Source organism: Squalius cephalus, assembly GCF_949319135.1.
Source record: "Squalius cephalus genome assembly, chromosome: 21".
In the NCBI taxonomy this organism is placed as follows: Eukaryota; Metazoa; Chordata; class Actinopteri; order Cypriniformes; family Leuciscidae; genus Squalius; species Squalius cephalus.
The window spans coordinates 7,448,893-7,564,571 of NC_137142.1; the positions used below are offsets into that span (position 1 = coordinate 7,448,893).

General features: G+C 37.7%; 1 protein-coding gene across 2 annotated transcripts; it reads right to left on the reverse strand.

Annotated features, from left to right (window-relative positions):
• Positions 1-4,430: 4,430 nt before the first annotated feature.
• micu1 (mitochondrial calcium uptake 1) lies at positions 4,431-103,589 on the reverse strand. 2 transcript variants are annotated; one of them, XM_079855122.1, is made up of 13 exons: positions 103,378-103,540; positions 86,684-86,848; positions 79,747-79,933; positions 66,940-67,102; positions 47,644-47,687; positions 47,469-47,489; positions 25,370-25,484; positions 20,310-20,392; positions 15,344-15,544; positions 12,720-12,857; positions 10,794-10,902; positions 6,112-6,201; positions 4,431-5,140 (listed from the first exon to the last, which is right to left on the reverse strand). In XM_079855122.1, exons 2-13 carry the CDS (start codon positions 86,845-86,847, stop codon positions 4,977-4,979), a joined length of 1,479 nt encoding a protein of 492 aa, XP_079711248.1. In that variant the 5' UTR covers position 86,848; positions 103,378-103,540; the 3' UTR covers positions 4,431-4,976. The 2 variants fall into 2 exon arrangements, with proteins under 2 accessions (XP_079711248.1, XP_079711249.1); XM_079855123.1 differs by lacking the exon at positions 47,469-47,489 and having other exon boundaries at positions 103,378-103,589.
• Positions 103,590-115,679: the final 12,090 nt, after the last annotated feature.

A 115,679-nucleotide genomic window follows, 5' to 3' on the forward strand; every position in this document is an offset into this window, starting at 1 on the left:
TTAGTGATGAAATTGATGGGCCTGTATTGATCTGAAGAATTGTTTACTGAATCCATCAGAGATTTACTGAATCAACATCTGACTCTCCAAACTGTGTTAATGCTTTAATTGATGTCTGTCTGGAAATAAAGCTTAGGTTTATTTGACTTTGTCAAACAAAGATCAGCATCATTAAATACATGTTGCATTATCTACCAGCTAGTAAAGAGGCATTTATGCAAGGCTGGGTGATATGGTCTCCAAAAAAAAAAAAAGGAATTCCCCCAAATGATACTGATATTTATTACAATTTTAATTTACCATTAATGGAGAAGGAAATGCTTTCCGCATATTTGTTAGACCTTGAGAATAAATGTAAAGTTGTTTGTTCAGAATTAAACTCCACAGAGTTACCTTTTAATTTAGGCCCCATGATGTCCATTTTATTTCCCCCTAAATACTGTTTTTTCCATTTTATTCTTTTGGGATTCTGTTTTTTTTTTTTTATGATGTAATACAAATGTATATAAACTTTAAAATATGTAGTCATAATTAAGTTTTGTTGTAAATTGTTATTTTCATTTGATTTCATTTGTTTTATTTTGTCAAATAAGATGCGCAACAGAACTATATCATTTTGAAACGTGGGTAAAAAAGATATATTGTATGATATTCCTTAGAAATAATAATATTATTACTTTGAGAATTACATTTTAGTAAACCGTAGTTGATATATTTGTCATAATTTCTAATTCAATCTAAACCAGACTTTTATTTTGACGGGTTGTCGTGAAAATCTCTCAGTTTCAGTGCGAATTTGACAGTAGTTTTTCTAAAATGAAACGGTGAAAAGCTCTTGAAGTGACTCAAAGCCGCTCTGGAAATGAGTTCATGTCCACATATTGAGACGCAGATGCTGAAATCACTGAGCGCCACGTGTGTGTGAGTTTGGAGGAAACCGTGCTGTTTGCAGAAATATTTTAATAATTATTAGCGACATGCAAGTTACTGATAGCTGTTGTCATATTTATTTCTGCTGTGTGATAGTTAGATTAATCCATATCGAGTAAAAATATCCAGAGCCTAACATCGTTATCGACGTACATTTTTATCGCGAACTCGATATATCGATCGTTTAGCGTCCAACACTACATTTACGACAACTAACGTTACTTACTAAATCTTAATATTTATCTAACAGAATTGACTTAATGAAATATCAATGAACAAAACTTTAAAACATCAAATAGAAATGTAACATTAATTTTGTGTGAATTATTAAACATTTGTATCTATTAGGCGAGTCACAATATATCGCAATGCAAAAATGCAACAAGTATCGTGGCTAGTGACAATGTATTGTGAATAGTTCACCCAAAATTAATTTGTGAGAAAAAATTCAGGTTTACAGAGTTTTAGTGCCAGTACTACATTAAACTACTATACATATAATGTTGAATATAATCTATAATAATGCAATGGGGGAATATTTGTGGATCCTGATAATGCCAAATGTCTTATATTACCAATAAAAAGTGGCATACATTATTTTAAATATATCTAGTCAGTGTCAGAGTGGGACAAACAGTTTAAAGGGATAGTTCACCCAAAAATGAAAATGCTCTCCTCATTTACTCTCCCTCATGTTGTTCCAAACCTGTATGATTTCCTTTCTTCTGCTGAACACAAAAGAAGATATTTTAAAGAAGGTTGGTAATTGCTGGTCCCCATTGACTTCCATAGTATATATTTTTTCCTACTATGGAAGTCAATGGGGTCCATCAGTCGTTTGGTTACCGACTTTCTTCAAAATATCTTCTTTTGTGTTCAGCAGAAGAAAGAAACTCATACAGGTTTGGAACAACATGAGGGTGAGTAAATGAGGACAGCATTTTCATTTTTGGGTGAACTATCCCTTTAAGTTAAGGACCCAGAAGTCTGCTAATTGTTTTTTATTTTATAAATGTTTTCTACTATTTCTTCTAGTTTTCTACGATTAAAACAAAGGTCAGCCTAACTTGATTCCAAAGTTTACCCCTTCTTTAAGTTATTTTTTTTATCTTAACAGTTTATGCAACTGGTTCTGCGTAAGAACAATGGCTTAAACTTAAGCTGATTGTTAGTTTTGTAGACATTTTGCTAATATTTTTTGAAACACTCCCCTAACCTCTTCCTCTTCATGAATGAAGTGTGAGAATCGGCGGACACATCTGCAGAATACTGCATTAACACAACAGGAAAAACAAGAGACAACCCCACATCTCTCTCTAGCTCACCAGTAAGTTTAATAAGTTTATCAGAGATCTATGACAGATGGTGACTTTAATGTGTGCTGATGAAAGAGGCTCATGGGTATGTCCTTACATTAGCTCAGAGAGGAGCTGTAAATGCTGATTCACCTCAGATAAATTTAATGCTGCCCTGGGGAGGGTGTCTGCTCATACTTCAGCAATGAGAAATTAAATAATATAATGCTTAAAACCACACACACCCCACTTTCACCTCTAAGTGTCTTCTTGGATCATGGTTTCTATTCATTAATAAAAAAATATGTAGTTTTTTTTTTATCATTTCATGGTCTGCATCAGGATCTAACGATGGAATATTTTCCCATTAGTCTTTGAACGCAAAATATATCCGGTAGCAAATATATAGTTTTTTTTTTTAACTCCTTCCCTGCCAGCGCTTTTGAAAGAATTTGCTAGCCAGCGCCCCAAAGTTTCATGGCCCCCAGAATATTTTGTTGTATGAGTATCTGAACATGCAATATATCAAAAGAAAGAACAGACCCTCTGCTTAAAAAAATAAATAACACCCCGTCCATAACACCACCAAAGCTTCACAGTCCTATACCTCGTCCTGGGTCGACATTTTATACGGTAACATTAGGCAGTTTTGATTTATATGCAGTTTAATGTTGATGATCGTGTTATTTTACATATGCATCTGCTTACATCACTTGTTTCTGCTTCGTCTTTTGATCTGGAGATTCAGAACTCTTTCAGAAGATGCCCATAGCATCTTAAAGGAGAACTCCGGTCAATTTTAACATTGAGCTCATTTTTTTGTACATTTGGAGTGCTGTCAATACAGAGAACAACGACAAAAATCGGTGTTGCCTACACAGAGTTATTCTATTTTTAAAATTTGCACCCTGTTGACTTCAATGGGGCAAGTACTAAACCTGCTTTTAGCCTCTTAACATCCTTGATGTGTCATTACAAGTGCACAGAAAATGTGAGTGATTCCTTCTGAGTGAACACGAGTAGATGTGAAAGAAATGTATAAAAATGATGTTATTTAAGCCAGCGCAAATACCTTTGTTTACATCCTGTTTTTCGGTTGAAGTCCAAAGTAGTTGATTGCAGAGTTCACACGCATAGGTTTAATACCTATGATCACGCGCGTGAACTCGGCAATCGACTACTTTGGACTTCAACCGAAAAACAGGATGTAAACAAAGGTATTTGCGCTGGCTGAAATAACATCATTTTTATACATATCTTTCACATCTACTGCAGTCAGACTCACTCGTGTTCACTCAGAAGGAATCACTCACATTTTCTGTGCACTTGTAATGACACATCAAGGATGTTAAGAGGCTAAAAGCAGGTTTAGTACTTGCCCCATTGAAGTCAACAGGGTGCAAATTTTAAAAATATAATAACTCGGTGTAGGCAACACCGATTTTTGTCGTTGTTCTCTGTATTGACAGCACTCCAAATGTACAAAAAAATGAGCTCAATGTTAAAATTGACCGGAGTTCTCCTTTAATGCCTATGCCTATTGTATGACAGTGAAAACACGGAAAGCCGGAAATTTCCGTCAATGGCGAGGAAAGAGTTAAGTTTTATTTATTATTTTGTCCTCTAATTACATGGTTTATTTGAACACAAGTTCTGATTGGATGAGTCGCATTCAAAGTCATTGTAAAATGCTGATTAACACATATATGTTAGCATGCATGCTATATTAAGAAGTTAGCCTACATAAGCCTACAGGTAAAGGAATAGTTCACTTCAAAATGAAAATTGAAAAGAAGATAGTTTGATGCATAACGGTAGCCAGAAATGTTAGCCAGAAAAAAAATATGATGGAAGTCAATGGGATCCATCAACTGTCTGGTTACCGTCATTCTTCAAAATGTCTTCTTTAGTGTTCAGCAGGCGAAAAAAATGCATACAGGTTTGAAATAATAAAATTATTACAGAATTTTCATTTTGAAGTGAACTAATCCTTTTATGAAGTATAATTCATATATCTATTGACTACATAATTATCTTGAATAAAGTGTTTAGTGAACATTGGGGTGATCTTGTAAACATGAATTTTGTGTGTCCAAGTATTTATCAGTGTACGCAAGACACTATTTTTGGTTGGAAGAATTTAAGCCATTAAGCATCCTCAAACCCACTTATATTATTAAATAACACACATAAATGCACCATAAATTCAGTACTGCAAAATGTTTTAATAGTATCATTCTTTCAGCATCTCTCTTATAAAGTCATTTAACAATGAGATTTTCAAAAAAATGCGGTTTATAGTACAATGGAAATTGCTTGGATGCCAATAATTCAGTTGTGAAGTGGAGACTGGGACACAGAGACCTTTGAGAACAGGAGTGCAAAATAGGGAGCTTATTGCTTAAGAAGTGACGATGAATGTTTTAAAAATCAAAGTTGAAATATATCATATGAATTATCTGAATAAGTCCCAAAAGAAACTCATGGCACTCGAGGCTGACCTCTCACTGTTGTTTTTACATGCCATAGTTACATTCTAGTGTATGTAGAATTGTGCATCCAACTCCAAAACTTGCAAACAGCAAGATATAAATAGAAGATAGCAAGCTCTGTCTGGATGTTGAGTTGAAGGTGGGCACAGAAGGGCTGAATGCACGAGCACTAGCATGCTTGTTATCAGATGTGCCTTCCAAAGTAGTTGATCCTTTAATGATTAATTAAACCTCATGTGGATTGTAACATGAGGGGACGTTACTGCTGTTTCGGCATGGCAAAGTCCCAGGCAGTATCCTGGGCACACTTCCACATGGCGCGCACCAGCCGGGTGAAACCCATATCCTTGGGCTTCTCCAGCCCACGCATCAGCCGCTGTTTCATGATGGCAATAAACTCCTTATTACTCAGCTCCCCATTTCCTAAAAAAAGTGCAAATGAAATAGAGTGTGAGAGAGAAATATGATGGGTAATTATCACCGTCAGTGCCACCCAACTCCATATGCTTCTCAACCCTCAGCACAATTCAAAAGTACTGATTCAGCGGGTCCGATGCTGTGCACATACATTTGTACTTGTTCAAATACTCCCATACTAAAATATGATACTGTAAAACTCATTTACTACATTTGTTGCATAAATACCACTACACAAAGAAACACAGAGTGGTCCACATTGGAGATATTTCATGGTTAAAGACAAATAAAAACAAAAAAATATAAAAATAAAAACGAGTTAGCAAAATCTAAAACTATAAATATGCATTAAAGTATCAATGAAAACTCATTTATTTTTGTAATCTGTCCGTATCAGTATATTCTGTTTAACAAAACATCAAAAATAAAGTGAAAACCAATCAAAGCAAAACAAAAACTAAGCAAAAACACAAAAGCAAGAAAACAAATCAAACAAAAACAAATCACAAAACAAAAACGAACACAAAACAAAACGCAAAAAAACAAAGTACAAAACAAAAATTTAAATACAAAACCAAACACAAAACAATACCAAACAGAAACCATAACAACAAAACAAAAAACTAAGCAAAAGCAAAACACAATCCCCAAAGAACAAAACAAAACGAAAGCATGAAAAAAAATAAAAAAAAATTTTTTTTAAATCAAACAGGCAACCCCCCCCCCCCACCCGACAACTGAAACTGAAAATCAAAACACACTGATATGATATGATGACTAATATGATTGTAATATTTTAAATATTGAAGATTAAATAATGTATTTTGTTTTAATAATACTGAGGTGATTAAACAGTGTGTGATGTTATTTCTAGCATTTTATAGTATATCAGTAAAGAAGGTACTAGTACTCGTCCTCAGTCTCAAGAAATGATAGAGGAACCTGATAAACACACACACACACACGCATGCACTCACCGTCACAGTCGAACAGTGCAAACACCACGTCACACACATGGTCGGACAGCTCCACCTTGGCCACAGTGCGGGCTACCTGCTTCATGGTGGCTGAAGAGAGAGTGAGAGAACAGGGATGAATGAAGACAGAACTGTGTGTCTGAGCTTGATTACTGGTGTCTCGATCAATACTGGACACTCATTCCCTGCTGAGGACATCTCACCAAATAGGAAAAGAAAAAGATGGATAGAAACAGAAGAGGAGGGAGAACTGGAGGTGTGTCCACCCCTAATTAACGTCATTTAGAGATTGAGGAGGAGGGGAAGATTATCAGATGAATCATGTCATTATTTACTCACATCATAATGATAATTACTAAGATTGTCAAGAATTACTGTTAGCGCACATAATTAATGAAATAAAAAAAAACTCCACCCATCCTCCAAAGACGTCAGCCAATATGAGTTTGCAAAATGACTGACAGACAGTGTTTCTTATTCAAGCCTTTTTGACCTTTTCTTTTTGCTGTTGACAGAGTCTAGCGCTGTCACTGAGACAGGAGTGATTTCTCACGACACATATTTCACTGATATCTGTCAGGATGCAGGGACATTTGAGCTCTCTTCCAAAACCTGAGCTGCCTTCATAAGCAGCATTTTAAGGCATCATAATCTGTTTCCATCCAGCTATTTTTATGCGCATTTTGGGATTTCGTATAAAAAGTTCGAAAAATGCACTCTGAGATGCAAGTCATTTATGATGTAGGATAAAAGAGCCACAGTGGCTTCCCTGATTGCAGCAACTTCCATTTTTATTACAGATATGTTGTGCCAATTTCTAAGGAAGTGACCATTTTGTTCTCTTGTACACATGAGATGGAAACGCTGCTTTATTCGCAAATGTTTTATGCGACATTCCAATTTTGATATTTGACAAAGTTAAATGAGCAATTTTAGATATAAACATTCTAAGACATCATCTATATATAGATATCTATCATATATAATTCATTCAATACCAAGAACGATGGGAAAATATATCATTTTCATTAAATAAACAATGTATAAAATAGAAAAATATAACATTAAAAACTTAAACGAAAATTGTAAATTCTGAAATAAATAAAACAAGTTGAAGTACTAAAATGATAATAATAATAAAAACTAAAACTTAACAGAAATATTTAAAAAATAATAAAAAACAAATTTATTTAGAAAATATAAAAATAAAAGCTAATTTAAAATATGAATACATACCATAACACTATGTGAACAATATAACAAACTAAAATAACACTGATTAAATTGGACTGAGTGCCAAGTACATTTTTGAGTGTTATGTCATTCCTTTAGTGTTTCTTGTATTGAATTTCCTGTATTGTTTTTCATGCACTTACATGTTACCTGTTCAGAATATACCAAATCAGTTATTTATGAGTTTCCAATTGAATTAGAATAAAAAGGTAGAAGAGCAAGTCTGCTTACTAAGTTTAGGAACAAAGTTGTGTAATTTCTCAACCAAAAAATATTAAATTATCATCAAAGCCCAGTATACATCTAGAGACGACCATCACTGGTATAGACATGAATGACAAGCGTCCAGAGCATGTCATTTACACAATCTACCAGCAGGGGCTAAATAATTAAAAATGATTTTCATTCAATAAATAATGAATATAATATAAATATTAGATAAAAAATTTGGCAAATGCTACCTTCACAGGTAACTAACTGCTTTAACACACCTAAACGTGATTTTTTTTGCCTGTTGAAGACATGTGGACTAGTCAACTAATCAAACAGACAACCTACTATTAAAGGCACACTATGCAGTTTCGGTTTTCTCAAACAGCGCCCCCTAGAGTCGCTGTGGAGTACTTGTATTTAACGTTACTGTCGTAAACACCATCACGCAGAGCCGTTTCTGCTAACTCTTCCAACAGTGCTTTCTTCGTTTTCTTCGTCGACTCTGCCATGATTCACGTCTGAAATGCGTGCTAGTGTCTTCCATAGAGGCTGCTTCATATGTTGTTGATGTATGTGGCGTCGTGTGTCGTAAAGCAAGTCGTGATTCTCGCGAGATTTGGCGGGGCGCCACCTCTCAAACTTGCATTGCTGGTTTTTGTTATCGGGATGATTCGCCCTACTACGAGTTCGTTTACCATCGAAATGACTTCGAAGCTGTTATATCAAGGTACAAATCTTGCATAGTGTGCCTTTAATAAACAAATCTGTTCATAATTATGAATGTGTTTTTTGCACATCCTAGTGGAAGAGTGAGAAAATTGCCTGCTGGGAACATAAGAGAAGGACATTAGTGGACCAGGACCAGGAAGTTTGAAGTTTGAACTAGACAAGGCAAAAGACATCCATCAGAGTCAGGCTAACAGTAACCAGCCTTCCAGACAACAGCCTTGACATCAAAATACAGAAGAGAAAAGAGCCATTCTGAAGATGACAAGCTCATAAAAGCCTCTTTTGTCTTCATAAGGATCAGTGATTCAGAGTATCTGAGTGTCAGGGGCAAGAGTTCAGAGAAATGTAAGAGAGGTTATCGAGAGACATCATTCTGCATGAGAGGAATCAATCCTGAGATAAAAACTGTGAGGAAGTGTGCGAGTGTACGAAGTGATGTGCTGAAGAGCAGAGACACTGCAGTACTGGATGTTTATTACACTCAGCATTACGGGTCTTATTGAGACGGATTCATTTGTGCATATATATATATTTTTTTTTTTTATACATTTTTTAATCAAAATGTCTTAACTTTCTCTTCCTGTGATTTAACTGACTCCTCTCTGGTGAAGTATGCAAGGTCATGCAGCAGTTAAGCCACATCACATTCAGATCTGCCTCCATTCCAGTATGCACCGCTCACTTTTCACGCTTGACTAACATGTAACGTAACCAATCACAGTTCGTTTTGTTCCGCGACATGTTTAGAGGCGTGAAAATGTAAAGCCAATGAACCAATAACTTTGTGCAAGTTTACTGCAACAATGGAGCCACGAATTTCACATACTTTTGAAAATCCAGTGTTTAGTTGATCCTTGTAAGCGCTCATTGTCACAGTTGTAATTACGATGGCGTTCTTCTTCAACGAGGGGGTTTGAGCGTCACAGCAGTTGTTTCCAGGCGGACCGATAAAGAACACAACACACACGTCTCCTGGACATCCGGTAGAATTCAAGATATCAGATGACAACTTTGAAACTCCTGAAGTGTTTCCAGAAAAGCCGTATGGATCAGACGTTCAGCCAACGGTCCGAGATGTCTGAGGCTGAGACTACTCTAAGGCCAGCATCACTATTGCTCATGCTTAAAGAAATGGTTTAAAAAGATTTTAAATGAAAATTTTGTCAGATAAGAATTTAATATTGTGATGAAACGGAATTTACAACAGATCTTTTCGTCCATATTGTAAACCATAGAATCAGTTCTTTTTTGATAATCTGTTACACTTGGCTGTACATCTGATGTACAGTCAAGTGTAACAGATTATCAAAAAAGAATTGGTTCTATGGTTGCTGGTTGGAGCTTGATATGTAGATGTAACACTCAAATTATAAATGGAAAAGTCGGTGCCGATAGCCTTGTGGGTAGCGCCCCGACATATAGCGCTGTTTGTGCTTCTGGCGACCCGAGTTCCAATCCCGGCTCGTGGACCTTTCCTGATCCCGTCCCCCGTCTCCTACCCACTCTATACTTTCCTATCTCAATAAAGGCAAAAAACACCAAAAATACATCTTAAAAAAAAATGAAAAAGACAAATTCGCCAATTCCTGATAAATTGGTGATAAATATCTCGAAGAAAAATGGAAGTTGATGCAGTAGAAGCCACTGTTTATAATAATTTCCGTATAAATATATTACTACTCAGAGCGCGCAAACGAAACACAATAAACATGGTCATGTTATCTTGCTTTCTGAGGCGGATGCCTGGTGTTTGGAAAGTTTTGTAAGACAGTTCTGGGGGGTAATTATACTGAACCACTTTGGCATTTCAGAACAACCAAAACAGCTTTTCAGATGCGGGTTAGTCCAGTTATGCCATCCCATCGCAGTCACATGTCTTTTTTGATGCGCATCAAGTAAATGTGTTTCCATGGTAGTTTATGCATATGTTTCCTTATTGGATATACAATTTACCCGACTCAGTTGAGCGCATATGTTTTTATGCTCATTTTCAGAATTTACGCACATCTTGGCGTTTACATCCAGCATTTTTTTATGCAATATCTGTGCATAAAAATAGGTGGATGAAACAGCTAGTGAGTACAGTTAAATGGAAAGACTAATGATACTTTAGAGACTTTTTGGGATTGCCTGAAAATCCAGGTAATGTGTGCATGTGAAGAGTCGGTGAGAGAGAAGATTATTAAAGGAAGAGCACCAGCTGCAGTGAAATGGGACACATCTGGCTGAGTGGCTCTGCTAATGGTAGGAATGAGTGAGAGGGAGGAGACCAGGATGAGCTGATGCAATATGGAAATTACAAATGGGAATTTTTGCATTGCAAAGTAGTCTTGTAGTAGACTCAGAGTCAGCAACATGACCACAAACTGACCCTCTGGAAATCTGGAAATCTCAAGCTGCATTTGATTGCTTCAGTCAACTTCTGTCCGCTTCCAAACTAAAGGATTACAAGGAATTGCCTGAGGGATCATGTATTTGTGTGTGTGTGTGTGTGTATGTGTTTGTACCTTTATCTATAGAGGCGCCCGCCATGTGGTAGAAACTCAATGCGGTGTCGACATCATTGACGTTCTTCAGGAAGGTAAAGAAGTTCTCCACTTCCTCAAACGTGATGCCCTGTGTGCGAGAGAGAAATAGAGAATGCCAAAATGACTCCCACGACTAAAGTAATTCATTACATTGAATTCTTTTATGACAAATCTGGTCATACAGCTCAGTTAGTAAAGACCGTTGAGAGAGTGCAATGAAAGTGAAATGACATTAGCTCTCTCAAATAGAGCTGAGGAAAACATGCTGTGTTTGCAATGAGCACAGAGCCTGTACATATTGTTTTAATATCCTTTTAATAAGAGCATAAAATGACAAAATGAGAGCATTTTTAGCGACACATAAACATAAAACAGCTCTACGGAGAGAAAGCTCTTCATATTCCAGCGTGCCGAAGTGCTCTCATGATAATGTACGTGCCTGACGAAACAACAATCATACTGAAGACAGGCCAACATTTCAGAGAGTATGATGATGCATTTAAACTCTATCCCAATGCATTCTTACTCGCTTTACCAAGTATTCAACTCTGAGCTAAAAATCAGTCTATGGGGTTAATTATATGAAATTATCCATGTGACTGATCCATTTACCTCTGTGAACATCTTAAAGACATTGATTAACAAGAAAAAATTTAAATTAACCCTGGGGCATAAGAAAATTAAAACGGCACTTCAGGTCAAAAAGGCTACGACCTCTGATGCATATTCATATCATATAATGAGGAATCAAACTTTACTTGAGCCTTGAAATGGTGGGGAGGTTGTTGTCTACTATTAAAAAAAGTGTTATAAAACATACTGTAATTTTTCGAACACCAAACTATGGAAGTTTCCCCATGGAATAAAAAATTAAAAAGGTAATTGCGACTTTTTATCTTACAATTCTGAGAAAATTATAAACTCGCAATTGCAAGCAATTAAGCCTGAATTATGAGATAAAAAGTCACAGTTACCTTGTCTAATGGCGAGATTATATCTCACAATTCAGACTTTATTTCTCGCAGTTTTAAGGGGGCAGTGATGTGACCAGCTGGACAGAAAAGGAACGCAACAGCATACAGGGGTCTGGAAGCCTGTTTTTAAATGTTACTAGAATTAGACAAGTTATTTTTCACTTTAAAAGCTGTGTTAAAAACACAACACCATGGCAGGACGTTCAAAAAACATCACACAGGATGACGCAACGCCCAGACATGTCTGTCTGAATGTGTTTGTAGTGGCTGTCCTTTGAACTGGACAAATATAAAAAAACTAATTTTCAGAGAATTGTTTTTTGAGAGAGATTCATACTTTTCCTCAGCAAGGATGCATTAAATTGATTTAAAAAAAATGAGTTAAGACTTTATATTGAAAATGTACTTTCATCAAAGAATCCTGAAACTTCCAAGTTTCCACAAAAATACTAAGCAGCACAATAATACAACATTTTATTAGTATATTGGAATGATTTCTGAAGATCATGTGACACTGAAGACTGGAGTAAAAATGCTGAAAATTCAGCTTTGTAATCACAGAAATAAATTACATTTAAAACTATATAAATAATATAATTCAAATAATAAACAGTTATTTTAAATTGTAATAATATTTCACAATATTACTGTATTTTTGGCTGTAATTCAAATTGGCTGTAATTTTTTCAATTCTTTCTTCTCTCAGCAGGGACAGAGAAAATGACTTGACTCTTAGAAGTTGTCACCTCATACAAGGTTAGGATGCCTGCATATTTTCAAAAGAGAGAATGGGAAAAAGAAGAGAAAATATCGCAGACACAGGCACTCAGACACATTGACAGTTGAAGGAGAGAATGAGGACTCACTCTGCTCTTCTTACAGTGTCTTCACAAACACACACACAACTTTTTCAGACTGGCGTCTCACCCACCTGAGCATCCTTGAACATTCTTTTGAGGTTCTTCTGCATCAGTTTGAGTTTGCGAGACTGAACTCCACTGTAGGCCAGCAGCATCCCTCCAAACTGCTTCTCTGTGATCCTTCCGTCCACCGGATCATTCCTCTCAAACTACACACACACAGGGGGAACGCTGAGTAATGGCTTCAGAAGGGAATCTTGTGTTCAGCTAGTCAATATCATTTACAATTCATGTTCGGCTGAATACTTAAGCGTGGGCACAGCTGTGCCAGGTCACGAGTCGGAGGATTTAGAGTAGCTGACAGCAAAAGTTGAACAGCTCTCTCTGGTTGGAATGCAATAGGGTTTGACCATTACATTCATTTAAATAAAAGTTTGGCTATTATCTACACAACCATCATGAATGTGAACATGCTGCTATCAATTTCTACAACTGATAACAGTGAACACTCGTTAGAAAACATAAGAAATATAACTTTCCAACACTGGATCGGCTCCCATTTCAACACGCATGAAGAAAAGAACAGCTGCTAAATATTTCTTTAAAAGGCACACATAACAAAAAGACTTTTCACTTCATTATTAGTGATTGTCAGGACTGTGAGATAGAAAAGTCTCATCTCTGCTTTCTGTAATCTTGGATTTAAATGCTCAGTCCACTGAGGTGAGGCTGCCCAGTGGGTGGGAGCTGTTAACATAGAGAGCAGAACAGAGAGCTGCAGCCTCAGCACATCTCAAAGACCAGATAACGAGAGAGAGAGAGAGAGAGAGAGAGAGAGAGAGAGAGAGAGAGAGAGAGAGAGAGAGAGAGAGAGATCTAAAGGTGTCTGTGACAGAGGCTGCCTGACACACTGACACTCTGTCAGACCCTAAGGAGGTTACATCACATTCAGTGTCACTCACGCCACACTGCTGCCAACTGCTCTCAAGCCCTCACTGACTCCTACATTACAAGTCGTCTTTCTTTTTTTTTATCAAGCAAGTTTTTTTTGGACATCTACCATGGTAGTATTATAGTTTACTCCAGGGGTCGGCAACCCAAAATGTTGAAAGAGCCATATTGGACCAAAAAAACAAAAAACAAATCTGTCTGGAGCCGCAAAAAATTAAAAGCCTTATATAAGCCTTATAATGAAGGCAACACATGCTGTAAGTGTCTATATTAGCTTTATTAGCCCCCTAGTATCAAAATGATAAGTAGGCTACAATGAGCATTCATAATTAAATGTTTGTTGACAGAAATGTTGAAATTAAATATTTATTATACACATTTTTACAACGTTGAAAAACTTTTTAAAGAAAAATTAAGTTTAAAATATTCTGGCTGACCCCCCCAGCGTGAGTTTTTCAAGGCGACCGTTATTTAGAATGTGTCACTTTATGGTTTCCATGGTGACGCGTCATTGCGTATCACGTGACACACCGCAGCAACAACAGAGCTGAATGAATGATGATCTGCTTTTATGTCATTTTTCCTTTTTTATTCAAAATATTCACAAATTTGTTAGATATGGCATGAAATATCTGATATTCCGATTGTCAAATATATACAAGTGGAAGTGTTTTGTTGTTTAAACACCTTTATAACAATCGAGTTATTTGAGCTGTATGCGCGATGGGCGCCGCCATCTTAGTTTGTGCCGCAGACGCAGTTCAGAGAATCGGATATGTTGGATTTACAACACGTGAATTTATCCACTTCTCCCGAAATACATAAAAGTAAGTGGCTGGTGAACTGGGAGAAAAATAGAGTAAACTTTAAAGTTACTTACACAATGTGTATCTGATATGAATAAAACGTGTCTAATTATAATGGAAAGGATTATTATTGCCTCTTCCTTTAACATCAGTGTGTATTTTACAAACTCTAAATGTATTGTTTTTTTAGTACTTATATGTCTGAAACCTAAAATAAACATTATGTGGTTGAAAACACTGAAAAGTTGTGATATATATGACAGCTCTGAGCGCGCCCAGACATTCTCTGGCGCGCCTTTCTCTGGCTCAGCTCCAGCCAACGCGCGAGAGCATATTTGAATTTAGCAGTTGATCATGTCATGCACTGACCGTTCTAATCACACCGGTGCGATCGTACGTGCGAAAGGGTTTTAAGAATGTTTGTCATGTTTTTCCTCCTACAGAAATTATATTAAAACAAAAAATATTTTTTCCATTTTCAAATTTTTGAAAAGCTCCAGGGAGCCACTAGGGCGGCGCTTAAGAGCCGCATGCGGCTCTAGAGCCGCGGGTTGCCGACCCCCGGTTTACTCTAAAGTACCTCTAAGAGTGGTTGACCTGGTTTTTCCATTGACCAATATGTAAAGAGCAGGGAGACAGATGACTCATATAATGAAAATATGTTATAAATAAGTCAGATTTAAGTGAAATATATATTTTTTATCTAGATCCTTTTATCACTACCTTTGGGTATCTTGTGAGTATTGTTTTCTTTCTTTCTATCGTTTGTTCTTTCTTTCTTTCTTTCTTTCTTTCTTTCTTTCTTTCTTTCTTTCTGTAACTTATGCAGGAGTCTAAGCTTCCATCTGTGACATTGGCTGACAACTTTCAAATTCAATTTATTTCCCTGTCATCTCTCATATGTAATCTGCACTTCTTCCTCGAATTCTGTGCCATACCTCGAGTTTAAGCACATCGTGCTGTAATTTCCTCTGGAACTCCAGGAAACTGCCGATAGTGAGTTTGCCCTTCAGGTCAGCCCCGAAAAAGTATGTGGTGAGAGCTGAACTGCAGCCTCCTGTTTTCAGAGTGTTTCCTGTGGTGGAGCGATCTCGGTGTCTCATGCCCATACTGGTCTGAGAACGAATGATACTCTGAACCTGAAAAAACAGAAATAATAATTCATGTGAGTAATTCATTACATTTACAGAACATTTTTGCCACTCCTCGCATAACACTTGAGGAAAATCTCCTTATCCACCAATGCACAGCATCCACCTCTATAATACACTGATGGCCAGAGCACACCAGAACACACACCACACTGACTATCAGTAGAGAGAAGAGAGAGAGTGATGCAGCCAACTCAGAAGGAGATGGAGAAGCAGAGGAAGGAGAAGGATGTGAAGGACAAGAAGGACAAAGAAGAGGAGGAAAGTGAGAAAAAGAATGAGGAGGAGGAAGGGTAGGAGAAAAAGAAAAAGGAGGGGAAGGAGGAGGCAAAGGACAAGGAGCAGGAGGAGGAGAAAGAGGTGGAAAAGGAGGAGAGGAAAAAGAAAGAAGAGGAGAAAATAGAGAAGAAGGACAAGGAGGAGGAGAAGATAAAGGAGGAGGAGGTGAAAAGGAGGGGAGATGGAGACAAAAGATGAGGAGGTTGAGTAGAAAAAGGAGAAGGGGATGGTAAAGAAGGAGGAGGAGAAAAGAAGGAGGTGGAGAATAAGGACAAAGAGGAGCAGAAGAAAAAGGAGGAGAAGATAGAGAAGGAGGAAGAGGAGAAAAAGGAGAAGGGGATGGTAAAGAAGGAGGAGGAGAAAAGAAGGAGGTGGAGAATAAGGACAAAGAGGAGCAGAAGAAAAAGGAGGAGAAGATGGAGAAGGAGGAAGAGGAGAAAAAGGAGAAGGGGATGGTAAAGAATGAGGAGGAGAAAAGAAGGAGGTGGAGAATAAGGACAAAGAGGAGCAGAAGAAAAAGGAGGAGAAGATGGAGAAGGAGGAAGAGGAGAAAAAGGAGAAGGGAGTGGTAAAGAAGGAGGAGGTAAAAAGAAGGAGGTGGAGAATAAGGACAAAGAGGAGCAGAAGAAAAAGGAGGAGGAGGAAGAGGAGAAAAAGGAGAAGGGGATGGTAATGAAGGAGGAGGAGAAAAGAAAGAGGTGGAGAATAATGACAGAGGAGCAGAAGTAAAGGAGGAGAAGAAGGAGGAGGAGGAGAAAAAGGAGAAGGGGGTGGTAAAGAAGGAGGAGGAGAATAAGGACAAAGAGGAGCAGAAGAAAAAGGAGGAGAAGATGGAGAAGGAGGAGAAAAAGGAGGTGGGGAAGAAGGACAAGGATGAGGAGGAGGAGAAAGAAAGAGGAGTAGAAGGAGGATGGGGATGATTAGAAGGAGAAGCAGGTGGAAGGAGAAAAAGGTAAAAAGAAGCAGGGGAGGAATGAGGATGGAAGAGGAGAAAAAGGGGAGGTGGAGAAGGACAAGGAGGAGGAGAAAGTGAATATGGAGAAGGAGGAGGAGACAGCAAAGGAGGTGGGGAAGAAGGAGAAGGAGGAGGAAAATAAAAAGGAGTTGAAGAAAAAAGGGGGACATGGAGATCAAAGGCAAGGAGGAGGAGAAAAAAAAGAGAAGGAGGTGGAGAAGAAAAGGGAGGAAAAGGACAAGGCAGAGGAGAAGAAAGGAAGAGGAGGAGGAGGAGGATGGGGACGATTAGAAGGAGAAGCAGGTGGAAGGAGAAAAAGGTAAAAAGAAGGAAGAGGAGAAAAAGGGGAGAATGAGCACAAGGATATACAGAAGATTACCCTTGTTCTTCTACTGCCTGTCTCTTCTTTTTCTCCTTCTCCACAAAGATATTGAGAAGAAGGAGAATGATGAGGAGGAGGAGGACACAGAAAGAATGTCTTCTCTTTCTTTTTCTAAATATCATTCACTGATGGACACTGAACTCCAAAGAAAATTGAAAATCGTGAAGACGACGACGAGCACTGGGAGGAAATCAAGGACTCTTCTCAGGATGACGGTGTAAATGCTCAGTTGTTGAGGGACTGTTGGAGGTTCAGAAGAAACTAGGACACTGTCTATTACATCAAGGGTTTTAGTACCAGATGTTTTCTGGGAATAAGGGCAGTGTAGCGTTTAGCAGTGATGTATGTGAGGTTCTGGGACAGCAGATAAACATAAGCATCAATACATCAATAAATGACAGCATAAATACTTCTGCTTAAATCCGCCATTCCAAGAGAGCTGAAATGCTCCTAAAGATCAAGCAGTTTTAGACTGATATATTCCCTTAGCATATTAAAAGACTGTAACTGATGTTATGAAAGTTAGAAGAATTTGTTCCCTAAAAATGAATAGCTCTAACCTGGATGATCTGTGATGAACACACACATGTGACTGCACATTCTATTAATTGCCAACATTTAAAGGTGCAGTGTGTATTTTTAGCGGCATCTAGTGGTGAGGTTTGCGAATTGCAAACAGCCAGTCACTCACGGCCTATCCCTCAAATTGCAAACTCGAAGGAGAAGCTACGGTGGCCGACGTAGGATCGGAAGATGTCGTCTCTGAGTCTGAGTCAGCAGAGAGTAGCACGTCAAGCAATGAGGTTTCTTTATATTATATTTTATATTAAATTATATTTACTTAATTATTCAGTAAAACCACATGTTATTGCGATTGTTATTTTTACTTGTTCATCATTGTGTTAGTCTTTTATTCACTGACTTTACCATAGCTTGTTTCCATGCTAGATAATAGAAGATAAGAGCTATGGATAAGAGCATCAAAGCAGCTAGGTAAGGGGAAATAGCTAACGTTACGATGTCCGAGGCATTGTTCAGACAGCATGTTTTTCTCCACGTTTGCAGAGTCAGGGACAACCTGAGTATTCTGCGGCGTCTTTTTCTGCTGCTTCTCATTCAAGTTAGTGACGAAACGCGCTCTGTAGCGCTGTTTGTTCGCTGTCGGCTACGGTAGAAACATGACGTCACAATATGTCGACCTTCATAGAAGGGGGGTGCCCGTGGTTATGTAGATATAAATGACTCATTCTAAGGTAATAAAAACATAACGGTTCATTAAGTAAGGTCTTTATACACCATTGAAAACATAGTTATGGATCTTATATTGCATTTCTGTCAATAGATCCTCAGAAATATTACACATTGCACCTTTAAATAGCCAACATTTAGGATAACGAGCTCCATTTGATGACATAATCAAATTTTGACAATACCATTTTGTGAAGCAACTTTGTGAAAATCACTTCGGTTCCTTTTTTATCCATTCCTAAGAGTTACCTCTTGAAACCCGGGCTGACAAACAGGCAATATACAATTCTCTGACCTATTGCATCTGTTGTGGTTTGAATGTCACCCTCTTGTCTGATTTCAGATGTAGATCAATGGACTGATTACTGGAGGTCCCCATCCATGGACAGCATTAAGTCTATTCCCTGTGATGCGGCTAGTATATTTGCTCGGTATATTTACAGTGTGTTTACCAACGGGTACTGCATGCACTCCGAATGCTTTGGGAAACTGAAAGACCTGATACTACAAGGTGAATGACTCATGACTTTGCAAATGAAAGGCAAATGTAGCCTGAGGGTCAAGCGAAAACAAAATAAACAGCTGAAAACTGCAACCAAAATACACAAAAGCCCTTTACACTGTCAGAAAAATATGTGCAAAAAACCTTTAGGGGTACAACAGCTTGTCACTGAGGCAGTACACTTAAAGGACCAATTTTGCCAACCTTATCAACCTCTAAAAGGTACATATTAGTACCTTAGAGTAGTAATATGTACATCTACAGTACTGCAATTAACATTTAGGGGTAAATGAGGTACACAGTTGTACCCCTGTGACAAGTGTTACAAAACACTCCTGTGTTTTGCAAAATTCGATAAAAATTAAAGGTGAAATTTCGAATATTCATCAAATTTAAAATAAAATCCACATTCAAATACAAAAACGGTGCATTCGAATTTTAGGATGTGTCAGGCAGCCGTATCAGTGGCGCACAAGATGCGATGATCAAGTAAGAGTTTTTCTTAGCCTGTCCAGTTGAACCCACTTGATACGCCGCTGCTGCGTGCGTTATTCATTCAAAACATTGCAGAAACAGAAAAGATCTTGGTTACGTTAAAACCGTAACCAGGCCGTTCACACAACGCATTTTCTGTGCTGCTTTTTCACACGATAGACGGACATATTTGACCTTTGCACTCGCGTCTCGCTGGCTTTCTGTATGTCTAGAAAGCCATGTAAAGTTAAAAGAAGTTCAACTTTTTTTTTTCCATTCCATTGCATTTCATGTTTTTAAACACCAAACAGTACGGCTCTTTGTATTAAACTATGCATAAATAAATGATGTCGTTTTGTTCATAATTGTTTATGCAATTTACAAAATTATATTTGATTTATAAACATTAATTTAAATGTTATGCACTTTTTTTGTACAGGCAGTCAAGTTATTTAATCCATTCATTAATATTTTGCCCGTTGCACCCTCTTGTGGCCTCAGGAGACCAGCTAAAAGCTTTTTCAATCTAAATGAAATTATGCCTGTTAAATTCTAACATAATTCTAATATTAGTCATATTTAAGTATAAAATTCAAATGTATTTTTTCAGCCATTTTGACTACTTCACAATACGACCTTGTTTCTGCAACGACTTTCTGCAAGTTTCCTACAACGTCTAACAAATTTATGTGGCGTTAAAAGTGACTAAGGCGGTAAAGCTATGTGAAATCCGATCAGAGTGGTCAGACTAAAACAAATTTCCAGAAATGTGATTTGAATAGGATTTCAAACCACATATGGATGTAGGTTGACACAGATTTGTAAAAAATCAGTCAACACTCGCTAAATATGATTGGATTCCAAAAGGATATGCACAAAAATCAGATTTGGTCTGTCTTTTGTGTTCACTTACTTGCTCAAACTCCTCAAGGTCGACTTCTCCGTCTCCATTCAAGTCAAACATCTTGAAAGCAATTTCAAAGTTCCTCTGAGGAGCTGCAAAGAGAAGAAACAGAGGATTTGCAACCCAAAGGTATGACACCATGTACTTTCACAGACACATCCTCATGGTGGCTGCCATGTTGAAATCACAATGACCAATCAAATTCTGCTCACTTTATCTTTGTAACCCCCCTATTATTGGACACTTGTAGTTGCGGAATGAACTACTAGTTGACAAATACGCCTGTGAATACTTCTATAATAAAATCAGTAAGTGGACACTTTTGATTAAATGTGTAAAGATGTATCCACACCAATAGGTGTCAGAATTAATTCCAAAAACATTGTATTGGTTAGGCCTGGGACACACCAAATCGGGCCCAAAACTGGGCTTAAAATTTTTCCGGTGTTTGGCCAGTATTAGTCAATCCATTCCAATCCAAGGATTGATTCCAACATCAATCCAAGATGGCAGAAACTGTGTTTGACCTGTATTGTTGTTTCTTGTTTGGAAATGACATCTCTTTTAAATATTATTTTTAACCTTGATTACAACATATGGACTTTTAAAGCATACTGAGTGGATTACTGTGTTCCGCTGTGGAGTTTACCCGCTTGATTCCTGGTACTTTTAGGCCTCTGGATCTCTGCACTACTGACTCACAGTTTGCATCATTCTTTGGAACAGCAAGAGGTACATCACCACTACATCTGTGTGTTTGCCTCGGATGCGTGAGAGAAACCTTAAAAAGTCACTGATTGACATTGAGGCACAGTACTGTGTTTTATTGGTGAATTGTCTACAAACTGGATTTGCTGGTGTCTTTTTGTGTAGCTTAGCTAGCTGTGGGCTAGTAGCCTTTTTGTGCCTTAGCCTACTCTACATGGACTTTTATTTTGGCTCATCCACCTCTAGCCTAATCCACACAGCTAGTTTCCACCTGTTTTAATCTTAGACTCTGTTACTAGCCATTGACAATCAACTAGCAACTAGCCACAGGCAACAACTGCAACAATTCTAAGCACTACTTTAAGTACTACTTGCAGCAAAGTAGGTGGCTTACTCATAGCTGGAGTTACAGCCCTCACTGCTTGCCGTCACCAGCTACTGCCTGGTGGCAGTATCAAATATTACTACCGACAAAACTTTCCAAGCTGCTGCCTGCCTAAACCCCCTTTATCGGGCTTCTGCCTAAAACCCATTTATCGGGCTTCTGCCTACCTCAGCTGTGGCCCTCACCTCCTCACTACCACCACCTCAGTGGGCCTGTCTACTACAGCCTCAGCTCCCTCCATCCCACCAGTTTATCATCTGCTGCAGCCTCAGTGGCTACAGCCTCAGCTGTTTTAACCATCAGGCTGTCACCGGCTACAGCCTCAGCTGCCTCCATCTCTGGGCTGTCATCTGCTACAGTCTCAGTCGCATCTTACACTACTGAACTTGTCATCTGTTACGGCGTCAGCTGCCTCCATCACCGGACTTATCATCAGCTACGGCCTTAGCTGCCTTCTTCTCCACCACCACATTTGTCGTCTGCTAAGATCTTGGTTGCCTCCACCACCACCAGGCTTTCACCGGCCACAGCCTCAGCTGTCTCCAAGACTTGACGGTTGTCTGTTTCAGCCTCAGCTGCCTCCACCACCATCGGGCCATCGCACAAAGCTGTCTGTCTAGTGTCTTAAAAATGAAGTTTTATCTAGCCTTGTTTATCTTTCTGATCCCCCTTAACAGTGGGGTTGTCCATTTGCAGTCAGAAAATGAGTCCATCCATATGCAGTTCCCTTATGTAGTCTCAAGGCCTGAAAACTTTTCCACTGTCCAACTTAAATCCCAGGGGCCAAGTCACTAATTTCTGTTTGTTTACAAAGCTACAAATCTACTCCACCTTCACTGCCTCTCCATTTTGAAGGATTGGTTTATTGTCTCTGCAGACTCACTTCCTGCTTTTTTATATCATTAAATTCTAGATCTGGCACTTTCTGCTGCAAATCAGCTAAGTCCAGACTCCTTGTTATTATTTTATTACTAATCTCTGGAAATGTTCTGCCTAATCCAGGCCCTGGTAGCCTTAAGATATGTGATTCACCTGAAGATTTTAAATCAAGATCTGGCCTGGGTATTATTCACCTCAATGTTCGGAGTTTAATGTCCAAACTGGATATGGTTAATTTATGGGTCAGTTCAACTGATGCTGACATTGTTGTTTTATCTGAAACCTGGCTGACTAAATCTGTCCTTGATAAAGATATTGGCATCGATGGTTATAATGTGTATCGTTCAGATCCCACAAAAAGAGGGGGAGGTGTTGCTATTTATATCAAATGCAAATTCAACTCTAGTTTAGTGCTCTCAATATCGGCGTGTAAACAATTTGAGTTTTTGGCCTTAAACCTTGAAGTCTCTAAAGACCAGTCTCTAACTTCATCTGCATCAAATGACTCTTCATCTGCACTATCAAATTTGTGAAGTCAAGTTATTTGTAATGACACTATTGTTGTTGGTGATCTGAACTGGGACTGGCTAAGGCCGATATCAGATGCTTTTAAAGAGCAGTGTGACAATTTAAATTTGACTCAATTAATTAACACTCCTACTCTGCCAAATCCTAAATGTCCAGAGAAATCATCACTCATTGATTTAATCCTGACCAATGCTCCTTTTAAGTACTCTGCAATAGGTGTTTTTGCTAATGATGTGAGTGCTCACTGTGTGATCGCTGCTGTTAGAGATACTAAGGTGCTCAAGTCTGCACCTCGTATTGTTGAAAGGCAAAATATGAAAATGTTTGTTGAGCAGGGTTTTTTATATGATTTATTTTATTTTGACTGGAGTAGAATTGCCTTGATTGATGATGTGGAATTAGCCCTGACTTTCTTTCAAAACTGTTTTCTTGATATTCTTAACAGACATGCACCTATTCGCAAATTTAGAATTAAGAGGCGGGACAATCCCTGGTTTACTTCTGAGATTTCTAATTTGCTCCACGAGAGAAATGTAGCCTGGGCAAAAGCAAGGAGATCAGATACTGATGCTGACTGGTTTGTTTTCAGACGGTTGCGAAACAGATTCACTTCACTTTTCAGAAAAGCTCAAGCTGAATTTTACTTATCTGAAACCGCAGACAATCTAAATGACCCCAAAACAATTCTGGAAAAATATTAAGTCATTATCTGCATCGACTAAACCAACAGGTTTTCCGTTGTCTCTAGTTAAGAATGGTGTGTCTATATCTGACAAAGTAGAAATGTTACATTTTTTTAATGAGCATTTCATATCATCTGGTTTCTTGTTTGATTCTGTTGCCCCTATAGTGTCGGAGCCTGTAAATTACACCTTTATTACTACCAACAAAACTTTCAGTTTTAGCTCCTTCTCTGTTGCTTATGTTCATAAAGCCCTAAAACAATTGATTCCTCGAAAACCGGTGGGCCCCGATCACTTAGAACCTTTCTTTTTGAAATTCGCTCCAGATATCCTAGCTGAACCTCTGACTCATCTTTTTAATCTTTCACTGGTCACAAACAAAATTCCCAAGGTATGGAAGTCTTCTTATGTTTTACCACTTTTGAAAGGAGGTGACCCTACCTCCTTTCCTCCTTTCCTTCCCTAATAATTATAGACCCATTTCCAAACTTTCAGGATTGGCCAAAGTGTTGGGATCTTTGGTTAGTGAACAAGTGAAAGAGTATTTAAAAATGCTCAGTCAATTTTATCTAAGCATCAATTTGGTTTCAGGAAAAAACACAGCACTACCACTGCTGCTATAAAAGTAATTAATGATATAGTCAAAGCACTTGATGATAAGAAACACTGTGTGTCTCTGTTCATTGATCTGTCCAAAGCATTTGACACTGTTGACCATAGCATACTAGTTCAGAGACTGATCAGTATAGGTATGTCTTAGCACTCTGTAGGCTGGTTTATCAACTGTCTGGGGGAAAATGTTCAACATCCCTTTTTCCATTTTTATGCAGATGATACGGTTATTTATTGTTGTGCAGGTACCATTAGGAAGGCGTATGAATGCTTGCAAACTGCTTTCGATAGAGTGCAAGCACAGCTTTATCAATTAAAGTTTGTGCTTAATGCAGAGAAGACCAAAGTAATGGTCTTTTCAAACTCAAGGAAAAATGAGTTAGACCTGAATATTGTTACTGATCAGGGTAAAACAATTGAGGCAGTTTCATCTGATAAATATTTAGGATTTTTAATTGATGATCACCTTTATTTTAAGCTTCATATAGAGAATCAAGTAAAAAAGTTGAAATTGAAGCTAGGTTTTTTCTTTAGGAACAAATCTTGTTTTACTTTTTCTGCCAGAAAAAGGCTAGTCGAGACCACATTTCTCTCTATTATTGATTATGGTGATCTGTTGTATATGAATGCCCCATCAAAGTGTCTTCAGATGTTGGATGCTGTGTTTCATGGAGCTTTAAGGTTTATTTCAAATTGCAGGCCCCTCACTCATCACTGTGCACTTTACTCCACAGTGAATTTGCCCTCTCTGTCAAATCGCTGGCTTACTCACCTTTATATTTTTATATATAAGGGCATCATAGGCAGGCTCCCATGTTACATATCCGAATTTCTTTCTTTTACACAGAGTACTTATGGTTTACGGTCCCAGAAAACTATTTCATTGAATGTGCCTCAAGTTGTTCAAAAAGGCTTTCATGTTTGTTGCACCTTCGACTTGGAATGACCTACAGAAAACACTTAAACTACAGTGTCTAATTTCCATAAGTGATTTTAAAGGTTATGTTAAACTATAGAACATGAGTCCATCCACAAGTGCAAATGTTTTAATTAATGGCACTCTTTATTTAATTTGAAATGCACTTGAGTTGTCTTTGCCTCTTTTGTATTTGTTTTGTGATTGTGTGATCAAATTTGTTCTGCTATCTTGGCCAGGTCTCTCTTGAAAAAGAGATTCTATATCTCAATGAGACTAACCTGGTTAAATAAAGGTTAAACAAAACAAAACAAAAAAGTGATACAAAAGAGATACAGACAGAGACTCAGAGACTTACTGGAGAGGACGGTTGTGAGGAAGATGTAGTCAGAGAAAGAGATGAGTCCACACTCCCCCAGTGTGTAGAAAATGCTGTCCTCGTCTGCAAACTTCTCCCTGTCCTGAGAGATCTTCTGTAGGTGCCCAGAGAAAAACAGAGGATAGAGAGTCAGCAATGCTTCTGTGGAGCACCATATAGTGCATCTGAGTCCTGTTTAAGAGCTGAGCTCCACAGAGTCTGAGCAGAGAAGCGGATACAAGGGAACTAGCATGCTAACACTGACACTGCACAGTACAATCATGCAAGTGATGCAGAGTCATACAAGACACAAGCAAAAGAGATAACAACATGAAAAGATCATTAAAGCAGACATTTCATAAGTGTCACTTATAGAACAGCACATGAGATAGACTGTTTCAAAACCAAGTGAGCTGCCTACCTAGACTGCATTTTTTTGGCATGGTCAAACAATCAAATCAAGGGGGTCGCCATCGTAGATCTCTCTCAATGTTTAAAACAAGTGGATTGCCTAGCTTAAACAACATTTTTGAGCACCATATTTGTAGATTTCCTACCTAAATAGCATTTTTGGTCATCGGAGATGCATTTGACCATTTGAATCAAGGGGTTGTGCACATTTTCATAATCACAAATGTTCAAAATTAAGAGAGTTGACCATCTAAACTGCAGTTCTTAACATCGTAGGTTCATATCTAACAACATGTGATAATGGTGCCTATGATGCTCAACAATGTTGTCTAGGTAACCAGCTCTGATATATATTGAACAACAACACAGTAAACCACTGATTTGGCTTCGCAAATCGCAAGATCACACTGTATTTGTCATTTCTGCAGTAAACTGGTTCACATTTTATGAGCATGTGCGAAGGTGACTCCACAGTGGTGTGAACACAGTTTTCTACCTGTTTTTGACATAGAAAGACACAGAAAATGTACTCATTAGGAACCTCAAGTGTGAAAGTACAAACACAAATACTGTACGAACACACACAAATAGCATGCCAGAGTTCAGCTTTCTGCCGATTTATTGTTACCTCTGTCTGGGGTGGTTCCCATCAGTGTGTTGTGGGGAAGAGAGAACGGATTAAAACAACCTGACCATTGCGCAGACAATCAGGCCCACCACCACACACCATATGTGTACCAACACACCATAACATACATCCAATTCCAGCCATTTTCACTTCATGCTAACACACATTTATGCAGCGTCCCACACATACTTCCCACTCTTCCTCTGTGGCAACATGATACATGCCTCCATATTCACCGCAGCATCAGTAATCAAAAACAGAAAATTAGATTTCCCTCTGAAACTCTTATTAGCGGTATTCGCTAATGCTAGCATTGCTACTGCTTTTACTTAAACCCCTTCACTGAATTTTTGCATGTCTTTGAAATACCATTTCTGAATCGCCAATTTCAACATTATACAAAAATGTTTGACAGATATTTGCAGAATGACACTGTGCTAGTTGTCATTCGTATCACTCTTTCTCACCAAATAATATAATAATTTGAACTCAACTGTTGAAATCACATGACCAACCAAATACCACTCACTTTATCCTAATAAATAAATAGTTATTTTGACCAAAATATTTTAAATGATTTCCACTCACATCAATATTCCAGTAATATCATTGGCCTAATAAAAGCTGTATAATCCTACATAAGGGTGGTCCATCCTCATGGTGGCCGCCATGTTGAAATCACATGACACACCAACCACTGCTCACTTTATCTTTGTAACCCCCCTATTACCGGATTCTTCTAAGTTGCAGAATAAACTACTGGGTGACAAACACACCTATGAAGAATAAGGTAACTTTTAACTTTTGCATGATGCTGCATCCACACCAATATGTGTTAGTATTAAGTCTATTTGAATCAGTATTTCATGTCCATTTGACCTCTTGGAGGGTCAAGCGAGTGCATTGGGGACAAGGAAAACACAGGTTATTTTTGTACCGGCTCTGAAACTAGTCAGAGTGGGAATACGCTCAAGCAGCTAGCAGGTGTGGTGGTTGACGCTGACAAAAGCAAATGTGTGTGTGTGTGTGTGTGTGTGTGTGTGTGTTTGTGTGGGCTAATAAGCTCCAGGCACACTGTGTCCCTGCTGTCACCTTCAGAGACACTCAAGAGACGCAGTCTTACCCAACATTAGTAGCGCGGGTGTCAAACACAATGGCACTTCAGTACAAAACTATAACAGCCTTTCTACAGTCTCAGTAATCCACGATCTCAATGTAGACATATTGTCAACATATGTTGATAACGTTTTTTTTTTAATTGATTTATCTTTTATCCATGCCATTGACGGAATTTTCTGGCTTTCTGTGTTTCCACTGTTATATGGTAGAGAGCGCTATTATACATCTTCTGAAAGAGTACAGAATCTCTAGATCAAAACAGGCAAACAAAAAAAAGCAGAAACAAGTGATAGCAAATGTAAGCAGATGCATGTGTAAAAAAAAAAAAACTGCCTAATGTTACTGAATGAAATGTCGACCCAGGATGAGCTATAGGACTGTGAAGCTTTGGTGCTGTTATGGACTCGATCAACTCCATCTATGTTTTGATCATCGTTCTGAATCCGATCTTGATGTAGTCTTTGACAAACACGTGATTTTCTCAGCTTTTTGCTCAAAATGTTGCTTTTTTTCAAAATGTTATGACTAAAAAATAATGCATGAAGCTAGAATAAAACAATTTTTTTTTATCATTATTATTATTATTTAAGAGAGTTAGTAAGTTCTAACTTACTAGTTTTAACTTTCTTTTGATATTTTGCATGTTCAGATACTCATACAACAAATTATTCTGGGAGCAATTAAACTTTTGTGAAAAAAATCTAAAATGCTGGCTGACAACTTTTTTTGGGAAGAAGTGTTCAAGTCCATATTCATTTTTACTGTGATATCAAAAATCAGTATTATGCATGGTGAAATTTCATTGGAATTTCTCCATATTTTTTCAGAATATCATCTGAAATTCTATGGTATCATAACACTATGAAAGGGCGCTCAGCAGGACGTGTGTTTACATCACGCCGAACTCTATGTGCAGAGATGCCATGAGCATGGAGAGGAGAACTGTGAGGTGAACCTTCTCAGACAGTCGTCTGAATAAAAGAAAGGATGTGGGTGGTGAAGCAAACGAGAAAGAAACAGAGCTGTGAAAAGCTTTTAAGCAGTCATCTCCAGCTAGAGAAACAGGAGACATATTCAGAGCTCACATACCTCTCATTGGTGCTCATATCATACTGGGCATGAAAGGTTTTGTCTAGGCTGCTTCACACCTGATTTTAATTCTTAAATGAACTTATTTTTTATTAAGGGGCAATAGCTGACACCTAAAGCTAATTTTTATGAGATTTATTTTTAGCAACTCTCACCCCTGAGACAGCTGAAGGTCACCGCAGAAGCACTAAACTCAAATTAAACGCAGAACTAGATTAGAATAGAACATCATGCTATTTTATATGTCAAATATAGCTAACACAAAAACATCAACAACACAGGAAATCATTGCTGGCCTAGAGGATTTTTTGCTCCATATTTTTACCCTAGTTCTTTTAAACAAAGGAGATATTGCCATAATGGAACGAATCAACTTATATACTACACTGATTTATTCAAGTTTGTTCTCCAGGTTTAACTACCTAAATAACACTTGATTCTGGTTTCGAGATGCAAAGTATGTGAGCTTTCCAAAGGCCACTTCTGCTAAGACAAGTAACATTTGCTGTTAATCTTATCAATGAAATTACAGAAAAGAGTGTTGATGAAGGTTTTTTTTTTTTTTTTTCATCAATGATAATAAAGAGGGGTTGCTTTAAGATAATGAGTAAATAATAATAATAAAGTAAAAGATAATGAAAGTAACCGTAACCCTAACCCTAACCCAAGTGCCTATTATACTCATTTACAGGTTCATAATTCTACTAGAACAGTGGATCCCAACCCTGGTCACGGAGTACCCCCCAACAGTACACATTTTTTGCACAACATTTCAGGTCTTGAAGTCTCTACTAATGAGCTGATGAGTTGAATCAAGTGCGTTTGATCAGAGTTCGGGGTGCTCCTGGACAAGGGTTGGGAAACACTGTCCCAGAATAGGTTTAAATGATTTAATGTTAAAAAAAAACGTTAATTTTATTATGATTGCAGCACCTGTTTTCACCCTCTGTATGAACGCTCTGTTTTAATTTTGGTCTCTTTAAAACCCGCCTTCCGCCACTCCCAGTCAGCCAGCCCAAGTCTGTTGTAGTTGGTCTCCCATTTAGAGCGTGCGTCGGGTTTGTAACGTCCATTACGATAACTGCCAAGCATCAGGCCCGGAGGCTTCATGAGGAGCTGTAAAATACTACTGTAACTACACTAACTGTGGCATCAGTTTTGCTGTTTCAGTTCGAGCCCGAGTTCGATAATGACAGTCAAGAAGAACAAGCTGATCGACCCAAACCACCTTTGCAACAAAAGGTTGTGGTTATAATGCTGAGGAATCGCGTTTAAAATGTCAATGTAAATGTGGTTTTGACACAGTGATAAACTCACAGTCAATCGCTGAAAATAATGGCAGGACTACAGACAAAGCATTTAAAGCAGGTGTTTTCTGTTAGAGAGATTCACTCCGTTTGGCATGGACTTTGTGCTTTGTAACTTTGCAGATCGTTTAAATGCATAAACAGTTATATTACACAATAAAGGAAAGGAGAAAAAAGCACAATACCCCTTTAAACAATTTTAATTAAACCATACTGTTGATGTAAATAAAAGAAGAAAGATTAATTTACATATTATATATTAATGTATAAGGGGAGTTATATAATAAATTACTAATGAACTAATAATGTTTTTAGAGGAAAGAAAATCCAGAAAGAGTTGATTCAGCTGATCCAACAACAGTACGTTGGGCATTGACACACTAGAGCTGAAAGAGCTGAACAGCAGTTTGAACCACTTTGCTAATTAGGTTACTCAAACACATCTTTTATGATATTAATCAGCCATATCCACAACATAAATGTACTATTACGAATTACATTTGCACCAATAATTCAGTGAAAAATGTGCTACACATATTGCAATATGCCAAACAGTCTTTAAAGTTGTACTAGAAACTTAACTCTATAGTAACTTAAAAATGCATGCTTGCAGGACATCACTTGTCCTCATAAATTGTGGTTCCCTTACAAGTGACACTTGTAAGTTAAGCTGGATTTCTTTCAATTGGGAATTGTTCAATAATCCATATGAGAGTGTCAGGGTAACCAGACATGCCATAATAAGAGTCATCATGGCAAATAAATGTTACAGTTTCTACTCAATATGTCTGAGATTCTTGACCCGCCCCCAGCTGCTTCTGATTTGGCTGTCGTATTCAAAGACGAATGGCTTCATGTAGCTTTGTTGCTCTAAACTGCTCTCGCTGCAAATGTTGCTTTATAGTGGACAAAGCTTTAGTGCGTATGTCTGTGTGCTACTTTTATATTGTTTTTTAACATAATTATGTGTCTGCAGTGTGTGTTTTTCTTTTGTTGTTTGGTTCATATCAACAGCATTTACAGCTGTAGGTACTGTATATTACTCTGCTGTCACTTTAATACACAGATCTAATATACACATGTGATTTCTTTCCCTGCTGTTTACATTCGCAGACATAACCGACTGTGTTTATGTGAACTTTGTGTGTTTTTGACATAACCATGTGTGTATTTGATAGTTTAAGTGCAATAAGACATGAAAGAGAACTTAGTTTAATACTCACAGGAAGATCCAGCTAACATCCAGCTTTCTGTGCGGATGCTTCGGATGTGTGCGTTCAGAAAACCATATATCAGAAGTTTAAACTAATATGGCTTTAAAATGTTAGTTTTTGGCAGAGTATCCAAGGCACAAGATGTAAAAGCTCCGCCCTCTTCTGGGAGCAGCAGCTCATTTGCATTTAAAGATACATGCACGAAAACGGCATGTTTTTGCTTTAACTCAACATGATCTTTGGGGTATTTTTAGCTTAAACCTCACAGACACATTCTGGGGAAGCCTGAGACTTATATTACATCTTGTAAAAAGGGGCATAATAGGTCCCCTTTAAAAGGTTACAATCATTTCACTTGAGGCTTCTTTCTTGAAAAGACAGCCTGATTAATTTTCAGTGCCGCCGTTTATGTGGAAAGGACAGAGAGCATGAGCATCCGAGCACTAGCAAGCAGGCCTGTGGAAAGACTGGGCAGGTCCTCGAGCACAGTCCTGTTAAGGCCCTGATTCACGTCAAGCGGAATCGAAGAACAGACTTGTATGACGTCATTTTTAACAAAACCAGGTCAAAACGATGTTCGTTTGGAGTTCAAAACAGCTTGCTAAAGTGAACTTTCCAGAAAAGTTTGATGTGGCTGGTAAACACCTTTGAACTACCATTGGTCCATGGCGATTACGTAAAAGGTAGGTGTGGCTCTGAGGCTCCTCCTTCTCTGATGTGGAAATCTTCTCTGGTTCATTTCTTCAGTTCAGTCCATCAAGATCAGATGTCCACGAGTAAAAACATGAACACACTAGACAGCTGCTTCAAAGTATTGGCCCTTAGTTCTTTCCAAAAGAAAGTTTCACTGCAGAGCTTTAGAACGATTGAAATGTTGGTTGAAAGTAGAGCTCATGATAGGGAACATTTCTACATCTTGTTTTTTCTCGCTAGACGAAGCACAACGGAATTGACTGGAGTACACTACGCAGGAGTCATGAGGATCATCAGTTATCCATGAAGTAGGCTAGAAGGAAATACAGTTAGCTCCTTTTTTCCAACAAACAGGCAGTTGCAGTTTTTAAAAACACTGTCAATGAAGCATAAGAATGGCCCATTACTATTGATTTTCTGGCTCTTGTATTCAACTTTTTTCCTTTCCTATTCCCCCTCTGACATTTTAATAGAGATGTGCATAGCTATTTGCTGTATGAATGTAGTGCTGGAAATAAGATCTTTCAGTGTCTCTGTGGGATTTTGGAATCACTTGACAGGTACCAGTTTCCTACAACACAGGGAAGCTTTATACTGCCAACCACAGGGACTGAACCGAGTTATGGCACCAACATCCCACGGTACTTTGTGTTAGGTCCAGATATGCTGTGCTATGCACTTTCCTCTCAATGACAAAAACACACAAAAATGAGAGCAGTGTGAAAACTGCAGTTTAGAAAGCATCTGATCATAGCAACGTATGTTTGCACGAGCGTTCATTTATATAGTACGTTTTGCCTTAAAGCAAGCAAAATTACAACTTCAATTTCTACAGAGTTCCAGTGCTTTCATGTTTTTACTCACATTTGACCTCGACAATCACTTCAGGTGAATCACTTGACCTGAACTAAAGAAAGATATTTTGAAGAATGTCGGTAACCAGACAGTTGATGGACCCCATTTACTTAAAAATACTATGGAAATCAATGGGGTACATCAACTGTCTGGTTATCGACATTCTTCAAAATATCTTCCTTTGTGCTCAGCAGAAGAAAGAAATTCATACAGGTTTAAAACAACTTGAGGCTGAGTAAATGATGAAAGAATTTTCTTTTTAAGTGAACTAATCCTTTAAGACAGCTGTTTTGAACTCCTGAAACGAACTCCAAAATAAACTTCGTTTTGACCTGGTTTGGTCTGAAATGTCATCAGATTCTCGTTCTTCGATTTTTCTTGAAGTATTATCAAGGCCTTTGGAATGCAATGTAGATAAATACAAGTGTGCATAAAGTTTCTGTGGTACATGTAAAAGGAATAACACAGTAAACTGTGTCTTCTCTTGAGACACCATTCGAAATAGACACATACTGAGAAATAATAGAAAAAAAAGGGAAAGAAATGGCCTGAATTCTGAGTGAGTTTGATTCAAGCATTGCTAGTCGGTCATCATGTTCATGAGATGACTCATTATGAACTGCTGCAGTTTAGACACAAACCACACTATGTTCATTTCTATCAACAATAAATTCGATTCCTTGCAAAATAAGAATGACATCATCTTTTTACTGATATACATCCGACTTCCCAAAAGTTATGGCCTGTCCTGCAGCCCATCAATCACATGACAGCAGCAAAGCAGGAACAGCCACTAAAACAAAGCCATTTAACAACCTCCTGAAGGGTTTAAAAAAAAAAATGCACTCAGTTTACTCTTAAAAATAAAGCTTCTAAATAGGGGATTTTCGCAGAAGAACCATTTTGGTTTCCTAAAAGAACCTTTCAAAAGTTCTTAAAACAAACATTGGTCTTTGTGTGAAGAACATTTCAATAATCTGAAGAACCATTTTCCACTATTGTGAAATGGAATGTTTCCATGGATTTTAAAGGTTCTTCATGGAACCATAGATGCCAACAAAGAACCTTTATTTTTAATAGTGTGTTGAATTAAAAATAATTTTAGTTAAGACCCAAAGTACCACACAAAACACTAGAGAGACTTCAGAAAAAGGTCACTGTCTAGACACACTACACGCTGTCACATTCTTCACCGTCTGTCTCTGCACTACAGTTCCCAGAATCCTCCTTCATCATCACCTGCACCTGCTGTTCATCATTATCATCATCTCCCTCACCTGTGTTCCAGTTATCATCATCATCTGCATCACCTGTCTTGTGTTCATCTGTCTGTGTATTTAAGTTCCCCTTTGCCGGTTATTGTTTGTGTTAGCACTCTGTGCACGCACACTGTTCCGTATATTCTTCAGTTTAAATAAATATTGAGTATTTTGTATCTTTGCCTACCTTCGTTACACACTCATTCATTCATAAATTGCACATGCCCAAAAAAGTTATATACTATGTCCAATGAATTAAAAATACACAGTTAAATAAGGTGGCTGATCATTTCAATCCATCATGCCAGACTAGAGATGTAGAAACCACTGTGGTAAAAACAGAAATAAGAAAAGAAATGTAATAAATTATTGTCTGACTAAAGTATCTTTTTTCCATGGAACAGAAAAGTGAAGGGATGCTGTCGAGCTCCAAAAAGAATAAAGCGTACATGTATTACACTTCTTCAATATTGTTCATGGAAGGCCCCTACTGAACCTAAAGGTCAAAAAAGGGTCAACCATAGGACATCAGACTGGTTTCCATGGTGACAGCCCCATCAGCTTCCCTCACATAGCAGACTCCACCCCCTCCCACCCATCCATCATGTTCACCATACCCACAAGTGTTTCAGGGATTGTCCAAAATAACATGACCTCTGACCCAAAGTTAGTCAACTCATGCTGTGTGCTTGGTGTTCATGCAGTTATAGGCCCAGTGAGCAGAGATGTGCTGTGATGTGCTGAGAGAGCATGTGTTCCTGGATCCAGGGTAAAGTGTGGTGTCACCGAGTGCAGGCAGGGGGTGCTACATAATGCCAGCTGTACCCCGTCCCACTAGCAGCCTGTCCTGCAGCCAGTCAATCGCAGGCATTCAGCGCAGGGCATGCACAGAGATCTAAAGCACAGGCACAGGTCTCCGCTTCCATCAGAGAGACAGACACACAGAGAGAGAGAGAGAGAGAGAGAGAGAGAGAGAGAGAGAGAGAGAGAGAGGAGGAACATTCGTCTTTTTGAGTTGCCAGAGATCAGATACTGGTAACACTTCGTTCCAGAATTAAAAGTAAAAGAAATAACAAATAAAACTTTTCAAACAATTTTTTTTTTTTTTAAGGACTATTTTAAGGACTATTTGAGATTTATGAGAATAAAACATAATTCACACCTAAATGCAACCGGACATCACAGTAATGCTTTACTATTTTACAGAAAAAAAGTCAGCAAAAAGGCAGTGCAACAACCACGACAACATAATGAATAAATATGATACAAATAATAAGAAATTCTTCTTGTGAAAATTTCACAATCCAAACAAATCTTAATGGCCCTAAAAAAACTTTTATGCAGAATATTTATATATTTTTCTGTTGATTTTAAAATGAAAAACAACCCATACTTGTTCTTGTCAAGTCTTGTGAGATCTACTTGATAACTCTTTCCTGTGAGACAAAAAATATGTCTTCCTCTAGGGGGCGCATACTGACCGAGTCCAATCCTCAAATCTAAAAGACATTTCTCATCTTATTGTCTATTAATTACAAGAATTATCATTCTCCCCTGAAATCTTTATCAAATGATTTTTTTTTTTTAAATCCTTGTTCAGTAATCACAAATGATTGTGATTGTTTTTCTTGACTGTGCAAAGAAAAGTAACAGGTACTACGTAACTAGGCTGTCTATGTGATTCAACAGCAGCAATCATTTACTTCCAAATAATGATACTGAGGCAATTCAATTAGCCACTGAACTGAAACTATACAAATAAATTAGAATATTGATCATTTAAAGGGATACTTCACCGATTATCATTAAGCTTTGTATCAGTAGAAACCCGGTAGTATTTTCAAATGGCCGTGCTTCCCTCCCTCATGTCCCCTTGAGACCAGAGATTTCTGTATTGTGTGTCTGGAAAAAAAACTCAGATGACGCAAAAATTTAGCGTCATCTGAGGCTTTTTTTGTCCAGAGGCTAGAGACTACAGCCAGTAGGAGGAACTCGTTCTGCATGTTTTCAACCCACCCATAGGGGGATCTCACGATAAAACGCCGTCTTTTCAGTTTCGAGTCAACTAGTAGCCTAGTTGTGTCATTTCTTCCGATACTGCCCTCTGTAACCGGTAGGCGTGGCTTGGGAGTGGCCTCGTAGGGCAGTGAAGCAAGTGCATTCTGGGAGTTGTTGTCTTTCATCCACATTAACCAAAAATACATTTTCTGGCTTTTCTCAGTCTAGAAGGCACCAACTTCTAAAATAATTTCACATTTCTACTACATAAATGACCCAATTTAAATACACATTCATCTTTCCAGCGGTGAAATATCCCTTTAAACCCATTATTCCAGACTCATGACGTAAACTGTATACAGTACTTTAGTGTCAAGTTAATATGTACAACAAATAAATACTAGTCAGTCTACAGTATCAAGTCAATTCAAAACCAGAGTGCTGACTATATAAAGTTAAGTCAGCTGCCAAAAAACTGGTGTGTGCCTATAACAACAACAACAACAAGTAATCTCCAGAAAGATTGGCTAGCAAGACTTGTAGGCTAGTTAATAAACTGTAAAAAACAGATCATTATAGCCTACTACATGCATCTGTGAATGCTCTATGTTTTAGATCCCTGTTTCTGTCATTTTTGTAAAATACAATATTTGTAATAACAATAAGTTTTGCTATAATTATTATAGTTTTGAATTAGGGCTGTCACGATGTTAGATTTTTCACACCACGGTTATTGTGGCCAAAAGAATTCACGATATCGATATATCGCGATATAGAATCTGGGGAAAGGGGGGGGGGGGTCTATAGAATCTATAGTTTTTCTTTTTTACCCATCAAACATAAGGATACTGATAAACACAAGGCACATGCATTTTTACTTCTTGCGTACTCAATCTATGGCAAATTTTTGTGAAGGAAGACAAGCATGTGAAGTTTATCTGGTTTCAAACTGAAGCCAAACACTGTCTGAAGGTTTCCTGAAGAACTGAAAAGCTCTTAAACCTGTTGTTGCACTGGCGCCAATAAAGTCATGCAGATAGCAGATTTGAATAAAAAAATCAAGTGCAAATACAAATACAAAAATAAGATGAGTAAAGAAAACGGGGTTCTTAATTTTAATAATCACCCTTTATTAAATATATGAACACAGAAACCCCCTGTTAACAGTTAATGTCACGTTTCCCATTCCATGATGACTAGTAAAATAATAGCCGCGTCGCGTCTATGACAACTCGAGGTGTTGCACACCGGACACGCACTTTCTCAGTTTATGGCCAGCAATATCATTATGTTTAAGGACATTATGGAATTGAGATAATGTCTGTACTATGTTATGATTATACTGTACAATTAAATACAATAGTTGCTGAGTCTGTGATCTGAACACTTTTTTCTGCGCTCTGTGTCGCGGCAGGATTTTGAATAAGGTCCTGAGCCGTTGCTGGGCGTCGCGGACAGACGCCGAATAGAACCCGATAGAACCGCGCTGTGCTTCTCGTCCGGTGTGTGTGTACACTCATACAGAATGTGTTCGAATTTTAAAGACGTGGCGCTGCGCTTCTCGTCCGGTGTGCGACCACCTCTAAGGTGCTGTTTTCTTTGAAGCCGAAGAACTCTGTTGTTAATACTGGCGAGCTCAGCTTACTTTTTTCGGGTGTGGACAGAGTGTTTCACTCTAGCTGCGCGGGCGCGGACGAGCGCTGCGTCTAGAAAACGGCAATATCGCCAATACCGGTATATTGTATTGCTCTAAATTAGGGGTGTAAATCGGACAGTTCATCACGATACGATACGATATCGATTCTCTCAGCCAGCGATACGATATTTTCCGATACTTCAAAAAATTCCACGATACGATTCGATTCGATTCGATTCAGGGCTATATCGATCGATTAATCGATATTTAAATATTATGTTCACACAACCAGTTACGTTTTTATTAACTCACAAATGCAACCAAAATATATAACATGAACGTTTAATTAAACTCTTTGAAAATTGCACACCCTACAGAAGTGGTCATTTGCAAGTACTCCGTTCTTGTTCATTTTCATAAATCATGTTTTTTATTATTATTGTGCATTCCAAGTAATATCAATCAAACTGCAGCTGGGTTGTTTTGATTAATAATAATAATAACAAGTTAAAAAATACAGGTAAATTACAAAATTAAAGTTAATTGAAAGTATGCTTTAATATGTTAAAAGTTTTTTTTTTTTTTTTTTTTTTTAGCAGAGCATACATTCACATTTCATCTTTCTGAGTCAAACAAAACCAAGTAATTGCTATGATAAATAACACTCGGTTAATCTTCATAACGTTAATCTCCTCAGCTGACATAGACGCCTGACAAACTTTGTTGTTGTGAGAACGTACACGCAGTACAGAGAGCTTTTCCCTCACCACTAAACGAGCTGCTTTAGTAAGGTTCCGTGAAAATGTTTCAGGTTTTATTTTCCTTTTACGCCCTTTAGAAGATATCACGAGTTCATTGAAATTATCCATCCTCGATCACTTTTAGTCAGCTTTGACGAAACTCCTCTTAGCCAGCGCGTCTTTTCAAAGTGACATCTGACCTGAATACTGCGCGCTGAGTCGCTAAAACGGACTTATCGTGTTGTGTTCACCAACAACGGTGCGAGTGCTTGTCTGTTTCTGCTGTAAAACATGAACTCGCGATGCCTTGACAGCGGACAATAACGACTTTTGTGAGAAAAAAAAAACTTGTTTAGGGTTTAGTCAGTCTTGTCAGGCGTCTTTTTCAGATGAGGAGATTAACGTTACACACCGGCAGGCGGTTGGTGAGTAAACGAAAATGTGCGCTTTGGCGGAAGGATTTTACGTGAGAATGTGGAGGTGTCAAAATAAACGTGTATATCGATATTTTAAGTGTGGAATCGATGCATCGTATCGTTAGACGTTATATCGATGCATCGATCCATATCGATGTATCGTTACACCCCTACTCTAAATTAACACGATGTCGATATTTCATGCTTTGAATATCACGATTATCGTCAATACCGGTATATTGCGACACCCCTATTTTGAATATATATATACTTTATTTTACAGTGTCCTTGTTATGTTAAATGTACTTCTTAAAATGCAGTGTAACCTAATTTGAATATTATATATGTGTAACTTATAATATAATTGTATCTTAATATTATTTATAATTTTTTTTATAATGTTATCTAGTCAAATTGAGTTACGAAGATTTACGCCAATATTTTTATTATTATTATATTATAAATTATATTGTGCATAAAGAACATTGTATTTTCGTTCTCTTGATTTATTTATTCTAATGCTTGAAACTAGTTTTGACTCTTTACTTTAATAAACTTTAATAATAATGTGAAAAACATATTTACTCTATTGCTTTCAATTGACTTTGTTCTTTACAATTGTATTATTAGCAGTTTACGTGATTAATAGTTTATATATTTCAAGCAATATTTGTTTAAAAGTTTAAATATTTAAAGGTTCTACACAAGTTTCATGTAATTTGTTAATATTTACTGTTTATAATCATCAAGGAGTGTGTATTTTTGCTGTGGTATCCATTTGGGTTTAAATTGTGAAATTTACTGGTATTGTTTTTGATAACAGAAATTTCGGTATCATGACAGCAACACTACACTTGACAAATGAACAGCAATGGGAAATTTTAGGCAAAGAAGAACGCAACTATGGGTGAATAATCCCCTACTTATACACACTTGCATGATATCTGAAGATCTGGATCTACCAACAGACCTGAGTCAGGGTGGACGGCATATTGAATTTTACACCGATGAAAACGAGGCTGTGAAAAATGTACAATGGCTTGCACTCTATAAAGATTGAATAACTTTCAAAACTCAAATTGTTTTATGGAGTTTTTGTCTAATGAACTTGAAAAATGTTTCTCAAGCTGAACAATTGCCATGCTGGTAGATAAACGTACAATCCACTGAACACACTGTACTTCCAACCCTCACAGCCTCATTTTATTCCCATTGGAAATCAAAAATGGCATTATCCTGACTAAGGTCTATGGCTGACTGGTCTGATCCCCAGTGCTGCATTATTCATGCACATGAGCATTTGCACATGCATGCACATAACACACTCTTGCTTTCTCTGTGCAGCACACAAAGAAGAGTGTCTACGCTCAATAATTCAGCAGGGAGAGACAGCTGGCCTCCCTCAATGCTATTCCATAACAGACTCTACTGCACATGTGCACACGCTAGACCTTGAGTGTGCGTGTGTGTGTGTGTGTGTGTGTGTGTGTGTGTGTGTGTGTGGTTGGGGGGTGGTATAAAGTGTGTGGGCGTCAGCAGAATGGAGTGGCAGAATCTTCTAGATCAATTCAGATTAATTCAAAGTCCTTTAGCACTGCCTTGATGTCCCGTGCAAACTGGGGTGTGACGCATAGTGGTGTGTCAGTGTGCATATTTGTGTTTTCCTGTCTAGATTGGTCTGAACATGCTGTATGTGTGTGATCTAAACATTGAGCAAAGGTCACCACCGCCCACTTTACAAATAACACAAAGTCTTAAAGGTGAAGCATGTCATTTGCCAATGTGAAAATATCAGTTTAATATGCAGAGCATGTAAGTAAGCCATTGACTAATTGTGTAAATATTGTGGCGGTTGCTGGAGCGGTTTGACATGCCGGCTTCTGGTTCAACCAGTGGACTGGGACTACCAGTTTGATCAAACAACGGCAGAGGAGGGGAGTGATTGGGAAAGTTGTTTGGAAACAGTCATTAGTAGTGTTCGCTAAAGCATGTGTACTCATGCTTGAGGTTAGACATTTGAATTTCCCTGAGGTATACAACTTTGGTGCGTAAGTGTTTGTGCTACAGACTTGAAAGATATCTTTAATTGTGTGGCTTAATGGGGAGAGGTGAGCTAGTACACTGATAAAAATGATTTTGTGGTGAAGTAAATACTACAGAAAAAAACAATGTAATTTACATTAAAAAGTTAGTTCAGGCAAGAATGAAAAAAACTAAGTAAAATATTATCTATATTAGTACTCAATTCAAGCGTGTGGAAATGAAAGCGTAAATATCAACGTTATAAAATTAAGTAAAATTACTCAACTTTTCTGATACTGGTGCTCCCATCATGCACTGGGCCTTGAATAATTAATGAGGTTGATTTCTCACTGTTTTCCAGCTGTATTTACACGGTATCATCATTGCTTTTGTTGTTAGGATTAGTAACTTGCCATTTTGTGACATTTGGAGTTCATTTTCTACTCAAAATGACACAAACACAAAAACGATCCATCAAATGTTACCGTCATTGTGTATTATCTACCAAGTATTGAGGTCTCTGCGTTCATGTAACGCATAACTTTTGAAATGTAGATGTTGTGTCTCACGTAATATCTATTGTATTATTCACTTAGATGTTTCTAAGTAAAGCATATACTTTAAAAGTGTGGTTTAATTCAATGTTATATTGTCTGAGTGAAATGTCTTGCAAAGGAAACGTCAACTAAATAGATATTACTCAACCTTTTACTAGCCAAGTTAACATGTCTTATTTTCTTTGTTACTTTCACTTAACTTAGTTAAGTAGAGTTTACTTAATTCCATATGTGAAATTTACTTTAAAAAATATGCGTGTGAAATTTACTTAAAAAATATTTGTGCAAAAACTTAAAATTCGTGCAAATTAAGTAATTTTTACTTATTGTTTTTTTTGTTTTTTTTTAGTGCATGCTTCTACATGGTTTTCATCTGGCTGATGATAAACTGGCATGAAAATAGACATACATTGAGGGAGGGAGCTGAGCCAAATCTACAGATATGAATGTAATAAAGGGCTCTTTTTGATTCAGCCTAGTAACCACCCAGAACACCTCCCTAGAAACTACCAATATAGAAACATCCTGGCAACACCACAACAGATTCTTTAAATCATTTAGTAATGTTTTTCAAATCAGTTCGGGGCCACAATCACCACAGAACAAACAGCTGCAAGCATTTGCAAGCATGGCAAATAACTACACTGTCCAAAAAGTACGCCTAGTTTTAGATTTCAAAAACATGCCACTGTATACTAAAGAAAAACTTAAAAACTGTTGAAACTGTTGAAAATGGGTGTCCATGTGGTGATGTTTATGTCGATTTAATTTTTTTAATATTTTTTTATTGAGCAAGGAGGATGCATTAAATTGATCAAAATGTGACAGTAAAGACTTTGCATTGTCACAAACCAAATTATATTTCAAATATTTGTTTTAAACTTTCCATCCATTAAAAAATTCCCCCCAAAATTATGATTTTTACAAAAATATTAAGCAGCAGAGTTTTCAACATACACTAGATATAATAAGAAATGTTTCTTGAGCAGCAAATCAGCATATTAGAATCATTTCTGAAGGATCATGTGACACTGAAAACTGGAGTAATGATGCTGAAAATTCAGGAATAAATTACATTAAAATAAATATTGAAATAGAAAACTGTTATTTTAAATCATAACAATATTTCACATTATTACTGTTGTATGTTTGATCAAATAAATGCAACCTCGATGTAACAGAAAACATCCCAAATGCTACAACTATCATGTGGCCATAAGACATGTGATCCAGGGTGATGTTCGCTCCAGTAGCACAAACACTATTAGCCTCTCAACTCATCTCCTGGAAAATGCTCTGTCAATAACTTCACTCCTCCTTTGCTGTAGTCATACTATTTAAATCTCTCTTTTCTGCTGAGCTAATGCTCTTCTGCTCGTCTGGCCGGGGTTTATTACCCATCCAATGATTTTTAATGAAATGTAGAGGCTTTTAATGCATTGTTTGGCCAGAGCTCCACATCTGGGAACTTATGCTGATTTTCTCTCTGACAACTCAAGGAGAAGAAGGAGAGAGAGAGAGAGAGAGAGAGAGAGAGAGCGAGAGAGACAGAGAGAGATGGATTAGGAGGTCTAGTGAAATTTTCAGTAGACCCGCTACAGAGGCTAAATCACGCATACACACACACACACACACGCAGTCCCATGCAGCTTGGCACTCGCCCCATACCTGCCAGAAGTCCTGCAGAGAGGGAGGGGCGCACGGAAAGGGAGGGGATGGAGAAGTAAAAAGATGGCAGAGAAGAGAATGATGGGGTTTATTGGTTAGATGGACACAGGAAGAGCCGGAAGAGCACAAATTAATAACAGTCACCACAAACGCAACAAAACTATCATATACTTAAATAAAAACAAAACAATGTAGGACATCTTGATGCCTGGAAGAACAATGATTTCATGTGTTAAAAGAGATTGATCACAGATATACAGTTATATGTTCATACAGATAAATACATATCAGTGTTGGGGAGTAATTAGATTAGACAAGTAGTGATGCTACTCTGGTTGGGAACCAAGAGCCACTTAATGCAAAAGACTGATAAATCTGGTCTCGAACTCATGAGTCATTGGTTTGAATTGGTGTAATGATTCACTCACTGACTGAATCAAAAAGAGCAGATATTTTCAAATGAACCACAAGTCTTTCATTTCATCACACCAACTCAAAATAATCTGATATTGTGAATCTGAACCAGAATCATGAAACTCATTGTGATTCTCATTTCTGTACACTACTGCTGTAAGTTAGTAGTGTGACAGTAGTTAACAAGCAATGTTTTCAACAATTAGCAGGGTTTTTATGCCAAATTTGACTTTGCAGCCTAAGGTCAGGTCACTGTTGCAGGCAAAATCCATTCATTTTAATTTAAGGAATCCACGTGATCCAAAGTTTTGCATGAGTGTGAACGATTTCCCCATGCAAATTTTTGAAAGTGACATCTTTGAGACCTGTGCTTCATACATCGCTACATGCTAAATTTCATTTTAATATGATAAATTAATACATTTCTTGATAAATAAATATAGTATAGATAAGAGCAGCTTGGATTGTACTACAGTTTCAAAGTATCTTCCCCAACACTGATGTCATATTGTTGGAAAACATATATAGTGTTTGCAAAACACCTGTGCGCATTAAAAGTGGGCTGAGTGGAACACACACATTCTCTCTGTCACACACACGCAACCCGTTTTAGATGTGAAAGTCACACTTGCAAAGCACCAGCTGCGATGACCTGCAAATTACTGTTGATGGATGACGAACAAGAAGGTTAAAAGTGCTGGTGTGTTCACACATTTGCAGAGAGCAAAACAATTACACAAGTGTGTTTATTAGCATAGTGCACCCATGCGTTAACTGCAAAAAATACCGTTTCTGGAATTTCGTTATTGCCATCCAGGATTTAGTGGCATTGGCGACATGAGGAAGTGTGTAAGAAGAAGAGAGGGAGAGGGATCCAGCAGTCCTGCCGTGAGCCCGTATGGAGCAAACCAGGCACGAGATTTGACAGAAATATGGAAATGAAAAATTGTCCACAAGACATTGTCCACATCCCACAGGCTGCACGCTGGCTGACAATCCCCAGAAAAACAATTCGAGAACGAAAAAGAGATAGAGGGAAATGGAAATGGAAAGAGGGCATATTTCACACAACGTGGAAATCGAATTTAGCTGGTAAATAACACAAAAAAAAGCTATAGATTTAAGACATGTTAATGTATCTTTACAGACTGAGGTACAACGCGCAGGATTTAAGCATGGTTCGCATAAACTGCTATAGTTACTACAATTATTGTTACTACCATAAAACTGTAATTACTTATGTGATCTCTTTCAGACAATACAAGCTCACACAATCTTTTGTTATGGAGTGGTAGCCACAGTATTGTGCTAATAATAACTGTGGTAACTATGGTATTTGGTAAATAGGGTTGTCACAGTTTTAAGGTGGAAAAGGATCAACCAATAACGTGGGTTTGGGGGCGGGACTATCAACAGTATTTTCTTGGGAGACCCGTTTAAAAAGGGTTTTATTTTTCCAATTCCATTTGAATGGCAGAGATTAAGACTCACTCAAATCATTGTATTCTTGAGCAACTGACCAAGAGCTACTTCCTTCACTTTCTCAGCTGTGCAGGAAAATTAAACAAAAACAAAGCTGATCTTGCGTAATACAGAGCAATTGTACATGTTTCAGTGTACTGAACCGCTATGCATCTTGCATGTACAGATGATACAAAAAAAACCTGGTGAGATTAGCTGTGAGACTTCATTGCGAAACTGAAGAGTGATTTATCACCATCTGACTTGAGAATGACTCACCAACTCAATACTACTAAACAAATATGCCTAGATAAAGTGTGCGTGTGAACAGCACAAAACAGTACACACAGACATTAGGTGACCCAACCCAGTCCAGAGATTAGCCAGTTCAAGGTGCACCAGTACCGTAACAGCTGCTCTCTGACTGGGTCATTTGACAAATGTTCCCTCTTAATGACTATGGAGACAGGAGACTGTTTCCTGTACAAGGAAAATGGGACCTGAAACTATAAATAACCCTGAAGAAAACCTCAGCTGAGACCAGGATGAATGCTTGTGATATTGGTGGACTAGCCATAATGTTCACCAGAAAAACAGAGCCAACCATCTGCTGAAGATGGTTGACTTGTTGTACCGTTGGTGGTTAGTTAGTTCAAATAATAGTTCACCCAAGTATAAAATTTTGACATTATTTACTTTCTTCCATCAAACACAAGTCTGGATCTGAGGGTTTCTGATCTTCTGTTTTCCATATAATCAAAATGAGTGGTGATTTACACAGCTAAGCTCCAAAAAGCACAAAAAACACCACACAAAGTCCACGTGCTAAGACTTCTGGAGCCATACAATAGTTGAACAGTTTGACCAAAAGTCACTGACACTGATTTTCATTTTTGGGTGAACTATTTCTTTAAATAGCCTAGTTGGGACAAACAAGTTTCAACTGAACCTTTTTATGGCGAATAGCAAGGCTATGCTGGTTAGGGTTGGGTATTTTAGTGATTCCGATTCCAATACTGATTCTGCTTATCGATTCTGCATCTTAACGATTCCCAGTTTCAATTCCAATATGGATATAAAAAAAAAGTCAAACATTTAGATATCAAACATATTTATCTCTGTCTTTTTGCAAAACATTCTGTTGCAGCTGAATACCATGAACAAAAATCAGCAGCCTAAAGAACTAACTAATAAACTAAACTAATCTAGTTCATAGATTAGTCCTTATTAAAGTTACATAAGTTACTCAGTCAAGATCAGTGAGTGATTTTCTTTTTCTTTTGTTCTTCGATTAACAGTAACTACACAGACAGCAGCAGGTTTATTAGGCTGCTGTCACTTTAAGACAATGCACGGATCCAATATACTGATATACATGTGTTTTCTCTTTCTCAACTGTTTATGTTCACTTAAGACATAACCAACTGTGTTTCAGGGATATTTGACAAAGTTTTCAAGAAGATGCAAAAGAGAACTCAGAATTCAGAACTGAGAATTCAGTATTCGTACACTATATGAGAGGCACTCACTGCATGTGCCCACAGAAAATAGCGCGCGAGTGCCGAATTGAGTTCTCTTTTGTGTCTTCTTGCACTTGAATGGTTTAAAATTAAATTAAAATGTGCACACTAGAATTGATAAGCAGAATCGAAATTAAAATTTTATAATAAGCATCTGATTCCAGAATCGGAATTGATTTTCGATTCCCAATCCTAATGCCGGACCAGCACTAAAAAACATAATCCAGCCAGTCTAAGGGTAAGTTTACACGACAACAATGTACTTAAAACGGAAAAGTACAGACGACAATCCTGTCCAAATGATCCCTGTTCACACGGATTTGCAAAAAAAACGACTACAAACGTTGTATTCTGCTGCCAGGTCTGTAGTTGGCGATGTCACTTTGTAAAGATCGATTTTTACGATAACTAGCGTTTTTAAAAACTTGAACTTTGAAACCCAATGTTCAAAATTTCGCTTTTTTAGGCGCCCGAAATGCCGTTGTCGTTTAAATGAAAAGTTTTCCGTTTTTAGTCTAATTGCATGATTTGTATTATCTTAGAACTGTACATTTCTGAAATATGGACATTACTTGGACACAGTCACCTCTGATAACAGATCATTTTAAATTGTAATGTCGACACAAGTATTTTCTGTAAAGTTGTTTTGATACGATATGTATTGTGAAAAGCGCTATACAAATAAATGTGCATTGAACTTGACTATTTCATTTATTTTAAATTGAGTACATTATTTATAATATTGGAAATTACATTTGTTATCAACCATCTCTAAAATTAATAATTGGTTTTGACCAAAATGACTAATATCTGTGCCTTTCTAGTACTAACAAAAGAACTAAACAGAGAGACCAAGCATCTGAGGCAAGGATAGACATGTATAAGACAGACAGACAGAGGTGTGTTTAAAGAGGTTAGTCTAGAGACATTAAAAACAACGAGATCAGTCTTTTGTTAATTACAAAAAAAACATGACAAAATAATGACAACAAATGTCCCTGATGACAATGTACAACTTTTCATGCAAATTTGTTCAAGTGTGCAACAAGGTTTTTAGACTGTACAAGAGAGAACGTTTTAAAGCATGCTCACGATTGAGCTGTGGATGAGTTTCTGTGGAGAGAGAGTTAAAGATTTTTATGAAGAGTGAATGAGAACAAACGTCTCCATCCTGCGTCATCCTGTCGAGCTGCACAATGGCAAAGTAACTATTCGGTTCCCACTCACTCGCCCACATATGCACACGCACACAGATCTCGCTGCTTACCTTTCCATCATAGCGTTTCACCACAAACTGATCCAGACCAAGGTCTAAGAGAGACAGAGAGAGAGAGAGAGAGAGAAACAGTCAAACACGGTGGCTCTGCTCCAAAACACAGCAAATATTGGATAAAATAGGCAATTTTAATCACTGAACAACATTTTTCATACTGAATGAATAAGTAAACTTCCGATCAAAGTTTTTTTAAATGTTTTTGATATAAGTCTCGTATGCTCACCAAGGATGCATTTATTTGATCAAATGTTGTAAAAACAGGAAGATTGTGAAATATTATTACAATTTAAAATAACGGTTCTGAATATATTTTTTTAATATAAAATGTAATTTATTCCTGTGATGCAAAGCTGAATTTTCAAAATCATTCCTCCAGTCACATGATCCTTCAGAAATCATTATGCAGATTTTCTGCTTAAGAAACACTTCTTATTACTATCAATGTTGAGAACATCATTTTGTGGAAATGCATTAAATAGATAAAAAGTGACATTAAAGACATAACATTACAAAATAGCTTTATTTCAAATAAATGTTGGAATTTCTATTCAACAAAGAATACTGAAAATGAAAAAAAGATCATGGTTTGCAAAATAATATTAAGCAGCACAACCGTTTTCAAAACTGATAATATAAAAAAAAATTGGGGGGGGGGGGGAGTTTTCCCAATACAGTCTGGTATAATTTTCCCTTTAAAAGATAAATGTGACGGTGCTTTAGAATGTGGTCAACATACATGATCATGCTGTCTACCTTTTAGAACGGCTTTCGCTGTGAGAAATGCTGACTAAATAGGCAACTTTACTAGAATTTCAAGAGATTTTTTATCACACTTAAACAAGCCTATTTGTATAAGCATCTTTGACTCCCAGTAGTCATTTACATTTATAGATGTCACTACAGGAACTGGGCGATTACTGACGTGTACGAATGATTAATACAAGCTATCAAGGCTCATTTCCATGTTCCAGAAGTTCCAAAAAAATGTCATAGTCGTTCAGCACCGAATCATTTCTCCATTAATCTAGTGTAACTGAATGCAGTACAGAGCCGAATGTGACAGAGTCTGCTGATCTAGGGTCAGCTTCGTGAGCCAAGACTTCATCCATTGTACAATCCATTAAAGGAGCTTTCGGGTTCAATACAAGCTAAGATCGATTAACACTGAAAATAATTGACTCTTGTAAAAGATTGTGTTTAAAGTAATGCATTTACAATGGAAGTCTATGGAATAGAAGAAGTCTCATGCATTCATTTGATCAAAAATACAGTAAAAACAGTAATATTGTGAAATATTATTACAATTTAAAAGAACTGATTTTCCATATTAATAAAATGTAATTTATTCCTGTGATGCAAAGCTGAATTTTTCAGCATCATAACTCCAGTCTTCAGTGTCACATGATCCTTCAGAAATCATTCTAATATGCCAATAATAACATTTCTTGTTATTATCCATGCTGAAACAGTTGTGCTGCTTGATATTTTTGTGGAAAGCGTGATCAATTTTATTCAGGATTCTTTGATGCATAAAAAGTTCAATATATCAGCATTTATTTAAAACAGATTATTATTATTATTATTTTTACATTATAAGTGTCTTTACTGTCAACTTTGATAAATTGAATGTGTCCTTGGTGAATAAAATTGGTAAAAAAAAAAAAAAGATTTGTACCAACTCTAAACTTTTGCATGGTAGTGTACATTATATTTATATTTGTATATTTTTATATAAACATGGCAGATATCTAAATCATTATGACTAATTATATCTTTTGGTTTCTGTCTATCAAATTCCAAAGATTAAAAAGCACCTTTAAACATACCTTTTATTTGGTATTTAAATAATATTTTAATAAGTATTTAAATCACTGGGTTATTCTTTTTTTTTTTTTTTTTTACCATATAAATAATTTTAAATTAAATTTTAAAAATGATATTGTGATATATTTTGTTACCATCATATAAAATTGCTCACACCAAAACACGTGAAAATGATAAGGAGACATGTGAAATGTGAAAATACAGATCGGGACACGTCCATATGAGTTTTAGTTATGAAGGGGTGGTTTTTTTCAATCAATGTCATGAAATGAAATACATATTTGTCTTTTTGTTTTTAAATAAACCTTTGACTCAAACTATTCATTTATATTTGTATTGATCATACCTCCAGCACTAGCTGTTCAACCCTATTAGTCAAGTTAGTCAAACATTTGAGTGACAGGTGAGGTCACGACAGAGATTTCGATTGAAAAACCGGGCCTAACTCCTGTTTGAAGCCCGGATGGCCTTTGAGCCGAGCGTATCTCTCTAATTCTGCTGCTGAAACAGGATGAATTATGGAACAGCTTTCCTCGCAGCCGGATGAATAATGAATTTTATGTTCACTTCCACGCTCCCTCTCTTCACAACCACTCTTCTCTCCCTGAAGAAAAGCCCAACTCTCTAAACTAACTTAAATGACATCCCACACTGCTCTGGCATGCCGTGGGTCTGTGAAAAGAGAAAGAAACATAGTTTACAGCGAGAGACTTTCTGAATGACTGCTTGTTGCAGGTATATTTCACACTAGATAAATGTCAGCAAACAGAATCTCGACGCAAACACTCTTTAGTCAAACAGTCAGCATTTCTCGGTCTGGATGTCAGACGGTCTCTGTTATAAATACATCAAACCTTCGTGTTTATCACAAATGACAAAAGGGCTCAGTGAAAATGGAGACTTTATCATAATGGGTGCCACACATAATTCAAGAACTCTTCCAGCAAACAATGACTTATTCACTATGTTTACATGCAGGAGCCTTCTTAGTGAGTCAGGAAAACAACGAGGGAAAAAAAGAAAACACATTGTCTGGACCCAACGAGGCACTAAGCTAATAAAGCTGGTGAAACTGTTCTTTGTAATTACGGTCACAGGGCATTTGGCTAAGAGGAGAACGGAGGAAGCGTTTCGTACTAATTTGTGGCGTCTCCCACTCTATAAGAAAACTGAAGACAGGGGTAATGGCTGCTGAAAACTCAGCTTTGCCATCATAGATAAACGACATAGATTACATTCGAAAAAATATTCAAATCAAATAAACGCAGCCTTGGTGAGCATGAGATCATCCTTTAAACAACATTAAAAAAATCTTAATTATTCCAAACTTTTAACCTGTGGTGTATATGTAATTTAATGTACTGTTTCAGTGTTCCTGAGTCTAGAGCAATGTCAAGGTCACGGGTTCGATTCCCAAGTGTGAACATAAACTCTTAAAATAAATAAAAGTCACTTTGGATAAAAGCATCTGCCAAACGCATAAATGTAAATGTAAGAAGAAAAGATAATAATAGGGCTGGGCGGTGTGGTGGTATACAAGGGGCAATGGGTGATGTAGAGACTTTGTAATATCATTTACTAAGTATTAGCGCAGCAGGCAGGACTGTGTTATTTACACTTGAGAATGATGAAGAGACGTTAAGTGATGTAAAAATATAGATTGGGACATGTCCATGAATAAGTCAAGAGTTTTTAGTTATTAAGTGGTGTTTTGAAATTAAATGCATGTTTTTTTTTTCCTTCAATTAATGTGTAGTAATGTGTGTGTATATGGCTATTTTACAATGGATTCAAACATGTCTCAACCAATCAGAAGTAGCCTCAGAATTTAATCTGTTTTATAATATAATTAATTATTAATTATTATTTTTTTAACATTTACTAATACATTATTAAAATCAAATGTTGTATTTGTTAACATTAGTTAATGCACTGTGAACTAACATGAACAAACAATGAGCAGCTAGACTTTTATTAACTAACAAAGATTAATAAATACTGTTACAAATGTATTTCTCATTGTTATTTCATGTTAGTTAATGCATTAACTAATGATAACTAATAAGACCTTATTGGTTAAAATAATAAAGAACCTTCCATTAGTAATCTGTTTAATCAATTGTATTATATAAAAAGATAGTTATTTATAATTGCCCAGCTAAAATGACTATACTGTGATATATTCTGTTACTGTGATAAATTAATGATAGTCTATGGGTGAAATTTTGATCATACCACCCACCATCATGCTGGTAGAGCAATGCTTATAATAAAAGGAAAAGAAATAAGGAGCTGGACAAGAAGAGAGCAGGAGAAAGCGATTAAAAGCTGTGGAGGTGTGTGTCGTGCGTCTCAGAGGACTGCTGAGCTGGGCTGTATGGACACAGAGCTGGTCACTGCCATCATTTAGAGTCCAACAAAAGAGGATAAAGAGGAAGACACAGCCAGTACCACCGCTTACAAGTGAACAGTGAATACTGTACTTTCATTTAGTGATTGCAGTCAAATTTGTGCTTAAAGTGCAACTTTACTATCCACTTTGCTTTAATAGTGGCCATTTTTCTTAGCATGGTCTTACTGACACAGCCCTGTGATTAAAGCGCATCTGAATGTATTACATTACAGAAGCGCCCAAGCTGTCAGACCGGCACAGAACAAAGTGCACTTCTTTTGCACAAGTTTGGTCAGGGTTATGTCCTCTACTGTCTTGTACATAAGTGCTAAAAAGCCAAAAATATATATATATGTGTGTGTGTGTGTTTTGTTATTTAAAGGGCGCATTAGTAATATGCGCCTATAGGCGGGGCCACAATGCGCGTACACTCTGCTTATTAAACACACAGGGGTGCGCAGCAGCACACAAACATGTCAAATATTTAAAATAAAAGTGTGTATGTAGTATGTAAAAGTATGTATTATTGTGTACATAAAGATATGGTTGAATCCGGCTTGTCCTGTAGATGGTCTGCTTACGGGCTTTAACCTCGCGCACGAGCAGATCTGTTTCCTCTCTGGAGAAGCGTTCAGTCTTTCCGCTTGCAAATTCCGCCATGTAAATAGCGAATCCGCCATGGTGCGAGCGCAACTGGCTTTTAAAGGGAGTGGGAGATGAGACTCTGTTTTTTTTTTGCATGTTACACCCAAAACACACCCTTTACTCATTAAGAGAATAGAGACAACCCTTTTAGACCACGTCCCAGGTGCGCAGACCATTTTTCCCGTCGTTAAACTAGCAAAAGTGGATTCGGACACGGCCTACTGTAAGTGAACTTGCGCCGTGCGCTTTAGACCATGAGCTTAGATCGTTAATATAGGGCCCATTGTATGTATGTTTCTGTTCCTCACCCAAAACTATAACGTTACTTCAAAACACTTTTTGAGCAGATATGGTCGCTACAAATGGTTATTTATTGTATGGGAAAACAACTACGTGGAGATTCTTTAAGAATCTTCCTCTGTGAAATGCAGAAGAAAAAAATGCAGCATGCAGGTTTGGAACAACATGAGCTTGTGTAAATTTTTATATTTTGATAACCCTAAATAGGCAGTGATTTGTTGACAGGAATGCTGTTCCAGGACCAATAAAGCATGTTGTAACAGGAGCATTTCCAACTTTTGTAAATCACATTACAGGCATTTTCAGACCTGTAGATCGTTAGCTTTGTTCTGCAACTGGGATTAAAATAGTTACAATTTCTTCTTGATGTGGCTTGCTTTCACAAGGCAACATTTCTAAACGGACCTTAAAACGGGATCATTTTATCCCTTAAAACTCATCTTTGATCACCAAAATTACATCTTTAAATGTTTTTTCCTTGGAAAAAAAATTATTCAGGCTTTAAAATAGCTTGTATTTAACTCTACACCCTTGCTTAATTTAGTATCCCCGATTCTATGAATTTGCAAATTAGCCCCGCCTCCAGTCACTCACACCCGCTCAGAGATCCACTCGTTGACGATCACACACTGACCTGATTGGTCAACAAGGTAGTTTGTGATATCAGAAACAACAGCGATTTCAAACCCCGTTTTTGAGACTGTCTTTGGTTCACTGTAGATTTAAGGAGAAAATACTCTGCAATTGTTTTGACTTTTGTACATGGTTTGTCTTACAGCATATTGTAAACACCACATAGACATAGAAACAACATTATAAGCTTGATTTTCACCACAGGGGGACTTTAATACAAGTCACGTGCGAGTAAACTGTTTTCTCATTGGTCAGAGTGCTCCTGTTTTCCGGGATTCCGCTCATTAGGATTAAATCAGAGGATTCATCAGACTATAAATCTTTGAAATGCTCACTAAACGCCTTGTAAACTTCAGTATTTCTATGTGCTTTGGACGTCTGACCAAATTTCAAAATGGTATTTCCCTTCATCTTTGCTCCAGGTTAACCCATGATTTGAGAGGCACTAGCAAAACAAACACTGCTACTTTTAATGCCACATGTGTAAGTACTAGGGCTGTAACGGTGTATTCGTCCCGTCCCAGATGCACACTACAATCCACACTACAATCCAGAAGAGGGCGAGCACGGTAATGCAACAGTTAGCTACCAGTAAAAAAGCGCAGAAGAAGAAGAGATGATCGATCGATATGTTTACATCTCTCAACCAGTGTATCAACTGCGGAAAGATATCAATCAAACAGCTTGAGCACCTTCATTCATTTAGTGTAGACAGCAGGTTAGTCCGCTAAAGGAATTAACTCTAGAGAGAAGCATTTCGTAAATGCACTACATTAGCTATATTACACTATATTAAATTTACTTTAAATATTTAAAGGGGTGGGGGTTGTTGAAAGCTTGAATCTGATTGGTTGACAAACGTTCTTAGGTGTGCAATTATTTTCAGGGAAACGCACAGCTAAAGTAGTTCCAGGCCGGTCTTGACCACATTACAGATCCATATCACTTTGCGTAGTTAACTGTAATAACTGAAAATAGGATACAATTCATAACAAGAAATAAAATGACAGACAATTGTGCTTGATCTGCCATTTTTAATGTCTAACTTCACAATCAATGGAAACATGCAGTTTAATTTGAATAGATAAGTATTACATTTACGCATTTGGCAGAATATTTGGCACAATTAACTAATAAATTAAAACGAATGAATTAATAAATAAATAATTTAAATACTATTGACGCACGTGCTTTTCTGTCTCATTTTTGCAATCTCTCTCTCTATTAACTACATTAGTCTGCTATCAGTGGCTCAAACCTCTAATAATGTTGAATTATTAGAAATATAATGCACACCTGAGGTGTAACGGTCACAACGCGGGTATGCATTATTTATCTAATAATTCAACGGCCCATCATCAATTATTCCTTACTTATTACAGGGCTCTGTGGAGTACTTGATTCTGATTGGTCGATCACACCATTCAGCGGTATGTTATTCCCAGATAACAACCACTCAAAACAGAAAACACAGGCTCATCCGGGTTACTGAAGTCAGCAGCGCTATACGCTTGCTAGAAACGTTTTTTCTTCATGGAAGTTTTGCATTTGGTGAGCTAATATTAAAACTCAGTCAAATCAATATTTTGTGTAGTTATTTAATTATGCCATCCAGTATGGTGGACTCGCTCTCTCGTTTCATCCGCTTCATGTCGGGATCCTCATCTGCCTGTCGGGGGTTTATATTCTGAGATAACAACCGGCTGGGTGTACATTATCCCTTACTTAACCTGTTAGTACTTTAGTCTTGATTATTTAATGTATGTTTATGTATGTATCTTTTATTCCCCAGGCCATACAGGAACTTAATTTAAACTGAAATCGTTTTTAAATGTGTTTATTGTAGGTTGAAACCTACTTTATTTTAATCGTCTGCGCTGTTTTCCATTTTCTGTTGTTGTATGTTGACTATATGACTATATGTTGTATATTTTTGTATTTCTAAAAATAAAAAGCAACTGAATTTAATAATTTGGTCTCTGTTGTTAATTGTAACCTTTAATATAATAGTCATGTGTAAGTAAGGGCTCCCTATATAGTTAACAGCATTAGCTAAGATTAGCTAAAACTTAAATTATAACTGAATTTATTTAAACACAGAGACACATTTGATAAAAAAAAAACTAAAAAACAACAACAGTGTAATAAATAAAAGATTCAGCAATTTTATGTTTAGCACCAGGTTAAACAAACGCTCCAGGTGTGAAAACGTCTAAGGCTAGAGTACCAAAATGTGTGACCTCATAACAGTCCATCATCTAATTCATTAATCTAACATTAACTGCCCAAAATGACAAATCGTTATGTATAATGCAGACTGGTCTGAAAATGTTCTTTTGGCTGTGAACGCAAAGTCCAAATGCATTTACACATGCAAAAACACACATTTGCAGCCATCAGCACCTCCATCGGTTATTCATGGCCAGTGATCAAACCTCTTGCATCAGCTCGGCCTCTGGGTGACAGTCTTTCATTCTACCGTTCTAATTCATTTACCAAGCAAAGTCACACACGCACACACTCGATGAGCTGGGCTTCACTGTGGCATTCCCTCCTATAAAAGCCTCTGATCGGTTTGCCATCTCTTTACACGCAACAGCTATTTTCCTAGCTCAGCTGTCATGGTATCATGTGAGGGGTGGAATGTGGAACCATGGGGAACTAAGATGACCCATGAGGGAGGTGTGCAAAATTCAAGCCCCCATCAAAATGCTAATGCCAAGATGTTGCTGTTTGCACTATCTGATAATGTAAATAATGTAAAAAGCCATTATTAAACACTACGTGAAAGCAGATAATATGATGAAATTATTTAAAATTGACCGTCTAATGAATAAAACCAAAGCCACTTCATCTTAGTAATGCCCCAGGCAGCGGTTTTCCAGTCACACATCTCCTGTCTGCTTCAATGGAGAAAAACTGCAGGCTAAGCTTAGAGTTCAGCAAAGGTATTTCAATTAAATCTGACACACACAAAAAATGTATAGCTTCTTTAGCTCAAATTGTGCTAAAAAGCTGTATTTCCTCAGGTTGGTCTAGCTAATGTGCATGCGTGTCTCTTTTAACTGAAAGGTGGATCTCTCATTTAGAGGTCTTCCACTTGGATCCGAAAACCGGAGGTCCAACCCGAGACCCGAGCAGGTCCAAGGTTATTATAGTTTTGCATTTTTAAATTAGTTTTTGTTTTAATATAATTTTTAAGAAAGAACTTCCTATAAATTTCAGTTTAGTTTTCGTTAGTTTCATTAATGGTTTTGTTGGTTTTAGTTTAGTTTTTATTTTGTGAACATTTCTATTTAGTTTTTATATATTTAGTTTCAGTTTTAGTTAATCAGTCAGAGTTAACAGAACACTTCCAGTTAAAGACATTTCATTTCAGCAAAGTTTAATGTTTGCAGTTTACAGTTAACTCTTGTGCAAACCTCTTAATAATAAAAAATTAAATAATTGTTTGAAATTGAACAAAGAAGCAAACAAATGCAACTTAAAAGTAAAAATCATTCATTCATACTCATTCATATTAAAGATGAAACATGTGGTGTATAAGAAAAATAAAAAAAATGATTTGATGATTATTATGCTTAATCCTTTATGGTTATTTTTATGATTAATCATTTCAAACATTGATCCATTTATACTTTTTGTCTATTACATATTTTAATATAATATACTGATAGTTATACTCATATTCATGTGTTCTATTCAGACCAAACATTTAGTTTACTTCTACTCTGACAAATGTATGTCTACTTACGGGTTAGACATGCTATTTGTTTTTTCCGTTTTCTGCTCAGTGTGGTGTCCTGTCTATTATGTGTGTTATCTTTAGTTTCACATGAGATGGTTATCTTATTAAGGTACAGCTGTATTCTTAGGGCTGGTTCACACAGAAAGTGGTTTTGCTTTGAAAAGCGAGACGCGGGCAGTGGAATGTGTAAAAAGCGCAAGGTCTCGAGACACGTATTTTAAAAGTTGAACTTATTTTAACTTGAGTGCCGCATTTTTAGAACATCGTGTCATGCACGAGACGCTGTAAAAGACGGCGTTGGTCATACATGTCCATCTAGCGTGCGTTTACATTGAAAAATAAAGTAGCGCAGTGGGATGGAAAAACGTGATTTTCCGGTACAAGCTGAGAGCTTATAATTACGAAAACGATTATTTATTTTTGCTAATTATTTTTTTTATTTCAGTTAGTTTTTCAGTAACTGTTGTTAGTTTCGTTTAGTTTTGTGTAAAAAAATTCTATTTTTGACCAATAGTTTTAGTCTTAGTTTCAGTTTTCTTTTACGAAATTAAGGTTCACGTCCAAAACCTTGAAGAGTGCCTCGGACACGGGTCGGGTATAATATTAGTATAGACTCTGGTCTTGGGTAATTTTAAATAAATGTGCTTTTACTGAATGGACCCGAGAAGACCCAGATTCTTTTAAAATGTTAACTTTCCATTACATAATACACTGAGGGGCAAATAGTATCTACCACTATTTAAGTAAACATCTAACACTATATACACTTTAGCCTGAATCCTCTGCCTAAAAAAAGTTATTTAGTGTATTTTGATAGTTACTACATAAAATATGTCAGAATATGATCAAAAAAGCCAATACAGTTGTATAGTGATTCATCTTGTGGGCTGCGTTCCACTTAATTTTAAACATACACTCACTAACTTCTCTAAGGGGAATCCCTGCGTGTGAAGGAAGTTTCTGCTGACAGACCTTAAAACTATCAGATTTGACAAAGGGAGTGAGCAAACTCATATGTACACTTCAGGCAGCTCCATCTAAATCTAAATCTACCCCAACTTATAATAAATAATCTTCATAGCGGGTTCCAAGTGATCAAGGGCTTAGGCCGTTCCTTTCAGACAGTGGGCACTAGCACAATGCAAGCAATATATATCAGAGTTCATGAGACGCAGGCAAGTCAGCGAGTGAAGGGCATAGAGATATTTGAAGTATAACGTAGCCAAGGTTTGGCTGAAAAGCATGACCCTGTCAGTCCCTGCTGGTTGATGGGGGTTAAACTTGTAACAACTGTATAAATTTTACATGACAGCAATAGTTTTCAGTTTGTTTCACAGCTACAACAAGAGTATGACAGGTCAAAACCCCATGACTTAGAGTAACTGCATTTCATAGCCTCAGCCCTCAGAGGAACATTATAAACTCAGATTAGAGCACAGGAAATGATCGAGGAAGTCAGTCCGCTGCACAGGCTATAGTGGCTATTGGTGTATTTATGACTTAGAGCTATTTACAGATACAGACAGAAGCTCAGCATGAAGTTACATGACTTCGGAGTCGGGCTGTCCCAGACTAAAGATTTTTCTAGTTGACTAGTTGTTCATTTAAGCCATTAGTTGACTAATCGCACGATTATATAAATTTAATTACTTAAATATATACTGAGGAGAATACTAAACCATAATGGGCGTTTAATATATAAAGGCATAATATAGCCTATTTCGCGCTCAAGTGATTATATGAAAAGTGAACAGCATGAGTAAGATAGGATCTTAAGATGAGCAATATATTGGGAGACATATGGAGTGGGTCAGACATGATTTTGACCACTTCATTTAGTTTTGTTTTGTAGAAAGCCTTTCTTTAAAGTGAATTTCATTTTGTATAATTTAAATCTTAATTTTAATCAATGTTTCATCAAACATTTGCCTGGATTTAATAAATAAGAAGCAAATAGGTTATAGCAGACAATAGAATCAGGGCATGGAGGTGCCGGCGCGATCACTTGCATTGCACGTAAACGAGCTTGTCTCATAAATTAACCGAAACTCAGCGTATAGGCTACTTGCGTCACAGACATGAGAAATATATCTATGGAAAGCTTGAAATGTCTACTTTTAAACAAAACAATTCAAAACAAAAAGAAACAGACCACTCTCTGCTTATGTAATCCGAATGAAATGTGCATTTCTCTCTATAGGCGCGTTCACAATATATATATATATATATATATATATATATATATATATATATATATATATATATATATATATATATATATATATATATATATACAGTCAAAAGTTTGGAAACACTACTATTTTTAATGTTTTTGAAAGAAGTCTCTTATGCTCATCAAGCCTGCAGTTAAAAAAACAAAAAACAAAAAAAAAAAAACAGTAATATTATGAAATATTATTACAATTTAAAATAATGGTTCTCTTTTTTAATATACTTTAAAATGTAATTTATTTTTGTGATGCAAAGCTGAATTTTCATCAGCAAGTACTCCAGTCTTTGGTGTCTTATGATCCTTCAGAAATCATTCTAATATGATGATTTATGATCAATGTTGGAAACAGTTGTGCTGCTTAATATTTTTTTATAACCTGAGATACTTTTTTCAGGATTATTTGATGAATAAAAAGTTAAAAAGAACTGTATTTATTTAGAATAGAAATCTTTTGTAACAATATACACTACCGTTCAAAAGTTTGGGAACAATAACTTTTTTTTTTTAAGAAATTAGTACTTTAATTCAACAAGGATGCGTTAAATTGATAAAAGGTAATGGTAACGATTTATGTTGTTAGAAATGTTTTTATTTTGAATAAATGCTGTTTTTATGAATAAATGCTGTTAACGTTTTACTCATCAATGAATCCTGAAAAAAGTATTCCAAAAAAATATATTAAACAGCACAACTGTTTCCATCATTGATAATAACTGAGCATCAAATCATCATATTAGAATGATTTCTGAAGGATCATAAGACACCAAAGACTGGAGTACTTGCTGATGAAAATTCAGCTTTGCATCACAAAAATAAATTACATTTTAAAAAATATTAAAAAAGAGAACCATTATTTTAAAAATGTAATAATATTTCATAATATTACTGTTTTTTTTGTTTGTTTTTGTTTTTAACTGCAGGCTTGATGAGCATAAGAGACTTCTTCCAAAAGCATTAAAAATAGTAGTGTTTCCAAACTTTTGACAGACAGACAGACAGACAGACAGACACAGATAGACAGATAGACAGATAGATAGATAGATAGATAGATAGATAGATAGATAGATAGATAGATAGATAGATAGATAGATAGATAGATAGATAGATAGATAGATAGAGATATATACACACACATACTCTGCAATATATATTTAAGTAATTTAATTAATATAAATATGTGATTAGACTAATGGCTTACATGAACAACTACTAATAGACTAACCTTTGTCAGGGGCAGCCCTACTTATTTCACACATTTTCGAACCAGCATATCACAAAGGGCATTCTGGGTTGAGCGAGCAACACTGAGCAGAATGAGCGAGCGGAGTGGAATCTTCAGAAAGGTGCTCTCGGCTCTGGAGGAAATATTACCACATGGTCACATGCTCTGGTGTGAGACAATGTGTATCTTATTCTGTTGTCTGAGAGCTGATTGACAGCTTTTAGGTATGTTATTGGCAGCGTCACCCTCTGGTTACATGAACACATCACCACCGCATCAGCAACGAAAACACTGGGATTTTTTTAAGACAATAATCGCACAGCCTATTCGATATTCTACAATTAAATCAACTAATCGAATACTCGAAAATCGTGACTCATCCCTACTACGCAGTATAGTGAAGGCACCTATAGAGAGAAATGCACATTTCATATGGATTACATAAGCATAGAGTATTTCTTTTCGATTTGAATTGGTTCGTTTAAAAGTAGAAATTTCAGACTTTCCATCGATATATTTCTCATGTCTGTGAGGCAAGTATACGTTTATTTAAATTCAATTATGTGACACGCTTTAGTTCACAGTGTTTAGAAAGCGCATCCTGTTTGTTTTCTTTAATTCACAAAGGCACAACATTTTCTTGTTATTGTGAGTTAATACCCTTTACAGTTGATTGAATGATGCATTACTCTTATCTGTATGACCAAAAATGACGTAGTAGTATTTTAAGTTGTTTCCACTGTTGTCAGGAAAAAATGCAAGTAAGCGTGTCATGCAGTAAAGATCGCTATATTTTGGCTTCCACAAGCCATGACCATGGCATCCACTATCCAGTGGGCCATCCTCTGCTTAGAGACAGCCTTTCCCTTCTGCTGGCCTCCATAACAGAAAAAGAGCTGGTCTGGATTCCTGAAGCTCTGCGTTCTGTCCACATACCGGCACAAAGCACGGACAGAACAAAGCAAAGCAATGGCTGGGTCTGCCTCCTCCAGGGGCAGCGCTTGCAGGTTCACCACCTGGTCCCTGAAAGGAGTGGTGGAAAGCTTAGGCACATATCCGGGCCGGGGTCTCAGAATAACATAAGTAGGGCGGCCCGAATTGTTGACCGAAAATGCTTGCAAGTCTCCTACCCTCTTGATGGAAGCCAGCGCAGTCAGGAGCACTGTCTTCATTGACAGGATTTTCAGCTCAGTTGACTGCAGCGGTTCGAAGGGGGCTCTCTGTAATGCCGTCAGCACCAAAGAGAGATCCCAAGAGGGTATGGGGTGAGAGGGAGGAGGATTTAACCTTCTCGCACCCCTCAGGAATGTGATGATCAGGTCGTGCTTCCCCACAGATTTACCATCTATTGGAAGATGATGTGCGGCAATATCGGCAACATACACTTTCAGGGTGGAGGGAGACAGCCTTTGCTCCAACCCTTCCTGCAGGAAGGAAAGCACAGTTCTGATCGGGGATCTCCGGGGGTCTTTCCGGTGAGACAGGGCTCCAGACTAACTTTTCCACTGGTTGCACTGGTGCTACCAACTTTCTCAGTTGGTCGCACCAGCATATGATTTGGTCGCACCTTTTTTTTTTTTTGCTACATGCCATGGGATTAATCAATGCATGCTGATGAATAGTGGTCTTAATCTGCATACCCTAGTTTTGCACTGATGTAAAAAGACTGACAGTGACATAAGACCTCATGTTAGCAAAACGTTTTAATCTTTTAACTCTCAAAAAAACTATTAAAAAAACATGTATGTTCTTTAATGTTTGATTATAATTTTACTGTCTTCACATAGGGATGGGAATTGATAAGATTTTATCAATAATAATGCCACTGACGATTCTGATTATCGATCCGATTCTTTAACGATTCTCTTATCGATTCTTGATAGCACTGTGTGGAAAAATGTAGTCATTTGCTTTTCAAAAAAACAAGTGGTTTTATTTATTTTAAATCTTAAGATTGAGTAAGCAAACTGTACTTTTTATGTAATTTATGTAATAAACCTTATTGTAAAGTGTTACTGATTCGTTATACACTGATTCAGACGTCTCCTGAGTTCACTGTTGGAAAGATCAGTTGTTTTAACCATTCATTAAAATGAATCGGTTCAAAGGAGTCATTAGTTCGAGAATTGGACATGTCATGCGCGTTGTGTGATTATCCCAGTTAGGACATGGACATCCAAGAAATCTGTCAACACAGAAAACATTTCATCACTGGATAGTTTTTTTCGTTTAATTAAAGTGTTGTTTTATGTCAGCTGAATGTCCGGAACGCTTTTCAGAGAAGATAATGCAATTTATTTAGCACAATTCACACCCAGCGGTAATTCAGGAAAAAAAAAAATCTCCGAATGCTCCACGGAAACTCTTCCGACCTTTTACCACCGTGTCGATTTATTTTGATTAATATGTGCGAGGGAGAGAGAGCAAGACAGCGCTTTCATCTACATTACTCACCGATCAAATAAGACTTTGGCGGGACAAAAATTCACTTTGGCGGGCGCTAAAACAAGTTCAATGCAGGAAAATTCATGCGTGCATTTAACTGAGTAGTACATGACCATGCATTCGCACAAATGCGACCACATAAAATTTTAACTCGCACATTCTCAAAAAATGGTCGCAGTCTGGAACCCTGTGAGAAGTATGCCACTCAATGAACAGGTTCCACTTCAGAGCGTAAGGGCGCCTCGTAGACGGTGCTCTCGCCGAAGTGATGGTGTCTACGACCGCCTGGGGTAGATCACCGAAGTCCTCCGCATCCCGTCTAGAGACCTCACGTGGAGGTTCCATAGGAGTGCCATAGGGTGCAATTGGTACAAAGGGTCCCAAAGTGTGCCAAGAAACTATCCACCACACCATTACATCAGCAGCAACCTGAACCGTTGATACAAGGCACGATGGATCCATGCCTTCATGTTGTTTACACCAAATTCTGCCCCTACCATCTGTATGTCGCAGCAGAAATCGAGACTAATCAGACCAGGCGACGTTTTTCCAATCTTCCATTGTACAATTTTGGTGAGCCTGTGCAAATTGTAGCCTCAGTTTCCTGTTCTTATCTGACAGGAGTGGCACACGGTGTGTCTTCTGCTGCTGTAGCTCGTCTGCTTCAAGGTTCGACCTGTTGTGCATTCAGAGATGCTCTTCTGCAGACCTCAGCAGATCAACCACCATGCAATTGACTGATTAGATATTTGCGTTAACGAGCAGTTGAACTGGTGTTAAGCAATAAAGTGTCCAGAGAGTGTATGTATGTACACATTAGGAGTAGAGGGTAGTGAACACACTGCAAACTGTGGACACACACCTGTGGCGCCAGGGGAGTGATTGGAGGTTAGATGCCTTGCTCATTTCCTGCCGGTATTGAACCCGCAACCTTCGGGTTACCAGTCTGACTCTGACCTTTGACTCTGACTCTGACAGCCTCCATGACCTTTTTTCTCTTGTCTTCTCACCAATTTTCTAATCAATTCACCCTGTTTTGATAATGTCACTGTTGTGCCGTACTTTCTCCACTTGATGATGACTGTCTTCACTGTGTTCCATGGTATGCTGTTTTGTAGCCCTAACCTAAGATCAATGAACAATGAGATCCTGTTGATGCTTCATAAGCTCTTTGTGGCCAATGGCTCTTGTAGCAGCATGCAACCAAGTCAGAAAAATCTTACAAAAACAGTTGGAGTTAATCAGTCACTTGGGACAGGTGTGTACTTTTTCACATTGCTTGATGATTAGTTTATTCTAAACACAGCCACATGCCCAATTATAACAGAGTGTGCATACTTATGCAGCTAGGATATTGTAAGTTTTTATTTTTTCTCAGAAATGTGTCACTTTGGTTTTCAGTGGTTCCATCAGTGTGATTTCATCTATCACACGACATTAAAGAGCATCAAAACATTTAGGGGCAGATTTACTAAACAGGGTAAATTAGCTTGAGAGCGCAATTCCAAAACAGTGCCGATGGGAGTTCTGCGCGTGATATACTGATGGAAATTAAAGAACACAGGCACAGGCACGAATCATTTCCATAATGACCAACGCAATCTACCAGGTAGCGTATGGTTTAAAACGTGCTTTTTTTGGGTAGAAAATAATGGCGCAAACACCAATACATTGACGAGCACAAACCTTAGTAAATCACCTTGCATGATTCATTTAAATACTCTCCTCCATAAATTTTGCGCCTGAAAGGGAAACAAACGCATATGCAATAAGGTCAGCAGCAAAAATATCTGTCCACACCTTTTCAGCGCAAATTTTTTACAGCATGTCTTTAATAAATCCTGTTTAATAAATCCTTTAATAAAAGTAGTTTTTTTTTAATGCCAAAAGAGGGTTTGCGCTGGCGCAAGCTGTTAGTAAATCTGGCCCTTATTGTTTGAATTTTGTTATAAAATTGACAGAATTTGAAAGCTGAGACTTAGTTTCATATCAGAAGTAACAAAGCACAGAGCTTATTGCGATTATTGGATCATAGCCGTGATCAAATCAATTTTAGTTAAATTTTTTTGTTCATGCATCAACTGAAAACAGGAAGATCGATTAAAAACGACAAATCGATATTGTCAACCCAGCCCTAGCATCCACACATCTTTACTGTACCTGTTGTAGCCTATTAACATTGTGTGCACGAAACAGACACTGACATGTAGTGTTTGGACTGCATCACGATGACCGATTCAATTCTAAGCTTCAGAAAGCTTTTAACCTTTTTGGACTACTTCATGTAAATCACAGGCCTAGCGCCGACGAGTCTGGATCAAATGCCCCATTGTCACTTTAGTGGCCTGGCAGAGGCTAAACAGAAACACCTCGAAGCTCCTTCGTGAGGTTCAAAAAGATCTTAATCAACTCCACTTCCCTCCCACGGCAGGCACGAAAGGCCATGTGGCATGGACATGAGAAATGCAGTCAATATAAATATACACAGACATTCTTTCCATTTAACTCATAATTAAGGCATCCCAGAATGTATATGATATATTCATGTGTGTACGTATGTCCCCTACCATATATTAGCCTAGTTGCGACTTTTTAGTTGTGTTAGTTAAACTCTAAGTGCTTATATTCAAGTGTAAAAGAATGTATCTCTACTTTCATTTCTTCCAGCCATACCTTCCTTGGTATCGAAATACTCCTCTTGTTGCGCCTAAATTAACTATGTATAGTATGTTACAATAAAATGTATTATACTATTTTTACCATCCTTTGGAGTAGAAATGACCAATTCTGACACCATCATAAAACATGCAAATTAGGCTGTCAGAAGGAGACGGTCATTTCACCCAAAATAAGAACGCCTCAGGCTCACGAACAACGCAGCGAGGATCTACACACACACACACACACACACACACACACACACACACACACACACACACACACACACACACACACACACACACACACACACACACACCATTCTTGCTCAGCACCAAAGATCCATGCTAGTATTATTTCTAGCAATATTTAGATGCGTTAAGATTGTTTACTCCTGCCATAACGTGATTTGATTCTTTGCTTGCTCTCTTAACCTTTTTAACTCTTAGTGATATTTGCCATTCTTTGATCTTCTCTCGCTCTCTTTCTTTCTTTACTCCTTGTTATTCTGTATATATGTATTCTTTGTTTAAGTGTAGTCGTATGTATTCTTATTTCATTTAAGAACCATCATACGCTTGATTGTCTCTGTTGCTGCTCATCGATCAGTCACTTAAATGTTTGATCTTTAGCTACAAGCTTTTACACTGTTGAGTACTTTAGTTAGTAATCTAATAGAACAGAAAAGTTATTCTTCATGACCAGAAGAATAACCTTTCCTGAGAGTTGATAAGAATAAGAATCTTTCTTGAGAGTTGATAAGAAGATCGTACTGTTGAACGAACAGATTAGTCGATGTGGAATTAATTATGTTAAAAGTTATTCTGAGAACCTATCCTATCTATATATTCATAATGAATTATAATCCATTGCAATTCATTTTTCATATATATATTATATTTATAGGTATATAATTTGCTACAGACAAAATCAAAACACACCATCAGAGAAGCATCAATTTTGGTCAATGATTTTAGCCCTTCAAAACTGCTTTAGCCAAAACTTCACTGCTCAAAATAACTTTAATTAATAATAAAAGATTCTCTGTTGTTTGACTGTTGAATTTCTTTTCAATTCTGTAAATTCTTCTTCCTGTCATTCCAGTTCAACATCCTTTCTGATGTGGTCAATTACAATATCCAATTCTGAATTTTGCCCAACCCTGGTCAAGAAAGACTGAAACTCACTCTCTGGCTGTTTCTCATTGGGTGTGATGGAGCGCACAAAGTCCTGTGGCGTCATGTACACCTCGGCATCTCCGTGCTCACTGATGATCTTCAGGGTGGCAAAGTAGCGAAATATCTTGTCTGGGGTGGAGTAAGCTCTGATCCGGTTCTCATACTCCATCACCTGTATCAAACAAACAGAAAAACACACTTAGCAAACACAGACAATATCAATTCTGGGAACTCAATTTTTTCCTTTAGTCTTAAATTTTCTTCTAAATAAACTACATTTTTACCAGGGTGACAGCATTTCAGGTGTTTTTATAGTAACATGCTATTTTATCCAAGTAGCTTTATGGCACAACCAAATGCTATATTGCTATTTTCATCACACTGTATTGTTGTGCTGCGTTTACTCTCCGATGTCCAGTCTCTCTCATATAGGATTGGAATGATTCATAATAATGAATGAATTTGAATCAAAATTCAGTTGTTGTGGCGCAAGTACTTTGCTTTTTTTTTTTTTTACTCGAGTTAATTTGGGAAAGAAACCACTGTGTGCTGCTGCTGTGGCTTGACAATTGTCAAGATAAAGCAAAAACAGACAATATTGTGTCTAAAATGTAAGTAATTTAATATTAACTTCTTGTTTACTGAATTGTTGTATAGTCAATTTCACATTTTCAACCTTGCTGATATTCGGGAAAACAGCATTTTTGCTCATGTGATATTGCTTGACTATAAATATAAACAAGAAAATGCACCCATAAATGTGAAAATAATCAACACTCATGGGTCTATATATAAGCAATAGTATGCATTTTTGAGGAATGTATAGGTGTGTATGCACAAAGAGTTAAAGCCCCAGGGCCTCTGATTGAGTTAATGCAGCCCTATTGTTTTCGGGGCGAGGGCGGGACAACTTGTCACTCACAAGATCACAGCAATAGCAAACCACAACGATCCAACGTTATGAGTTATGAGTCAAAAACAGCCTAAAAGTAATTCATAGCCTGAAGCGACATGGCATACATAACTGAAAAATCATCCATTGCAGGTTGGCTATTGAACAAAGTAAAACTGTATAGCAGCGTTTCCACCGCAGGAACTTTCCCCAGGAACTAGGGACTTTGGGGTGGTACTCCGTGTGTTTCGACCGCAGGAAACAGGGTCTATATGAAGTTCCGGGCAAAAATATCCCGCTCGGAAAGTCTCTGCTTGCGAGGTAGAACTTTTGCAGGAAGTTCAGGAACTTTCGGGGGTGGGACTTGGGCGCTGAACATGCTGATTGGTTGGGGGTTGGGTTCCTGGGACAAATTGTTTTGTGTAATTTCGGTGAAAACGCGGCTTAAGTAATTTAAAATGTGTATAAATATTTCAGATACATAAACTGGACATTTTCAGACTACAGCTGTCAATTTATTAACAGCGTAACGTAATCAACCACCTTGGACAGACTGACAAATTTAATTGAACGGATTGCTGTGGACTCTGGGCTTATTATCAATGATATGAAACACAATATATTTATCTTTAATGCCACTTTTGTGTGATGTCTATTAAATGATTTTTTGGCCTCAATAATGTTATTAAACTATCGTAATTTGGGGATATTTATTCAGCATATCATGCAACTCGTTCCATTAAAATGTTTAATTGATTGACAGCCATTAATGGAGACAAATTAACTGTTAAATAAGAGCAATTACTGCAGTTTGTGTCTCTTAGTGTGATGGATATGTCTGTATTTTTTAGCAAAGATCATCAAAATGAGATGTAGTAATAGAGGTCAGTTTCATCATTCTCATCCAGCCTTTGTTGATGTTTTCTTTTCCTCTATCTGGCCATCTTTAGCAAATGCCCATTTTGCGACTCATTATGCAGCCCACTGTATGCTAATTTACGTAATTTCTATGCTAATTGATTGTCAGTTTGCATGCTGCTATTAGACAAGAGAAGTGATTGTAATTGCAAGATGAAATGATGAGGATTTGGAGTTCAGGATCCTGCCTGAATGCATGATGTGCAGTAAGTGATGTTTGTAATGTGAAACTGTACTTGTCAAACACTGAGATTCAAGAGGTCACTGCGCACTACAGCTTATTTTTAATTTTTAGTTTATACTTGTGTCAGATCATAGACATACTTGGTCATTGCATTGTGCCTCACCGTTATTTCAAGATTTTGCACCATAAGTATTGTATTTTTAACACGCCATGTCAAGCTAAAAATATTAAAATTTCAAGTTCTAAAAACACATTCAGAGACCTTTGCCTTTATTCAGTTGCACTCAGTTTTGCTGTGAACACACTCCAATTATAAAGGTTGAGTGAAGTTGACTTTCTTATTTCTGTGAAACAAAAAAGATATTTAGAAAAATTGTGTTTTTATTTTGTTTTGTTTTTGTTTTTCATATAATAAAATTTAAAAGGGTCCAATGGTGTTTTGGAGCCCATTGACTTTCATTACAAAAATAGTCAAAACATCCCCAAAATATCTTCTGTATTCCATAGAAAAAAAGGTTTACAGGTTTGGAATGGCATACAGGGCTCTTTTCAAATTTGACGTGTATTCATATTCATAGACAAAAAACAAGAAATGCACTGACTGAATTATTATGACAAAGTCTGCAAAGCAACTCTAAGGTGATTTACAAAAAAAAAAAAAAAAAAACCTAAAACCTGAACTACACTTTCCTGTTGCTGCCTTGCAAGTACTGATATTTCCTTCAGAAAATGCAAATGTAGTTTTTCTTTTAAAGTGATCTTGATACTTGGTTCTGAAATATTAAAGCTCACGATTTCATGAGTTGGCATAAGAGAATTTAATTTAATATCATAAAATAAACCCTCTTCCAGCACGTAAGCGATTGCTGTGTGACCATCTGTCTTGCACATAAGAAGCCCTAACAATAAAAGAAAAAGCTGCAAACTGATCCAGGCAGAAATTGAAGGCGGCGGTTCAGATGTCTATGATAATAATAATAGGACAATGCATGTTGTCTTTTTAATGAGAGCAACTGTACACAACGTTCACAAAGGTCACTCTATGCATCACTAACTGCCATCTCCATGACATCGTTCATACAGAAAGAGGCTTGTTTGTGTATGTGTATGTGTGTGTGTGTGTGTGTACAGGTTTGGCTATACTTGTGAGGGCCAAATGTCCTCATTTAACTACTGAAACATTATGACTGACTATCGAGGACATTTTACTGGTCCTGGCACCAACAGTGGGCTGGCAGTGATTCCAGCTGACATTGGCACACCAAGAAAGGGTGGAGACAAAGTACACACAAGTACCAAAGCAAGGACATACCTAGAGGCATACATCACACACACACATACACATAAGAAACACTTTCCTTGATCTTCTGAGAGCTCACTGTGCTATAAAACACTGTCTGTCTCAAACCTATGCCTTGCTAAGGAAATGGAATCACATAAGTGATTGCGAACCCTCTACAAAAGAAGCGACATAATGCGTCATCCAAATAGTATTAAGTGCCAAGGATACATGTGTTGCGGTTTTAAAAAAAAAATTGGTTAAAACAAGGTATCTTAGGAGCATAATTATGGAGGCTGTAGAGTATTGCTAAACAGCAGTAGAACTAACAATAAAATGCTGTCAAACTTCATGCCGTTTCTGGTTGTGTAGCACCCACCGCTCTGCAGTTCCTTCTGAACGATTTGGTGCAAAATGGTCTTGTAAAACTCAACTATGTTTATGTTACGGTGTATTTTATAAATATAATTTATAGCACCCCCTATATGATAGCCCTGCATAATTCCTACTTCACACACAGACACTATCCTTTATTTATTTTAATTAGCTTATACATGTCATACCGGATTTATTTTATATTCATTATGTGTTGGTTTTCTTGTTTTTTTTTTACTTTGCTGTTTTGTTGTTTTTGCACTGTGGGACGAGAAACTAGAGAAAAACATTTCACAACATTACATCACATGCAAAAATAAAGAACCTTGAACTCTATATTTATTACAACCCCTCTAAAAATGTGATCCTGTGGTCCTCTGCATAATCAGAAAAAGTCAAATGTGTAATTTAAACACCAAACGGCAAGTTTTCAAATAGGTTTCTTGACCTATTGCATATCTAACAGATGCCCCTGAAACAACCTCCTGACATTGGAGTCAATGTTGCTGTGTCAGGCAGGTCAGATCCTCAAAGAAACAGAGTAATGTTTTGATAGAACCACAGAAACAATGTAATTTCAGGAGAATCAATCTAAGATTGGTTTACTGAACGCCATCTATGAATATTTGGATAAAAACACGATATCCTTTCATAATGTTAACATAATGTGATACAACTGGAAAAAGGCATGCCATTTGAATGCATTAATCTCCATTATTCTTTTTCTGTCGGCTGTTAATGGAGCCGTGGTCCAAACTTTAATTAGGACAAAGGAAAATATCCATTACAGAAAACATCAATTCAGCTAAAGATTAAAAGTTCATCTCAAACAAAGCATCAAACTTGAGAAGACTTTAAATCTGTGCAGAATGCGACGAGACATCCATTATCAGCAAAAATCTAGATACGTGGACTAAATGGATCGATACTCCTTCGGAAAGACATGGTTCTACTTTGAAACTGATTCAAACAAGATGGGAGTTTTCAGTGAGACGTATTTTGGGACAGGGATGAGATAGAATGATTGGCACCCGTCAAAAAGCATTTGCTTATTAGTTTCTTCTTATAATATTACAATTTCAGAGTCCTTTAAGAAGATTACCAATATGACACTTTAAAATGAATCGAATTTTGATGGGAACACTCAAAATGACCCAGATAAGTCTGAAAACACACCAAAACACAAAGCGCATGTCAAAAAATAAACAGAGGTCCTCATTTATGAAATAAGCGCGAAATTAATTTCAGCAGAAATCACGCATTAAAACTATTATAACAATTTGTTTTAAGGGGTGGGCAGTTTGAACAAAATCTTAATATTAAGGTATTTATGTTGGAATAAAAAAATAATAATATTCCATACATTTTTGAATACAGCAGAGATGATGTATCATAGAGCATAGAGCATAATTTGCAAGACCTGTCAAACTATAGCTGTGGCAAAACGGAGTAGGGGCCATTAACACAGAAAGTGTTTTTGCAGTTAAAAACACAAGATATATGTCTAGAAATGAGCTTTTTAAAAGTTGAACTTTTTACCTTGAGCACAGCATAGGATACAGTGTCATGAGCGAGATGTGCAATGGTAAAATACGCGTGTGTTTACTTAGAAAAACAATGGCACATTTCGTACCAGGGGCCGGATTCACGAAAATCTTCCTAAGAAAGAAGTTAAGTAAATTCTTAAGATAAATTCTAAGAAGTTTGTAAGAATGTTTGTAAGGACCAGCTGACCTCCACAGACCACATTTCAAAGACAGCTCGATCATGCAGGTTTGCACTGCACAACATCAGGAAGATCAGGCCTTTCCTAACTGAGCATTCAACACAACTTCTCGTCCAGGCCCTGGTCATCTCTAGGCTTGACTACTGCAATGCTCTTCTGGCTAGACTTCCATCATGTGCAACTAAACCTCTACAAATGATTCAGAATGCTGCAGCTCGTCTTGTCTTCAACGAGCCAAAAAGGGCCCACGTCACTCCTCTGTTCATCTCTCTGCACTGGCTACCTCTCGCTGCTCGCATCAAGTTCAAGGCATTAATGCTTGCTTACAGATCTATCACAGGCTCAGCTCCCTCCTACTTTCACTCACTCCTACGAGTCTAAATCCCTACCAGAAGCCTACGATCGGTCAGCGAGCGACGTCTCGTGGTTCCATCACAGAGATCCACAAAATCACTTTTCAGAACATTCTCATTCACGGTTCCATGCTGGTGGAATGCTCTCCCCACCCTCATCCGGAACGCAGAATCCCTGGCAACATTCAAAAGACAACTGAAAACTCATCTCTTCCATGAGCACTTAACCTTTCTTATAATTCCTTTCCTATAATCCTCCCTTATCGGGCTTATGCTCCTCTGAACAATGCCTGAACTTTGTATTTTGAGCACTTCTTGCATTGTTTTTGCCTCTTCACGATGACTCGCTTAACTTAGTCCTAAATTGTAAGTCACTTTGACAAAAGCGTCTGCTAAATGACTAAATGTAAATGTAAAATGTTCCTAAGTGCAATTCTTAAAAAAATCCTAAGTTCTCAAATATTTTCTTAAGAAAATGACAGGCTTTGGTGTTAATTGATTGAAAAAGGCTTATTGCTGAAGACTCGCTGGCTGAAAAACACTTCAACGCCCGTCTTTTTGCACTGCCTGCAGATTACTGTAGATCATAAGTGTGCAGACTATTTTCATCCCGACTGGTTTTGCAGGAGGCAAAGTGTTTTTAATGCACCGTGTCAAGTTAAAATAGTTATTCTATAAGAGCCTGTCTCAAGGAGATTATTATAAGGAGATAATATTATATTTAGCTAGCTAGTGTTATTGTAATGCTTAATATTTGAAACAACTCAAATTCATTAAACATTTGGTTATTTAGGACAGGTTAGAGGTTATCCTAACTTTAAGAAGTTATTTACGATGATTTTTAAGAACATTCTTTTCGGGAATATGAATACTTCTTAAATTTTATCCTAAGAACAATCTTAAGAAAAAAAGATAAGAACATTCTTAAGAAAAGTTTTAGGGAATACAAAATATTATATTTTTTCTTTTTCTTAAGGTGTCATGAACACACATCAGTTTAACACAGAAAGAGCATAGTTATGATCCGCGTTACAAGCGTTGTTAAACTCATCGCTGCGTTCCGCGCAGAAACCGCTCTAATGCACGCTCCCACATGTTGTTACGTAGGCCTACTAAATACTGTTACAGTCATATTTTCGTTGTGTTGGTAGTCAAACTCCAGCTCTGACAGTATCGTGGGGAAAATTTTCAGTGATGTGCAGCCTGTACATATCTGTTCACATCTCAAAAAAAAATTTGTGGGGTTTCAGAGGCATTTGCGAACTGCACAACATACGAAAAGTGTTCGAAAAGACGCCGTCACGTTTGATTTATTCAAAGATATGGTGCCTGCATATCGTCAATAAAGCCGCTTCCAAAAATTATACAGACAAGTATGTGTGTGAGGAAATATCGTTTCAAAATTGCGCTTAAAATCGAAACCGCGCATATCGCACTTCCTTAGTTACGATGGTAATCGCACAACTCTACCACTACACATTTCTGCTGTTGCACATGTTTATACACCTCCTAGTCCACAAATGATCTACTCACAAATTAGTTTTGTTTGCATTTCATGAATGAGGTCTATTGGTTGGAGAAGTGGCCTGGAGGGCAGAGCTCGCGTAAACGGAGACAGCCATTTAATGTACCCCGCTACGTGATGAATGGCCTCATCCATCAAAGGCAGAGCTCCACCATCCTACAACAAATCAACTTCGCTTTTAATGTGCTGCTGGTTTGATGTATGCTGTTTATTTTAATACTGCATCCATATGTCAGAGAATACCTACATTCTCTCCCTTTTTCTCGGCTTGTGAAGATTAGGTTCTAAACAAAAAGGTCTGAACCACTTCTGCCGCGCCTCGCTATTTTAGGACGCAGGGTAGCAAAAATAAATCATCCTGACAAATTCTCTCCTTTTTTAAAGAACACATACACGCAAAAAGCACAAGACATCGCCGAAGTAGCCATGTTGAGAAATTAAATTATTGAACAGCCATGATCCAACAAAGAAGTGTAAAAGCCAAAGCTAATTGTGGTGATGAATAGATCCATCTTCAGCAGGGCCTACATAGTGCTTTACAGCATACGGCACAATTAAAATCAAAATCAAATAAAAACATTAAACGTTTAGCAAACACAAATAAAAGTGGTGCCACTGGACAGTTTTGATTGTTCAAGGGGGTTCCTCTCTGACTGTGACAGTGTCCTCCAGTACAGCATCTGTTTAAAGTAAGCAATAAGGTACGAGAGGCTGTGCTGTATCGTGAATAAGTCACGGCTGAAGGGCGTGGTTAGGCACAATGCGAAGCGGAGTACCTTATTGCTTTTATAAAACGGTTACCAGACAATACAAACATTAAAGCCGAAAAATATGTATCTATGCAACTTTTATGAAGTAAAATCACTAAAAGCCTTCCTTCCGCTGGAAAAAATAATCCATGACCGTAAACAGCAACAGAAGTTTCATACATTAGATGGCGGCAGAGACTGTCTTTATGAGTGAGTCAGTCAGTAGAGAAGACTTATATCGAAACGACTCAAACTTGATTACGGAGAAGGAAGATGTAACTGACAGATGACTATAGGGCAAGGGAAAACTCCTTAACTGTTAAAAGGACACAATATCGCAGGGGGCATTCAAACAGATTTTTTTATTCTGAATATAGGATTGACCTGAAGGAAAATGCTATGTCTACTGTAAATGCAGGTACTCTCGCTTACTCGATCTCTAACGATACTCTACTATAGCTTCAATGAACAATATCAATGAGATCAAACATGTGTTTAAAGGGGGGGTGAAATGCTCATTTTCACTCAATCTCCTGTTAATCTTGAGTACCTATAGAGTAGTATTGCATCCTTCATATCTCCAAAACGTCTTTAGTTTTATTATATTTAGAGGTGAAAGATTGGCTGTACCGAGTCTTTCCGGAAAAAACCGAGCGGCTGGGGGCGGGCCGTGTGGGCGGTGTGCTATAGCTGTGCTAACTGATCTAACAACAACACAGAGAGACATTTGAAGTAGTTTACTCACCGTGACTGCTCGATCCTTAAGCATTAGACGATCTGCAAATAAGTCGATCTGGCTTTGTTTATAAAACAATCATCGTCGAAATGCAGGGAACAAAGAGTCGTGCACAACCTCCGTTGATGCTTCGAAAAAACAAACTCCATCCACTATTCCCTTAACGCTGGGTTCTTTGGGAATCTGTGCAGGGTTGTCTTGCCCTGCCAACCAAAAACCCACTTCTTTGGTGACATTGACTTCCCTAAAAAGCCGAGCATAGCGCTTTGAGGTAACGTACTGCTTTCGCTCTCTTCTCTCTCTGGTCTGCGAGTGCGCGCGCGGCCGCGGAGAAGTGCCCTTAGGACCCATATAAGGAAATTCCGCTCTATCTTACGTAAGACAGAGCCATACTCGAAAAAAACTTTCCGAAACTTGTGACAAACCGGAAGGAGTATTTTTGGAACAAAAATACTCCTTCAAACGTACAACTTAGTTTTTGAAACTTTGTCCATGTTTAGCATGGGAATCCAACTCTTTAACAGTGTAAAAAACTCAGTATGCATGAAACAGCAATTCACCCCCCCTTTAAGTTGCTAAGAGTGGTTGTTAGGGGTGTTGTGTTGTGATACATAGAATCGTTGGGTGAAGCGGTCATAGCCGTGTTTTATCGTGAATATTGACGTGAAGCTATTGACCAATCAGAATCAAGGATTGGAACTAACCAATAAGGGAAACATAAGGGAATATCTTGTAGTACCCACTTATGAAGTCAAATTTTCTTGTACCAAGAACTGTTATATAAACAGGATTGCTATTTTTCTGTCATCATTTCTCACCTTCATTTGGTTCCAAACCCATTAACCTTTCATTACTTTTCAAAACACAAATGAAGATATTTTTAATGAAACGAGAGATTTCTGTACCTCCAGTCCATTTACCCAAATTTGACATGCTTCAAAAACTTGCAGCAAACATAATCTATATGAATCAAGTGGTTAAATCTAAGTATTTTGAAAGCTTATGATCTCTTTATATAATGAAAAGACTTAGTTTAGGATTGTCTTCAATATAAACAGTGATCAATGCACATAAATAGAGCACATAAAATATGGTCAATGGAATCTCAACCGTACTTTCCTGACACACAAGATTTAACCTACTGTAAATGGTTCTTGTGGAAGCTCAAACATGCTTGTGCAACATGCGAGAACAATCCTCGATGGTTCTATGCATCATTTTTTGGTGAACTATCCCTTTAAGACTTTTTTTAGTCAGCATGAAACAAAAGTTCTAAGTGAAATGACTTCTTGAACGAGAAAATAAATGTAGTGTGGGACTTGATTTTGTCCATAAGGAATTGATTGGATTTTTGGAACGTTATGGTTTGCTATAGATTGCATCAATCGGGTTCCAGGAGTAAATTCTCCAAAGGGAAATAGATTTTTAGCAATAACTTAAAGACTTTTTTTAGTCAGCATGAAACAAAAGTTCTAAGTGAAATGACTTCTTGAATGAGAAAATAAATGTAGTGTGGGACTTGATTTTGTCCATCAGGAATTGATTGGATTTTTGGAACATTATGGTTTGCTATAGATTGCATCAATCAGGTTCCAGGAGTAAATTCTCCAAAGGGAAATAGATTTTTAGCAATAACTTAAAGGGTTAGTTCACCCAAAAATGAAAATTCTGTCAGTAATTACTCACCCTCATGTTGTTCCAACCGCGTAAGACCTTCGTTCATCTTCGAACACAAATTAAGATATTTTTGATGAAATCTGAGCTTTGTCTAACTCCTCCATAGGCTGCTATGTGACCGAAACTTGCTGGCCCAGAAAAGTCATCAAAGAGATCGTTAATATAGTCCAAGTGACTCCAGTGGCTCAATCTTAAGTATATCAAGCGACGAGAATACTTTTTGTGCGCAAAAACAAACAAAAATAACGACTTTATTCCACTTTTCATTTCCTTCTCTCTGGGCCTCGTAGTGTTTTTGCGCTTGCACGTCATCACGCATCATACACATGACCGGCGTCGGCCAATAGTGAGCCTACGTGGTGACGTGAACACAGACGCGCTGCGCAAAAAGACTACGCGAACCAACTAGAGGCCCAGAGAGAAGGAAATGAATAGTGGAATAAAGTCGTTATTTTTGTTTGTTTTTGCGCACAAAAAGTATTCTCGTCGCTTGATATACTTAAGATTGAGCCACTGGAGTCACTTGGACTATATTAACGATCTCTTTGATGACTTTTCTGGGCCAGCAAGTTTCGGTCACATAGCAGCCTATGGAGGAGTGAGACATAGCTCAGATTTCATCAAAAATATCTTAATTTGTGTTCCGAAGATGAACGAAGGTCTTACGCGGTTGGAACAACATGAGGGTGAGTAATTACTGACAGAATTTTCATTTTTGGGTGAACTAACCCTTTAAAGACAGCCCTACTGTGAGCTACGAGGTTGTTAATCAACAGTATTTGTTTCTGTTGAAGCCGCCAGCCTGCATTATTTCAACTTAGTTTTAAAATAATCGTGTTTCACAGCTGAATTCATGGTGAAAAACTACATTACCCATGATGCCATGAAGAAAAATCCACCAATCAGAGAGTCAGAACAAGCAAAGCAAGCCAAAAGCGCAATTGACGAAATCAAGTCAGTCTATTTGATTATATGAATATTTTGCAATAAACTTAATATATTGTTTAAATATATATTAATTTGGTCATGCTCTTCGGAATGCTTCATGGGATTGTAGTTCCTTACCTCACTAAGGCCGTTAAGTACACAGTCTGGTACCTTTGAATTTTAGTGACATTTTCCAATACTTTTTTGATTCAAATCAAAGTTTGTAATGTTAAGATTCACCTCACAGCTGGTTGGCCTGGTTCAGGGCTAATAACACTATTTGAATGGAAAAAAATACCTCCGGAACCAACGGCGCTGAAAAAGTGGGCGGGCGGTGTTTCACTCTACTGCTCTGACCTCATGTGAGTGACAGGTTGCCCTGCCAATAAACATGTCATCAGAGAAGAGAAAAGATCCTGCCCCGAGGGAGACAGGAAGTTATTTTGATTAAAGATTACGAGGGCACATTAAAAAACATTTATCATAAAAATGGTAATATTCCATAAAAAATAAGAATTTTGATTTCAAGGTGACTTTTATAGCCCTCCACATTGCGAGAACATCATTTGCATATACAACTACATTTGTGCTAGGCAACTAAATAATGTCTGTTATTAGCCATTAGCTAATAAACTTTTGGATTTCACTTGCCAGTGATTGAGTTAGAAACTAAGAATAAGTTAAGAACATATTTATTTTCATGGTGTGTTATACATTAAGATCGCTTTCCACTAGAACTCTCTAACTGACCTTTTTATAGACAAGAATGTGTAAGCTTGTTTATGAGGCCGTAGAAACAGGCATTCTAAATTTGAATTAGGTTGGAAAACAGCGAATTGGACCACAGTGTCCCCTCGTATTTACAGCGCACTATTCCTCTAGTGATATCAACGGATTCACAACGTTCTCTGATGGATCTTGTGATCTATTGTGTGTGAACGCTCTTACTCACCGTCACTTTGCTTATGATATCACATAAAATGTATATTTGTAAAAGACACAAGCTGTGTGTGTGTGTGTGTGTGTGTGTGTAGTCTGGCAATATTGAATGAATACTGTCAAACTCTATTAGGAAAAGTATTTTTTGGGCCCCCTTTAAAGGAAACAAATCAACTTCTGAGAAAAACAACTGTTATTTATTTCCCTATTTTCTCTTATCATTTCTCCTCTTTCCCTTTAATCAGTAAGTCCCACACTTGCCTGTCCCAGATGCTGCTTTAATAATCACATTTCCCCCACAGTTAAAGTCAGCTGCAATTCATTAACTCTGCTATTGTCGCTCTGCCACATTCCCACTGCTGGCATTTCGGATGAAACCCGGTTGATTTTATGACTGTGGATTTGCATGTTTATTAGACGTGACGGCTTCACATTTCATCTGCACATGGTGTAGTCAGACGGATCATCAGATAATGACTGGATGACACTGACCTCATCATGATGCGATTAAGATGATGTGCACGTGCATTGATCACCTTGCGGTCACGGAAGCCGACTCTCTGTTTCTTTTTCTTCCCATCCGATCCAGCCTCATCTTCCTCCTCCCCGCCACTGGACTCGAGAGCGCCGTCTGACACCTCCTCCTGCACCACATCATTCAGAGGCTCCTCCTCCTGCATCTGCTCCTCATGCTTCACTGAAGACGCTGCTTCAGCATATGCTCTGCCGGGCAGGAGAGAGTATGCACGTCAGTCACACTGAATATACAGTAGCAATACTGTACATCTTAAATAGTCTCTTGCGCTCATTAAGGCTGCATTTATTTGATAAAAAAATAGCCAAAACTGCAATATTGTGAAATATCACAATTTAAAATAACTATATTCTACTTTAAAATGTATTTTATTACAGTGATGCAAAGCTGAATTTTCAGCATCATTACTCAATTTTTCAGTGTCACATGATCCTTCAGAAATCATAATAATGTGATGATTTGCTACTCAAGAATCATTTATTACGGTACTATTATCAGTGTTGAAATTATCAATGCTGATGTTATTAATGTTTTTGCTGCTTAATCTTTTTGTGGATACACTACTATTCAAAGGTTTGGGATTTTAGAAAGAAAGAAAGAAAGAAAGAAAGAAAGAAAGAAAGAAAGAAAGAAAGAAAGAAAGAAAGAAAGAAAGAAAGAAAGAAAGAAAGAAAGAAAGAAAGAAAGAAAGAAAGAAAGATATACAGCAAGGATGCATTAAAAGTGACAGTAAAGACTTTTATAATGTTACAAAAGAAAAATGCTGTTCTTTTAACATTCTATTTATCAGAGAATCCTGAAAATCCACAAAAATATTAAGCAGCAAAAACATTTTCAACATTGATATATATAATAAGAACCATTAATAACAACTGAGCACCAAATCAGCATATGAAAGATTTCTGGAGGAGACTGAAGACAGGAGTACTGATGCTGAAAATTCAGCTTTGCATCACAAAAATAAATTCCATTTTAAAATATATTCAAATAGAAAGCAGTTCTTTTAAATTGTAATAATATTTCACAATATTACTGTTGTTACTGTTTTTTGATCAAATAAATGCAGCTTTGGCGAGCATAAGAGACTTCTTTCAAAAACATTAATCATTCTAAATTATTACAAATTTAACCAGTAGTTTAATCTAGCTAACTGTGCCTTAATCCAAGGCCTTAATCCTTAGTTTAGCAAACTGTCCACAGTTTTTGTCATGTGTCCTCATACCATTCCTTTTAAGCAATCACACTTTAATTTCAGATATAATAAAATATCATTGATTAAACTGAAGCAATTTTGACTTGGGCCAGCTAGCAACAACCCAGAACACCCTAGCAACCACATAGCAATGTGCTAAAAACACACTGGTGCACAAAAAAAATGGTTTTGAGTTTTGCGTCGGTAAACACATCTCATTTTTTCTTCAAAAATGTAAAAATCTAGTTTACTCAGCATTACACATGGGAACCAATGTTGTCAAGCTGTCTGTGTGTGTATCTCTAGATGTGTGCCTCATACTAAAAGTCATTGAAGAGTGCAAGGAGGTCAATATCTTCAGGACACAAAGCAGTAATTGGAAAAAAGGCCTGCCGTTGTGTTGATGGGACGTGTGTTTGAAGGTGTGTTCAATAACTCAATATAATGTGACACAGGAAAAATGACTGCACAGACTGAGAACTAAAATGCCACCTTGTCCCATAACTCCTTCATTCTATAGATTACGTCCCAGATGCATTTCTCTATTTTGCTGACATATCAGATCCTCTATTCATAACCACAGGACCCTGCATTGGACTGGCCTTCACCCAGACTGCAGATGAATCTCTGCAGATATGGGCACCATAAGGACACTTCTATTACAACACTTTCTCCTATTTCTCCTAGACTTCTCCAACAACTGGTGAATCTCACTAAATAATGAACATTTTACAGTCATATTTCTCTGGATGCACCACCAAATATTAAAATGATGGCCTATACTGATAAAGCGATGTTATGGCTGATAACTGATATTAGGCTAATATTAAAATTATATAGTAAACTATCTAAAAAGAACAAAACAAACAAAAAAAAAACATAAAGGACGCTTAAAATAAAATGTATAGTTTTAAGTCCTACAAGTGAATTTAGGAACACAGCAGTTTGAAAAATTGATACTCGTTTTAAGATCTAGTGTATTTAAACACACTAGATCTTAAAACACACGCGTATTGAAGTCCCTCCTTCCGAAATATGAAATGTGCTGTGATTGGTTAGCTGGCCTAGTGTGTTGTGATTGGCACCACTTAGCGCGTGTTCTGGAAATGTCCCGCCCCTCCATAACTGCGAGTTCTTCTAGTGTAAATATAAATAAGGATGGCGTCAATTTCAAAACAATTCAAGCTCGATTCAGACCCTGACAATGTTAACGAACAAAAGGACAGTGCAGAATGGATGTCATGCAAAGACTTTGCAAGTACGGATTTCACAGGACGTTTCTATGGCGTCATTTTTTAGTCAAATGTCATGAGCGTGTAAGACATGCTCACGAGCACATTATGTTATTTCACGCGCGCAAAAATGAACCTTCAGCTGGCATGATAAAAGTACTCGCGCACAAATTCAACAACCGAGAGGTGTACAGGTAGCTGCGAGCGAGCGCCTGGCATACTCTCATAGGTTAACTCTGCTTGTACAGTGGAATCCTGCTCGCGCGCAGTGGATTTCTGCTCGCGGAGTGCTGTTTTGCTCGCGCAGTGGATTTCTGCTCGCTCAGCTGATTTCTGCTCGCTCGAGTCTACATGACTTTTGACAATTTGGGGGCGGAAACCAAGGAGGGCACTGACCCTCTTATGATTGGTCACTTTCATCATGGAAAATCTTGGGAAATCCTAACCCCGCCCACCGTCTGACGCAGCGCGAGTCACTCAGCTCGCTCTGCTACTCCGGCTATCTCTGTATATTTTAGACAACGAAATATGTGATAAAACACCTTACTAACTATTTTCGTTTTCATTTAAAGAAATCTTAAACATGATAGCCACACAAATGTGGTTCATGCAACGCGTATTGATTATATTCACTGCACATAACGTTTGCCTATTAAAAACAAAACAAAATATAAAACACAAACCTGCCTCTTTTCGTTTTAAATATAATATAAAAACATTAAACATTTTAATATGGTCCAGGCAATATGTGCATTTGTACTAAACAACAGATTTTGCAGTAAACAACATTACAGTTTTTAAATTTTTAAATACAATTATTACAATTTAAAATGACAAAACTCAACCCAGTCTCTTTTTGTTAAATTTCAGTTTTATCAATATTAGCCATTATAAAAGTATAAGTAAAAGGTATAAGAAGCTATACAAATAAAGCAAACAATTCAGTCAAACACACAAAGTCAGCGCTCTAGTAAAACCATACAACGGTAATGTTAAATAGCTTATAAAGTTATGAAACTTCCCCTCAGCCAAAACGATTGGCCACAATGGCCAGGGAATAAATTATAGATTCACGAGACCAAAAATCGCCCGTTAGATATACACAAGACGAATTATATCTCATGTTTAACCACTACAGAGACCCCAGCGAAAGCGGCGAACGTCAGAAAGACTATAACCGAGGAAAGGCTGTTCCAGGCGGGGTACATGAGTGCCGAGCGCCCGGTCATCGTTGTATGGTTAGACAAGAGCGCTGACTTTGTATGTTTGACTGAATTGTTTGCTTTATTTGTAGCTTATAGCTTCTTATACCTTTTACTTATACTTTTATCATGGCTAATATTGATCAAACTGAAATTTAACAAAAAGAGACTGGGTTGAGTTTTGTCATTTTAAATTGTAATAATTGTATTTAAAAATTTAAAAACTGTAATGTTGTTTACTGCAAAATCTCTTGTTTAGTACAAATGCACATATTGCCTGGACCATATTAAAATGTTTAATGTTTTTATATTATATTTAAAACGAAAAGAGGCAGGTTTGTGTTTTATATTTAGTTTTTTTTTTTAATAGGCAAACGTTATGTGCAGTGAATATAATCAATACGCGTTGCATGAACCACATTTGTGTGGCTATCATGTTTAAGATTTCTTTAAATGAAAACGAAAAGAGTTAGTATGGTGTTTTATCACATATTTCGTTGTCTAAAATATACAGAGATAGCCGGAGTAGCAGAACGAGCTGAGTGACGCGCGCTGCGTCAGACGGTGGGCGGGGTTAGGATTTCCCAAGATTTTCCATGATGAAAGTGACCAATCATAAGAGGGTCAGTGCCCTCCTTGGTTTCCGCCCCCAAATTGTCAAAAGTCATGTAGACTCGAGCGAGCAGAAATCAGCTGAGCGAGCAGAAATCCACTGCGCGAGCAAAACAGCACTCCGCGAGCAGAAATCCACTGCGCGCGAGCAGGATTCCACTGTACAAGCAGAGTTAACCTATGAGAGTATGCCAGGCGCTCGCTCGCAGCTACCTGTACACCTCTCGGTTGTTGAATTTGTGCGCGAGTACTTTTATCATGCCAGCTGAAGGTTCATTTTTGCGCGCGTGAAATAACATAATGTGCTCGTGAGCATGTCTTACACGCTCATGACATTTGACTAAAAAATGACGCCATACGTTTCAGAGTGGTATGTTTTTTGTAATTTTCTTATACATTATAGATACAATGTTATCCACCATTTAATCGTGATATTTGTCGGAAAACTAAGGTAATACAAACAGATAACAAAACCGTGGTAAATTTTCCTAAAAAACGGTGAACCGTCTTACAAAAGTGAGAGCATACAAAAGCAACAGAAAACAAGCTGTTCTCCATAAACTGTACAGCGCACAGATTAACCCTTTGGTTTTAATGTTCAGTACAGTGTTTAAAATAAATTCTAACCACTGTCCACTGTTCGTCAGCCAAATGAGTTGAGTTTTAGAAACGATGTGGAAAAAACAGTGTCTCTTTGACATAGTGACAACACTGTCTTCTCTAATGCAGTTCTCAACCAAGCCTCATTCCCTTTTTTGCGTTCAAACTGAGGTCGCATTGCAAAACATCAATGCGATCAATGCGAATCTAGTACCACATATGGAAGTGGCCCAAATCAGAATTGAAAAGATCAGATTCCATGTGGTTTGTGCCCTTTCACAGTCTTGAGAAAAACAGACCTGAGTCACATGTGAGCAAAAACATGGATTTGGGCCACATTTACCTGCAGTCAATCATAGTTATTAATATGGGGTGTAACGATACATCGTTATATCAAGATAATTCACCCAAAAATGTAAATTCTGTCATTATGTACTCACCCTCATAGGCACAAAAGATTTTTGTTTAACTTCCAAACACAAATGGAGATATTTTTATGAAACCTGAGAGATTTCTGTCCTTCCATTTAAAGTCCATTCCTCTAAAACTTAAAGCAACACTAAGGAACTTTTCCTCTTCGGTCGCCCTACAGGTTTGAAGTGGAATTGTCCATTACCGCTGTCATAAATAATTTCGCACTCACGCTCGCTGTTTATCTAGCACCGGCTTTGGAATGAATGATGTCCACAGACAAGGTAGAATATGTTGCATGATTTCATGAAAGTATGATGTATTGCAACATCAGAAACGAAGAAAAACTAAATAATGACTATTTGTAACGCTTGACGTAAAACAAGTCAAATTTGTAGTTTTCTTATGTCTCATTCGAACTACAGAAACACAACCCGGTTTGGCAAACTTGCATAGTGTGGTTATTGCAGATATAGGGCTGCAAAGCGAATCCAGAAGTGCCTTTCACCCTGTTACGACTTGATGAACCACAAAATACGATTTTGGAAACATTATTTTAAGGTAAAAAATGTTCCTTAGTGTTGCTTTAAAAGATGAAAAAAATGTCAAAACGGTATCGTAAAAATAACCAAATCGAGTGGTCTAATCCAAGTCTTCTGAAGAGAAACAATGGCTTTATATGATGAACAGATTTACAACGCTCATACCGTAGTAAACACGGACGTTATGCTTGCGTGAAGCTTGGAAACAACATGAGAGAGTAAATGCAGAATTAACATTTTTGTATGAACTATCCATTTACAGTTTGGGAATAGTCATTTTGACATGCTTTCTTGCGATTAGAAGTGTGATTGATTGCATTGATCATCTGAGCAGCATAGATGCTTCCGGCACTCATCAACATGAAAGCGCAAACACTCCTCAAAGTGAAGGACATCATTTAAATCACCATATCACATTTAGTTTTAGTAGTATGATTATTTAGTAGTATGATTATTCAAAGCATTTTAGATGGTTTATTCTTATATGAATAGTGCATTAATATTGGGAGAGGCGGAACATATCAGGCATCGCGAGTCTTGTCAGATCCAACGAATGCCTGAAAGCGCGAGTACTACGTGAGGAAAAATTACGTTTTCGGAATTTCAGTGACATTACTACATTACTACATTAAAATACTATATATAATGTTGAATATAAGTTGGCTTGAGAAAGCCGGACCAGATAGTTTGAAGAAGTTTGAAGAAGTTTTAAGTAGTTTGAAGGTTTAAGTAGTTTAAAGTAGATAGACAGATAGACAGACAAAACTTATAGTTATGAAGGTGTAACTCCGTTGTGGATGCGGTCTTCCCGTAACAACGCACTAAAACACAGGCGTACAAAGAACTCACAACATTCTATTACAGTAGGTTTCTCATTATAATTGTATGTAGCTTATATGCCAGACAAGCACATGTTTCACTCAACTGTATTTTCCTTTTCAAATTGATTCCAATCATATTGATAATTCAAAACCATAATGGCGGACAGTGCGCAATTGAAGTGTCTCAGCTGAAGGAAATAACCTATTTTCTTATCGGGTCAATAACGATATCATATATCGATATGGTGGCCGATATATCGTACATCCCAACATATCAGTGGACAAGTATATGGTGAGATAGCCTAGGTGTCCACAGTGGTCCATACCTCGTCCACAATAGTCCAGCGCTGGCTGAGATGCCCGTCACCCCCGCCAGGGCGGCCAACATCAGTCTACGCCGCTGATGAGAACGGAAGGCACCGGTATGATGCCTTCTTGACAACTGCACCATCCCGACGGATGCAGCCGTCAGTGCCCGCAAGCGGTACATACTGCAAGAAGATGGAAAGAGAGAGTGATTATTATGCAAATAATACTTTTAATACAGAATGAGAATTACATTCATATGCAAATATCTCCAGGAGTGACACAAATGACACCATTTCAAATATATAATCAGGGCAGTGAACTAGCGTTATAAACTATCAAGTTAAATGAAATTCATCCAACGTCGAACAGGCCCATTCCGCCTCTCTTTCATCAGGAGATTTGGGCCAATCCTAAACGGCAAGATATAATGTGATTCTGTCTGAAATTAAAACTGTAAATGGGGGTTCTGGATCCTTCCAGAACACAGCATGGATTAGGCTGAATCCCTGCACTAGCCACAACCCTGGGTTGATCTCCCACAACCCTGAGCTTGCACTCCCAAAAAACTAATTATCCAGCAGTGCAGGAACAAGCCAGATTTTTAACAATAGACTTAAGAAAGCCATGAAATGAAATGGGGCTTTGAGGCTTTTAGTCCATGTCTTTTCATCTTTAAGCTAATGTACTCTTAAAAGTTTACAAAACAAACTTTTATGAGATGCAAGTATATAAAATTTACATTTTGTGTCGGCTGGGCAAATAGTGTAAAAAATTTAAGTGAATGTAAAAAGTCACATCACATTTAATTGCACTTAAGTATTTAAAAGAAAAAAGTAGGGGTGTGACGAGATCTTGTGACGATATTTCTTGTCGAGGTGAAAACCTGTCTCGAGATATCAGCGTGAGGGAGTCGATTTTGTGGCAAAACCTTGCTGTTTGATTGGGTTTCAAATAATGTGCATTTGGAAAATGCAGAAATTCTGGCATGCTTTATGTTTCATTGCGAAGTGTTGCACAGTTATCATTTTACATGCGTGGAACGCGTCTCAGCACCTCAGTTTACAAAGTCCATCTATGCATATGCTGTGAGTTTGGGTTGCTTATAACATTCATCTGGGAACGCAACGTGCAGCATATTTGTAACCCTAACACAGGAGAATTTAAATATGAGAATTGTTGTTCATCGCACCCTCGCTCTGAGTTTGCATGTTCTGTCCACATGTTCTTTTTCAAGAAATTACAGTGGCTGTTGCATTTCTATCGTGAAGAAGTGGCCAAATATTAAAGATTAAGAGGACATTGGAATTAAATGTTGTTTGGCCAATGTTAAACAAGGATTTGATCAGGCTGTAAAGTGTAACAACAACATTCACCAGGCCGCTGGCACCCCCTGGAAGCATTTGTTATAATTCATAATGAAAATAAGTTGATTATGTTTATATATTACATTATGTATTTTAACAGTGTTGTTCAATAAAACCATGTGATTACATGCTTTTGAACCATTTATTATTAGGGATGCACCGATATGAACATTTTGGCCGATATGATAACCGATAATTCTTTATATTTGAAAGCTGATGAATCTAAATGCAATTTGTTTTTAACAATTTATGAGAGCCTGATTACAAAACAAAATTTTCCTCATTAAAAAGCCATGTCCCAAGCACTTAAACATAAATCAAACACAGTAGCCTAGTTTGAATGCATCTGCCATGGATAAATAAAATTGAATAGCCTCCGCACAGACAGTTCATGAAATGATTTTAATTAAACAATATTGTTGATTAAATAAGAGTGCGATATATTATTAATAATGCATAATGTTTTAAAAAGAAACATCTAAAATGAATATTACCATTTCGAATAATGGCATTGAGCTGAAGAGCTGAATGAACACCGGGAAACTGAAGGGCTTTGTTAGCAGGTTAATTAACTCAACGAAATGCATCATAAATTAGATAAATCAGGTATTTATACAGCATAAACATTATATTAGAACTTAATGACACGAATGCACAAGTGAACTTGAAGTAATGTGCTTGTCAGAATGTGTAATCCTGTTGTGGATGTGCTAATCCCGTAACAATGCACTAAAACAACTAAACCCAATTCACAGCTCACTCTCTATAATTTTATGTATATGACAGTCTCAATTATAGTTATAAATGTTGTGCATTGCTCTTAGAACTGAGTGCACTGCACTACACCAGTAAACTGAAGTGCTTTGCAAGTGGATTATTTAAATCAACAAAACGCATGAGATAAATCAGATATTTACACAACATAAACATAATATTACAACTTTAAGATATTGGACCAATAACATTAAAAATGAACATGTATCGACAAATATACAGATATGGTGGCCAAAATATATTATGCATCCCTATTTATTATTGCCTCATTGTTATTTGTATTTTAAGTCATTTTAAATGCTATTGTTCTATTTTTATTACCACAAAATTATCCAATTACTCGATTAATCATCTGATCATCTAACCAACTGATTATACTCAATTACCAAAATACTTGTTAGTGACAGCACTAGATTAGTTAAAGCATATCTAAATGCACCTGTATTGTTTTGCATTTTTGATCGTCTCGTCAGCTATAAGTGCATCGTCACACCCCTAAAGTAAACTGATGCAGGGAGGAGATCCAGTCAGATGATTAATTCAAATTGTATTTCTTAACAGCAGACAGTCAAATAATAAATGAAGAGTAAAATTAATTCATTCATAATCAGGATTAAAATTTTAATTAAGAACCATAAATGAACAGTTAAAATCACTTCTAATATTTCTAAGTAAAATATAATTAAAACACTCTGAGTATAATATTCTTGCCTAAAGATAAGTAAGTAGTTTAAGATATCTCTTTTTGAAAGGACAGGTTGCGAAGGAGCAAGGTCTGAGTGCAAGGTAAGACTGACCTGTACATAAATTGATCTCCCTATTATACAGTTTCTTATAGGAACAGAGCTAAGTTCCTCTTATCATAGTATATTGCATCGAAGCAGACACACAAGACACAAACACATCTAGTTTTCACACACTGGTGTTAGCCCGTACACTGCAAGATGTTTAGCTAAGATAACATTCGTTTACAACTTTATTCTGAGACATTCTAGCATTTGTGGCCCGTCTAACGGAAACGTATAGATTTTTGCCCTCATCTAAACAGCAAAAGTTCACCCTAAGTCAATCAGCTACATTTGAGGCATAAAGATTAATAAAAGAAAAGCATTAAACATACATTTCAAATGATAATAATGGTAAACATCAAAATGATAATAATGATTTCTTAAAATATGATGATTATATTTGATTAAATTATATTTAAGACCTAAATGATTAAATGATAAAACATAAACAAATGATAAACATAAGATAGATATTTTTTTCTTTTTCTGCTTAGCTTTAGAAATAGACAGATAAAACCAAGAGGCCATGTTTAGATCTAAATATTAGCAACTAGCTAATTTTTATCTTACCTGTTAAGCCTTTAAAATCCTCAGAATTACACTTAAGTACAGTAACAACAACCAATTACTTAAACGCTTTACATCCCTGTTAACAAAGTTATATCAGAGTTTTAAAACAAGATATAAGCATTTATTTAAACAGACAAAATGGAGGAACAGTGGGGAGCTGCTTTACATCTAACCAGACAATTTTCAGCCTTTATCAAATCACATCACAGCACCTACTGTAACCATTAGCTTAATATGGTATGATCCTATTTAGGTTAGCGATGGACTTACGAATCTAACGTTATTCAAGCTCTTCTGGAACTCTTCACTCTCTTCAGAAAGCTATTTCTGAAATAACAGGCCAAACAATATGAGGACACTGTTAGTGTGTCAAACCTACAATGTGTCTAAATGCACCGTATTTGATTCAAGGGCTACAGAACTGTTCATATTTGTATATTCACCACACAATGCTACTAAATAGCTTCAGAAAAGATAGGCACACAAGACGTATGGACCATTAGGATACTTTTATGGTGCTTTGCGTTTTTCGAGCAAAGCAGCATCCATCTCCATTCACTCTTATTGGAAAAAACTAAGACATTTTTCAAAAATCCACCTTTCAAAACAAATTTCACAATCACAACATGTGTCTGGGTATATGATGACTCATGACTTTTCATTTCTGGGTGAACTGCTCCTTTTACGGGAATAACATACTGCAGTCAAACAGTGTACATATAACAACTTTTGATTGAAGCTGCAGGATGGCTCTTGAGACTTGAGATTTTCAATTTTCTTTGCCAATTTTGTCAGACTCCCCCACATAAACAATCCAGCATCTGTTCATTTTTCTTTGAAATGGGCTACTTATGTCATTCACATCTTTTGACATCCAAGTGTAGGCAAAGAGGGACTGGTAACTCTCCCTATGTGCTCTGCCTCGTTCGTAGGAAGGCAAAAGCTCCGTAGAGGCTAGAAGAGCCACCTGTCCGTTTTCCAATATTGACTGTAGTTTGATTGAGGTCCTGATTCAGCAGAACATAATGAGAGTGGGAGCGCTACATGCTAATTGGAGTGAGCGCTTGTGCGTGACATTGCAGACTGATGGCACTGGTCTCTGGGGCGGAGGACTTTGGGGCCACGCAAAACTCTTCAAACGGAGCGGATACTGCATTAGCCCAATAAACACCCTAGTGGGTTCTATCAGAGTGAAAGCAACTGGTTTAAGCCTTCCTGAAGAACACTTTATGTGCGGCTTCACATTGCAAGGATTTGGTTATGGCCATTACTATGTTATTAATGTAATATTTGCACAGTTTAATTGTAATTACAATGAGCTTTTTATTAAAATGTTACTTCCAATGGGAGTCGAAGGTGGTGTAGACAAACCATTTGGACAGCAATTAACCAACAGTGTGATTACTAGTTAAAAATAATTGACAAAATCTCAAAATATTTATAAATCAGAATTGGAGTTTTGTAGCCTATTAGCCTTGAAGCCATCCATACTCTAAAAGTTGAAAAATTGACTTTTCATGGGTCAATGATGTGATTATCTTTTTTCTATCCGAATAAATTAATTTATTCAAACAACTCTCTACAATGCGAGTAAATCACTCGCATGTGCGACTAAATCTTCACTCTGGGTGACTAAATGTCTATAGCCATTGGCTAATAAATTGTTATTCTTACTCGCCATTGTATGTGTTGTAGGGCTAAGTATAGGCTAAGCATAGGTATATTTTCACACGCTGAACACTGAATGACTGAGCGTTTGAGAGTTTCTAATAAAAGTTCTATAGTTAAAAAGTGCTTGATTATCATAATATAATGCTTGATTGACTGATGTTAAGATATGTCAGATATTTAAAAAGCTGTGCCATTTTACCAGCATAAGCTGATTTGGTGTAATTGATATTTGGCGCCAGCGTATCGATTCTCATATCGCATGTAGGTGTGTGCACACACACACACACACACCTACATGCGATACGAGAACCAATACGCTGGCGCCAAATATCAATATTTTAATTAATAAAATAAGGTGCTCTAAATAGATTTCCCTGCTCCCAGCGTCACTACTTCATGGCTCCTCGAGGTGGCGCTCAAAACATGAATGAGGGAAACGTGAACATAAGTTAACTAGCCTAAGGGGGTTTTAAAGGGCTGGTGGACAGCAGTGTGAGTAAAACAATAGATCCAAAGTCTGGACGCACTTAAAGGGACTATGTGTAGCTTTTTAGGTATTTTATTATCTAAAATCAATATTTTTATTCATAAATATGCCCTCAATGGTGTACAAATACCTATGCCAATGATCAGACTAATCCTCGTAAACAAAGAATTTATTATCTTTATATACATGGGACGGGTAGGTCCACGGAGGCTTCCATGTAGTTCCGCCATCTTGAAAAACTATAATAGCAGAGAGGGACAAAAAGTACTAGGCCAACACGTTTCCACAACGCGTTTTCATTCAGAACCAGCGTCACGTGACTGAAGCCAGCAGAAGCGGAGGCGCAGAGCAGTGAGAGGCGCTTGTCACTGCCCCGGCAAGTTTAAAAGGATGCACACTGCACGGTTATTACCATAGTTAATGTTTTTCACAGTCAGTAATTGATAACTGTAACATTCTTTTTTTCGTTGTTTCAAGTTTCAGTTTGTTTTAAATAACAAACCTCTTCACCCGAAGAAAAACTCGAAGTGCTATTATAAGACATTCTGTCATAGCTTTTTGGTACATAACGGCTACCGTAGATGCAACGCGCACTTGAAAAAGAGAGGCGCTGGAGAGCATTCGTTTGAATGCAAAATACAATTTCACCACTAGATGGGAGAAATTCCTACACACAGTCCCTTTAAGCTTTCGTAACATTGATGGGACAAACAAAATCGACAAAGAGTATGCGATATACAAGAACTGCCTTTTCACGGTCATTTTGTTTTCATAGTTATACAGATATCGTGATGTGTCATTATACATGTAGGATTGTCTAGCAATGTTCTGATTATCGCAGAATTGCTGTATCGTGATGTATCGAAAAGTATTGTGAGGTAACCTGTGATTCCCACCCCTAATAGAGAGGACTCCCGTAGACATTTATTACTGAGTGTCAAGATCAATAAGTCTCTCAAATATAACATAATATATATTTTTTATATATATAAAAACAAGGTTGACAAGACAAGGTTGTACAATGTGATGTGGTGCGGCTCCCAAAAACAAAATCATTATTGGTCAACTTTTTACCTTGAAAAACTTTTAAAACAACCGTATAGTTCATTGACCTCGACACATGCATTTAAATTTGACAAGAATCTCTTTCTGGAAAACTGACCAAAAATATTGACGACTCAAGTTGGACTAACAAATACTGTAGTCCAATCAAAAGCTCTCTCGAATGAGAATGTCCTTCCCTGTGAACATCAATTACATCATGGTTAAATAGGTACAACATAGGTTTCATTATCAACACAATGAAGGTTTCTGATGAAGGACAAACTGGCAAATTGTGTAAGATAATACAGTATATGAGATGCCATGCCAAGTGCCTCATTTAGACAGATTACCATTGCTTTCCTTAACATTAACCTTCACAGTTCATGGAGATTCAATTGAGTGGTGAATGTGATAATACAAGTTAGTCAAAAAGTTATATGCAAAGCCTTTACACTTTAAAATATGAGATTAACTAACAGAACATCAGCATTCTTTTCAGAAAGCTGAATTATCCACAAGTGATGTTCTATGAAACAGAAAATTTGATTCTTAGTCGGCTCCATTACAGCTGCTCTGTCTTTCCAAAATAGCTTAAAACTTGTAAGCTAGGTTATATTTTGGACAGTAATTCAATTTGGTTTGGAACAACTTGAGGGTGAGTAAATGATGACAGAATTATAATTTTTGGGTGAACTATCCCTTTAACTAGAGTATACAAATGTATCTATAGCCTTGTTCAGACTGTCAGTCCAAATTAGGGCTTCACGATTAATTGCAAATTAACATGAAATCGCACTTAAACCGATTTGGCGTATTGCGATTATTAGCAAAGGCTGCGATTATTTTTTATGCGCAGCTTGTCAGTAAAGCACGGCTCTGTGATCAGTAGTAAATGCTGCTCTATCTGAGAGTCGCTTATAATGTGCATTTGAAAAAGCAACACGCGTCAAAAATCTTTCCAAACATGAGAAGCATTTATGAACCTCTTGTCCAACAAAAGACAACATTTCATAACATGTTTTTACTCCAAACTCACTTCATAACGACAGTTGAGCTCCTCCTTCTGTCAGATGATGTGGCTTCTTACACAGAATAAGGCAGTCGTGTGTTTATTAGTTATGTTCAACCAAAGCGTTTCAATCTTCTGTTTATTCAGCTACAGATAGTATGATGCCCATAGGGATTTCCTGGAATGATGTGTAATTTACTTCTGCAGGGTATATTTGGAGATTCTCTGAGCCTTTGCCAAATCACGTTCGGTTTCATTTCGATTAATCGTGCAGCCCAAGTCCAAATCCGTTTTTTTTTGTGCATATCCGATTGAAATCCGATCAGATTTAGCAAGTGTGAACAGCAAAAAAAAAATTCACATGGTTTATGTGACTTAGTGTCACGCCACATAAAATGTAAAGTCAGACATTGTTATAGGAAACATGCTGAAAGACACAGAAGAAAGGTTGTGTTGTTGCAAAGTGCCAGACGTGTAGAAAATGAAAATATAACGGAGACCTGTTTTGAAACCGGCAGAGACGACAGCACAGAAAAAGCCACGCATACCAGCCCTCCTGCATTTCTGCCGCTGCCTCATAAGACGAAGTAGTCCAGCGCAGAGGCTACACATTGTTATGTTGTAAATAAGACAACATCAGTTCTGCAAACCCCTCCATATTGCAGTTTTTGTTATACTATTATTATAACATTCTGGAAAACGAAAGAGTGGCATGTATGATTTGCTCACTCTCCTATCGTTCAATTACAAAAGATGAAAATTTGCTTTAAAAGAGTATGATATGGACTACTCTTAAGATACTTTCATGGAATTTTAAGTTTATTTTTTAAATGGATCTCTTGTGAAAAAGAAGTGTGCTTAATTGTATTGAATGTGCGCCTGTGGTGTACTTCAAATGAAAAGTATAGTTAAAAAAAAGAAAAGTAATTCCAGAGAAGATAATTGAAAAAAGGCCACTAAAGTGAACTTAAAGAGAGTACAATATCACTGGAAAAAGAAGGGTTATGATCAGGCAAGAGCTTTCGGACCTGCGTTAATATTAGGAAAGCGTTTCAGCACTGGAGAGACCAAAGCAGGAAGGCCTGAAAACAGACGGAGAGGTTGCATTGTTTCTGCTCCATACGCGAGTAAGATTGGTTTTGCTGTTTCACAGAACCAAGATATGCTGTTGTTGTAATGTTAGATATAGTAAGAGTTTTGAGTGTCATTGAAGCATTATTTTGCTGATAGATTATGATAAAGAGACATCCACTATTGCATTGTATTTTGGGGGCAGAGCAATGAAGTGTGTTTGTTTGGATTTTTTTCAAACAGTAAGTGTTTCTCAGAAATAGACATTTTGTTTCTTCTGTGAATCACCAAAGAATATATTTTGAAAATCAGTGGAGTCCAAATAATATTGTACCTCACTCACTTTCTTTGCTCTAACAAAACGCTAAGACATTTTTCAAACTATAATTTTTTGTGTGTTTCACAGAAGGAAATTTGGCCGATTAGTAAGGCCAATTATCTCAATGTTTTAAAAAGCAGCCTGAACATTCAACAAAACATCTCTTTTTCTGTACCACAGAAGAAATAAAGTTACAGGGGATTGGAAGCACACCAGCCCACTGACAGGAAAAACTTGAGATAAACTGCAGTTATTGTGAGCCCAATTGGATGAGCATAATTCCTCCATGGGTTTGAAACTTTGAGATTCCCAAACTGTTCTATTCAAAGAGAACTCTTTAACCTTGCCTCTCAGCAATCTACAACAGAAAACAGACTGCAGCAGTCTGGATTTCACATATCTAGTGGCAATCTGGTATCAGCTTCTCTCTATGCACCAGTGAACAGCCACAAGCCTCTCAGATAAGGCTCTGCCAGGGATTGCACCAACAGGAGACGTCAGGGCCAACTTCACAGGCAGCCGAGGACTAACTTGACTAAGGACCAACATTGTTCCCTGTGTTAAAAGCCACATTTCGTCTGTCTCCAAGCATTGCATGGATAAGTGCAGAGAGAGTTCCCCCGGGACTTTAGTAAAAAGTGCTAAAGACTTCCTCTAAAAGAGCAAAACACAGACAGAGAGCGTTTTTTTAAAGATGCCATTCTGCCTGTGTTTCTGGATGCAGTCGATATCTTTCAGCCTCAGATGGTCTCAAGTGTTTGGGTCTCACCCACACTGAGACAGCATTTGTGGATGGCACATGTCCTCATTGGGAGAACATGACAATGGTATCGTTGCCGGATGGAATCTTCCCAGACTCCCGTACATGGCCTATAAATTCACTTTGTCTCTAACGGCGAAGGCTTACAGTGCAGCTGCACAGGCTGCCTCCGCCCTGCATCCCAAAAATGATCATTCCTCTAGTGCCGCTCATGCTAGTTTGGAGGCTTGGTTAGCACTTACCAATCACTTCGCGCTGACTGGTTCATCATGACAGGTTCAGCGGCATAATCTTTACCTCAGTGGCAGGCAAAGACGCCCCCTGTCCTGCGTGCGGAAATTGCAGTCTTATTGGCGAAGGACGCAATAGAGCCTGTTCCTCCAGCCGAGATGAAGAAGGGTTTCGACAGCCCTTACTTTATCGTACTAAAGAAAGGCAGTGGGTTGTGACCAGGGATGGAAATTAGCACCCGCCACCAGCCAAATGCGGGTGATTTTGTGTTGTGGCGGGTAAACTCGCTTCACCTACCGGCCACCGTGGCGGGTAAATAAAAATAGCATACTGTTTCACACAGACGGCGGACACTTTTAGAAAAAAAAAAAAAAAATGTGGCGTTACATCGCAGGCGTTAAGAGCTGGTTAAGATGTCTGCAGAGAAAACATCTTTGCCTTAACTTAACATTGAAATCACTCGCGCCGGACGCGCTATACGCACCGACGGGAACGCGACGGTGGAGCGTTTTTAAGATTTCCACTCTGGAGGGTGGTTTCACTTTTTTGCGTTTGTAAGCCCCAAAAACGCCGTCGCCGTCTAAACGAAAGGCACATCTGATAAAATATTTTTACGTTTTCACCCGCGAGCGTTCTCGTGTAAACAGGGCCTAATAGTTTCATTGTTGGGACTAAAAACGTAAAACTGGAAGCCATAAAATACCACATCCAGGTAAAAAAGAGAAATATATATATATATATATATATATATATATATATATATATAAGAGAGAAAGAGTGTATAAGAGAGAAATAGAAAATGTCAGTATTTCATTGAGACTTGAGATTAAATAAACTGCTTAAAGGGATACTCCACTTTAAAATGAAAATTCTGTCATCATATACTCACCCTCATGTTGTTTCAAACCTGTATGAATTTCTTTCTTCTGCTGAACAGAAAGGAAGATATTTAGAAGAATGTCAGTAACCAGACAGTTTCTGGTCTCATTGACTTCCATGGTATATTTTTTTCCTACTATGGAAGTCAATGAAACCAGAAACTGTCTGGTTACTGACATTCTTCTAAATATCTTCCTTTCTGTTCAGCAGAAGAAAGAAATTCATACAGGTTTGAAACAACATGAGGGTGAGTATATGGTGACAGAATTTTCATTTTTAAGTGGTATTAATTTTCACATGCAGTTACACATTGTCGGTTAAAAATAAGAAAGTGGCTGGTAAAAACATTGAGTGGCTGGTAGATTTTGAAATCCACCAGCCACAGTGGCCGGTGGACAAAAAAGTTAATTTCCATCCCTGGTTGTGACCAATCTTATACCTGGACTTTTGAAACAAGCCTTGCACAAGCTCCTGTATAAGATGTTAACGCAGAAACACATTCTGACACCCGTTCGCCAACAGGATTAGTTCACAGCAACAGACCTGAAGGATGCGTATTTCCATGTCTCGATTTTGCCTCGACACCAAACGTTTCTTCGGTTTGCTTTCGAGGCTAAGGCATACTAGTACAAGGTCCTCCCTTTCGGACTGTCCCTGTCACCTCGTGTCTTCATGAAAGACACAGAGGCTACTCTTGCCCCGTTAAGGCAAGCATTTGCATCCTAGCTCACAACTTGACGCCAGGCCAAGTACTCGTGATGTATGCTCTTTTTAGTTCAGCCCATATACTTGGGCAAAGTGCACCATATGTAGTGATTCCCTGATGGTAATCCCATGTGATGTATTGTCCCTAATGGTAAACCTGTGTCTTCCCCAGGCCAGGGTTTCTCAAACTCTGTCCTGGAGGGCCACTGTCCTGCAAAGTTTAGCTCCAACCCTGATCAAACACACCTGAGCAAGCCAATCAATGTCTTCATGATCACTAGAAACTCACAGCTAGGTGTGTTTGATCAGGGTTGGAGCTAAACTGTGTAGGACAGTGGCCCTCCAGGACCGAGTTTGAGAAACACTGCCCTAGGCAGAGCTCCATATAGGAGAAAGAGCGCTTCCCCAACACTAATTTTGGTTTGCACAGCTGTGATTTAATTTTTTTATAAAAGAAAAAGTTAAAAAAGACCAGCTGAATCGGCTTATTCCCATAATAAGTAATGTCCCCTGTCCCCACATAATACAAAGGACTACACAGCATACGTGGGGCATTGGGTAGGTTACGATGTTGTATGGCCCGAATGGGAGAATGGGTATTTTGAGCTGAAACTTCCGACACATCCTGGGGATACCTGACACTTACATCTTGTAAAAAGGGGCACAATAGATCCCCTTTAATGTAAAAAAAACACATTATTTTTTCATATACTGTATTACTGCAGCACCTCTATTCCCAGTCTTTCTGAAATGCTCTGATTTCTACATAGCCCCTACATTCAAAAAGCCCAGAGTGCTCTGATTGACCAGCAGAACACCTTAAACGTACGTCAGAAATAATGCCTTCACCATAATCATAAGTTTCATCTTCCAAGGCTTCTCAAGCATCTGTAAGTTTACACAGTTAATAATGGCATTGGTTTTACTATCAGTTCAAGCCCGAGTTGGATTATAAAAATGCAGATGATCAAGCCAATCGACCACCTTTGCAAGCATGACATGAGCAGAGCACAGTGGTAAGTAGCCTCTGTATAGCTGGCGTTGCACTCTCCCAGGTTCAAGAAGCTGTCCTCTGTAAAATGTGCTGTCTGTGCACAAGCAAACATTGGGTTGTACTGCTTAGGACCAGCTTTATAAATAAATCTTAATCATTGATTCATAATTTCATTCATTTTCAGAAGGCCAAACAAAGGGGTTTTGATTTAGCATTGAAACACACACAAAAAAATTAGGTAACAAAAGTGCATAAAACTGTAAGTGCACTTCAACAGCGTAATGTAACGTTACTACATGAACACAAAATAGCAAACTTCCATTCAGAAACAATCCACTTCTACTAACTACACATCTACATATTGTTCATCAAAAACACCCAGACAGTCAACTTGATCTGAAGTGAGTGCTGAGCGCTTTTTGCTGACAATGTTTCCAGCTGATGAAAACACACGATCAGCTCTGACCGATGTGCCAGGTATAGTCACGTAGGCTATGTCTTTGCCAGCTGCGCAATATGTGTATATATACGCTTTTTTAAGATGTTTTGGTGTAAGCAAGATTCTCTCCGCCATCTTTCAAATTAACAACGTAGCACTGTATACTGGATAAGCTAACAAAAACAAACCACGTCAGTTACGTCTTTATTAGGGGTGGGAATCTCTAGGCACTTCACGATTCGATTATGATTCAGAGGGCAGCGATGCGATGCTAAAACAATTATCGATGCATCTTTTTTTGTGTGTGACTACTTGATACTTTCAAAGCAAAGTATTTATAATGACCCATAAAGAATTTACTTCCAATATATTTTATCAATAAAACAAATGGAAGTGATTTGGCAAGTCAACTGTAAGGTTACATTTGCCAGCATATGTCCCAACATTGCAATGAACCAACAGGAAAGGAAATGTGTGCCTGTACTAGCTGCAGTTAATGAATACAAACTTCAACATATATTCTGAATCTCTAACATAAAATAATAGACTTCTATCCATCCTCCTGTTAAGTGCAATGAGCAATATAATCCTTCAGACAAAAAAAAAAAAAATTAAAAACATTTTGCTGTAGCAAATCACAAACAGCTTTCATACAAGAAAATATAGAGTATTGTACCTGCAGCTCTCATATAAACATAGGCTAATGCTTGTGGACTTGCGCATTGTCTGAATAATTAGTAACATACAAAGCTGCTCTTAAACACAAATAAATAATAAAAAGTCTAAGACTTATGACTTGAAATTGTTGCTGTATGCCAACATCAAAAACAGCATACTAAAAAAAAGGAAATGAACATCTGCAGAGAGCACAGTCAAAATGTAGCCTAATTTTTTGTGACTGCAGTTACAGCCATGGCATTGCACTGATACACACTGTGACTGTGGAGGGCCGTACAGTAAACCTACGTATAACGTATGTATAACAGATCTGTTTACAGCATATTGATGTGAAAACTAAACAATACATAAAGCAGCTCTCATACAAAAATACAAAATAGTCCACAATGAAATTATGCCTATTTTCCTATACGTTAGCTTTTAACAAAGAGGGTGCCATTCGGATTTCGTGCTCAGCCATCATGCGTCTGTTATGTGAACGCCAGAGTTCTGCCTTTTACATTCCATCAATATTATGTTTTATTATTATTATTGTTAGAAAAAAAAATAAACATTTAGAAAATCGATTTTTGACATTTGTGAATCGATTCAGAATCGTCCACGTCCGCATCGCCATGCATCTAAGAATCTATTTTTTTCCCCACCCCTAGTCATTATCATGTCTCGCGCGACACTTCACACCAAAAATTATTTTTATTTGACAGCCCTAGTCTCCTCAACATGACAACAACAACACTATAATTCACTGAAGCATAGCCTTTCTTTGCATGCCTTTGGATGGGAATATATGCTAATATGCCACATTGTGACGTAGATGTTTGCGGAAGTAATATCTGGACGCCTCGGTTATTAGTAATATCTAATAACCGAGGCAGTTTAGGCAGGTCTGGAGCTGTTCTCTGTTAGATAGAATAAATCCCTTTGTGGGAGATAGGGCTGCACGATTAATCGCAATGAAACCGCACACGATTTGGCAAAGGCTGCGATTATTTTGTGCGCAGCTTGTCAGTGCAGCACGGCTCATCGGTAGTAAATGCTGCTCCATCTGAACGCCAGAGGGCGTCTCACTCTCACGCAGACACGCCAAATATGCCCCGCAACAGAAGTACGATGATATCCCTATTGGGCATCATACTATCTGTAGCTGAATAAACAGAAGATTGAAACGCTTTGGTTGATTAAACATGACTTATAAACAAACGACTGCCTTATCTGTGTAAGAAGCCACATCATCTCACAGAAGGATGAGCTCAACTGTCATTATGAAGTGAGTTTGGAGTAAAAGCATGTTATTAAATGTTGTCTTTTGTTGGACAAGAGGTTCATAAATGCTTCTCATGTTTGGAAAGATTTTTGACACATGTTGCTTTTTCAAATGCATGTTATAGGTGACTCAAACTCACAGTGTTTTCAGATGGAGCAGCGTTTGCTAATCGTTATAAGCCAACTCGATTTAAGTGCGATTTCATGTAAATTGCGATTAATCGTGCAGCCCTAGTGGGAGACTATGAGCTCTGTAACTTTGCAGATCTTATGTATGCACTTACATGTATCTATACATTACACGTCACTAAAAGAAAATATATTAAAAAGCATCACCTGACCCCTTTAGTAATGAATTGCTTACTATAAATTGTATTCATTATATTTAAATAACTTTGGGCTTCAATTAAATCAAAGCCAAATCAGGATGGCTTAAAGAAGCTGAATGAAATTAGTTTAGATAAAATTAAAACAGTTTAGTTAAAGTTAAAACTGGGTCATAGACTAATCAGTCAAGCTGATTAATTAGCTGCTATGTTGGTGTTACTACATGTGCTAATAACTGACAAACAGTAGCCTAGTCAATGGATAGGCTAGTTAACAGTTTTTGGAATTTTGAGTACACTTTAATAAGCATTTATAGCGCCTCAGTTTTTTTGTGGTTATTAAATTTCATGCATATTAGCATATCAGTGATTGCTAAAAAATAAAATAAAAAATAAAAAATTCAGCAAAAGCCTACAAAACACTCCTCGATGATACCCCTGTTCTCTTCACTGAATTTCAGAACATATTGGAAAGCACTTAATAACTTTAAAAAGCTACATTTTAATCTATTAAAACCCAGAACAAATGTAAGGATGCATACTGCATTATAACAGGGATATATAGAATAAGTTCAAGTTTTAGCTACATTATGACAGTAAAGGAAAACATAACATAACAGTCTATAATTTTCGACTGGTAAAATAAAAAAATATATATTAGCCTAACAGTTTTTATCTGAGAAAGTATCTAATGACATTTATCATATATTTTGACCCTAAAGTCACTAACTTGTGGCAATGAGTTCTCCTACACAAAAGTTATTGTAGAACCTCTAAAATACAACGTAAACAAACCCAACACATAGGCTATAACTGTAAACACAAAAAAGAAAAAAGTAACATGGTATTACCACGAGATATGATATTCACAGAAATGTCAGCACTATCTGAACAAATATGTGTTTGTCAAACAACGACGACGCTGCTTTACAAGGACATAAACAGGGTCATAGGCAAATATTATTCTCTCATCAACATGAACACATTATAGGAGCTTTAAAATAACGAGAGTTTGCAAAATATGAGCCAGAGTTTATGTTGAGCTTTAGCATGTGGATGAGCAGAGGCGCTGCGCAGCTGGAGCATTAGCATCAGCTACACAACGAGTGCAGCTATAACTGCTTTCTTTACAGCGATAAACTGTAAGACGCCAAGCGACTGCATAACTATTTGTAATTATGGACCTTTCAATTGTAGTATGGTCACGCAGGTACGATTAGTCACGTACAGACAGCCCACCTATCTGAAGACAGACTGACTCTGGCTATATTCGCTAACCGCTGTGGCTGTCTGTCTCTGTCAGTAGTGTTAAAGTGATCGGGTCTGATCATATACTCACTCTGACACTTCAGGCGATCTCAGATAAAGTCCTTTAAGGAAGATGTTTTCAGTGAACGCTTCAGGTTCCCCTCCGATTCTCCTTTAACGTGAGTAGCGTCCAATTTCTAATGAAGTTCCGCGTCTACGGAGGCCGAACACAAACACAACCCAACATAAACGTCAAAAGAGCCTCCTCCTTCTTGTCTCCTTGGATGGATCTCTCTTCTGTTTGTAAACAGAGGTTTTCATGGGCGAGGTCAAAAGGCTTATGTGTTTTTGTGTAAGTGTTATATAATTAGAGTTTTGGGGAGTAGATATAGGTGTCTATTCATATCAAAGTGTAAAAGATACACACTTTTTGGATAATTATAGATCGCAAAGTAGGCTACATAAAGTAGGCTACATAAAGCAAAGTACATTAATACATAAAACAATGTCTACCAACAATACTAAAATGTTGAGGTTTTGTACATAATGTAGCCTACAAACTTTACATTCTATCCCCTAACCCTTACAGAAAACATTTTTACATTTTCAAAAAACAAAACATAAAATAGTATGATAAACTCTTTTCCTCATGGTGTCAAAAATATCAGGTCCCCCCCCCACAATGTTGGGAATACATGGACCACACACATATTTGCTCCAGAGGACATTGCATAGACTTGTCTTTGTTTAGATACACATACTATAGGGTTTGAAATTAACTTTCACTCACAGGCCATTCAGAACTTCTAACAAAAAAGAGAAATGAACCAGATTAACTCTGCCATAGCTTTATATACATAAAAAAATATATACAATTTGGATTTCATACATTTATTATTCAGACAAAATCATGTTATCAGTCATCTCCTCCCTTCCTCTTTCATCAAATGTTTTAGGCGGACAGGTCAATACTTGTTGGAAAATAATGTCTTTTGTTAACCACATGCTTTTTAATCTTCGCTATTGCTTCAATACAAGTGAACAAGCATGCTGTTATTTGTTGCGTGAAGTGCATGTTCAAGTAAGCCAGATATGCACAGATTCTGTTTTGGCCAAAGGGAATGTGCGGTGAAGGGAGCACGACGAAACCCCTGCAGCGATGATGGTAGACACCCACTGACGCAGACCCAGCAGTCAAGAGAGGAACCAAGATGTGGCTGACGACATCCTGGTGACGACCGACGGAGGTGGAGCCGATGGATCCCAGGCTGCCCGAGGACTGAGGTGGAGCCAGAGGGAAGGAGGAACCCGCTGGAGCCGCAGGGGTGGAGAGACTGAGCGCAGTGGAAGGCTCACAATTCCGTGGGGGAAGTAGAATAACGACTGACTCGACCTGTCTTCGGGCCAAGGTGGAGTGAAGGGATCAGAGGCCGGATGTGGAGCCACAGGATCCCCTTGCTTGAGCGAGGCTCAGTGCTATCTTGATACAGCAATGATTCAGAACAGACAGATAATAATGGGTGGGAGGCAATACTTCTGTGTCCAAATCCTTTAGCCAGTTCTCCCAAATCTACCAGTGTTCCCTCTGTTGCTGCTGTAGCTGGCTCGCACCCCTGGTCAGATGCACTCTGGGGAACTGGCTCCAGGGCGATGGTCAGCGCTGTTCCCAGGCGGTCGTTCTCCGTCTGCGGGGGGCTCTCGCGAAGTTTCCGTGGTCGAGGGTAGTGGTGGACTGGGCTCTGGCTGTATCCTGGATCGAGGACAGACGCTCTCCAGAGGGTGGTGTTAGTTGGCCCTGATCCAGAACAGCAATGTGAGGGTCTTGTCATCATAGGGGCAGTTGACGGCAAGACGGCAGAATAGTTCAGTGAAAACAAAAAGATTACCATCCTTTTGGTCAATCGCTGCAATCTTTGTTGCATAATCCATTTCTTTTTTCAGGCACCCAAAATGCCACTGTCGTGTAAATGAACGGCCAAAACGCATACAAAGTTTTTACGTTTTTAGTTGAAAACTGTGTAGTGTAAACAGCTCCTATAAGAATAAACACAACTGAATAAGTGTGACACCTATACACTAACCTGTCTGTAAAACTATGTTTTTGTTTTTGTCTTTGTTGTATTGTCATAAAAGGTCCATCACCCTGCTGAAAAATCCAGCTAAACCAGCTTCGGATGGTTGCTACATGGCTTTTAACTGGTTAAAGCTGTTTGTATAGTCACTGGGTACATGATAGGTTGATCAACTGGACAATCAGCCAAAGGAGCCCAAGTCAAGCTGGGTAAAGTTAGACCACCAAAGTCAATGGAACTAGTTAGCATGTTCTAAAATACAGCCTTGATTAGTTGAACAGCTTGACAAGGGATGGTTTGACTTGACCTTTCCAGCAGGGTCTGGACATAAACACTTAATTTTTTATGTTCACATGGTGTTGGGATTGATATTTGATTCAGCTGACTGATTTAATTTTCTCTTCAAGATGTCTGGCAGCCTCAGCACAGCTGGAGATGGCTTAATATCAAAAGTGTATGCCCAAAGCACAGAACACAAGGGCTGGAGACCCGAAATAGGCCACATTTTTGAAAGTTTTTCTCCCTACATGTTTGAACTTGCTGAGTTCTATTAATTCCTCTTTCTCTAGCCCTCCTCTTTTTCCCCCCTCCCTTATTTCTTCCCTGCTTCTCAATATATCATTTGTATCACACACACACTCCCTCTGCAAAATAGATCGTCTTTGGCAAATTTCCTCTCTGGATCAACCAACCGTGAAACAGGATCTGGGCAGGCTTAGGTGCATAGAGGATCAATCTGCAAACTATTCTATTTTGGATGGTCTTGAATCTTTTGAAGTTAAATGTAGGTCTATAATTTAGTCTGTGTGACGCTTGGCTTTGTCACCACCAGGTTATAATTGTTGCCATTGCACGCTAAATAATTAGCCACTGTTAGCATGCAAGATCCAGTTACGTCAAGGATTATATATACAAGTTAAACACAGGAGCAGCAACAACTGCAGGTCAATTAATCTAATAATGCTTGTCAAATAGTGATAAATCAACATTTTTATCCATGTCTATTAGCGCTGAAGTGCACGATTTTTTCCCCTCTAACCAGTTACGGTTAAACCCCGCCCCGTAGACGATTCTAAAAATCTAATCGTCAGGTCAATCACTGTGCTGACCCCAATTATAGTCTTCTTCTAAAAGCTGGTTTGTTTAGGAGATACACTATTTTTAAATCTCTCTCCTTGAAAATTAGCCAAAAATACTGATCAAATTTGATTATGCAAATGCTTGTCCATTAAGAAGCTCTCTGGAATGAGAATCTCCATCTAATACTTCCTCACTCTGTCTAGCAATAGCAAGTCGCAAATCTTTGTTTTGCCAGGGTTTTTTGACCTAAACTTTGACCTTTCTACGTCACCTAGCAACTTCCTTTGTCAGTAGTAAATAAAGCAACACAAGAAATAAATGAGCATTCATTAAACAATGCCATGGAGTATTTAAGAAACCTTTCATATTATTATCAAGGTTGAAAACAGTTGTTCTGCCTAATAGTTTTGTGCATTTTTTGTCTCAGGATTCTTTCAGAAAATACAGTATTTCATCGCCAGCTAGAGTCACCAGTGGTACAGTCGTTCATGATGTGTAAAATTGAGTAACTTACAGCAATATTTCAATTCAAGTCTATTTCAGTCTATCAGAAATGTCATTGATCTGTTAAGTGCTCTGCATAGCATATCCAATTTCTCTGCTGTCAGATTGTCAGAATCTCTTTCCTTATCATCGAGGGCTTCTAAATGGCTACTATAAGTCAGAATAAAACATCATGTTTTATTGTTCACTGAAAGAAAAACTAAAATAATCTGCACGCAAATCCATCTTTATTACAATAGACCTATTCAGATCATACGCCTACAGCGTGACCGAACTAGCCATATTGGCGGCATATGTGTCCTCATCTCTTTTGTTTTTTTATCCCTTTCAATGTTTTTTTTATATATCACAGGAAAATGCGTGACAACAATGACAGTATCATGTCTGTTTAATTTCTGAATGTAAATAAACTGTATATCAGTGTTTGAGGAAGTTACTTCGAAACTGTAGCTTGCCAAGCCACTAATTTCGTCCACAATGAAAAATGTAGATGTTTACTATGGAAGCTGGTTTCTTCCTCAAAATAAAAAGGTAGAGTAATAGTGACTTTATATTTCACAATTCTGACTTTTTTCTCACAATTGCAAATTTATATCTCACAATTCAAACTTTTTTCCTCACAACTGCAAGTTTTATATTTCACAAATGCAAATTTTGCCTTTTAATTTTTTTTATTCTGTGACGAAAACAAGCTTCCATAGTTAACAAAACATAGGTAAACTATACATTCTTTTGACTTGGGCCTAAAGATAAGTAAGTAACCACCTAGCAGAACACCCTAGCAACCACCCAACCTTAGAAACCGACATGCACTGAAACAACATAGAACACCTTAGTAACCGCGTAATGACCACAACACTGTGGCATTGTGGCAGTGACTTTGGCATCACTTACAATTCTTTCAGAAAATCAAGTTTCTAAATTATTTATTTTTAACCATTATTATTAACAATTTGTTTGGAAGCTGTCTTAAGATTGATAATATGGATTCTTTTTGTTGTTGCCCTGAAAGACAGATGAAGTGCACAGAAACATATTGTAAACTCTGTACAAAATTACGCACACACACTTTTACCGCCACCCCCCAAAATGGTCAAAATACTTTGTTCTGTTTTCCTGGAAGAGAAATATCTGCATGAGAAAAAAAATCTCATTTAGAGGAAATGGCCGTTAAAAATATGTACTGAAACTGAAATTTAGATGCAGATAGATAAAGAGTATAATGAAAGAAATCTGGTTTAAATATAAATTAAAAAAACAATGGTTTTGCCTGCAGTGTCCTGCCTTTAACGGAGCTAGAATTTATCCCTTCACAATTGAAAACCCTGAAAAAGCAGAGCTCTGCAGATACTGGTGTCATAGAAGTCGAGACGATGTTGATGCTGTGGCTATCTGTCATCTGTGTGTGTGCATAAATGAAAGAAATGGACTCAGGTTACAAACTGTTAATCAGGTGTGTGTGTGATAGTTCCAACAGAACGAGTAATGCTGGTACAGATTTCTGCTTATCTTGTCCAGTCGTGTGTGTGTGTGTGTGTGTGTGTGTGTGTGTGTGTGTGTACTTGTACAACTATCTTTGTGAGGACCAGTTTGAGTTTTCGACCATTGGAGTGGGGACATAGAGAGTAAAGTGAGGACGTTTTGTCCGGTCCTCACTTTCTGAGAGCCTTTAAAGGCCTGTTTGAGGGTCAAGACTTGGTTTTAGGGATTAGGTTATAATTAGGTTAAGGGTAGGTTTAGGGTCAGGGTTCGGGTTAGGCACTTAGTTGTGATGGGTAAAGTTAGGGTAAGCGGCTAGAGATTGCATTGTGTCAATGAATGTCCTCATAAAGATAGATGTACAAGAATGTGTGTGTGTGTGGGGGGGGGGGGGGGGGGGATATTCTGCCATGCATGAGTCATCAGGTGTGGAGTCCATTTGACTATGAGGAGTGGTGCATACATCAACAAATGTTTCCGTGTCGTATTGGTTACCATATGTCCTCTCCTTAGACATGACTGCATTCCTGCAACATGACCATGAAATGGGCCGTTGAGTACTGAGTACTTTGTTTATCAATTTAAATTAAATTAAATATTCCTTTAAAACATTACATTTTTCTTCTTCTTCTCCTTCTTCACAATTTTAAGCAATTAATTAATCCAAACCGCTTTGCCTCAGGTGTTCTATCTATCACTTGGGTATCTACCTGAAACTTTAATTTATAAAGTTTCTTTGGTTGCCTTGCAAGCACCACTGTTTCCTTCAGGAAATGCAAATCTAGTTCTTCTAATTCTTCTTCTCCACAATTAATTAACTCAAACCTCTGAACAAACACACTCCACTCGAACTTTGTTTTGTAGATAATTTCAACCTTCTACTCTTCACACAGGATGTGTTCTTGTGTTCCATCTGCATTTTTTTATTGTAAAGTCACAGTTGCACTAGTCATCATCATGCGCCAATCACTTCCATTCATGCGCACTTAAACAAGGAAGATAAGAAAAAGATAAGAAATGTGACCAGTAGTCAGAGACTGACCTCTTGAACTCTTGGATGAATTCAAAGGGTACACAAACTTAAAGTGAAATCAAAATTTTAGTTTTTTAGCTCTTAGGATGATTATGTTGGCCTTAATGTTATGAATAAGCTGGTGTGTTCCAAAACAATGACAAAATTCGCATTTAGGAGATATAAGCATTCAAAACTTACAGTCTCTCACTTTCGCTAAAATGGATCACGGATTTTTATGACGTCACCGCGGACTTCAGCTTCTCATCACATCTTCTGTCCAATCAAATGCTCTCTAGAATCTAAAGCGTCCCGCCCCCTATGCTATAAATACCACCTGGCCAAAGTGACCGTGGCTGTAGTCTACCTGACTGTACGTTCGGTAGTAAACGCATGCTCAGTGTCAGCTGCTCGTGCTCGTCAGTTCTATCAGTTAACTGTCAGAGTTACTGGAGTAACATATACTCCGGGATATTGTTTATTTCGAGTCCGACTGTCAGGCACATCCGAAAGCGAGTAACTTTAGAAAACTGGATAAGCGCTGACTCTGTTTTGAACGATTCAGTTCGATTTGGTGAACTTGTTCGACCGTTTCACAAAAAAAAAGAACTGGTTCAAAAGAACGATTCGTTCACGAACCAGACATCACTACCGTTGTCACGTTTTTTATCCGTTAAAACTCATCTTTGATCACCAAAATGACATATTTAAATGTTTTTTTTCCCCTTGAAAACAAATGTCTTCATGCCTTAAAATAGCTTGAATGTAACTCTACACCCTTGCCTCGTTTAGTATACATTGTCCTATGAATATGCAAATTAGCCCCACCTCCACTCACTCACACCAGCTCAGAGATCCACTCATTGACAATCACACGTTGATCTGATTGGGTACAAGGTAGTTTGTGATGTCAGAAACACCAGCGTCTTTGGAGAGAAAATACTCTGCAATGGTCTTGACTATGAATTTGCACATGGTTTGTCTTAAAGCATATTAAAAACACCACATAGATATATAAACAACATTAAAACCTTGGTTTTCAAAATAGCGTCACAGTCCAGCTAAGTAAGTTCAGCGATGTTTCATTTTGTTGTAAAAAAGTTATTTAGTTAATTTATATATAAAGCCGCTCAGGAGAAAACCATGATAGTGCACTATATGAGAGGACAGCCATTTGTCCTGAGCACTGCCATCAGCTAACATGCTTTCTTTTGTCCTAACCTCCTTTCAACCCACATCCCAGCAAACACAGAACATTGGCACAACGTACCCAACCTTCGAACAACGTTTTAACAACATGGCCAAAAGGTTGCTATAACTACGTTGTGTGGTGAAGGTTGTTACAGCGTTGTCACAGTGTTGACATTGAACCACCGTTCAGGGCCATTGCCTAAAGGTGATGATACACAGGGCAACTTTTTGAGCAATCTTGCCGAGCGATTGTTGCTTGCTCACTTTCCCATTGAAAATGGGCAATAAATTTCTATCTGGATAATTTAGATTGGTCGTGGGCCCTGTGTCTCATTTGGTTGCCCGTTGATGGCAACATTGCCTAGCAATATTGCTCAAAAAGTTTCCCTGTGTATCATCACCTTAAGGTTGTGCCTAGGGTGTCTGGACAACCACTGGACGACACATGTACTTGTCACTGCTCTGAAGCGCAAATCAGCCTTTTAAATTTCAACTGACCGCTGGGCTGTCTCATTCTTCATCGAGCAAGGATACGTGAGAATTGCGTTTAATTTACTTCAGCTAAATAAGATACGTAATTATTGAAACACAACCTACAACTTCCTTGTCTAATTCGACATTTATTTGAACATCTTCTGGTCAGGTATGACAAATATTTAACGTTATGCCAAAAGTATGAAGCCAAAATGACTTTAATGATGAGTAATTGAGAGGACAGCCTTGAACAGGCAGCAACTTAAGCGCATAGCCTACTTGTTGCACGTTAATGTTTGTTCCTTTTTTTTTGGAAACGCACAGAGAAAAGGAAATGTTTGTAACTGCTCACACACCTGTTTATTTTTTTCCTTTGATTTGTCGTCTCATTCGTTTTTTTGCTAGATGCTGCTCATGCTAGTTTACGTTAGTCCACTCCCTGTATAATGTTTTTTTCCCCCCACAAATATGATTTTTGGAAGTGCAATTTGATTACCATATGCAGTTTTAATAAAGTTGAATTAGCTAACCTTCTATATCATTTTTACTCTTCAAAGTGTACACTTGCAGGTGTTGATTATAATTAATTTACTGTTAGACCCATAAATAATAATAAGGATAAACAATATTTAAAAAGTATACAATTATCGAACATATGACTAATTAAAAATTAACCTCAAAACATAACATGCTAAATGGGGGATATCTATATCTAGCATAAAAACAAATTGTCAGAAAGTCATCTCTCAGTTGCTGAATGCAACAATGTTGCGTAACAGCCCTGTGGCGTCTTACAATTTTACAACAATTACAATGTTGCGAGCACGTAGACATAGCAGGAATGCAACGCGCCACAGACGTTGCCACAGCGTAAATGTGTTTGCTGGGATGCTTCCTTTAGTCCTAAAGTTCATGAATACTGGCTGTAGCTATACCTTTGGACTTAGTGTCAGCTAAATCAAACCCCTTCACATGACTGAAGGACTCTGGTCCAGATTGTCAAGTTAAGAACAGAGCTTTTGTTTGGTTTTGACTTATCTGTCGGAGTTCATTTGAATCGCCTGTGATTCCACGTGCAGATTCACCTGATAAGACTCCTCAGTATTTTTGAGAAGAACAAATATGCGCCTGATTATCCCCCATGGCAACAAAGGAGCGACTCAGAGAGAGTTGTAGGCAGAGAATCAGGATGTCATCCATGTTTTCAGGCTGGTGTCATTGTTAGAAATGGGCCTTTAGGGGTCTGTGACTCAGCAACAGGTGTGAAAAAAAGAAGCCTCAATCCCATGGCTCAAGTTAACGAATTACATAAGCCTTACAGCTGTTGAACGCACATGTTGTCCTAAAAACTAATGACCATCTGTATATAAAGCTTAAGTCTCAAGATGAGTCGAGGATTTGGTGGGTAATGGGTACTTTTGTCTGAATAGTCCAGATTTGCTTGGACCAATGTCACAAACTAACAAAATGTCAAGCATTTAACACTTTAATTACACTGTTAATCACTTATAAAACATCTATATTAAATCGTTTTAAGTAAAACATATAATTTAATATGACAAAATAAACATAACTCTAATAGGTTATACCAACAAAAGTTATTTTAAAAGGGGACCTATTATGCAAAATTCTTCTCACCAGAGCATTTAACAGCAGCATTCAAGTAAGAAATTTATTCTTATTATAGCTAGGTAGCTAAGTTATTCAGAGAGTGATTTTCTGGTTTTCTTTAGTTGTATGATTTATATTAACAGCATATTCAGCAGTAGTACTGTATATTACGCTGCTTTCACTTTTATACACAGATCTAATATACACATCCGATTTCTTTACTTGCTGTTTACATTCACAGACATAACCGACTGTGTTTATGTGAATTTTGTGTGTTTTTGACATAAACTTGTGTGTATTTGATCATTTAATGCAAAAAGATGTGAAAGAGAACTTAGAGAACTTAGTGAAAGAGAACTACTACAGGGTTTAATACAGGGTTTCTCAAACTCGGTCCTGGAGGGTCACTGTCCTGCACAGTTTAGCTCCAACCCTGATCACTTCACAGACGTATTCTAGGGACACCTGAGACTTATATCACATATTGACATAATAGGTCCCCTTTAAGGGTGAGGTCAGGTAGAGAGGTTTTCAACTGAATATTCCTTGTAAAACAATTACAGCAGGGAAAAAATATTCCAGCATGAATTGTACTGTTAAAGTGAATTCATTAATATTGACCAAATTCTACCAGATGTGATTTTGAGCAAAAAAAAAAACTCTATTGGAATAGTCTTTAGTCTCTTTGTTAAATTGCCAGGAAAAAAGTTTCAATTAGAACAATGTAGATTCCCAAACAATTGTGAAATGTTAGATGTATCCAAAGAAATCATATGTATAAAATAAGAAGTTAACCTAGTCACCTAAGCTGGCAAAAAATCCCAAATCCCATAAACAGACAAGGCTATAGGTAGTCTAGCAGATTAGGCTATATTAGATATACTAGGTAGCTTAGTAACACATTAGTATGCAAGTAATCTAGTCGGCTAGATATATTATTAAATGTGTCTATATTTTACACTTAGCTGAAATAAAGACAAAAGGTATTTATCTGTTAAGATGTGGTGCACATGATTTAAATCCATTCTTGTTTCTGTCAGGGTTCTGTCACTTCATTCTGGTCATTCTTGGTTTGGTGACAGAGCTCTGACACTCCTATTGTCTTGTCATGGTGAGCGTGAGGTTTCGAGTTTGCTCGGGCTGTGCGCTCCTCTGTCCACATGAGTTGTTTTTTTGTGCGGACCGTGGTGTTCTGATCCCAGCACTTCGAACTAATTTGGTTTCGGTTCTGTTTTATCCAAATACTGAAGCTGGATTTATTCACTTTTTTTGCAGCTGCACAAACCAATGGCATTTGAGCCCTTCTAAATTGGTGAGGCCAATTGCCATGCTCACAGTCCTCCTTTTCGGACTGTCTCTGGCTCCACGCACTTTTACCAAGTGCACGGGAATTCGCATCATGAACTACCTCGACATCTGGCTGGTGGTGTCTCGGTTGGAGCACGAGATTGCTGTTCCTTAGCCACCTGGAGCATTTTGGGCTCAGAGTCAATTCAGCCAAGAGCTTTCTGTCTCCCAGCAAGCGAGTCGCTTTTCTGGGGGCAGTTATCGACTCGGCTCGGATGCGGGCCTGGATAATGTCGGAACGCTCACTGAGTATTCAGCGGCTAGCGGCATCTTTCAAAGTGGGGGCTGTCTTTCCCCTCAAAGCTTTCCAGAGGTTTGTCAGCCTGATGACAGCCGCCTCCTCTGTAGAACCGCTGGGCCTGTTCCACATGCAGTCCCTGCAGTATTGGCTGAATACTCCCGTCCCACTCTTGGCATCAGGGACATTTGCGCCTCAGGGTGGACCACAGGCATTTTATTGGGACTGACCTCTAGATGGAAGGTTGTCACGACAGATGCCTCCAACTCGGGTTGGGGAGCTCTGTGAGAGGGCAAGCCGGCGTTCAGCTCCTCGTCCAGCCTGGAGCAACGCCTGCATATCAATGGCCTCGAAATGATGGTGGTTTTTCTGGATCTCAAAACCTTCCTACCTGCCAGCCCTACAGGGGCACCACGTCCTTGTCCATTTGGACAACATGACGGTGGTAGCCTTCATAAATCGCCAGGTCGTGGTCTCTTTACAAGATAGCAAGAATGGCCTCCTCCTGGGCTTGGTCCATCTGAGTCTCCATTGGGGTTATTTGTGCGGCAGCCGGCTGGTCTTCGCCGTCTACCTTCACAAGGTGTCTGCTTGATTGTCCTGCACCCAAAATAGTGGTCCGGACTATCTTTGCTGAGGCTCCAGCCCCGTGGCCTGAGCCTCAATAGTTAGTCTATGTTGCCTAGGGCCCTAATGGTAGAGCCAAAGCCAGGGAATGTGAAACACGTCTTATTGCGCTTGAAAATTATTAAAAATCATATTGAAATATGCACACAGGAATCGAAATTAAAATTTTTATAAAAAGTTTCCAATTCTTGACCTTAAGGATCAGATTTATTCCCAATCCGATTGTATAACAGTGATTTTAAAATGTTTATCTAAAATGACATTACAGGCCACAGTTCAGGTTTATTTATTCAGAGCTTTTATCAATTGTGGTCATAAAAATGCAGGCAAAGAAAGCAGTAAACCACTCCTTAAGGGTGGGGAAGGAAACCTTGGGTGGAACCAAAGCTCAAAGGTAACACAAATCCCATCTGACCGGCCTTGTAGAGTTAGTCCTTGGAAAATAAGTTGTTCAGAGATGTTCACATATAAATAGTAGAGTATAAAGATTTATTTGAAATATTTTAACATTAGCAGAGATTCAAGTAAGATGTAATGATCTTTCTAACATAAGTGTATATGAAAAAAATAGTTCAATCCCACAATAAAACAAGACATCTGTCACTGTGTAATCTAAACAGTGGCACTGGTTCGGATCAATGCTAATCCCTTATATTGATGAATGCTCTTTTGGAATACTAATGGAGTTGCTGTGTGTACGCATTAGAGTCATACGTTGAAGACGCGCACACATTCAATCATAGGTTGAACTCTGGAAT

Excerpts from the sequence above, each read along its gene's own strand:
- micu1 (XM_079855122.1), bottom strand. The coding sequence starts at position 86,847 with ATGTACCGCTTGCGGGCACTGACGGCTGCATCCGTCGGGATGGTGCAG. Across the intron at positions 47,490-47,643 it reads TGAAACGCTATGATGGAAAG|AAACTCATCCACAGCTCAAT; the intron begins GTAAGCAGCGAG and ends CTCTCTCCACAG. Across the intron at positions 25,485-47,468 it reads AACTCATCCACAGCTCAATC|AAGATCTCTCAGGACAGGGA; the intron begins GTGAGCATGCTT and ends GGGCACCTACAG.